The sequence below is a fragment of the Salvelinus namaycush genome, chromosome 19 (assembly GCF_016432855.1).
Source record: "Salvelinus namaycush isolate Seneca chromosome 19, SaNama_1.0, whole genome shotgun sequence".
NCBI classification, from domain to species: Eukaryota; Metazoa; Chordata; class Actinopteri; order Salmoniformes; family Salmonidae; genus Salvelinus; species Salvelinus namaycush.
The window spans coordinates 11,810,084-11,954,262 of record NC_052325.1 but is presented as its reverse complement, the minus strand read 5'-3'; the positions used below and the strand labels follow the sequence as shown (position 1 = coordinate 11,954,262).

The window sequence follows — 144,179 nt, the reverse complement described above, 5'->3', positions numbered from 1 at the left end:
ATGCATACAAGAGTGTGCAGGGCTGTATTAAATGTGTCACTGTCTGTCAGCTTGATTACTCAAAATTCTGTCGACCTGTGCCTCTACATTGTAAACTTTAATTCATCGGCTAGGTTGTAGCAACCTCATGATGGGTACAGGGAAAATTAGAGTATCATGTAGTAGCCTAAACCTATCGATGTTACATTGAGCTGGGAGAATGGAATTTTGTGGCAGTCATCCAATATGCTGTAATAGAAATAAGGCAATATTCATTAAAAAAACATCCTCCCTTATCTTAAATGGCACCAACCACCACTGTTTTCAATGATACATGAGTGTATAATAAATGTACTGGCACCGCCGCTGCACTAGTGAAGAAATTAGAGCAAATTTGATTACAGGACCTGTGGTAATTCTGGCTCGCCTTTTTGAAGCACACTGTGAATCTATTTTCGGAACCATATAATTCAGTAACAAGTACTGCTACAGTATGTTATTCCCTTAAGAAATGGGCCATTCTTGCAAAAAACCTGTATACTGTATGCCTCCCTGTGTCCTATTAAGATTTGTGAGAACAGACTGTTTGTACTGTCTTATAGGCTCTTGTTAGGCTGGAAAAACTTGTCTCGTTAACAAAAGCTATTTATTTATTTGGATCCCCATTAGCTTTTGCAGAAGCAGCAGCTACTCTTCCTGGGGTCCCCCCAAAAAAACACAAAACATGACAACTAACAAAACCCCGATACACTGATAGACAAGGACAGTCACAAACATTTTAAATAAAACACAACTAAAATATAATACAAACAATACAACAACAAAAAGTATGTGTGTGTTAGAGTGTGTCCCCTCACAGTTCCATGAGATGTTGTTCAATCTTTTTTTTAAGGTAATAATTGCTGTTGTTTGCTTGAGTAACTGGAGATGAAAGGAATGAGTCCCGCAGGCCATCATTCTAATGCACAATGATAAAATGTACACAACTGCAAGACTTTGGCCACCTTGTAGCATTTGAAATGTCGCAAAACCCAACCCTAGTAGGTTCCTCATGTGGCAAACCTCACCTGGGGAAGCGTAGGTTGCAAACAAGCAGTAGGTTTGTGTAAGAGGTCTTCAGCAACATCCTGTTATGGCAACGTTCACAAGTCAAATGACAGATTATCATGACATGACAATGAAACACTATTTCAATGTTTTGATTCATTACATTAATGATTAACTTCTCAGAAGAGTTCCAGGTAGAAAAGGATACAACCACCCCGTTCAGTCAAACAAAAGCTAAATATTCTCTTTCCGTTGGTGGATGGTGAACTGTTTGACAGATGGTTCAGCCAAACTTCTAACTGCAAGTGTCTTCAAAGGATCTGTGTTCTGGCTCCCCATATGCAGCATCAGAGACTACAGAGCCACTGGATTTTGGAACGGGGCAAGAGGGTCGCTGTAACACGGTTGCACCACCTGCTTCTCTGATGTTGCTGTGTTTTGAAAGGCTCACAGGAACCCAACGTCTGCGGCTTCATTTCTGGTGTGTGTGTGTGTTCCCCATATGCATTTGTTTAACCCACCTGCTCCATAAGGCATTTCAGAGAGCAGTCAGCAAGGAGGCCTCCAGTCACTCCGGGTCTCCTAAATGAGCCTTGGAAGGCCATGAAAGAACACTTCTGAACTCCTATGTCTGGTACGTTGTTCAGAGCTGCACACTGACAATCGGGGGTTGACTCTGTTTCTGTATTTTGGCAGGACCTTAGATGCCTTCACAACATTAAATAAAAGGCAATTGAATCTCTGATCACTCATCAGAGTATCATATCCCTGATCACTTATTTTCCACAACACCGCCTGAACGTCTGTCTGTTTCCTGAAATGTTTTTTTGAGTTTACAGAGATACTAACTTCTGAAATATATTTTTGAAGGCAGCGAACCGGCTGTGTTGGGGTGTACCGATGCGGTGGTACCATAATTGTCTGCCATAACTTTTCATAGATCTGGAGCTAAAAGTATGCATTACTTCACAATGAAAAATTACATTATGTTTTATGAGTAGTGCTTGGGACACCTGCTACCTTTGGGACTTTTAGGACTTTCCAAGATATTGAAATAACTATACATAAACTGTAAAAATACAGGGTTGTCCCATGTTGGGTTGAAAAACAATAACTGTACTCTGAATGTTTTGTAACCACCAAGGGACCTGTGTAACAAAATTGTTAATTTATCCCCAACACATAACAATTACCTTTGCTTTTTGAGAATGGTATGCCTATTTGGATAGTTCTCAGTATTTTCCCATTTCAGTGCATATCACATAACGAGGTCTTTGACGGCACGGCATGGTGGCATAAACAACTGGCTGTTTGGTTTTTCTTTCTCTTCAGCAATGTATTATTCTAGTTGACTAGATAGTCTAGAGATTGCTTGGAAATCTGTGGTTCTAACCGATAGTCTAGTCTAGAGCCCTCAAACTCAACTCTGGACCTCAAAATCAGTTCCACTGCATGTTTTCATTGTTCCCCTCGAATCAGGGACTGATTTAGTCCTGGAACACCAGGTGGGTGTGATTAATTATCCGGACCACGTAGATTAAGAGTTGAATATCCCTGGTCTAGAGATTGCTTGGAGATCTGTGGTTTTAATCTATAAGAAGTCCAGCTTGAAAAAGATACGTGTCTTTCTCAAGGTTATACTGAATGATCTGTTCTCAGTCATCTCCTAATCTCCTAAAGTGGATTATTATTACTGTTATTACTGTTATTACCTTGTGTTATATATGCAGTATAGGGTGTGTTATAGAACTTTTGACAGAAGAAAAGCAGGTGTCATGCATGACATTGCACTGATAGTACATATCGACAGTGCTCAAGATGTTATTTTGCCAAAAGACATTTAGAATGTTTGAACCAGTATGAATTATGCCGGACTTGCCAAAACCATAAGTAGTGTGCTTGATATATTTTCTGTGTTTTAATTCCAGCGCTTTCCGCTGGGTTTTGTGTTAGGTTTATGGTCTTTGGCTTTAATTAAACAGGCAGCCAAATTCTGATCTTGTGTTCACTAATTGATATTTTGACAAATCATATCTGATGTGAAAAGATCTGATGTGATTGGTCGAAAGACCAATAGGTAGAAAAAAATTCACCCATTCACTTCTTCTTGTAGGTCTCAAGCTGGGAGGAGTGTTCTACCAAATACTTTTCTCCTGTTTGAAGATTAAAGGCACTGCCTGAGATGAAGTTCAATACAAACACCTATGAAGCGAAGAATTTATGATAACTTGGTCCTTGTGACCGCTTTAATCTTTCAAAAGAAAACAACACTAATAGTTTCCCTTTCCGACCACTCGGTCGGTGACTACGTACCCTGGCTCTTAGCCTGATGTCGACTTTCCAGACACAAAGAGGGTTTGGCACTTTGTCAACACGCCTCCCTAGCTCCACGTCAAGTCTTCACAACCATAATTTGTACTTAAAATATGCCCTCCATGAGTGAAGGAAAATCACTTTGCTATTATTGTCCTGGTTGGTTCCTGGTTAGACCTTCTCTGATGTTTTAGTTTGAACTTTGTTTCTACTTTTAATTCTGAAAATAATGTTTTTTCCCCCCAACTGAAAATATGATCATGTTCCAGCCCTATCATCCTATTAAGTCAGTGATGGTTGTCTCCACGTGTTGATACTCCTCTTGCATCACTGAAGACACAAGAGTTGGACTTAGGTCTCCTCTACTTCTCTGAGTTCTCTATGTTTGCCAATTTGCTGAAGTGTGTTTTACTGTTTCCTGTTACACTATGAAATGTTTTGAAAAAGTGTTCCTTCTCGGGATTTCCTCCACAGCAATGTCGATCTAATGTGTATTAGTCATAAACAGTGGCTGCCATACAGAGACTCTGCCCACGCATATGATAGCACAGAAGACATCTCATATCACTGCCGCCCACCCCGGCCTAGCCTGACTGGTGCCTTTTACAAATCAAACAGGCTATTCTATGACTGCACTTGCTGTGCATGACTTCATTAGTAACTCTAAGGCTTAGGGTAATGGTGTCTCCCGTGAAGAGCAGAAAAACTATCGGTGGAACCTTCGCTGGTTTGTTCAAGCCCACATTCTAGCATTAAATCCAGCATAACACGGCACTGTCCAAGCATAACACATTTGGTCATAGCTCAAGGAGGTTACCGAGGCTTGCAGACGTATTGTATACCATTCCAGTCAGAGCTGTGGGGGAATATGTGTCAACATGATCCGTTTTAGTGGGGAGGAATAGCGGGAGGAGGGCAAAGGCTTTGTAGCACAATGTATTAGAGGGGCAATTTTCAACACAGAGATGTTTATCCAACAAGAAATATAAAGCCAGAAGTCTAAGTCACTTTGGTTTTGATTTGTCGTGTCAGTGATCTGGCGCCCCACTACCCCCTACCAACTCTGTCTGCATTCTCTGTCTGCGGCTGCCAACGCAAACCTACATCTCTCCCCTGACACACTACCAGCACCTCCCTCTGCCTTCACGCCTTCCGTCTGCCCGCAAGCTGGAAACTCCCTCCTTTCTTTCACTTTCTTCTTTTCTCTCCTTCCCTCTCTTTCTTTTTTTCCAAAGACACCAGGAATAATGTCTCCACGGAAATCTGAAGAAACAAAAAACACATGAGCGGCAACAGGATTAGTGAGAGTCAGTCCCACCCATGGCTTAAAAAAAGGGATCCTGCCCATCTGATGGCATTTAACAGAAGGAAGTATACCTTTTCTAAAGAACACGTCCCAATAGTTCTAAGAATGTAAGAATGCATTCTCCCTCTCTGTAGTGGTTTCCTTGTTTTCTGAGTGGGACACACTCAGCATCCACTTGTTCTTGCATTAAAACTGTTCCTCTGTCTACAAAACACAATACTATAGGATGATAGCTTTTGTTTCACACGAGCACAGATTCTAGATCACTGGATGTTTTCACATACTGTAGGCCTACATTAAAGGTGTGGGAGGACTGAGATTTACACAGCTTGTAGGATGACATTTAATGAAAGTAAATGAATAATGAGAACTTTAACACATTTTGATATTCTTCAGGGCCTGCTAAGATCATATTCTCGGAATAATATCTAATAATTCTCAAAATCGCTCATCGTTTGTATCAAATACTTCAAACGCTAAGCTATAAAATATATACGTCTCCCCTCTTGGCAAGGTACCATAACGATAAAATGTTGCATGGTAAGTTTGGTATAGTTTGATCTTCTTACAGTGAGATGACCAGAGACAGATATAACTCCAAGCTGTTGCTGGAGATTCTCCAAGAACAACAGGCGACGCAAAACACGACCCTGCCAGGACATCCTGACCCAACTCTCATTTCTGGGTAAACATCTAGAGAGCGAAAGCCGAAAAAACCCAAAGAACTGTCCACAAGTCAGCCTAAAGTTGCTGCTAGAATGCTAGAAATAGGAATTATGGTGATGTTTTATCCATGACCATGGTTGTTCCACAGTGGATTCTCTTTCCTTGAAAGTTGACATCCTCGTGGGTGTCATCCATTGAATTTTTCAGTCAGTTGTAAGCAAGAGCCCAAAGACCATTTCAACCACGGCTCTAAATAGGTGACACCTTTACTGTCCACCCATGTCCGTGGGACAATAAATGTGTGGCGTCTTGCTGAGTGGTAAAACAACAACTATAACACTTTGACTGGAATGTCTGAGGCCCCTGTGGAACGTTTTCTCTTTCAAGGTAAGTAATACGGCTGAAGCAACCATAAAGGAGTCCCCTAGACCCCTGACCCTCCCACTCAAACCTCCCCAGTTACACAGCTAGTTGACATTGGCTCAGGCTCTCTGGGTGTGGAATTAAGACGGAACACCTGACCTGTGATAGCTGGTAATTGTACTCTCTCAGAGAGAGAGCTCTACCACCTACAGTACAGAGCAGACCACAGACCAATGGTGATAACAACTGTTACCTTATGCTGTGTCTGTGTGGGTCCGCGATGGTTTACAGGAAGACCCGATTAATATAATGGTTATTATCTGAGTCAATAAAACTCTGCAATAGACCCCATGTGTTTATTTAATTTCTGAATTTTATCGAAATACGCCGAATATGTTTTTATAAAAATGATATATATATAGGAACCACTCACCTCAGCCAACATCTATCAGTGTATGTGTAATATCTGCCCACCTACGAACACTGTGATGTTGATGTATTCATGGATACTAAACACACTTACCAGATGTAGGCTACCTCTCACTAGGATCGTGAATGACCCACAAGTCGTTACCCCACAGACAACAAACCAATGCCAAGAGCGTTCATGCAGTGCATACAATATATACTGCACAGGAACGGGCTTTTTATTGCTGCCTTGTAAAAACGCTGCAAACGGCTGTTCTGGATAAGGGGGACGTAACCCGAGAGCCGTCGGACGGTAATCCAGCAATTCAAGGTTGAACAACTTATTGACGGGTAATTTCTCTGACATCATAGGGAAGAAATAGATTTTTAGGGTTCAACAACCAGGGGTCAAGGCTAGGAAAGACAGCAGTGGTCAACACTCATGGGTCAAGGCTAGGAAAGCAAGTAGGGGCCAACACCCAAGGTTCAAGGCTAGGGAAGACAGTAGGGGTCAACACTCAAGGGTCAAGGCTAGGAAAGCAAGTAGGGGCCAACACCCAAGGTTCAAGGCTAGGGAAGACAGTCGTGGTCAACACCAAGGGGTCAAGGCTAGGAAAGCAAGTAGGGGCCAACACCCAAGGTTCAAGGCTAGGGAAGACAGTAGGGGTCAACACCAAGGGGTCAAGGCCAGGAAGACAGTAGGGGTCAACACCCAGGGGTCAAGGCTAGTGAATACAGTAGGAGTGGGGGGGCTTGGCTATATACTGTATGCAATTACACACATGTAGTACTACCATTAGCATTAACCACAGCTCTTCACCATTGTTAGCAGAGTGAGAGAAATTAGCGACCTTTAATGTGAAGCTGTCTTGTCATGGAGAAGTTAGAGGAAACATTACATCAATGATGTTATCCCTTCCCTGCGAAGACTGGAATCAGACAGACGGAGAAGAAATGGGGTGCTGGTCATTTGAAAAGAAAACACATGACACAAATCAAATCAAATGTTATTCAAATCCCCAAAAATGTAAATATGTCACATGCTTCGTCACAACAGGTGGAGACCAACAGTGAAATGCTTACTTATGGGCCCTTCCCAACAATGCAGAGAGAAAGAAAATAGAGAAACAATAGAAAATCAATAACACGTCATAATAAAATTAATAATAAATACACAATGAGTAACGATAACTTGGCTATATACACGGGGTACCAGTATCGAGTCTATGTGCAGGGGGACGAGGTAATTGAGGTAGATACAGTGCCTTCAGAAATTATTCATACCCTTTGACTTATTCCACATTTAGTTTTGTTACAGCCTGAATTCAAAACGGATAAACAAACATTTAAAAAAATCTCAGCCATCTACACACAATGCCCCATAATGACAAAGTGAAAACAAGTTTTTAGAAATGTTTACAAATGTATTGAAAATGAAATACAGAAATGTCTCATTTACGTAAGTATGCACACCCCTGAGTCAAAACTTTATAGAAGCACCTTTGGTAGCAATTACAGCTGTGAGTCTTTATGGGTAAGTCTCTAAGAGCTTTCCACACCTGGATTGTGCAACGTTTGCCCAGTATTTTCAAAATTCTTCAAGCTTTATCGAATTGTTTCTTGATCATTACTAGACAACAATTTTCAGGTCTTGCCATAGATTTTCAAGTAGATTTAAGTCCAAACGTTTACTCGGCCACTCAGTAACATTCACTGTCTTCTTCATTGTAGATTTGGCCTTGTGTTTTAGGTTATTGTCCTGTTGAGAGGTGAATTAATCTCCCAGTGTCTGTTGGAAAGCAGACTGAACCAGGTTTTGCTCCAGGATTTTACCTGTGCTTAGCTCCCTTCCATTTCTTTTTTATCCTGAAAAACTCCCCAGTCCTTAACGACTACAAGCATACACATAGCATGATGCAGGAGAGGTACTCAGTATTGGATTTGTTGTATTGGATTTGCCCCAAACGTAACACTTTGAATTCAGGACAAAAAGTGAATTGCTTTGCCACGTTTTTTGCAGTATTAGTTTAGTGCCTTTTTGCAAACAGGATGCATGCTTTGTAATATTTGTATTCTGTACAAGCTTCCTTCTTTTCATTCTGTCAATTAGGTTAGTATTGTGGAGTAACTCCGATGCTGTTGATCCATCCTCAGTTTTCACCTATCACAGCCATTAAACTCTGTAACTGTTATAAAGTCACCATTGGCCTCATGGTGAAATTCCTGAGCGGTTTTCTTCCTCTCCGGCAACTGAGTTAGGAAGGATTCCTGTATCTTTGTAGTGACTGAGCGTATTGATACACCATCCAGAGTGTAGTTAATAACTTCACCATGCTCAAAGGCATATTCAATATCTGCTTTAAAAAAAAATACATATCAACAAATAGGTGATCTTCCCTGGACTTTGTGGTTGAATCTGTGTTTGAAATTCACTACTCGATTGAGGGGCCTTATGTGTGAGATACAGAGATGAGGTAGTCATAAAGAAATAATGTTAAACCCTATTGCATACGATGTGAGTCCATGCAACTTATTAAGCAAATGTTTACTCCTGCACTTATTTAGGCTTGCCATAACAAAGGGGTTGAATACTTATTAACTCAAGACATTTCAGCTTTTCATTTTAATTAATTTGTAAAATATGTGAAAAACATAATTCCACTTTAACATTATGGGGTAACAAAAACTCGTAATTTAATATGTTTTAAGGCTGTAAACACAACAAAATGTGGAGAAAGTCAAGTGGTGTGAATCATTTCTGGAGGTACTGTATGTACATATAACTAGGAATAAAGTGACTAGGCAACAGGATATTTAACCAAATAGCTACCCGGACTAAATATTTAGCAGTCTCAGGGCTTTGGGGTAAAAACTGTTCAGGATCCGGTTGGTGTATCGGTTCCGCATTCCATGCTATAACAGAGAGAAAAGTCTATGACATGGGTGGCTGGAGTCTTTGACCATTTTTAGGGGCATTCCTCTCACACCGCCTGGTATAGAGGTCCTGGAGGGCAGATGGTCGGCCCCAGTGATGTACTGGGCTATACGGACTACCCTATATAGCGCTCTGCTTTCAGATGCCAATCAGTTGTCATTCCAAGTGGTCATGCAGCCAGTCAAGATGTTCTCAATGGTGTAACTCTATAAGTGGTTAACAAAAGCTGGTGCGCAATCTCTAATATTAAGAAAGTCTGAGTTAGAATACCTCACGATAACCTATAGACCACACTATTTACCACACTGTAGTTTTCATCCATATTTTTTGTAACAGTCTATTTACCAGAACAAGCCGATGCTGGCACCAAGACCACACTCAACAACCGCACTATGCTGGCTTCAAGGCAATCAAAACTGAACCATGCATGAGAGGACCAGCTGTTCCGGACGATTGTGTGATCATGCTCTCCGTAGCCGATGTGAGTAAGACCTTTAAACAGGTTAACCTCTTGACGATCTGATGGCCCATGCCAAATCTTTTCAGCCTCCTGAGGGGGAAGAGGTATGGTCGTGTCCTCTTCATGACTGTGTTGGTGAGTGGACCATAATAGATTCTTAGTGTGGACACAGAGGAACTTGAAGCTCTCGACCTGCTTCACTACAGCCCCGTCGATGTGAAGGGGGCATGCTCGGCCCTCCGTTTCCTGTAGTCCATGATCAGCTCCTTTGTTTTGCTGACGTTGAGGGAGAGGTTGTTGTCCTGGCACCACACTGCTACGTCTCTGACCTTCTCCCTATAGGCTGTCTCAATGTCATATTTGGTCAGGCCTACCACCGTCGTGTCGTCAGCGAACTGAATTATGATGTTGGAGTCGTGTGTGGCCACACAATCGTAGGTGAACAGGGAGAACAGGAGGGGACAAAGCATGCCTTCCTGAGGGGCCCCTGTGTTGAGGGTCAGAGCTGCAGATGTGTTGTTGCCTACCCTCACCACCTGGGAGCTTGGAGGGCACTATATTGTTGAATGCTGAGCTGTAGTCAATGAACAGCGTTCTCACATAGGTGTTCCTTTTGTCCAGGTGGGAGAGGGCAGTGTGGAGTGTAATAGAGATTGCTTCGTCTGTGGATCTTTTGGGGCGGTATGCGAATTGGAGTGTGTCCAGGGTGTCTGGGATTATGCTGTTGATGACCAGCCTTTCAAAGAATTTCATGGCTGCAGATGTGAGTACCGATGTGGTGATCGTCATTTAGACAGGTTACTTTGGTTTTCTTGGACACAGGGACTATGATTGTCTGCTGGAAACATGTAGGTATTACATACTGGGTCAGGGAGAGGTTGAAAATGTCAGTGAAGATACTTTCCAGCTGATCAGCATCCTGGTAATCTGTCTGGCCCTGTGGAATGTTAAAATCTAACTGCACTATCCAATTTACAGCAGCTATTACAGTGAAAGAATGCCATGCTATTGTTTGAGGAGAGTGCACAATTTTGAACATGAAAAGTTATTAGACTGCTAAATAGTCAATTAAGTGTTCCCAAACTATCTCCACTGACTCTGTCTTGCACTGACCCTGCCACACTCACTAGACTACAGTATATAAACACACACATTCACATGCACTACATACGCACACATATACACATAACACACATGCAGACCAACACAACACAAACACACATACACACACACACATTACACACACACACACACACACACACACACACACACACACACACACACACACACACACACACACACACACACACACACACTCACACACACTTTTACACTCATCACTTGCTGCTGCTCTGTTCTTTATTTTACTCTTATTATTATCTATCCTGATGTCTAGTCACTTTACCCTGCCTTCATGTACATATCTACCTCAAATACCTTATTATTATCTATCCTGATGCCTAGTCACTTTACCCTTCCTTCATGTACATATCTACCTCAAATACCTTATTATTATCTATCCTGATGCCTAGTCACTTTACCCTTCCTTCATGTGCATGTCTACCTCAAATACCTTATTATTATCTATCCTGATGCCTAGTCACTTTACCCTGCCTTCATGTACATATCTACCTCAAATACCTTATTATTATCTATCCTGATGCCTAGTCACTTTACCCTTCCTTCATGTGCATGTCTACCTCAAATACCTTATTATTATCTATCCTGATGCCTAGTCACTTTACCCTTCCTTCATGTACATGTCTACCTCAAATACCTTATTATTATCTATCCTGATGCCTAGTCACTTTACCCTGCCTTCATGTACATATCTACCTCAAATACCTTATTATTATCTATCCTGATGCCTAGTCACTTTACCCTTCCTTCATGTACATGTCTACCTCAAATACCTTATTATTATCTATCCTGATGCCTAGTCACTTTACCCTTCCTTCATGTACATGTCTACCTCAAATACCTTATTATCTATCCTGATGCCTAGTCACTTTACCCTGCCTTCATGTGCATGTCTACCTCAAATACCTTATTATCTATCCTGATGCCTAGTCACTTTACCCTTCCTTCATGTACACGTCTACCTCAAATACCTTATTATCTATCCTGATGCCTAGTCACTTTACCCTTCCTTCATGTACACGTCTACCTCAAATACCTTATTATCATCTATCCTGATGTCTAGTCACTTTACCCTGCCTTCATGTACATGTCTACCTCAAATACCTTATTATCATCTATCCTGATGTCTAGTCACTTTACCCTGCCTTCATGTACATGTCTACCTCAAATACCTTATTATCTATCCTGATGCCTAGTCACTTTACCCTTCCTTCATGTACACGTCTACCTCAAATACCTTATTATCATCTATCCTGATGTCTAGTCACTTTACCCTGCCTTCATGTACATGTCTACCTCAAATACCTTATTATTATCTATCCTGATGTCTAGTCACTTTACCCTTCCTTCATGTACACGTCTACCTCAAATACCTTATTATTATCTATCCTGATGCCTAGTCACTTTACCCTGCCTTCATGTACATGTCTACCTCCAATACCTTATTATTATCTATCCTGATGCCTAGTCACTTTACCCTTCCTTCATGTACACGTCTACCTCAAATACCTTATTATCTATCCTGATGCCTAATCACTTTACCCTGCCTTCATGTACATGTCTACCTCAAATACATTATTATTATCTATCCTGATGTCTAGTCACTTTACCCTGTCTTCATGTACATATCTACCTCAAATACAGTATTATATCTATCCTGATGCCTAGTCACTTTTCACTGCCTTCATGTACATATCTACCTCAAATACCTTATTATCATCTCTCCTGATGCCTAATCACTTTACCTGCCTTCTTGTACATTTCTACCTCAAATACCTTATTATTATCTATCCTGATGCCTAGCCGCTTTACCCTGCCTTCATGTATACATCTACCTCAAATACCTCGTACCACTGCACATTGATCTGGTACTGGTACTTCCTGTATATAGCTCCACATTGTTCTGGTACTGGTACTCCCTGTATATAGCTCCACATTGATCTGATACTGGTACTCCCTGTATATAGCTCCACATTGATCTGGTACTGGTACTCCCTGTATATAGCTCCACATTGATCTGGTACTGGTACTCCCTGTATATAGCTCCACATTGATATGGTACTGGTACTTCCTGTATATAGCTCCACATTGATATGGTACTGGTACTCCCTGTATATAGCTCCACATTGATCTGGTACTGGTACTCCCTGTATATAGCTCCACATTGATCTGGTACTGGTACTCCCTGTATATAGCTCCACATTGATCTGATACTGGTACTTCCTGTATATAGCTCCACATTGATCTGGTACTGGTACTCCCTGTATATAGCTCCACATTGATCTGGTACTAGTACTTCCTGTATATAGTTCCACATTGATCTGGTACTGGTACTTCCTGTATATAGCTCCACATTGATCTGGTACTAGTACTTCTTGTATATAGCTCCACATTGATCTGGTACTAGTACTTCCTGTATATAGCTCCACATTGATCTGGTACTAGTACTTCCTGTATATAGCTCCACATTGATCTGGTACTAGTACTTCCTGTATATAGCTGCACATTGATCTGGTACTAGTACTTCCTGTATATAGATCCATTCTTGTGTATTTTATTTTATTCCTTGTGTTACTATTTAATTTTTTATTTTTAGTCTCTGCATTGTTGGGAAAGCAAGCATTTTTCGGTAAAGTCTACACCAGTTGTATTCAGCGCAGGTGACAAATAACATTATAATTTGTATTGGAATCCAGCCGGCGTGGGTGTATCCAACAATTCATGTTTTTATTCACTCGCAACCTGCATTCAGAATGACTGCTGGGTTGGGAAAACATAGATATGAGACTGTCTAAAGCATCTAAACCACAACAATAATTTAAGTAACAGATTGGATTAGTTTAGAAAAATGTATGGAATGTATATTTGAGTAGCATAACATTAATTAATCAATCAATGTACATGCAAAAACATACATATTGAAACAAACAATAACAAAAAAAAACTAACTCCAATACAGCATGCTGGGAAATATTATAATGATGGGCGTGGTTCTGGTTTAGCACTGGTTATTAACACGAACACTGGGTTTCTTTGACACCAATGAGTCTTACAGAGTTCATTTAATGCCTAATCAACACTATAAGTGTTACACTATGTATATATCTAGAATAATGTGCAAAAACAGTGATCAATGTTCCTAATTTGTCCAGTAAGGTTATGTTTGAAAGATGAAGATGTTCTGCAACATTTTACACATCGATCCACAAATTCAGCCATCTTCCCCTTCTTTTGCACTTTCAATAGTATCTGCTCTTCCTCCTTCCTGCCATCTTTCCTTAGCAGGGAGACATAACACACAGCACAGACGGTTGGAAAGCCTTGCTCTGCAGGCGTCCTGCAAGGGTCTGTATTACAGAGAAGAAATGGAATTCTTCCTCCCCCTCTCCTCCCTCTCACTCCTCTTCTTATCATGGCTTCCTGTGCATCTACCTGACAGGCCTTTCACAGGTATCGCTAATCCTCCCTCTGGGGGATACACACTCCGATCCAGCAGCTCACACACATCGAAAGTCAAATCTTTTTTTTTGTGTGGCTGCTGTTTGTTGATTAAAAAAAAACGCCTGGATGTTATTCTATAGAAGGAAGGTGATGGACCTCCCCATCCTCCCTTCAATAGCAAGGCAGGTCAGACTTACTCTGCACATGGATGCTGCAGTGTTTAAATTGTGTTTCCGTGTTGTAAAACCATGTGTATGATCAATGCCTGATTTGATGTGGACTTTTCAGGGATTGGTGGTGGTGAATTTATTTATACCTTTGTGAATCAGGTCAGTGTGTACAATATTGAGCATGTGGAGGTCCTGGTAGTGTTATGTGTCGGGCTGTGTAAGGTGTGTGTAGCTTATAGACAGCTTTTCAGATGTTTGGAAATGCACATGCATGCTTCACTACTGGAGAGCTGGACAGACAATGGGGCGGAGACCGAGCTGCTTAACTCTGGTCCACACATTTCAACACATTCATTCACTTCCTCTTTGAGGGAGCCTGTCTGATAACAGCCTCTACCTCCTGATGCCGTCCCTCACACAGTCACTGACACACACACACACACACACACACACACACACACACACACACACACACACACACACACACACACACACACACACACACACACACACACACACACACACACACACAAACAAACAAACAAACAAACAAACAAACAAACAAACAAACAAACAAACAAACAAACAAACAAACACACACACACACACACACTCTCACATACTCAAACACACACACACACGAGCGCACACACACACACACGCACTCACATACTCACACACACAAACTGTGTCAACTGAGGGGGTTGACAGTTGTGTGTACAGTAATCACTAACCAGTCACATCCTCCTCCTGTCCTCTTCAGGTATCACCCCACTACTTCATCCCCAAGATTAGTTCTCCCTGTCCACTTCCTGTCCTTGGCTGAGTCTTTCTGGAGCTAGCTCTATCTGCTCAATATAACATCTACTGAATATCAGGTGTGTGTCTTTCTGCTCAGTATAACATCTACTGAATATCAAGTGTGTCTTTCTGCTCAGTATAACATCTACTGAATATCAGGTGTGTGTCTTTCTGCTCAGTATAACATCTACTGAATATCAGGTGTGTCTTTCTGCTCAGTATAACATCTAATGAATATCAGGTGTGTCTTTCTGCTCAATATAACATCTACTGAATATCAGGTGTGTGTCTTTCTGCTCTGTATAACATCTACTGAATATCAGGTGTGTCTTTCTGCTCAGTATAACATCTAATAAATATCAGGTGTGTCTTTCTGCTCTCTATAACATCTACTGACTATCAGGTGTGTCTTGCCTGCTTTTAAAGTGTCTGCCACAAATAAATGGCACACACACACACACTCACATAACATACTCACACACACACACACACTCACATAACATACTCACACACACACACACACACACACACACACACACACACACACACACACACACACACACACACACACACACACACACACACACACACACACACACACACACACACACACACACACACACACACACACACACACACACACACACACCCTAGCCACAGTTTCTGTTCTATCAGAGTTGACATGTCCAGTGTTCTTCATGACAGGGAATCATGACAGCCAAAAGGAAGTGGCAACCACCCCAGGAGTAAATTTAGCCCAGACATGACAGCCCTAAGATAGTTGACAGGACTAAGTCCCACCCCTTGTATAATGACCATGCACAGACTCATATAGGGCCTTGTTTTAATAACATCAGTTTGGGGCAGCTGTCGCTACTAAGACACCCGGACATTGTGGTCTCCTTTCTTGAAATTGTTTGAAGAAAATGACACTGAGTATGAGACAAATGTTTCAGATTCCAATTTTGTTATTGAAGATTTATTTCCTAATACAAGGGCTGACTTACGGTATGTGCAAAGTTCACATGCATATTTAACGCACTACACACTGGGTTAAATAGGATTTGTGGTAATTGGAAATTAATACCTTCCAGACAAGGGTGTGAGTTTGAGAGGACTAACGCCTGTGTCTCATAGTGGACTGGTGTGAGTTTGAGAGGACTAACGCCTGTGTCTCATAGTGGACTGGTGTGAGTTTGAGAGGACTAACGCCTGTGTCTCATAGTGGACTGGTGTGAGTTTGAGAGGACTAACGCCTGTGTCTCATAGTGGACTGGTGTGAGTTTGAGAGGACTAACGCCTGTGTCTCATGTGTCTCAGACTCCCCAAGAGCAAAGTGTATTGATCTATTTTTTTCCCTCTTTCATCTCCTCTTTTCTGTGTTTATTTCTCAAAGTTTCAGACACAGATCATCTATATTCCACAGACTAGTTCACAGATCATCTATATTCCACAGACTAGTTCACAGATCATCTATATTCCACAGACTAGTTCACAAACCATCTATATTCCACAGAGTAGTGCACAGATCGTCTGTATAGCACAGATTGTCTATATTCCACAGACTAGTTCACAGACCACCACAGATCATCTATATTCCAAGAAGGCAGGACCAGGAGTATACTGAGGCAAGGCTACATTGCTGTGGAGCAACATATAACTCCTTCCATACTCATTTTTACATTTACATCATTTAGCAGACACCCTTATCCAGAGCAACATACAGTAGTGAGTTTACACATTTTCACACTGGTCCACCGTGAGAATCAAACCCACAACCCCAGCGTTGCTCTACCAACTGAGCCACACAGGACCCACATCTTCTTATATAGAAGTTTTCTGCATGATGAGATCATTTCATGTTTCAGCGTTTCAGAGACTTTCCATGGGTGGCGTCACGCCTACCTTGGACTGATAGCTCATTCAGTAAAAAGCTGTCTTGTTCGGAATCAGGCTCATACTCTAGTATCTCATCAAAGCCATCATCACCATTGCCTGTCTGACTAGTCACACAGCTCTTCAGCTCCATTGCTCATTATTGTCCCTGTTGTCATCTATATCAACTACACTAGCTAGGTGTTGGAGGCAGGATTAGCTGCTAAGGCTGATGGGAGGTGTTTGTGTGTGTGAATGTTTGCGTGCGCGTGCGTGCCTGTGTGTGTGTCCGTACATGCTTGCGTGCACACCTGAATGAGATCACCTAGCATTGATCAAAGGGGCTTCCCCGATGATAAAACTGTAACAGGTGTGCATCATTTTTTTGATATACTCAAAGGACCATTATTAGCTTGTTAAAACCACTCCTATATAAATGATAGATTATCAGACACGCAACAAGAAGGTGTGATATCATTATTACTGAAACAGGACCCAAGTGGTATATATAAAGATCCAGTCCATTTAAAAAATTGGAGACCTCTTACACTTCAGTGTTGTGATGCAAAAATCCTAGCAAAATGCTTGGCGCATAGAATAAAAAAAGTTTTGTCAGATATTATTCATCCTAATCAGACAGGTTTTTTACATGGACGATACATTGGAGATAATATAAGGCAAGTACTGGAAACAATAGAACACTATGAAATATCGGGGACACCAGGCCTGGTTTTCATAGCTGATTTTGAAAAGGCTTTTGATAAAGTACGACTGGAGTTTATATATAAATGCCTAGAATATTTCAATTTTGGGGAATCTCTTATAAAATGGGTAAAAATTATGTATAGTAACCCTAGGTGTAAAATAGTAAATAATGGCTACATCTCAGAAAGTTTTAAACTATCTAGAGGAGTAAAACAAGGTTGCCCACTATCGGCATATCTATTTATTATTGCCATCGAAATGTTAGCTGTTAAAATTAGATCAAACATTAATATTAAGGGATTAGAAATCCAGGGCCTAAAAACTAAGGTGTCATTGTACGCTGATGATTCATGTTTTCTTTTAAAACCACAACTAGAATCTCTCCACAGCCTCTTAGAGGATCTAGATACATTTGCTATCCTCTCTGGATTAAAACCAAATTATGATAAATGTACCATATTACGTATTGGATCACTAAAAAATACACATTTTACATTGCCATGTAGTTTACCAATTAAATGGTCTGACGGAGATGTGGACATACTCGGTATACAAATCCCAAAAGAAAGAAATGATCTCACTCCAATAAATTTTTATAGAAAGTTAGCAAAAATAGATAAGATCTTGCTACCATGGAAAGGAAAATACCTGTCTATTTGTGGGAAAATCACCCTGATTAACTCTTTAATCATATCACAGTTTACCTATTTGCTTATGGTTTTGCCTACACCTAGTGACCTGCTTTTTAAATTATATGAACAAAAAATATTCAATTTTATTTGGAACGGCAAGCCAGATAAAATTAAAAGGGCCTATTTATATAACGAATATGAATTCGGAGGGCAGAAATTATTAAATATTAAAGCATTAGACCTCTCACTAAAGGCATCAGTCATACAAAAGTTATACTTAAATCCAAACTGGTTCTCTAGTAGATTGGTACGAATGTCTCATCCTATGTTCAAGAAGGGCCTTTTTCCCTTTATTCAGATTACACCTGCTCACTTTCGGTTGCTTGAAAAGGAAATAATCTCCAAAATATCTTTATTTTTTAAACAAGCCTTAGAAAGTTGGTTGCAATTTCAGTTTAATCCACCTGAAAGGACGGAACAAATAGTACAACAAATCTTGTGGTTAAATTCAAATATAGTAATTGATAAAAAAAACTGTATTTATCGAAGAAATTTTTAAAAAAGGTATAATTTTTGTGAATGATATCATACATAGGACTGGTGGAGTAATGTCACACATGCAGCTAACACAGACATATGGAAATGTCTGCTCTACCCAAAATTACAACCAATTAATTGCAGCATTACCACAAAAATGGAAGAGGCAGGTAGAAGGGGATAAAAGTAAGGAACTTGTATGTCGGCCTTATATTAAAGAACATAAATGGTTAAAGAAAAGTGTGATAAATAAAAACATATACCAATTTCATTTAAGGACCAAAAAACTTACAGCTGTGCCATATAAATTGCAAAATAGTTGGGAAGAGATTTTCGATGTACCCATTCCATGGCACATGGTTTATGAATTGATACGCAAAACAACGCCGGATTCAAAACTTCGAATTTTTCAATTTAAATTATTGTACAAAATTCTTGCAACTAATAGAATGTTATATATATGGGGGATACAATCTTCCCAGCTCTGTAGATTCTGCTGTGAGGAGGCAGAGTCATTAGACCATTTATTTTGGTATTGTCCGCATGTAGCTCGTTTTTGGTCACAGGTCCAGGAATGGTTGAAGAATTGCAACATTTGCGTAGAACTAACGCTACAGATAGCAATACTGGGGGATTTGAAAAGCCATAGTCAATCAATCAATAATATAATAATTATTTTAGCAAAAATGTTTATTTTTAATTTACAATCCGTGGAAGCTATGAGAATAGGAAGATTCAAATCTTTTGTGAAGCATCACAGCACAGTTGAAAAATATATGGCAAATAAAAATCAGAAATGGATGATGTTGGAAGATAGATGGGAAAGGTTGAGTGGAGCTGAAGGGTGGGACTAATAACAAGATAAACAATGTAGGGCATACGGGATCTGTGAAATGTGTATAGGTGCGGAGCTATTGTGAAATAGCACAGTTACAAGTGGAAATCAAACTGGATGGACAACAGAAATAGAGGAAGGACTAAGAACAAACAAGAGAGAACTATTATAAAGTAGACTGTGTCTGTAAAATGTGTATAAGATGTATAAATTGAAGGTAAAAACAGAAATGTTTATCAGTTTACTCCAATTGGGGGATCGGTGGTAGGGTTTGCGGGGAATAATAATAAAGGTATAATCTTTAAAAAAAGTATGTATGTCTATGTAGGTATGTGTATGTATATATGTGTATATGTATGCATACGTGAATGGATATATATATTTACCCCAAAAAAATATGGGGGATTGGAAATGATGCAGACAATTACATTGAAAGCAACATTCTTTCCGCAATATTAAGCTGATCCACCCCCCAAAAAAATAAAAATAAAAATAAAAATAAAAAATAAAAATATAAAAAACAGGTACGCCACACCTACCTAGACGATAACCTATCCTAACAGGCACGCCAGACCTGCCTAGACGATAACCTATCCTAACAGGCACACCAGACCTGCCTAGACGATATCCTATCCTGACAGGCACGCCAGACCTGCCTAGATGATAACCTATCCTGACAGGCACGCCAGACCTGCCTAGACGATAACCTATACTGACAGGCACGCCAGACCTGCCTAGACGATAACCTATCCTGACAGGCACGCCAGACCTGCCTAGACGATAACCTATCCTTACAGGCACGCCACACCTACCTAGTCGATAACCTATCCTAACAGGCACGCCAGACCTGCCCAGACGATAACCTATGCTGACAGGCACGCCAGACCTGCCCAAACGATAACCTATCCTGACAGGCACGTCAGACCTGCCCAGATGATAACCTATCCTGACAGGCATGCCAGACCTGCCTAGACGATAACCTATCCTAACAGGTGCTGCAGTTAATAGTTCATGTCCGACCTACATTACCCATTACTGTGACTTAAAGATGCAGTCCAGGATCTTAAGTACAAATTCATAACATATCATATGAATTGCAAAAAAACAAACATTATCGGGGATCAGTTTTTGCTCGTGAGCTCTACTTTCAAAATTACATTGCTTTAAGTCACTGAGCCAATGGATCTCTGTGACCACCACCCAGACAGACAGCTGTAGATTATAATCAGCTGTAGATTATAATGGCTGTATAGGTAATATCTGAAGATTACATTTGGTTTAGCATTTGGCAAGGTAGGAATACTCAATACACTGCAAGGTAGGAAAACTCACTACACCAAGGTAGGATTACTCACTACACTGCAAGGTAGGAATACTCACTACACTGCAAGGTAGGAATACTCACTACACTGCAAGGTAGGAATACTCACTACACTGCAAGGTAGGAAAACTCACTACACCGCAAGTTAGGAATACTCACTACACCGCAAGGTAGGAAAACTCGTTACACCGCAAGGTAGGAAAACTCACTACACATGCAAGGTAGGAAAACGCACTACACCGCAAGGTAGGAATTCTCACTACACCGCAAGGTAGGAAAACTCGTTACACCGCAAGGTAGGAAAACTCATTACACTGCAAGGTAGGAAAACTCACTACACTGCAAGGTAGGAAAATGCACTACACCGCAAGGTAGTAAAACTCATTACACCGCAAGGTAGGAAAACTCACTACACCGCAAGGTAGGAATATTCACTACACCGCAAGGTAGAAAAACTCACTACACCGCAAGGTAGGAATACTCACTACACTGCAAGGTAGGAATACTCACTACACCGCAAGGTAGGAATACTCACTACACTGCAAGGTAGGAGTACTCACTACACTGCAAGGTAGGAATACTCACTACACCGCAAGGTAGGAAAACTCAATTCACCGCAAGGTAGGAAAACTCACTACACCGCAAGGTAGGAATACTCACTACACCGCAAGGTAGGAAAACTCGTTACACCGCAAGGTAGGAAAACTCATTACACTGCAAGGTAGGAAAACTCACTACACTGCAAGGTAGGAAAATGCACTACACCGCAAGGTAGGAAAACTCATTACACCGCAAGGTAGGAAAACTCACTACACCGCAAGGTAGGAATATTCACTACACCGCAAGGTAGGAAAACTCACTACACCGCAAGGTAGGAATACTCACTACACTGCAAGGTAGGAATACTCACTACACCGCAAGGTAGGAATACTCAATTCACCGCAAGGTAGGAAAACTCACTACACCGCAAGGTAGGAATACTCACTACACCGCAAGGTAGGAAAACTCATTACACAGCAAGGTAGGAAAACTCATTACACAGCAAGGTAGGAAAACTCACTACACATGCAAGGTAGGAATTCTCACTACACCGCAAGGTAGGAAAACTCGTTACACCGCAAGGTAGGAAAACTCGTTACACTGCAAGGTAGGAAAACTCATTACACTGCAAGGTAGGAAAACGCACTACACCGCAAGGTAGGAATTCTCACTACACCGCAAGGTAGGAAAACTCATTACACTGCAAGGTAGGAAAACTCACTACACCGCATGGTAGGAAAACTCATTACACCGCAAGGTAGGAATACTCACTACAGTGCAAGGTAGGAATACTCACTACACTGCAAGGTAGGAAAACTCATTACATCGCAAGGTAGGAAAACGAATTACACATGCAAGGTAGGAATACTCACTACACTGTAAGGTAGGAAAACTCATTACACCGCAAGGTAGGAAAACTCATTACACATGCAAGGTAGGAAAACTCATTACACATGCAAGGTAGGAAAAAGCATTACACTGCAAGGTAGGAAAACTCACTACACAGCAAGGTAGGAATACTCATTGCACTGCAAGGTAGGAATACTCACTACACTGCAACGTAGAACAACTCACTACACTGCAAGGTAGAACAACTCACTACACTGCAAGGTAGGAATACTCACTGCACCGCAAGGTAGGAATACTCAATACACTGCAAGGTAGGAATACTCAATACACAGCAAGGTAGAACAACTCACTACACTGCAAGGTAGGAAAACTCACTACACTACAAGGTAGCAATACTCAATACACTGCAAGGTAGGAATACTCACTACACTGCAAGGTAGGAATACTCACTACACCGCAAGGTAGGAAAACTCACTACACTGCAAGGTAGGAATACTCACTACACTGCAAGGTAGGAATACTCACTACACTGCAAGGTAGGAATACTCGCTACACTGCAAGGTAGGAATACTCACTACACTGCAAGGTAGGAATACTCAATACACTGCAAGGCAGGAATACTCACTACACCGAAAGGTAGGAAAATACTCACTACACATGCAAGGTAGGAATACTCACTTCACTGCAAGGTCGTAATTTTAAAAAGAGAGGGAAAGAAGGCTGCAGTGGTGGAGGGAAGGGTCTACAGGAGAGGGTGAGGGATGGCATTGGGTAGCAATGATTTAGGGGTGGGGAGGCAGGGGGTTGAGAGTAATAACCTGTAAATACCTAACAGGTTCTAATTACTTGCGAATACCTAACATGTTCTAATTACCTGTAAATAAATAACAGGTTCTAATTACCTGTAAATACCTAACAGGATCTAATTACCTGTAAATACCTAACAGGTTCGTATTACCTGTAAATACCTAACAGGTTCTAATTACCTGTAAATACCTAACAGGTTCTAATTACCTGTAAATACTGAACAGGATCTAATTACCTGTAAAAACCTAACATGTTCTAATTTCCTGTAAATATTTAACAGGTTCTAATTACCTGTAAATACATACCTTACCTGTAAATACCTAACAGGTTCTAATTACCTGTAAATACCTGTCACACCCTGGCCTTAGTTTTCTTTGTTTTCTGTATTATTTTAGTTAGGTCAGGGTGTGACATGGGGGATGTATGTGTTTTGTAATGTCTAGGTTTTTTTTGTATGTTTATGGGTGCTGTGGTTTAGTTAGTTTAAGTGTCTAGTCTAGGTGTATGCATGTCTATGGTTGCCTGGATTGGTTCTCAATTAGAGACAGCTGTCTGTCGTTGTCTCTGATTGGGAACCATATTTAGGCAGCCATATTCATTAGGTAGTTCGTGGGTGATTGTCTATGTCTAAGTTGCCTGTGTCTGCACTTATTGTTTATATAGCTTCACGTTCGTCGGTTTGTTGTTTGTATTAGTGTTCTTCGTTTCGCTTTCGTCTTCAATAAAAGAAGATGTATTGTTACCACGCTGCACCTTGGTCCTCCTCTCTCCACAATACGACGATCGTGACAGAATCACCCACCAAACCCGGACCAAGCAGCGTGATACAAGGCAGCAGCAGCGATCGCAGGACTATTGGAATTGGGAGGAAATTCTGGACGGCGGAGGACCCTGGGCACAACCTGGAGAATATTGCTGCCCTCGTGAAGAGCTGGAGGCAGCTAAAGCCGAGAGGCGGTGGTATGAGGAGGCAGCATGGAAGCGCGCCTGGAAGCCAGAGAAGCAGCCCCAAAAATTTCTTGGGGGGGGGGGGCTCTCGGGGAGTGTGGCAAAGTCAGGTAGGAAACCTGCGCCAACTCCTCGTGCTTACCGTGGAGAGCGGGAGTACGGGCAGACACCGTGTTATGCGGAAGAGCGCACGGTGTCTCCTGTACGTGTACATAGCCCGGTGCGGTACATCCCAGCTCCTCATATTGGCCGGGCTAGAGTGGGCATCGAGCCAGGTGCCATGAAGCCGGCTCAACGCATCTGGTCTCCAGTGCGTCTCCTCGGGCCGGCGTACATGGCACCAGCCTTACGCATGGTGTCCCCGGTTCGCCAGCACAGCCCAGTGCGGGCTATTCCACCTCGCCGCACTGGCCTGGCTACGGGGAGCATTCAACCAGGTAAGGTTGGGCAGGATCGGTGCTCAAAAGCTCCAGTACGCCTTCACGGTCCGGTCTATCCGGTGCCACCTCCTCGCCCCAGCCCATTACCACCAGTGCCAACACCACGCACCAGGCTTCCAGTGCGTCTCCAGAGCCCTGTTCCTCCTCCACGCACTCGCCCTGTGGTGCGTGTCTCCAGCCCGGTACCACCAGTTCCGGCACCACGCACCAGGCTTACTGTGCGCCTCAGCAGGCCAGAATCTGCTGTCTGCCCAGCGCCACCTGCGCTGCCCGTCTGCCCAGCGCCGTCTGAGCTGCCGCCTGCGCTGCCCGTCTGCCCAGCGCCGCCTGCGCTGCCCGTCTGCCCAGCGCCGCCTGCGCTGCCCGTCTGCCCAGCGCCGCCTGCGCTGCCCGTCTGCCCAGCGCCGTCTGCGCTGCCCGTCTGCCCAGCGCCGTCTGAGCAGCCCGTCTGCCCAGCGCCATCTGAGCTGCCCGTCTGTCCTGAGCCTTCAAAGCCGCCCGTCTGTCCTGAGCCTTCAGAGCCGTCCGTCAGTCAGGAGCCGCTAGAGCCGTCTGTCAGTCAGGAGCCGCTAGAGCCGTCCGTCAGTCAGGAGCTGCCAGAGCCGCCCGCCAGTCAGGAGCTGCCAGAGCCGCCCGCCAGTCAGGAGCTGCCAGAACCGCCCGCCAGTCAGGAGCTGCCAGAACCGCCCGCCAGTCAGGAGCTGCCAGACCCGCCCGCCCGTCAGGAGCTGCCAGACCCGCGTCCCGCACCCGAGCCGCCGCCATGAGAAGGCCCATCCGGACCCTCCCCTTCTGTGTCAGGTTTTGCGGCCGGAGTCCGCACCTTTGGGGGGGGGGGGGGTACTGTCACACCCTGGCCTTAGTTTTCTTTGTTTTCTGTATTATTTTAGTTAGGTCAGGGTGTGACATGGGGGATGTATGTGTTTTGTATTTTCTAGTTTTTTTTTGTATGTTTATGGGTGCTGTGGTTTAGTTGGTATAAGTGTCTAGTCTAGGTGTATGCATGTCTATTGTTGCCTGGATTGGTTCTCAATTAGAGACAGCTGTCTATCGTTGTCTCTGATTGGGAACCATATTTAGGCAGCCATATTCATTAGGTAGTTCGTGGGTGATTGTCTATGTCTAAGTTGCCTGTGTCTGCACTTATTGTTTATATAGCTTCACGTTCGTCGGTTTGTTGTTTTGTTTAGTTTGTATTAGTGTTCTTCGTTTCGCTTTCGTCTTCAATTAAAGAAGATGTATTGTTATCACGCTGCGCCTTGGTCCTCCTCTCTTCCACAATACGACGATCGTGACAATACCTAACAGGTTCTAATCTGTAAATACAGGTTTATAAAGAATACATGGATTCAGGGTCATAAGAAAGGGCCCTTGCCCCTGAGGGATAAATAAAGTTGTAAATGGAATTGAGAAATTCCTCTCTTAGGGCAGTGGCAGGTTTTTCAAGGCCACCAAAGTCTCGGCTTTGACAAATATTTTGGTAATGAGAGACTGAAGAGCCACAGCTAATCGCTGAGGACAGGATTGTCTAGTCGAGACAGATCTATGCCTCTATAGTTTTAAGGGCATTATCACACCAACAATTTAGAGCTTTCGAGCATCTTTAAAAATGACTTAAGATACACAAAACAAATGGTCACTAAACTGCCACAAAAAACAATATCATTTGAAGTCTATCAAGTAGTAGAGCTTTCCGTTCCATGTTAAAAATCGAATCAAATAACACATCTTAAAAATAAGTCACTTGATTTGTGCCACAGTTGCCTATTTGAAACCTGCTTGTCATCAGTAATTGCTGCAGAGTTCCATCCCCTTGAAAAAATAAAGAAGGCCTCTAACACGAGGCACCAGGGTCCATGGACCATGCAAAGCTTGGCAGGAGATCAACCCGGACTTTTCTGTGATACTGGTAGGGACACAATAAACAATTTCTTTGGACAGGGCTTAATGAACGGGCCAGGAAAGGCAGAGAGAGATGACCGAGTGGGTAGAGGGAGAATGGGACAACAAAAAGCCTGGTTTATCTGACCCCTTGGGATTTTGATTACCTCAACAAAAAAACTGCACAGGGCAGAACTATAATTTACCAAAACAATATCCTAAAATCCTTTTAGTATAGTATATACTTTCATCGCTTTAACAATTGTCTGTGTCCTGTTGTCTGTGCCCAATAATGTTTGTACCATGTTTTGTGCTGCTACCATGTTGGTTGACTAACCAAGATGGCGTAGCAGTCGGACGTATGTTTTGTCTTGACCCATGTAAGTATAGTTTGTCCTTGTTTTTTTCGTATATATTTCGTATATATTTTAATATCACTTTCCATCTACGGACTGAATATACTCTGCTACAATCCGCCTCACCCAATGTGGTACGGATCTGCTATTTTTTATACTTAAGAACCGGAACCCCCATCAAAATTAGCCAGCTGACTGGTTACTAGCTAGTAGTCAGTTAGCCATTGCTAGGCCTATCTGCTAGGCCCATCTCCCGGCAAGCCGAAGAGGCCCATCTGCCACTCCTTGGGCTACAATACCTGGACCCCCGCCGACCCATCACGACTGGACTACCCTGCTGATCCGTCCTCTGAACCGGAGCCCCCCAACAGCAGCTAGCCAGCTAACTAGCTACTAGCTAGTAGTCAGCTAGCCACTGCTAGCGGTCATCAGCTACCTTTAGCCCGGACAACTCTCGCCAGTCTGCACAGCGCGACTCAAACCAGAGCAAATCTGACTAATTTTCCCCATATCTCCGGATTCCTACCGCAAGCTCTGAACTTTTTTTTTTCTTCCCTCACCTGGATCATCGCAGCTAGCTAGCTGCTATCCGAGTGGCCACTCCTGGCTAACGTCTTTGTCCCGAAGCAAGAACCAATTAGCCTGGAGCTAGCCTTGCCAAGCCCATCTGCTAGCCTGCTAGCCGCGGCCCGCTAGCTATCTAGAGCACATCGGACTGTTAGCTTAAGAGGCCCATTGGACAAATTCTTTGACCACTATACCTATTTTGCCAATTGGCCTGATTTATCACACGGAGCCCTGCTGATCTGTCTGCCGACGTCACAGCACGAGGGGGCCACAACAGACTTTCTTCCGTCGCAACGTCCCTCAAAGGCCCTTCTGCTATCTTGCTAGCCCCAGCCCGCTAGCTGCCTGAAGCCACTCACTGGACTCCTATGATCACTTGGCTACACATGCCTCTCCCTAACGTCAATATGCCTTGTCCATTGCTGTTTTGGTTAGGAATTATTGCCTTATTTCACTGTAGAGCCTCTAGCCCTGCTCAATACGCCTTAGTTAATACTTTTGTTCCACCTCCCACACATGCGGTGACATCACCTGGTTTAAATGATATTTCTAGAGACAATATCTCTTTCATCGTCACTCTATGCACAGGTTTACCCACACTGTATTCACATCCTACCATACCTTTGTCTGTAAGAACCATATGCCTTGAATCTATTCTACCGTGCCCAGAAATCTGCTCCTTTTACTCTCTGTTCTGAACGTACTAGACGGCCAGTTCTTTTAGCCTTTAGCCGTACCCTTATCCTACTCCTCCTCTGTTCATCTGGTGATGTGGAGGTTAATCCAGGTCCTGCAGTGCCTAGCTCCACTCCCATTCCCCAGGCACTCTCATTTGTTGACTTCTGTAACCGTAAAAGCCTTGGGTTCATGCATGTTAACTTTAGAAGCCTCCTCCCTAAGTTTGTTCTATTCACTGCCCTAGCACACTCTGCCAACCCGGATGTCTAAGCCGTGTCTGAATCCTGGCTTAGGAAGACCACCAAAACCCAGAAATTTCCATCCCTAACTATAACATTTTCCGACAAGATAGAACTGCCATAGGGTGCGGAGTTGCAATCTACTGCATAGATAGCCTGCAGAGTTCTGTCATACTATCCAGGTCTGTGCCCAAACAATTTGAGCTTCTACTTTTAAAAATCCACCTCTCCAGAAACAAGTCTCTTACCGTTGCCGCTTGCTATAGACCACCTTCTGTCACCAGCTGTGCCCTGGACACCATATGCGAATTGATTGCCCCCCATCTATCTCCAGAGCTCGTGCTGTTAGGTGACCTAAACTGGGACATGCTTAACACCCCGGCCATCCTACAATCTAAGCTTGATGCTCTCAATCTCACACAAATTATCAATGAACCCACCAGGGACAACCCCAAATCCGTAAACACGGGCACCCTCATAGATATCATCCTAACCAACCTGCCCTCCAAATACACCTCTGCTGTCTTCAAACAGGATCTCAGCGATCACTGCCTCATTGCCTGCGTCCGTAATGGGTGTGCGACCCCCCCTCATCACTGTGAAACGCTCCCTAAAATACTTCAGTGAGCAGGCCTTTCTATTCGACCTGGCCCGGGTATCCTGGAATGATATTGACCTCATTCAATCAGTAGAGGATGCCTGGTTATTCCTTAAAAGTGCTTTCCTAACCATCTTAAATAAGCATGCCCCATTCAAAAAATGTTGAACCAGGAACAGATATAGCCCTTGGTTCACTCCAGACCTGACTGCCCTTGACCAGCACAAAAACATCCTGTGGCATACTGCATTAGCTTCGAAAATCTGCAACTTTTCTGGGAAGTTAGGAACCAATATACACAGGCAGTTAGGAAAGCAATGGCTAGCTTTTTCAAACAGAAATGTGCATGCTGTAGCACTAACTCCAAAAAGTTATGGGACACTGTAAAGTCCATGGAGAATAAGAGCACCTCCTCCCAGCTGCCCACTGCACTGAGGCTAGGAAACACTGTCACCACAGATAAATCTGCGATAATTGAGAGTTTCAATAAGCATTTTTCTACGGCTGGCCGTGCTTTCCACCTGGCTACCCCTACCCCGGTCAACAGCCCTGCACCCCTCACTGCAATTTGCCCAAGCCTCCCCCATTTCTCCTTCACCCAAATCCAGATAGCTGATGTTCTGAAAGAGCGGCAAAATCTGGACCCCTACAAATCAGCAGGGCTAGACAATCTGGACCCTCTCTTCCTAAAATTATCTGCCGAAATTGTTGCAACCCCTATTACTAGCTTGTTCAACCTTTCTTTCGTAACGTCTGAGATCCCCAAAGATTGGAAAGCTGCCCCGCTCATCCCTCTCTTCAAAGGGTGAGACACTCTAGACCCAAACTGCGACAGACCTATATCCATCCTACCCTGCCTTTCTAAGGTCTTCGAAAGCCAAGTTAACAAACAGATCACCGACCATTTTGAAACCACCGTACCTTCTACGCTATGCAATCTGGTTTCCGAGCTGGTCATGGGTGCACCTCAGCCACGCTCAAGGTCCTAAACGACATCATAACTGCCATCGTGCAGCTGTCTTCATCGACCTGGCCAAGGCTTTCGACTCTGTCAATCACCACAGTCTTATCGGCAGACTCAACAGCCTTGGTTTCTCTAATGACTGCCTCGCCTGGTTCACCAACTACTTATCTGACAGAGTTCAGTGTGTCAAATTGGAGGGCCTGTTGTCCGGACCTCTGGCAGTCTCTATGCGGGTGCCACAGGGTTCAATCCTCGGGCCGACTCTTTTCTCTGTATACATCAATGACGTCGCTCTTGCTGCTGGTGATTCTCTGATCAACCTCTACGCAGATGACACCATTCTATATACTTCTGGCCCTTCTTTGGACACTGTGTTAACTAACCTCCAGACGAGCTTCAATGCCATACAACTCTCCTTCCATGGCCTCCAACTGCTCTTAAACTCTCCTTCCAGACTCACATTAAGCATCTCCAATCCAAAATTAAATCTAGAATCGGCTTCCTATTTCACAACAAAGCATCCTTCACTCATGCTGCTAAACATACCCTTGTAAAACTGACTATCCTTGACTTCGGCGATGTCATTTACAAAATAGCCTCCAATACTCTACTCAGCAAATTGGATGCAGTCTATCACAGTGCCATCCATTTTGTCGCCAAAGCCTCATATACTACCCACCACTGCGACCTGTATGCTCTCGTTGGCTGGCCCTCGCTTCATATCTGTCGACAAACCCACTGGCTCCAGGTCATCTATAAGTCGTTGCTAGGTAAAGCCCCGCCTTATCTCAGCTCACTGGTCACCATAGCAGCACCCACCCGCAGCACACGCTCCAGCAGGTATATTTCACTGGTCACCCCCAAAGCCAATTCCTCCAACGGCCGCCTTTCCTTCCAGTCTCTGCTGCCAATGACTGGAACAAACTGCAACAATCACTGAAGCTGTAGACTCATATCTCCCTCACTAGCTTTAAGGACCAGCTGTCAGAGCAGCTCACAGATCACTTCACCTGTACATAGCCAATCGGTAAATAGCCCATCCAACCCATCCAACTACCTCATCACCATATTGTTATTTATTTTATTTATTTTGTCCTTTGCACCTCAGTACTGGTACTTGAACACTCATCTTCTGCACATCTATCACCCCAGTGTTTAATTTGCCATACTGTAATAATTTCACCACTATGGCCTATTTATTGCCTCCCCCCTTATCCTACCTCATTTGCACACACTGTATATAGACTTTCCCAATTGCATTATTGACTGTATGTTTGTTTATTCCATATGTAACTCTGTGTGGTTGTTTATGTCACTCTGCTTTGCTTTATCTTGGCCAGGTCGCAGTTGTAAATGAAAACTTGTTCTCAACTAGCCTACCTGGTTAAATAAAGGTGAAATAAAAATTTATTAAAATAATTACAAATGTTGTGTTGCTACTATGTTGTTGTCATTTTTTGTTGCTACCATGCTGTGTTGTCATGTGTTGCTGCCTTGCTGTTGTCTTAGGTCTCTCTTTATGTAGTGTTGTGTTGTCTCTCTTGTCATGGTGTGTGTTTTGTCCTATATTTATTTGTATTTTAATTTTTTTAAATCCCAGCAGGAAGTATTTTGCCTTTTGGTAGGCTGTCATTGTAACTAAGAATTTGTTCTTAACTGACTTGCCTAGTTAAATAAAGGTTACATGTAAAAATACAATAAAATAAATAAAAGGGAGGAGGGTCATAGAAGAGGAGGGGAGGAGGTTAGGTGGGGATGTGGAGATAGGAGAGGAGGGGAGAGGGGAGAGGGGAGAAGGGGATGAGGTGTTGAAAGTGTTCCACAGTGGCCCATGCTGACTCCAATGTTTCGCACAGTTGTGTCAAGATTTCCCTTGGGTGGTGGACCGTTCTTGATACACACAGGAAACTCTTGAGCAAGAAAAACCCTGCAGCGCTGCAGTTCTTGACACACTCAAACCGGTGTGCCTGGCACCTACTACCATACCCTGTTCACCCTCTGAATAGCACACATACACAATCCTCAATTGTCTCAAGGCTTAAAAATCCTTATTTAACCTGTCTCCTCCACATTCATCTACACTGATTGAATTTTTAACAGGTAACATCAATAAGGGTTCATAGCTTTCACCTGGAGTCACCTGGCTCTATGTCATGAAAAGAGCAGGTGTTCCTAATTATTATTATTTTTTAATGTTTTGTACATTCAGTGTATAAAGTGAGTGAAACAGTATGTATACATGAGTATCCCTTTCCTGCAGTCAATGACCCCTTTGCCTCATGGGTGGAATGTTAGTCATATTTTTCATAATGTCATAATTAATAAAGATTTTTGAAAAAACTTGCAGAAAATCCGGTGTTTCTATGTCAAACAGTTATGTTATATTTCAATCTTTTGAGGTGTGTATAAAGGGTAATATTGGGATGCAAACTTAAAATGTAATACATTTCAACTCTATATCTGACATGGTACAGGTGTCTTCTTTATTTTAAGCCCATATTGTTGTGTGTGAGGTATATACTTTTGTTTCACAGTAGATGTGTTTAAGACTGCCAAGAATCACTCTGTGTGACCCTGATTTAGCCCACTGCAGTATAAGGTTAAAGTCACCATTGTTCAATGACTCTATGTACATAGGGCAGCAGTCTCTAAGGTGCAGGGTAGAGTATCTGGTGGTAGCTGGCTAGAACAGTAACTAAAATTCAGTCTGATGGCCTGGAGATTTGCCTTGATGCACCTGTACTGTCTCCGCGTTCTATATGGTAGCGGGGTGAACAGGCCGTGGGTCAGGTGGCTGAGGTCCTTGATGATCATCTTGGCCTTCCTGTGACACTGGGTGCTGTAGATGTCCTGGAGGGCAGGCGGTGTGCCCTGGTGATGCGTTGGGCTGACCTCACCACCCTCTGGAGAGCCCTGCATTTGCAGGCGGTGCAATTGAAGTACCAGGCGGTGATACAGCCGACAGGATGCTCTGAATGATGCTTCTGTAGAAGTTTGTGAGGGTCTTAGGGGCCAAGCCTAATTTATTCAGCATTCTGTCAATGACGTGCACGTAGATTAACTTGAAGTTTTTTGACCCTCTCCACTGCTGCCCCATGGATGTGGATGGGGACATGTTCTCTCTGCTGTCTCCTGTAGACGTTAGAGTGCCCTAACTCCACTCTGCCAGGGCTCTCACCTCCTTTCTGTAGGCTGTCTCATCGTTGTTGGTAATCAGGCCTACCAAATCCAATCAAATCAAATGTTATTGGTGACATACTCATGGTTAGCAGATGTTATTGCGAGTGTAGAGAAATGCTTGTGCTTCTAGTTCCGACAGTGCAGCAATATCTGACAAGTAATATCCACTGTTGTGTCGTCAGCAAATTTGATGATAGAGTTGGAGATGTGCGTGGCCACACAGTCATGGGTAAACAGGGAGTACAGGAGGGGGCTGAGCATGCACCCCTGTGGGGCCCCCATGTTGATGATCAGCATTGAGGAGGTGTTGTTGCCTACCTCCACCATTTGGGGTCAGCCCGTCAGGATGTCCAGGACCCAGTTTTACAAGAAGGGTTTCAGACCCAGGGCCCTGAACTTAGTGATGAGCTTGGAGGGCACTATGGTGTTGAAGGCTGAGCTGCGTTATTACACTGTAATACAACAGTATGTAAACACCCTTTCAAATTAGTGGATTCGGCTATTTCAGCCACACTCATTGCTGACAGTATAAAATTGAGCACAGAGCCATGTAATCTCCATAGACAAACATTGGCAGTAGAATGGCCTTACTGAAGAGCTCAGTGACTTTCATAGGATGCCATCTTTCCAACAAGTCAGTTTGTCAAATGTCTGCCCTGCTAAAGCTGCCCCGGTCAACTGTAAGTGCTGTTATTGTAAAGTGGAAACATCTAGGTGCAACAAGTGCTCAGCCGTGAAAAGGTAGGCCACACAAGCTCACAGAACGGGACCGCTGAGTGCTGAAGCGAGTAGCGCATAAAAATCACTACCTTCCCGAATACATAGTGTCAACTGTCAAATTTGGTGGAGGAGGAATAATGGACTGGGGCTGTTTTTCATGGTTTGGGCTAGGCCACTTAGTTCCAGTGAAGGGACATCTTAATGACATTCTAGACAATTCAGTTACATTCTAGACAATTCTGTGCTTCCAACTTTGTGGCAATAGTTTGGGGAAGGCCCTTTCTTGTTTAGGCATGACAATGCCCCCATGCACAAAGCGAGGTCCATACAGAAGTGGTTTGTCGAGAGCTGTGTGGAAGAACTTGACTGGCCTGCACAGAGCCCTGACCTCAACCCCATCGAACGCCTATAGGCGAAATTGGAACGCCGACTGCGAGCCACGTAAAATCGGCCAACATCAGTGCCCAACGCCGAACCTTGCGAGGGTTGACTCGCTTAAATGACTTTCTCACGTAGGGCATGGCGAATGAGAGCACACAGTCCTCGTGAGCAGAGGAGTGGAGGGCCAGTGGGATATTGAGTACATTATGTCAATAAAAAAAAACAGGATTCATTGTCCATAAACTTCAATGGTGATAGTTGCATAGCAAACTGCAAACGGCAAGGATATCAGACTAAATTAGTTTTGTTGTTGATTGAAGTTGTTTTTTGTTGGATGCCAGTGGGCAACATTCCGATGCCAAACCACATCAGAGAGAACTGCCCTGTGGGTGTTCAATGTGCTACTGGTATTTTGAGGTGACAAGTTCAATTTACATATAATCCACAAAAGAGTGGAAAACATAAGGTGAGTAAATCTTGCTTTACCACATTGTTCAAAATAATCAAAGTGGGAGAAGTTTGTTTGACTTTAGAGAGGCATTTGAGCTGTTCGTGCCATAATATGGACTTGGTCTTTTACCAAATAGGGCTATCTTCTGTATCATCTGCTCAAACACATTAAGAAGGAAAGAAATTACACAAATTTACTTTAATAGAAATGCATTCCAGGTGAATGGAAGCTGGTTGAGAGAATGCCAAGAGTGTGCAAAAATCTACTTTGAAGAATCTCAAATATATTTTGATTTGTTTAACAATACATGATTCCATGTGTGTTATTTCATAGTTTTAATGTCTTCACTATTATTCTACAATGTAGAAAATAGTACAAATAAAGAAAATCCCTTGAATGAGTAGGTTTGTCCAAACTTTTGACTAGTACTGAATATAAAGTCTCATTTTGGGATGCAAACTCAAAATGTAAACAATGTCAACTCTATATCTGACGTCATACAGGAGTCTTCTTTTTTAAGGCCATAACCATGTGTGTGAGGTGTATACTTTTGTTTCAAAGTAGATGTGTTTAAGACTACCAAGAAACACTGTGTGTGATCCTGATTTAGCCCACTACAGTAGAAAGTTCTCTATTTGACTCTAATCTACTCCCTGTGTGTGTGTGTGTGTGTGTGTGTGTGTGTGTGTGTGTGTGTGTGTGTGTGTGTGTGTGTGTGTGTGTGTGTGTGTGTGTGTGTGTGTGTGTGTGTGTGTGTGTGTGTGTGTGTGTGTGTGTGTGTGTGTGTGTGCAGGGCATGACAACCCTCTCCTCAGGTTTTTGAGGTGACTGACACTGTCACTTCTCTTGTTGTTGTTCCTAGAACTTAACAGGTGGTTTTAACACATAGATCTACGGGCCACACCAAATATGCCACAGCTTTATACATCTCATGTTATAAAATATATATTTTTATTTTTCCATTTGTTATTTTCTCCCCAAAAGCCATCTACTAGCAGGGACAAAACGTTCAGTATAAATGTACTTTAAAAAAAAATCCAAACTTTTTCATAAAACTGCAGATACATTTTTTCAACACAACTGTTTTAATCACATTGAGGTAAGTGTCACGATCGTCGTAACTTTGAAGAGAGGAGGACCAAGGCGCAGCGTGATATAAATACATTCTTCTATTTATTATAACGTAACGAAGAATACTTAAACAGACTTACAAAACAACAAACTACCGTGAAGCTATACTACGACAAGTGCAGACGCAGGCAACTTACATAATGACATAGACAATCACCCACGACATACCCAATGAATATGGCTGCCTAAATATGGTTCCCAATCAGAGACAATGATAAACAGCTGCCTCTGATTGAGAACCAATCTAGGCAGCCATAGACATACAAACACCTAGACTAGACAAAACCCCATAAACATACAAAACCCTAGACATGACAAAAACACCTACATCCCCCATGTCACACCCTGACCTAACTAAAATAATAAAGAAAACTAAGATAACTAAGGCCAGGGCGTGACAGTAAGTATGGTTTCAAAAAAAAATGTGGGTCCATTTTCCAAATCAACCACGTTAGTGCCCACTGGGCAGAGACGTCAATTCAGCCTTTAGTCCACATTGGTTCAACGTAATTTCAGTGTGTGCCCATTGGGTGGGAATGTCATTTATATAATGGCAGTATATACAATTCTTCATGATCAAAAGCTAATTAGAGGATTTAGGCAATTACGGAACTATGATATATATATATATATACTTGGTCAAACTCGTAGTCAGGACAAATGTTCTTAAAACGCTTTTCTTCTAGAAGAGACGAGAGGATGCACAACTTACAGGAGATGTCGTAAAGATGTCTTGATCATAAAGAGCGGCACTCGGGCATCGAAGTCTAATCAAATGTTATGTCATTTGAAGAACCAACAGAGACACCAACAAGAGAGAGTTACTTTAAACACGTGTCCTCTGTGCACTTCTAGATAACCCTTATGATTATATAACACGTGTCCTCTGTGAACTTCTAGATAACCCTTATGGTTATTAAACATGTGTCCTCTGTGAACTTCTAGATAACCCTTATGGTTATTAAACATGTGTCCTCTGTGCACTTCTAGATAACCCTTATGGTTATTAAACACGTGTCCTCTGTGCACTTCTAGATAACCCTTATGGTTATTAAACATGTGTCCTCTGTGCACTTCTAGATAACCCTTATGGATATTAAACACGTGTCCTTTGTGCACTTCTAGATAACCCTTATGGTTATTAAACATGTGTCCTCTGTGCACTTCTAGATAACCCTTATGGTTATTAAACACGTGTCCTCTGTGCACTTCTAGATAACCCTTATGGTTATTAAACACGTGTCCTCTGTGCACTTCTAGATAACCCTTATGGATATTAAACACGTGTCCTCTGTGCACTTCTAGATAACCCTTATGGATATTAAACACGTGTCCTCTGTGCACTTCTAGATAACCCTTATGGTTATTAAACATGTGTCCTCTGTGCACTTCTAGATAACCCTTATGATTATATAACACGTGTCCTCTGTGCACTTCTAGATAACCCTTATGGTTATTAAACACGTGTCCTCTGTGCACTTCTAGATAACCCTTATGGTTATTAAACATGTGTCCTCTGTGCACTTCTAGATAACCCTTATGGTTATTAAACACGTGTCCTTTGTGCACTTCTAGATAACCCTTATGGTTATTAAACATGTGTCCTCTGTGCACTTCTAGATAACCCTTATGATTATATAACACGTGTCCTCTGTGCACTTCTAGATAACCCTTATGGTTATTAAACATGTGTCCTCTGTGCACTTCTAGATAACCCTTATGATTATATAACACGTGTCCTCTGTGCACTTCTAGATAACCCTTATGGTTATTAAACACGTGTCCTCTGTGCACTTCTAGATAACCCTTATGGTTATTAAACATGTGTCCTCTGTGCACTTCTAGATAACCCTTATGGTTATTAAACATGTGTCCTCTGTGCACTTCTAGATAACCCTTATGATTATATAACACGTGTCCTCTGTGCACTTCTAGATAACCCTTATGGTTATTAAACATGTGTCCTCTGTGCACTTCTAGATAACCCTTATGGTTATTAAACACGTGTCCTCTGTGCACTTCTAGATAACCCTTATGGTTATTAAACACGTGTCCTCTGTGCACTTCTAGATAACCCTTATGGTTATTAAACATGTGTCCTCTGTGCACTTCTAGATAACCCTTATGGATATTAAACACGTGTCCTTTGTGCACTTCTAGATAACCCTTATGGTTATTAAACATGTGTCCTCTGTGCACTTCTAGATAACCCTTATGGTTATTAAACACGTGTCCTCTGTGCACTTCTAGATAACCCTTATGGTTATTAAACACGTGTCCTCTGTGCACTTCTAGATAACCCTTATGGATATTAAACACGTGTCCTCTGTGCACTTCTAGATAACCCTTATGGATATTAAACACGTGTCCTCTGTGCACTTCTAGATAACCCTTATGGTTATTAAACATGTGTCCTCTGTGCACTTCTAGATAACCCTTATGATTATATAACACGTGTCCTCTGTGCACTTCTAGATAACCCTTATGGTTATTAAACACGTGTCCTCTGTGCACTTCTAGATAACCCTTATGGTTATTAAACATGTGTCCTCTGTGCACTTCTAGATAACCCTTATGGTTATTAAACACGTGTCCTTTGTGCACTTCTAGATAACCCTTATGGTTATTAAACATGTGTCCTCTGTGCACTTCTAGATAACCCTTATGATTATATAACACGTGTCCTCTGTGCACTTCTAGATAACCCTTATGGTTATTAAACATGTGTCCTCTGTGCACTTCTAGATAACCCTTATGATTATATAACACGTGTCCTCTGTGCACTTCTAGATAACCCTTATGGTTATTAAACACGTGTCCTCTGTGCACTTCTAGATAACCCTTATGGTTATTAAACATGTGTCCTCTGTGCACTTCTAGATAACCCTTATGGTTATTAAACATGTGTCCTCTGTGCACTTCTAGATAACCCTTATGATTATATAACACGTGTCCTCTGTGCACTTCTAGATAACCCTTATGGTTATTAAACATGTGTCCTCTGTGCACTTCTAGATAACCCTTATGGTTATTAAACACGTGTCCTCTGTGCACTTCTAGATAACCCTTATGGTTATTAAACATGTGTCCTCTGTGCACTTCTAGATAACCCTTATGGTTATTAAACACGTGTCCTCTGTGCACTTCTAGATAACCCTTATGGTTATTAAACATGTGTCCTCTGTGAACTTCTAGATAACCCTTATGGTTATTAAACACGTGTCCTCTGTGAACTTCTAGATAACCCTTATGGTTATTAAACACGTGTCCTCTGTGAACTTCTAGATAACCCTTATGGTTATTAAACATGTGTCCTCTGTGCACTTCTAGATAACCCTTATGATTATATAACACGTGTCCTCTGTGCACTTCTAGATAACCCTTATGGTTATTAAACACGTGTCCTCTGTGAACTTCTAGATAACCCTTATGATTATTTAACACGTATCCCTGTCGTGATTCATATTACAGGGCTTATTTACAGACATATTAGATACTTTACTTTAGCATCCATGCAAGTATTGTGATATAGTGAGGCCTTGGAAAAAGTGGTCCCCAAATCCATATGAATAAATACATGAAAAGTAGGCTACAATATATACATGCTTATGACATTTGATAATAATAATAACGTTACAACGTTATTATTGTTAATAACTTTAAAAGATTACTGTAGAGCTCAAAATTACCTGATAACATAACATCCAGTTCCCATATTCCTGTTCTGGTATGATCTCCAGTCTAATCCAGTTGGCTATGAGTAGACTGATCATATTCCATTCATTGGTGAGCGTATCATCCATGCAGAAAATGCATAGACACAGAGAATACTTTAACAACCACAAACCATGGGTGTAACTCTCCGCTAGACATTATGTTGCTGTTCAAGTGATGATGTAAATGAAAACGAACTGTGCTAAACATTTAACACTATTAAAAAAAAGCCACTCTACAGAATTATACACATATTTGCAGACTATAATTTACGCCTTTACCGTAACGTGTTTCGTTAATGCCAGTGACAGCCCCGTAGGAAAATATGCTGCATCTTCCCTCTTTCGTTTTTATACAAAAATTACAGTGTGGAATGGCACAGAACAATTTCAATGAGAATATACACTCACTCAGTCAAGATAAAAAGGCAGAGGTATCCGCTGTGGTGCCTTTTAATACATGCCGGAAGGCAGCCATTTGCGTGCAGGTAAACTACCTGTGCGCTCCAATCAGGTACCTTGGCGCTCCTTTCATATGCCAGTTTGGAGAGTAGTTGTCACCGCATTATAAATACCTTCTCTCTCACTCCAATACATTGCTGTTTTGTTTATTTTATGAAGTCGCTATTGGAAATCTGATGCGTGGGTAATTCCTCTCACATTTGACTCAAAGCACAGCCTACAACTGATCAAATACAATCTCATGGGAGACAACAACTTGATCACGATCTCCCTCTCCACAACAACGCGCACACATACTCCTCAATTATCCCTGCGCGTGAAGATAGGTGGCGTGTTAAGGATGTCTCGCGCCTCTATATTGCAGGAAAAGAAAAAGAGCGAAAAAATGTCATTAGAAGAGGCGTAACCCGTCAGTGCGCGTTCCCAGGTCTGTTTCGTGAAGTGGCTGAAAGAGACCAGTCCTAACCTGCCCATCAGGAATAACGGTCCCTCATCATCAAGCTATTTTCAAGGCTTATTACCAGTTATTTTCTTTGGATCCACGACGCACCCCTTTATCATCTCTCTGTGACGTTCTGTCTTCCAACCAGCTGTTTAGAGGATCACACTGACACCGGTACGTGTATTTTAACATATTGCTATTTTGACATCAGTTTATGTGAATGAAACGTCAATATCTATGTGATTGAGGTAGATTTGCCATGCAGGTACTTCAGGTATCCGTGCGCCGTTGCGCAATCATCAAAGTTGGACAGCCTACCTGCTCAGGTGAGAAAGGTGCGCGCTGCTGCAGCAGTGGATAGAGCGCTATATAGGCCTACCTGCATCAACTGTGGTCTGATGCTCTCCTATATTCCCTGTATCCTTTCCGGGAAATCAAATTGTATTCGATGTTATTCGTTCCTATTCCTTTTGAGCTGTCCGAGTAGAAACGGGCGTAGGCTATTCGCGTTGGTTTGCCATCCATTGTATTTGTTCATTTTACGTATAGCCTTCTATTAGACAGATCAACAGACACTGTTTTTTATCCACATTCTAAATTTGTGGACAGCTCATATTATGTGTAGCTGGGGTTTGGGCAGTGACCACTAACATCTGCACTGTTGTGTGTGTTGTAGGCTATGTGTGTGTTCACTGCTTGTGCAAATGCCAAAGCCTTGTGAAAAAAAAAGCAATATGATTCGGTGGCAAACATTTCCAAATGTAAGTCTCTAAACTAGAAGACCCTCGTTTGGGCTATGCTTCTATCATTCTATTTCAATTGACTTTCCTGTGTATAATATTAAGCTTTTCCGTTTGTTGTCGTGTAAATGTTTATGAGTGTTTTTGTGTTTGTTTTCTTCTGTTACGGTTCGCTACCCTTTTAATACAAACTCCACGGACACCACGTCCCTACATTTGAAACAACATTTAAAATCGGGTCTGATGCTGCTTTAATTTTTACCAATCAGTTTGAATGGTAGATTAAATACATTTGAACATATCATTACTATAAAGGGGAAGTTAGTCTATTTCCCCACATATTGCAACATTTGACACGTTTTTTTTCTTGGTGAATGTGTCCAACATCCTTACATCATGTGTATAGTCTATCAAAATGATTAGGTCTTTCGCAGATACACTCATAAACACAGTTTGGAAAAATTTAAAATATACTCGAAATGACTGACAGGATTTGAGACGAGACTATTTAGTTGAATCGAACACTTTGCTTAACTTGATTGAGACAGACGAAAAAAAGGATTTCAGATAGTAGGCTGTGGCCTATTAATATATTTTGTTATAGATTAAAACTGAATCAATGTTTCTCGAGTGTGATACATTTGATGATGACAGCAAAGTTGCCTAAGACTGACAGTAGGGACAGCCATAACAAACCTTCAATATCAAAGACATCAACAAGTCTCAGAAGTTGATGTATAAGTTAAATTAGAAACTTGCACAGAAACATCCACCTTTTAATTTGAGGTTTCATACAATAATCGACATTATTGGAAATGTATGCCTTGCTTTCTTTCAGTCATCCTTGTAAGCTATTGAATGTGTCTGCCTGTCCGTCCTCCTCCTCCTTCTGCTCCGATTCATTGACAATCTGCCCGATTAGGAGACACATCAAAAGACCAGGCGACGGCGGACGCAGTACGGTCTTGTTCAAACTCCCTCTCCTGGACTTTAACCCATATGGAGTTTCGTTGAAGACTTTAGAGTGAATTAAAACGTTTTATTTCGTGCCCCTTTGGTTGAACGGGATCCATACAGTCATCTTGTCCCAACATTTGTCGCCGTTTTGTTTGGTTATTAGATATCAACCGGAGCCTGCCTGTGCTGCTGACTGAAGGAACCCATGCGGACTGTAAGCCATCTGATCTAGCCTAAACTCTTATCAATGAAGCAGGAGATCATGGCAGAGGGTCCCCGGTGTAAGAGGCGAAAACAGTCCAACCCACAGAGAAAGAACGGTAAGAACATGTTTTAAGTTAAATAAAATGAATGTTTGGGAACATTTGTAAGTTTTGCCAGCAGTAATTTGCGGGACCTCCCGCGCCTTGTCGCCTTTCACAGTTCGATTATAGTTCATATTCAGTGTAGGCACTGAGAATGGGGTGGTTGGGTAAAAGTACACTACATTTTGTTGTAGTTTTGAACTTAATCACTATGAAAAGCATTTTCATGTTTACCTTTTGAATGAGATTATGAGCGTTAAAGTAAACCATCAAAGTCTCGAGCGGACTGTGTAAGAAAGGGATGTCAGAATGAGGCTCGAATGCGGTTCAGCGAGAGAGTGCTACTTTCTAGCAGGCAGGAAAACCGTTATTTGGGTAGGCCTATAGCGCTTCTCCTATGAATTGGATAAATCGGAAAAACCTGTGGATTAGGTAGAAACTGAATTGCTTTGGTAACTTTTGTGTGATTGTGACGTAAATGTGCCTCACGATTATTCAACACAGTTTCATTGTCGTGTGAATTGTGTTGTGTTGTGGGTATTGTGAAGTGTTGTGCTATAATTGCCATTCATAAGTGACTTGGTGCCTTTAAAGACCTTTACCACGTCTTAGTTATTATATATAGTCTGTCAACTCGGAGTTAAAGGTCTTAAAATGGCCATGACAATAGGACACAGTTTCTGAATGTGTCCGTTTTTGTTCGGATCTGGTGCTGCACAAAGGCTACAGCACTAAACACAACACACCTCGTATAGGCAAGCTCACAGACTGACCAAAAGTATCCGAGTGCATTTCTGGTATTTCTGAAACGTTACTTGAGTTATGTGTTAACCTACAACGTTTAGAGGATATATAGAAAACTCCTGACTTTTGTGTAGGAGTTGTGTTGGGAGTGATAGGGATTTTACGAGGGGGCATCCCTTTTGACGCCTCAGCCATGTGTGTTATGCAAAGTTATATTTAATTCATGTCAATGTTGAACTGACTTGTTTTTTCTTGTTACTTTAATATCCCATGGTATTACATGTTTGATGTAAAACTGATGTCACAGTAGTTTGTTTAATTTTCATTTTGTTTGATAGCACTATTGTAGCTAAACGTGTATTTTTGAAACAATCTTTGCATTTAAATTATATAGTTTTTTTTAATATCAAACATTTTCATTCGACTTATTTTGTTTACTAGTTTTTATTTGTTTATTGATTCAGTGAACTCAGTATGTTGTTCAGGATCTTTACTGCTGTCGAGCACGTTTCTGAGCAATACAGATGATACGGAAGTATTGCAGCTCCTTTTAACCGCACATCGTTTTTTTATAAAAACCAAGATGAGAAGTGATTTTTCGAATTGCAATGGTTTTGTTTAAATTTTTAAGACCATTCAGCCAATGTCAATGTGGGCAAAAATGAAGAGAAAAATAATGTTGACAATATTGTTTTGTCAGAGGCTATAACGGAGGACTGCTGCTACTGTTGTTTGTCCCAGGTGGCCACTTTTATTATTGATCATTTTAATGTGGAAATGTTTGTTTCCATCCCCCATTTAAACGGATTCCTTCTTCCCTGTGGGAGAATTGCATAGCCTCCTAGGTCTATATTTTAATATGCAATTTGTTATTTTTCGCTTGTATTTGCCTGAAAATATGCATCTAGGCATACTGTCGATGCAAGACATTAATGGTAGGGTTAATAAGGCAACAACAGAAAAACATGTGTCCCCTCAGTTGTGGTCTGGTGTAAATATGTGTTATTCAGAATGGATATAGTCATTCAGACTGAAAGTCTACTACGAAATACCTTTGCTTGTGAACTAGAACTTTTGCCAGTCTGAATATCCTTTTTTGCTTGTGGACAACTTTCACTCCGATGCAGTATTCCCATAGGGATATCTGCTATATAAGGTCTGGAGGACCACGTGCATTTTATTATCGCAGAGGAACGCAGAACCAGAACTGTTGATATCTGTGTTTATTTGTTTCTCCATAATCCTCATATTCGAAATATGCGATTTATTATGTAAATGAAATTCACTATTTATAGAGTAGGCCTACAAATTGTCCGTATGGCTTGTTGCATACAGACCTACAGTACCTTGTGGTTAGGCCTATACTTCTCTTCTTGGGATGTTTGCCCCCCCCCCCCCCCACCTCATCTTAACTCCGTGACTCCCTGGTCCCAATCGGAGGTCACATTAGGCCCTGTGCAACTCGATATGCTCAGCCTGCACAACTTTGTTGCAGTTCGCAGCCCCCCCCCCCCCCCCTCCGTGATACGTCACATCCAGCTGTGAGGGGTCGTTCAGTTGTGTGAACGCAGCTGTCAAAAGCGCTCCATTAACCTCGCCTTAAAATACTCTTTCTTTCATTATTATTATATATTTTAATTTTATTAATTATTATTATTTTATTTCACTATTTTTGCTTTCAAAGCCACAATTGGTGTACTAAAGTGTGTGAGGTAAATATAAATAAGACTGATCAAACACGTAATAAACTGGACATGTTCGATTAAATCAGAAGAGCCTAGGCACCAGCAGTGTCTTGTTATTGTCTTGCAACCCTTATATAGTCAGAGTTATAAGACATTTAATATATGGGTTCATCTCAGGATTATCACAACATTCAAATGAAGGCATGGCTGTCATGGCCAGTATGCTAGTGGGTCCATAACTGTCTCAAGACAATGGGGTTTCAATGGAAGTGTGCTCCTATCATCAGCAGTGAGCAGTGTCAGGGTGCCTGCTGTACCATTCATGCTACATTTCTCACAAACATGCCATTGTTCTTGCTGCTGGAGACATGTGTCCGTGTTACATCTGCTCCCGAAACACCCTCTACTGCTCATCCTGTGTCTCCTTGACCTGCCGCCACTCCCCCAGTACTTTCTCCCTCTCCCTCTGTGTGTGTGTGATTGTGTGGGCGGAGACAGGTGTGCTGGAGTCAGAGCAGATCCCCACCAGCTGCAACCTGTTCCATAATCAAGACCTCTACAAATACTCAGCCCTGCCACTTCCAAGCTGCCAGATCGTAATCTCTGCTCAGTCAGCCTACGCTTCTAGCCGTTTGTTACTGTTAGATCCTGTTATCCTGTTGTGCCTCTTATCCTTGCCTGACGCTGTTTTCCACTCCGCTACAGTTCCGCCCGCTCTGACTCTGGTCCCTGTCTCCAGTTCCACGTCTCGTCATCCTTCTACTCTGTCCTGGATTCCCCACTCTACTACTCCCTTGGATTCCCCTCCAGACCTGCTTACCCTGTCCCAACCCCTCTCGCTCCAGTCTCAGCCTCCGCACCTGGTTTCCTGCAACCCACCCGAGCTTCCGCTGGCCTGCACTCCATCTTCCCCCCTGTGTTTTAATAAATAACTTGGTTACTTCATCCCAGTCTCCTCGTCTGAGTCTTCTCTTGGGTTCCCCTGTTGCACTCTGCGTAACAGTACGATCTGGCCAAAGAGATGAACCCAGCAGACTCTGATACTCTCCACCAAACCCTCGCTGGCCAAGGTACCCTGCTCAAGCAACATGACCAAGCCCTAAAGACCCTTCTGGAGCACATCAATGAGTTTTCACAGAGCCTGTCTGACCTACAGGGCATACTCTTTGCCCAGAGCTCACCACCAGTTCCAAGTCATTCTTCTCCGCTCCGGGAGCCGTTCCGAATCCGTTACGATGGCAACCTCGGAGCTTGCAGAGCCGTTTTGGTACAATGCTTACTACTATTTGAGCAACAGCCCTATTCTTATGCTAGCGAACAGGCCAAGATTTCCTTTCTGATTTGCTGCCTCCATGGAGCAGCACTCTCCTGGCTCACGACAGTGTGAGAGAGACAGTCCCCCATCTGCTACTCCTACTCCAGAGCCATGGAGATAATGAAGAAAGTCTTTGACCACCCGGTCTGCGGTAATGATGCCGCTAAACGACTCCTGTCCCTCCGTCAATGCCCCTATAGTGTTGTTGAGATGGCATGTGAGTTTCGCGCCCTCGCTGATGAGAGCAGCTGGAATGAGGAGGACCTTCAGGGAGCATTTCAGAATGCGCTCACGGAGACCCTCAATGACTAGTTGGTGTCCAGGGATGAGCCTGATGGACTTCATGAACTCATCTCTCTCGCTATCCACATCAACAACTGTCTCCGTGAGCGTCGGAGGGAGAGGGTAGGTAGGGTTGCATGCACCATAACATCTGCTTCAGTGCCTTGTCCTCCTTCTCCGACTGCATCCCATTCCAAGGCTATTCCAGATCCTGAACACATGCAGCTCGGCCGGGCCCGTCTCTCTCCAGAGGAGAGGCAATGACGAATCAGCGCTAGGATCTGCCTATACTGTGGCCAGGTTGGTCACTTTGTCTTCACTTGTTCCCTGCATCCAGCAAAAGAGGGGGCTCGGCAGTAGTGGGGGATATACTGTTTAGCCAAATCGCCTGCCCATCTTCCCCCAGACCCCTGCTTGAAGGCAATCTTGTGTGGCAGAGCCAGGCTTTTCCTCTGTCTGTTCTCATCGATTCGGGCACCGACAAGAGCTTCCTGGACTGAGGTGTCAATACCCAGTTGGGCCTGGACACTGTCCCACTCGATTCACCGCTCTATGCTAACGCTCTCAATGGAAAGCTCCTCGCCCGTGTCTGTGAGAACCGTCCCTGTCATCCTACGTCTCTCTGGAAATCACCAGGAAAAGATCAGTTTCCACATAATCGACTGTCCTTACTCTCCCCTGGTTCTTGGCCATCCATGGTTAAAGCTACACAACCCACAGATTGACTGGACCGCCTGAAAGGTAACCACTTGGAGTTCATTTTGTCACTCTAATTGTCTACATTCTACCATCCCCTCTGCCTTGTCTGTGCCCAAGGTCATTCCAGAACCTCCAGACTTGTCATCAGTTCCTCCCCATTATCACGATCTAGCTTCTGTGTTCAGCAAGCATCGTACGCTGCCGCCTCATCGGCTGTACGACTGCACCATTGAACTTCAGCCTGGAGCTCCTCTCCCCAGTAGCCGGTTGTTTAACCTCTCTCGCCCCGAGCAAGAGGCTGTGGAGAGGTACATCCAGGATTCTCTAGCTGCAGTACTTATCAAGCCATCTTCCTCCCCGGTGGGTGCTGAGTTTTTCTTTGTGAAGAAGGATGGGTCACTGAGGCCGTGCATAGTCTTCGTGGGCTGAATAATATCACAGTAAAGAACAAGTACCCCTTGCCACTCATCAGCTCTGCTTTTTCTCCCCTCCATGGTGCCACGGTGTTAACCAAATTTGACCTCTGGAATGCCTACCACCTTGTTCGCTTAAGAGAGGGGGACGAGTGGAAGACTGCATTCAACACACCACTTGGTCAGTTTGAATATTTGGTCATGCCTTTTGGTCTTACTAATGCCCCTGCTGTTTTCCAGAACTTAGTCAATGATGTGCTGAGGGATGTGATTGGATGCTTTGTTTTTGTCTATTTAGATGACATCCTGATTTTTTTCAAGGACCCCCCAACACATGGGCCAAGTTCTTAACGGCTGTTGGAGAATAAGCTTTCTGTTAACCTCTCTTGGGTACGTGAGACGTTAGCGTCCCACCTCTTCAACAGCCAGTGAAACTGCTGGTCGCCAAATTCAAATACAGAAATACTCATTATAAAAATTCAGAAAACAAAACATATTTTACATAGGTTTAAAGATGAACTTCTTGTGAATCCAACCACGGTGTCAGATTTAAAAAATGCTTTACGGCGAAAGCATACCTTACGATTATTTGAGAACATAGCCCACTAGACAATTCATTACAAACAGTAACCAGCCAAGTAGAACAGTTACACAAGTCAGAAATAGAGATAAAATTAATCCCTTACCTTTGATGATCTTCATATGGTTGCACTCAGCAGACATTAATTTAGTCAATAAATGTTCCTTTTGTTCAATAAAGTCTCTTTATATCCAAAAACCTCAGTTTTATTCGCGCGTTTTCTTCAGTAATCCACAGGCTCAAACGCAGTCAAAACAGGAAGACAAAAAAATCCAAATTGTATCCGTAAAGTTCATAGAAACATGTCAAACGATGTTTATATTCAAACCTCAGGTTGTTTTTAGCCTAAATAATCAATAATATTTAAACCGGACAATAACGTCGTCAATTTTAAAGGTAAACAAGAAACGCACTTGTTCGTCTTGCGCATGAAAAAGCTCTGTGACACTTTAGGGTCGACTCATTGAGACTGCTCTTACTTCTTCATTTTTCAGAATACAAGCCTGAAACAATTTCTAAAGACTGATGACATCTAGTGGAAGGCATAGAAACTGCAATTTGAGTCCTAAGTCAATGGATACTGTAATGGCATTGAATAGAAAACTACAAACCCCCACAAAAAACTACTTCCTGAAGAATTTTTCTCAGGTTTTCGCCTGCCAAATCAGTTCTGTTATACTCACAGACACTATTTTAACAGTTTTGGAAACTTCAGAGTGTTTTCGATCCAAATCTACCAGTTATATGCATATTATATCTTCTGGGCCCGAGAAGCAGGCAGTTTAATTTGGGCATGCATTTCATCCAAAATTCCGAATGCTGCCCCCTACCCTAGAGAAGTTAAAGCTGAAGAATGTGAGTTCCATGCTGCCTCAGTGTCTTTCCTGGGTTATATTATTGCACAGGGAAAGTTACGTATGGACCCCACCAAGGTCATGGCAGTCAAAGATTGGCCTGCGCCCTCCAACCTGAAGCAGCTACAGCGTTTCCTGGGGTTTGCACATTTTTACAGACGTTTCATCCGCAACTACAGCCATCTGGCAGCACCTCTCACCACTCTCACCTCCACCTCCACTCCGTTCCACTGGACTCCTGAGGCAGAGGCAGCATTCCTGGAACTCAAGCTTCGCTTCACCTCCGCTCCGGTCCTTACTCAGCCCGACCCAGAACTCCAGTTCATTGTGGAGCTTGACACCTCTGACACCGGGATAGGTGCTGTTCTGTCTCAACGTTCCCCCTCTGATCAGAAGGTCCACCCATGTGCATTCTTTTCCCGTAAGCTCTCACCTGCAGAGAGGAATTTTGACATCGGAACCCGGGAACTCCTGGCAGTTAAGCTGGCTCATGAAGAATGGCGTCATTGGCTGGAGGGCTCTGTACCCCCCTACATCGTGTGGACTGACCATAAAAACCTGTCCTACATACAGATTGCCTAACGTCTGAACTCCCGGAAAGCCAACTGGGCCTTGTTCTTCGGTAGATTCAATTTCACACTCACTTATAGCCCCGGTTTGAAGAATACCAAGCTTGATGCCCTCTCTCACCAGTTCACCACCGACAACACGGGTACCGAGCCAGGAGCCATTGTGCCATCCACCTGCATCGTTGCCGCTGTCGCCTGGGAGATCGAGTCCCGTATCCGCCAGGCTCAGCAGAACCAGCCTGACCCAGGTAACAATCCCAGTAATGCTCTGTTTGTTCCAGATTGTGTTTGCTCTGATGTTCTTCAGTGGGGCCATTCTACCCACCTCACCTGTCACCCTGGTATGAACTGGACCCTTGCCTTCCTGCGTCAGCGCTTTTGGTGGCCCACCATGGAGTGAGATGTCCGGGAGTTTGTCTCAGCCTGTTCGGTTTGTGCCCGGAATAAAACCTCCACTAAACCCACTTCCGGTCTGCTTCGCCCTCTTCCCATACCGAGTCGCCCCTGGTCACACATAGCTCTGGACATCGTCACGGGCCCTCCCCCATCTAACGGTAACTCTGTCATCCTCAACGTTATTGACAGGTTTTCCAAAGTGGCTAACTTCATTCCCCTCTCCAAGCTCCTGTCCTCCAGGGACACTGCGGACCTGTTAGTATCCCATGTGTTTTGTCTGCATGCAAATTCCCACTGACATCGTTTCCGACAGAGGACCCCAGTTTACCTCCCAGGTATGGAGATCCTTCTGTTCAGCTCTTGGTATCAATGTCAGTCTTTCTTCTGGATTTCACCCCCAGACCGAACGGACCAACCAAGAGATGGAGACTGCCCTACGCTGCATGACTTCTGCTAACCCTTCCTCCTGGAGTGCTCAGCTACCCTGGGTTGAAAATGCCCACAACTCCCTCACCAACGCCTCGTCAGGTATGTCACCCTTCAAGTGTGCTCTGAGTTACCAATCCCCCTTGTTCCCCGCCCAAGAGGTTGCGGTTCCCTCTGTCCAAGACCATCTGCGCCGTTGTCACTGTACCTGGAGGAAGGCCCGGGCTGCCCTTTTTCGTGCCTCTCACAGGACCCAGTCCCAAGCCAAACGTCGCTGGGCCTCAGCTCCAGTCTACACCCAGGTCAAAAGGTATGGATCTCATCGAAGGACCTGCCATTGAAAGTGGGATCGAAGAAACTTTCCCCCCGATTCATTGGTCCCTTTGAAATTGACCATGTCATTAACCCCTCTGCTGTGCGCCTGAAACTCCCAGCCTCTATCAGGATCCATCCTACCTTTCATGTATCCCTGATTAAACCTGTCTGCTCCAGTCCCCAGTCTCCTGCTGCAGCGGCTCCTCCACCCCCTCGGCTCATCTATGACCATCCTGCCTATACCGTCCGGCGACTTTTGGATGTGCGCCGTCGGGGTCGCGGCTGGCAGTACCTGATGGACTGGGAAGGATACGGGCCTGAGGAGCACTGTTGGGTGCCCCGCCGTCACATTCTGGACCGCTCCCTCTTACGTGATTTCTATACCTCACACCCAGATAAGCCTGGTTGGGTGCCCGTAGAGGGATTGGGTACTGTTACATCTGCTCCTGCCATGCCCTCTATTGCTCATCCTGTGTCTACTTGACCTGCCGCCACTCCCCCAGTACCCTCTCCCTCTCTCTCTCTCTGTGTGATTTTGTGGGCGGAGACAGGTGTGCTGGAGTAAGAGCAGATCCCTACCAGCTGCAACCTGTTCCATAATCAAGACCTCTACAAATACTCAACCCTGCCACTTCCATGCTGTCAGATCATAATCTCTGCTCAGTCAGCCTACGCTTCTAGCCGTTTATTACTGTTAGATCCTGTTATCCTGTTGTGCCTGTGTTCCTTGCCTGACGCTGTTTTCCTCTCCGCTACAGTTCCGCCCGCTCTGACTCTGGTCCCTGTCTCCAGTTCCACGTCTTGTCATCCTGCTACTCTGTCCTGGATGCCCCACTCTACTATTCTCTTGGATTCCCCTCCGGACCTGCTTACCCTGTCCCAACCCCTCTCTCTCTAGCCCCAGCCTCCGCACCTGGTTTCCTGCAACCCACACGAGCTTCCCCTGGCCTGCACTCCATCTTCCCCCTGTGTTTTAATAAATACCTTGGTTACTTCATCCCAGTCTCCTCGTCTGAGTCTGCTCTTGGGTTCCCCTGTTCCACTCCGCGTAACAGTCTGCCAGCTTATTATGGCTAATGGTATAATATGAGCACACTCATATGTGTTCACGTCTACGCATTCACACACAAATACACACACACACAGACACACACCTTCTGTCCTGGAGCTCTTTGGTACTGCTACGGTGGTCCTTCAGAACGCCTTTGGTATGATTACCACTCTTGCTCACATCAGCGCTGACCTGAATGCCTTTCATATCTGCTCCGCCATGTCTTATGCACTCCCTCCCCTCCCCCCTCTGTCCCCTCTTCCAATCCCCCCCCCCCCCCCACCCCCTCAGTAAACACCCCAGAGGGCAGAACAAAGAAAAGGAGCTCCTCTCCTCCTCCCTCCCTCTCTCCTCATTCTTAATCACAATTCAGGCCTTTCACCGCCGCCAGGCCGCTCTCGCATTCAGCATCCCAAAGCCTGAGATGAAAAGAGCTCAGAAAAATGGAAAGCAGACTGAGTGAGAGTGAGTGAGAGGGGGAATGAAAAAGAGAGATTATAGAAAAGAGGAACAGAAAGTGGGTAGTGACTGAGCGAAATAACTTAGGTGTCTTTGGCTGTTTGTCAGGCCTCCCCTGGTTACGTGCCCTATATAGCCTCCTTCTCACTCCGCCCAAGGGCTGGGCACTATTGGTGGACAGATAGGGTTACGGGATGCCATTCCTGGACTATTCACAGCTGAATAATAGGAGTAAGAGGGAGAAAGAGAGGGATGAGTGGTGTAGGGAGACAGAGAGAGGGATGAGGGGTGTAGGGAGACAGAGAGAGGGATGAGGGGTGTAGGGAGACAGAGAGAGCGGGATAAGTGGTTCTAGGGAACCATAGAGAGAGAGAGGGATGAGTGGTGTAGGGAGACAGAGAGTGAGGGATGAGTGGTGTAGGGAGACAGAGAGTGAGGAATAAGTGGTGTAGTGAGACGGAGAGAGAGGGAAGAGTGGTATAGGGAGAGAGACAGAGAGTGAGAGGGATGAGTGGGTTGGGGAGACAGACAGAGAGAGGGGGATGAGTGGTGTAGGGAGACAGAGAGACAGAGAGAGGGATGAGTGGTGTAGGGAGACAGAGAGAGAGGGATGAGTGGTGTAGGGAGACAGAGAGAGAGAGAGAGAGGGATGAGTAGTGTAGGGAGACATAGAGTGAGAGGGATGAGTGTGTTGGGGAGACAGAGAGAGAGAGGGGGATGAGTGGTGTAGGGAGACAGAGAGAGAGAGAGGGATGAGTGGTGTAGGGAGACAGAGAGAGAGGGATGAGTGGTGTAGGGAGACAGAGGGAGCGAGGTGAATGGTAAGCAGGGAGAAAGTGAGAGAGAGGCTAGAGAGGGAAAGAGAAAGGGAGAGGTGAGGGGTATGGATAGAGAGAGCAGGGTTGGTAGGGCGAGTGAGGGAGGGAACGCAACAGATTGCTTAATGGCTCTAAAATAAATCTTGCGAGTGCTTGAGACTTTTCAGATTCCATTTTAATCAGCATGACAGAGTTGGGGGCAGGTGTGATTAGTTTTTGTTTTCCCTTCTGGATTGGATGTGCTAGTCACATCGTGTGTTGTATAACATTACACACTCCGCCCCATCCATCCCTCAACCCCTCACAACAAACTACCTTCCTACAGTGTGTTATGTCTATATCTGTTCATTTCAAATACAGTGCATGCAATTTGAGCTTCCGTAAAGCCCAAGTCAGAGGCAAAACACGTGTCTTGCAGTGCTGTCCAGAGAGACAGACGTCATTGTGGTAGGCCTCTCCTCTTTTCTCCTGCTTCAGAGGTCAGGAATCACGCATCCACAGAGGCAGACAGAAAGAGAGAGAAGGAGAGAGAGAGAGAGAGTGAGAGAGAGTGAGAGAGAAAGAGAGAGAGAGAGAGAGAGAGAGAGAGAGAGAGAGAGAGAGAGAGAGAGAGAGAGAGAGAGAGAGAGAGAGAGAGAGAGAGAGAGAGAGAGAGAGAGAGAGAGAGAGAGAGAGAGAGAGAGAGATGGGGTGGGGTGCTGCAACTTTAAAATGCACCATGTGATATGAATTCCTAATTTCTCTGTTCCTTCCCACCACCCCCAGAACTCTTTTTTTTTGTTAAGAAAAGGAGATTATCTTTATTCACCTTCATTCAACACCCCTCTCTCCCTTTGCGAGCCCAAGCTGTGAGGGATTTAGGCAGATTTACTTCACCAAACACCTTTGGACATTGGGGAGGAGACAGGCGTGCTTTGGGAAAAAGAGGGGATTTGCTCAGAGAGGTGCAAGAGAGATAATACTTCACCAGGCAGCCAGTTAGAGGCAGGCCCATTATATTAACCAGTGTGCTGGTGGCCCGGGGAGCGAGCCGTGTTAAGTTTCTATGCAGCCACAGCCCCCTCCTCACTTCTTATACAGGGACAGATGGGCTGACTGGCTTCATGCTCAAACCTCTTTCTCTGACTTCAGTTGGCCCCAATGACTGCTGTCTCCTACATATGTAGCTATACACTCACAAACAATAACATACACTCTCTCATATTTATACATTCACAGGGCAAATAACCAAGGTCAAGGTGTTAAGCATGGCTGTACAGTTTTATACTTTTGTTTAAACATGAGTTTTGATCATGTTATTGAAATGTGTGTCGCGAGGAGAGCTATGGAATTATTGAGCAGTGTGTTTGTACCCTACTGTATGTCCTGCTTGACTAAATCACAACAAAACTACACCTCCTCCACCCCTCTCGTTGTGTAGCCTGCCTGCCTGCCGTTCACTCACTCAGTCACTCAGTCACTCAGTCACTCAGTCAGTCAGTCAGTCACTCTCACTCACTCACTCACTCACTCACTCACTCACTCACTCACTCACTCACTCACTCACTCACTCACTCACTCACTCACTCACTCACTCACTCACTCACTCACTCACTCACTCACTCACTCACTCACTCACTCACTCACTCACTCACTCACTCACTCACTCACTCACTCACTCACCCTGTTATTTAATACATTTCCTGAGATGCATGGACCCTGCCTGCCTGCTTGTAAATGCCAAGACGTCTAACTGTGCAAACAAAACTCATCACTGTGTCAGAAGTACAGAAATCTTCAGAACAGAGAGCCTGCTTCGACAGCTTCAGAACACCTCCGCCTCCCTCACGCTGCTGACTGGAACGGTGGTGATAGAGAGAGTGTTGCCTGCTGAAGTTAGTACTACGGGGTTGCACTGCACTGACCAACGTTGAGGGATACAAATGGCTGCTTAAGAGTCACATTGTGCTGGTTGTTTGTGTGCCTGGCACTGTGTGTGTATTTCAAGGTGACTGACATGGGTTATTGTATATGTCTCTCTCTGTAACCATGTGCACATTTTCTTCATGAGTGAATACAGAGTACCCCCGTGACATTTTGTGGGGCCACATCGCCTTTAGCCTAAACAGCTAGGATTTACCAAGGTCAGTAATGAGGTATGTCACTGCAGGCTACCGAAACAACAGCCCCAGTTATAACGAATGGGAATAAGGTTCAGTGCAACTATTAGTGGTGTGTGTGTGTGGGGGGGGGGGGGGGGGGGGGGGGACCAGGGCTCTGTATGACAACCTTATGACAACCATACTGTACAAGTACAAAAACTATTCAGTTATTTTAAATTGAGCAGCTTTAGAAGTTGTTTGTTGGAATTAATTTTCTGTCAGAAAATATATTCTTGGATATTGTGTCATGTTAATTCATTCTAGTGTTCCTTGATCTTTCTTTGGCATGTTATCACTATTATGAGTCATAAAGTGAGCATAAGGTGGTCTCTAAGCGAGGGCTGTATATATTTTGACTGAACATGGTTGAGCCAGATCACAACATTTGCACACACACCTATGGGCCATCCCTTAACATGGATATGTGGGCTTGATTTGTGTGGTGTGGTGCCCAGGGCAAGGTCACACACACATGGAACAATCAATAACGGATCGGTGGATTAAGGTGTCATGACCTTTCGGGTATGAGTGAATCACTCCCACAGAGAGCTCTTTTTGTCAGTCAGCGAGTGTTCCAGTCTGATCTATACAACCAGGACTTACTTGTTGTAAGATGGTCATATCATGGATCATTTATATATTTGATTTTGAATTTTAGGACCCATGTAGGTATTATTTGATTAAATATTGAATTAGTCTTTTACTACTATATCCCATAGAAACACATTCAATAACACATTCATAAATGGCAAAACAGACAGTCCAAAAATGTCAAATAAGGAATAAAGTTTTAAAGTGTCTGTCCTATATCTAGGAGATATAAGAATGCTCAGGAAATATTTTTGAGTTTTGAACACATAAAACTACCTCCATACTTCCATAATTTTTTTTTACCGGTACCGGTTATACCCGGTGACCTTCAGACGAGTCCGGTACCCGGTGACCTTCAGACGAGTCGTAGAGGGAAACGGAACACCATCGTGTTCGTGAGAGTCTCATCTTTCCATAGTGGGGTCATATTAGTTTGTAGCCCAAATGGTTCGGACACTACAGACAGAAGTTGGCACATCGTCGGTACTACTATGTAGAAGTAATAGAGATCTACTGTTCCATGTAGAAGTAATAGAGATATACTGTTCCATGTAGAAGTAATAGAGATATACTGTTCCATGTAGAAGTAATAGAGATCTACTGTTCCATGTAGAAGTAATAGAGATCTACTGTTCCATGTAGAAGTAATAGAGATATACTGTTCCATGTAGAAGTAATAGAGATCTACTGTTCCATGTAGAAGTAATAGAGATATACTGTTCCATGTAGAAGTAATAGAGATATACTGTTCCATGTAGATGTAATAGAGATATACTGTTCCATGTAGAAGTAATAGAGATATACTGTTCCATGTAGAAGTAATAGAGATATACTGTTCCATGTAGAAGTAATAGAGCTATACTGTTCCATGTAGAAGTAATAGAGATCTACTGTTCCATGTAGAAGTAATAGAGATCTACTGTTCCATGTAGAAGTAATAGAGATCTACTGTTCCATGTAGAAGTAATAGAGATCTACTGTTCCGTGTAGAAGTAATAGAGATATACTGTTCCGTGTAGAAGTAATATAGATCTACTGTTCCATGTAGAAGTAATAGAGATCTACTGTTCCATGTAGAAGTAATAGAGATCTACTGTTCCATGTAGAAGTAATAGAGATCTACTGTTCCATGTAGAAGTAATAGAGATATACTGTTCCATGTAGAAGTAATAGAGATATACTGTTCCATGTAGAAGTAATAGAGATCTACTGTTCCGTGTAGAAGTAATAGTACTGTTCTTTGGAGATTAGTCTCTGGATGTCTGCAGTCCCTCTCTTCTGTTAGTCCTCTTCTGTTAGCCCTCTTCTGTTAGTCCTCTTCTGTTAGCCCTCTTCTGTTAGCCCTCTTCTGTTAGTCCTCTTCTGTTAGTCCTGTTCTGTTAGCCCTCATCTGAACTAGATCAGTATGCTTTAGGACCTCTACTGCCAGTTTTCTACAGCAGGAAAATAATCCTGCAGCAACAGGAAATGTGAACAATTATGTGGATTAGAATTAATGGTCAGTTTTTGGAAAGGGGTTGATACATTTCTCATAAGGGAAAATCAAGACTGAAATTTCAAAGAGGATATTACAAACTTCAGAGGCCTTTTAAAACCTCAAATACTCAACAAGTTTTAAATGTCTTGCATTGCAGGAAAGCAACAGGATGATCAAATTGAGATCCGACATCTGTATAGCAACCGAAAGATCTCAAATACTGCCGTCACTGGAATTGCATTAGTGTTGCTTTATAATCATTCGCTGAACCTATAACCCGGCATGAATAGTGTGGATGTGAAACCTCACCACCCAGACAGATCTGGCCATTTACATGAAGCTACCGGGACAAAAAAAACAGCAACACCATGTACTTTAATTCCCTTGATGATCAGCTTTTGGGCACGGTTGCTAGTTTGTAGTGCTGTGACAATGAGGTGGCTAAAGAGACATCTGGAGAGGTAAAATTGGTCCTCTAATAGGTTCTGACTGGGGCCCAGGCTCCTCTGAGCCGTAGCTGTTCCCGGTGCTGTCACTACCAAATGTCACCCAGACACCTCCCAGGTGACAAACACAACCAACAGGGTGATGGGATTAGTCATGGTGACAGCACCCATTCTCCATCCTGCTTCTTCCATCCTCATCCCCCAGCCAGACAGGCCCCAGCCAGACAGGCCCCAGCCAGACAGGCCCCAGCCAGCGCCTCCTGTTCTCGTCCCTTGTTTCCGATCCCCTCTCTTGTTTTGGAATCTGTCCTGGTTGGTTTGGAGACATCCTTTGTTTCCCATGCAGGGGTTCTCTCTCTCTGCAGCGTTAGGTTAACACTACCAATTCACTGTCCTGTCCTCCTATTGGATCGTCCGTAATGCTCCTGAGGGTACATCAGCAGGGGTTCCAGTCAGGGATGAAAGGACACAACTTCCTGGTCACAGATCTAGCAATTAAAGTAATGAGGATGTGCAGTGCTCATGGAAGCCAGGCCTGAGCTGGGCCTCAGCCACCGCGATGATGCTGACTGCTGACTTCCGAGCCAGTCCTCCCTCCCTCCCAATAGATCCTCAATCTGATCTGCTCAGTCACAACCTCAGGCGTGGGCTGCTTGTGTCCTATCTCAGAGGGTGTCCTGTCTTTCTATTCCACAGCTAAATGATCCCCTTCCTAGTGTTAGTCCCCCCACTCAGGGGTATTGGAACTGACATTCCTGTCGAAGAGGACACATACAGTTTTATTTGAAGGAAATGTGAGCACTTTTTTCTCCCTGCTGTGGGGTTGGATTGTAGTATGGTTGGGGAACTCTGTCTTCAGAAGTGAGTTAAAAGATTTGTAAAAAGGCCAGTTGCGTGACAGTTTCAGATCAGACGTCTTTAATTCTATGTGTCATTTCAGGCGTGATCCAACCGATGTGGTTCTTCCATCACTGAGATAGCTGGTGTATTGTTGTATACTGTACCAAAGAGACTTGGCACTGCGAGGTGTGTGCCACTCATCCAGACGGCACGTCTTCTTATCGTACCGTCTAAGCAGACAAAATCACAGGGCATCTTAATGTTTGGAGTTTTACAGTACAGACGACTGCATTCCTAATGACTTGCCATCTCTCTGGTTTTACCATAAAGGAGTGATCCTGCGCAATTAGACTTAATGAAATATTCATGTGTGGCACCTTCTCAGCCGTCCTCCTCGCAAATGAGCGCGCCGCTTAATGCACCCCCTGTTTGTATAATGGAGGCAGCATGGCCCCTGTTTGTATAATGGAGGCAGCATGGCCCCTGTTTGTATTATGAAGGCAGCATGGCCCCTGTTTGTATTATGGGGGCAGCATGGCCACTGTTTGTATAATGGAGGCAGCATGGCCCCTGTTTGTATTATGGAGGCAGCATGGCCCCTGTTTGTATTATGGAGGCAGCATGGCCCCTGTTTGTATAATGGAGGCAGCATGGCCCCTGTTTGTATTATGGAGGCAGCATGGCCCCTGTTTGTATTATGGAGGCAGCATGGCCCCTGTTTGTATTATGGAGGCAGCATGGCCCCTGTTTGTATTATGGAGGCAGCATGGCCCCTGTTTGTATTATGGAGGCAGCATGGCCCCTGTTTGTATTATGGAGGCAGCATGGCCCCTGTTTGTATTATGGAGGCAGCATGGCCCCTGTTTGTATAATGGAGGCAGCATGGCCCCTGTTTGTATTATGGAGGCAGCATGGCCCCTGTTTGTATTATGGAGGCAGCATGGCCCCTGTTCGTATTATGGAGGCAGCATGGCCCCTGTTTGTATTATGAAGGCAGCATGGCCCCTGTTTTTATTATGAAGGCAGCATGGCCCCTTTTTGTATTATGGAGGCAGCATGGCCCCTGTTTGTATTATGGAGGCAGCATGGCCCCTGTTTGTATTATGGAGGCAGCATGGCCCCTGTTTGTATAATGGAGGCAAAATGGCCCCTGTTTGTATAATGGAGGCAGCATGGCCCCTGTTTGTATTATGAAGGCAGCATGGCCCCTTTTTGTATAATGGAGGCAGCATGGCCCCTGTTTGTATTATGGAGGCAGCCTGGCCCCTGTTTGTATTATGGAGGCAGCATGGCCCCTGTTTGTATTATGGAGGCAGCATGGCCCCTGTTTGTATAATGGAGGCAGCATGGCCCCTGTTTGTATAATGGAGGCAGCATGGCCCCTGTTTGTATTATGAAGGCAGCATGGCCCCTGTTTGTATAATGAAGGCAGCATGGCCCCTGTTTGTATAATGGAGGCAGCATGGCCCCTGTTTGTATTATGGAGGCAGCATGGCCCCTGTTTGTATTATGGAGGCAGCATGGCCCCTGTTTGTATTATGAAGGCAGCATGGCCCCTGTTTGTATAATGGAGGCAGCATGGCCCCTGTTTGTATTATGGAGGCAGCCTGGCCCCTGTTTGTATTATGGAGGCAGCATGGCCCCTGTTTGTATTATGGGGGCAGCATGGCCCCTGTTTGCATTATGGAGGCAGCATGGCCCCTCTTTGTATTATGGAGGCAGCATGGCCCCTGTTTGTATTATGGAGGCAGCATGGCCCCTGTTTGTATTATGGAGGCAGCATGGCCCCTGTTTGTATTATGGAGGCAGCCTGGCCCCTGTTTGTATTATGGAGGCAGAATGGCATGTTGGCAATTAGGGCTTTGCTCTGGCAAGCAGCTGTAGCACAGGGCGGGGATAGGAGGTAGAGGAGGGAGGTACATATTGGGTAGGAAAGGGGAGAGTTGCTTGTTGTTACACATTCGATGCTCCTCCCCTTGAATTCTCATCTTTATCCTGAACAACAAAAAAGGCACAGGGGGAGTATATGCCTGAACTAGACAGGAAGTGGTCTTATACGGTAATATGTATTACATTTATTCTCTATGTTAAAATAGAGTCTGACGTCATAGCCAGGTCCAGCATAATCTTTTGCGTCGATCAATGATGAAACACCTTTCAATGTTTAGCTTTCTTTATCTCTATATCTCTCTTTTTCTGAATGTGAAGTTCTGACATTAAGCATCTGTTCAAACACAGCACATTCACAGATTAAGCATGAGACAATTGCATCAACCACACATTACCAATTTCTTTCTTTTATTTTTTCTTGCCCTCTCACACTCTCTCTCTCTCACACACGCACACACACACACACACACAGGTTTGCATATGACAGGCAGGGCCTGATGGGGTTAGGGCTGTCCACGGTCTGAGCTAAAGCGGCGTGATGGCGGAGTTTGGTTAAGCCGGGAACAAAGGAAAAGAGGGGTGCTGGGATGACATTGTCTGTGTGGATATAAGTGTTGTCACTGTTAGGGTTGGTGCAACGCAGCTCTAGCAGGGTCATATTCATTACATCAGAAATCTACAGTGCATTCTTGTTGCTATGAGACGTACCTATTAGGAGCAGATTCTTTTTCCTTAGTTTTGAAAATTGTTTTAACCATTTGTATTATTTTTTTCTTCACATTTATAAAAATAACATATACAGTTGAAGTCAGGAGATTACATACACTTAGATTGGAGTCATTAAAACTCGTTTTTCAACCCCTCCACAAATTTCTTATTAACAAACTATAGTTTTGGCAAGTCAGTTAGGACATCTACTTTGTGCATGACACAAGTAATTTTTCCAACAATTGTTTACAGACAGATTATTTCACTTATAATTCACACAATTCCAGTGGGTCAGAAGTTAACATACACTAAGTTGACTGTGCCTTTGAACAGCTTGGAAAATTCCAGAACTAATGTCATGGCTTTTGAAGCTTCTGATAGGCTAATTGACATAATTTGAGTCAATTGGAGGTGTACCTGTGGATGTATTTCTTTCCAAACGCCTGAAGGTACCACGTTCATCTATACAAACAATAGTATGCAAGTATAAACACCATGGGACCACGCAGCCGTCATACCGCTCAGGAAGGAGACACGTTCTGTCTCCTAGAGATGAACGTACTTTGGTGCGAAAAGTGCAAATCAATCCCAGAACAACAGCAAAAGACCTCGTGAAGATGCTGGAGGAAACAAGTACAAAAGTATCTATATCCACAGTAAAACGAGTCCTATATCGACATAACCTGAAAGGCCGCTCAGCAAGGAAGAAGCCACTGCTCCAAAACCACCATAAAAAAAGCCAGAGTACGGTTTGCAACTGCACATGGAGAAAAGTCCTCTGGTCTGATGAAACCAAAATAGAACTGTTTGGCTATAATGACCATCGTTATGTTTGGAGGAGGGGGAGGCTTGCAAGCCAAAGAACACCATCCCAACCGTGAAGCACGGGGGTGGCAGCATCATGTTGTGGGGGTGCTTTGCTTCAAATGGGACTGGTGCACTTCACAAAATAGATGGCATCATGAGGCAGGAAAATTATGTGGATATATTGAAGCAACATCTCAAGACATCAGTCAGGAAGTTTAAGCTTGGTCGCAAATGGGTCTTCCAAATGGACAATGACCCCAAGCATACTTCCAAAGTTGTGGCAAAATGGCTTAAGGACAACAAAGTCAAGGTATTGGAGTGGCAATCACAAAGCTCTGACCTCAATCCCATAGAAAATTTGTGGGCAGAACTGAAAAAGTGTGTGCGAGCAAGGAGGGCTACAAACCTGACTCAGTTACACCAAGTCTGGTAGGAGGAATGGGCCAGAATTCACCCAACTTCATGTGGGAAGCTTGTGGAAGGCTACCCAAAGCATTTTACCCAAGTTAAACAATTTAAAGGCAATGCTACCAAATACTAATTAAGTGTATGTAAACTTCTGACCCACTGGGAATGTGATGAAAGAAATAAAAGCTGAAATGCATCATTCTCTCTACTATTATTCTGACATTTCACATTCTTAAAATAAAGTGGTGATCTTAACTGACCTAAGACAGGGATTCTTTACTAGGATTAAATGTCAGGAATTGTGAAAAACTGAGTTTAAATGTATTTGGCTGAGGTGTATGTAAACTTCCGACTTCAACTGTATATTGTAGTGGAAGATTTTAGTGCTCATCAGACGAAAACCTACTTTGCTTGTTTCACAGACCAGTTAACCTTGAAATCTCCTCTCTCATACAAAATGACACGTCATATGCCAGGTTTTCATTTTGAGAAAAGTCCCCATATGCATTTCAATGAGTTTTTTTTCTTTCACAGATTCTCTCTTCCAGTTCCCACGCAATGGGGCCTAATCAGTTGTTCACCTTTAGCTGGGACCTGTCTGTGTGTGAGAAGTCTCGTGCGTTGTCTTTGCACAGGCCTAACTGTGTTTGCAGTGGGATTACGAGGGCTGGGGGGGGGGGTTGTATGAGGGCTCGGGGGGGCTAAGGGTGTCCGGGGGTTTGGGGGCATGGGGTGACCGGGTAAAGGTAGCCATGGGAGGACCCCCTGATGGTGTGGAATGCTGGTCAGAGAAGGGTGGGGGTGTGGGGTCCAACACTCTGGAGATGGGGCAGGTGATTTTGTGTGTCCTACCAGGCGTCAAAGCTGTGACAGAGCTGAAAATTGTAGTACTACAGGCCACCTTGCCCCCCACCCTTTGGGGCTCAGCTGAGTTGTGAGTGGGTGCTGTGGGTGATAGCTATACTCCCCAAGTTCAGCGTAGTTTATTTCTCCTAAACGGACATATGGTGTAGAGATGGATGCATTTTAAAAGGCCTCGCTATCCGATTTATTTAGAGTCAGATGTATTACATTACATCTACGCGATTGCATTGACCAACTACAATTTTATTTTCAACGTGACAAATACCTGGTGTTAAGGCTGTTGTTCCCGTGTTGTAAGAGTAGTCCTCCAAGACAATGTTACCTTTATGACCTTGTTAATAGTAGCTGTTTGTTCTAATAGTGTACTAATGCAGTTTAATGGGTAGTAAATCTAAACGTTTTATTTTCTTCATTGTGTGTGATGGTTCTAGTCTAGACAAATGATCTGTAATTGGACTTGACTCATTATAGTATAGGACATCATCATACTGTATGTTACAGAAATCAAGACTCCAACTGAGCCCTCAATGAGACAATGCATCCAAACCGACTCATTTGTCATTTACAGTCATATGGAAAAAGAGTTTGGCACAAAGACATTCCATTTCTTTCCATTTCTATTTTATGTGCTAATACCACCTTAGAGTCGATTCACGCTGCTGTGCGTCACACGGCGACATCAATTTGAATATTGAATATCTCCCTGTGTGTTTGTGCTAGAGATTTACCGTTTATTGTTGTGGCTGCAACTCAATCCCCTCTTTCCGCCAATATAAAGTGTCCACCTATTACATGACATGCGGCTTGTGAAAGCTGCCTTTTTCTACACATGCAGTCAAGAAAATCGTCACAAATGCATCTGTAATACCCGAACCGTGTGAGCTACAGCTGAACCTTCTGTCGCAGATGTCCATATTTCGAAGAGGTCTTCTTACAAAACCGACTGTCCAGACCGATGTCCAAACATTTTTTTTTAATACGTTTTCTTATACCTCTCAGATATAGGACAGACACTTCAAATCTTTGTTCCTTATGATTCATTGTTTTGAATTTCTGTTATGGTTTTTATGAATGTGCTATTCAATGTGTTTCTATGGGCTATAGTAGTAAAGGCCAAATTCAATATTTCATATTGTTTTTTCTATACCTACAGGGATCCTAAAAATATAAATCAAATGGCTAAATGATACATTTTATGACCGTCTTAAAACAATTTCATATGTTAGCTTAGTAGATAATGCATTCTAAGGGTTTAGCCCTATAGGGGTATTCACTCATTATCACTTTCATACAACGGGTTACCAACATATTCAAATAATGATTGACATGTTTTTAAAACATTTTTTTAATGAATTTTTTCATACTGTTTCATCATTATTCTACAATGTAGAACATAGTAAAAATAAAGAAAAACCCTTGAATGAGTAGGTGTGTCCAAACTTTTGACTGGTACTGTATATCCAGACAAATTATACTGATTCATGATTATGACTGGCTGAGAAAAGCTGCCAGACTGTCTCGTCCTGACTCCCAACACGTTTATTACTATGGGAACGAATGTCGATATTGAAGCAATGTGGCAAATGTCGGAGAGGCAGACAGCAAGGTTAATACAAATCTCGGCTGTTGAAAACCAAATGCTAGTCTAAAAGAAATGGGAGATAATGTCTAGATGCTTTTTACAGTTTAGATCAAGTTTATAAATTGCCTGGCTGGGCTGATGAGATAGTGGATTGCGCAGTGAGATGGAATAGTGAATAGGTATTTCAACATCATAGCCTTAGCCGGTAGTAACTTGTGGAATAGACACTGACTGGAATGTGGTTTTAACCAATCAGCATCCAGGATTTGACCCACTGTTGTATAATATGAATTATTAAATGTGTTACTTCTAAAAGCCTACCTCTGCCCCTCCCTTCCCTACAATGTAACATGTCTTTCCAACTCCTAAAGCGCCAAGCCCTTACATCCCAATGACAAATTGTTGCGCTCTTTTCTGTGCACTTCATCGGGTGCTTCAGTGGGACTGTCCCCTGTATTTCATGTCTGGGTGGAGATGGGGAGTGTGGGGGTAGGGGGAGGTGGGCTGCAGAGCAGAGGAAGGGTACAGGTTGCGTCATGGTACCCGAGGTGTCCCTTTTTGTGCGGCCCGTCAAACGTGGTTAACATGAGCAGAGCAGAGCAGAGAGCGGGCCGACCCATGGTGGAGGGAAGGGGGGGGTTCTCTTTCTACGTTTCTCTCTTTCCCTCCCTCCTGTTTCTCCTCTTGGCTGCACACAAGCCCTCTGTCATTGTTTTGTTCCGTTATTTTCCCCCCAGGCACTCCTCAGTGTGTGGGTCAGGCGATAGCTGACAAGGTGCTTCAGAATGCCGGGAGCCCCCGCTAGACAGATTGTAGCTTAGCGTGCTGTAGCAGAACCAGGGCCCTCAACCAGTGGAACAGTGGAACCATAAGACAGTGTTAGTTACCCCCCCCCCCCTCATACCCTCTTTATTTGTCCTGTAAAGTACTAACAGGAACAGTTATACCTGACGGTAAAACTAGAGTTTACAAGCTGCTCTCCCTTTTGTTAGGATTTGCATAAAGGAGTGACGAGGTTTGAAAATAACCAGTATGAGCAATGCCTCCTCTAAAGGAAAGAAGGGAATAGGAAATAGAGAGAGAGTGAACACGTCGAGGTTAGGGAGATGTTTCTGGTTGTGGGAAATGCTACTTGTTCTATCCATCAGACTGTTTCAGATCAACATGCTTGTTGTGCGATGAGATTCAGAAATCAAAGTTTCTGTTCAAAAAACTAGCTTACATTTTGAATGAATTTCATTACAAAAGAACAAACACATAACGCACACCGCTGGTTTCTGATGACAGTCTATTCTGTATAATGTTGATGATATAAGCCTCTGTTTGATTTGATTTTGCCTGCGTCTAAATGAGCCCTTGAGCCTGGCACGCAGCACCTGCCCACGGGGAGGTATGCAGTCATTTCATCGCTCTAACAGGATTAGGTTGGGCTGTAATTGATTCATTTACAGTGAAGGGAGGTGACAGAGCCCCACAATCCAGCACTGACTCCATGTGTCAATTGTATTACATCAGCCAAGATGAACTTGAAAGGTTCCCTTTGTATTCACTCGTTGGCTGTTTGTGCCTCTCTCTATTCAACACAGCACATTGATAGGTGTTTTTTCTCTCTCTGTATTACCAGTTGGAACAAGGTAGCACATCTACAACATTTACATTTACATTTAAGTCATTTAGCAGACGCTCTTATCCAGAGCGACTTACAAATTGGTGCATTCACCTTATGATATCCAGTGGAACAACCACTTTACAATATCCACTTTACACTTTACAATATCCACATATCCCTACCGGCCAAACCCTCCCTAACCCGGACCCGGACGACGCTAAGCCAATTGTGCGTCGCCCCACGGACCTCCCGGTCGCGGCCGGCTGCGACAGAGCCTGGGCGCGAACCCAGAGACTCTGGTGGCGCAGCTAGCACTGCGATGCAGTGCTCTAGACCACTGCGCCACCCGGGAGACTAACCAGTACAATGTACTGTATCTCCATTCATGTTTTAAGCAATGGCTATGGCTAGATATGAGGTGTCCAGAATCTTCCCCATTAATGCAATGGCAACTATATTATCTAAATTACTTGTAGAAATAGATTGAAATACATTGAGATACAACTGAGGTTACCGAGGTTAATTGATGTTTCCCTGCCACCATCATCCTGCTTCTTAGATTGGGAGCGATTGTTTTTAATGAGCACACCAAACCTAAGGACTAAGTTGAGGAAGAGGATTGTGGGTATTTGTCATGCATCTGTCTGTCATCTTTGTGTGTGTGAGGGGGGGCATAGCCCTAGCCTACGCTGGTGGGTGGAGGGGTAGAGGAATAGAGGTATAGAGGGGTGGAAGGTGGAGGGTTGGAGGGGTAGAGGGATAGAAGGGTGGAGGGTAGAGGGATAGAGGGATAGAGGGGTGAAGGGTTGGAGGGGTGGAGGAGTAGAGGAATGGAGGGGTGGAGGGTTGGAGGGGTAGAGGGGTGGAGGGGTAGAGGGATGGAGGGGTGGAGGGTTGGAGGGGTAGAGGGGTGGAGGGTAGAGGGATAGAGGGTAGAGGGTAGAGGGATAGAGGATGGAGGGATAGAGGGTAGAGGGGTAGAGGGTAGAGGGATAGATGGTAGAAGGATAGAGGGGTGGAGGGTAGAGGGATAGAGGGTAGAGGGTAGAGGGATAGAGGGTAGAGGGTGGAGGGTAGAGGGTAGAGGGTAGAGGGATAGAGGGTAGAGGGTAGAGGGATAGAGGGGTGGAGGGTAGAGGGATAGAGGGTAGAGGGTAGAGGGATAGAGGGATAGAGGGTAGAGGGATAGAGGGTAGAGGGTAGAGGGTAGAGGGATAGAGGGTAGAGGGATAGAGGGTAGAGGGATAGAGGGTAGAGGATAGAGGGATAGAGGGTAGAGGGTAGAGGGGTGGAGGGTAGAGGGTAGAGGGATAGAGGGTAGAGGGATAGAGGGATAGAGGGTAGGGGGTAGAGGGATAGAGGGTAGAGGGATAGAGGGTAGAGGGTAGAGGGATAGAGGGTAGAGGGTAGAGGGGTGGAGGGTAGAGGATAGAGGGTAGAGGGATGGAGGGGTGGAGGGTTGGAGGGGTAGAGGGGTGGAGGGTAGAGGGATAGAGGGTAGAGGGTAGAGGGATAGAGGATGGAGGGATAGAGGGTAGAGGGGTAGAGGGTAGAGGGATAGATGGTAGAAGGATAGAGGGGTGGAGGGTAGAGGGATAGAGGGTAGAGGGTAGAGGGATAGAGGGTAGAGGGTGGAGGGTAGAGGGTAGAGGGTAGAGGGATAGAGGGTAGAGGGATAGAGGGGTGGAGGGTAGAGGGATAGAGGGTAGAGGGTAGAGGGATAGAGGGATAGAGGGTAGAGGGATAGAGGGTAGAGGGTAGAGGGTAGAGGGTAGAGGGATAGAGGGTAGAGGGATAGAGGGTAGAGGATAGAGGGATAGAGGGTAGAGGGTAGAGGGGTGGAGGGTAGAGGGTAGAGGGATAGAGGGTAGAGGGATAGAGGGATAGAGGGTAGGGGGTAGAGGGATAGAGGGTAGAGGGATAGAGGGTAGAGGGTAGAGGGATAGAGGGTAGAGGGTAGAGGGGTGGAGGGTAGAGGGTAGAGGGTAGAGGGATAGAGGGTAGAGGGATAGAGGGTAGGGGGTAGAGGGGTAGAGGGATAGAGGGGTGGAGGGTAGAGGGGTGGAGGGTAGAGGGGTTGAGGGTTAGAGGGGTGGAGTTGTAGAGGGGTGGAGTGGGGTGTAGGGCAGGCCAGGCCGGGGGGTTCCTCAGGCTAGATGTCTGAAAAGGGAGTTTGGCCCCCATGTAAACCAGTTCACCTGAAAGTAATGGTCCCCGTCCCAGAAGGGCCATGCGGCAAGACTCCTTCCCTCCCCCAGCCCCCTGTCTCCTGTCTGTTAATGAGCCTGGGAAAGCAAGCCCCCGTGCAGAACTAGGTGACCCACTGGGCAGGGCCTGCCTGCCGTGGGGAGGTGTGGGGGTGGAGGGGATGGAGGAAGAGGGGGGCAGGTCGGGCCCCACGTCTCAGGAGGCTCCTTTGTTTGCACGTCTGGGACATGAGTAGAAATGTGAAGATGGTGATATATGGCTTGGTTCATGCATTTTGGAGTAGAAGCAAGGAAGTGGAACGGTGTTGGTTAGTTTGTATAGGGACGTTTGAGGTTCTACTTTAGGTGGTGTTGTTGTATCAGGTGTAAATGATATCCTCAAGATTTCTTAGCGTAAATGCTAATGATATGATGTTTACTTGTCTATGTGCTTATGTTGAATCAAATGAAAGAGATGCTACAATATTGCTCCACATTGATAATTGCTGCCACCCTTTCACTGTCATATGCATGTGTGGATAACAATGCGCCACAATTCACTCTGAGTTTAAATCTAGGTTAAATGCAAATTGATCCCAGAGATACCAGACATTAATTACAATGTTACTTTATGTGTATGTGCACTAGACCAGAAGATAATTCATTAAGACCTGGATCTGTCTACTGTGGAGTGGACTCTCCAGTCAGTCACCATTCAAGTCAATAGACGAAAGTAATTATTTGAGCCTCTCTGCTTGCTGTACAACAACAACAACACACACAAAGGCCTTTTATTATAAAAGACCTGGAAATGTAGAAGCAACTGAATTTTCCCGTAGACTGAGATATTATAGGACATGTCACAGAACAATATGAGGCAGTTTCAAATGACAATGGAGACAGCTTTACAAGACGTCTCTTAAATAAAACAATACTTGTTCTCATTTTGTATTGAAGGGAATACAATTTTGACCAGATACAATGCTAGTATTTCACAGTAAACAAATTGACAACAGACTTTCAGCACGTATATAGGGAAGGACACTCAACAAGCACAGCACTTACACAAATGACTGATGATTGGCTGAGAGAAATTGATGAAAAAAATGATTGTGGGGGCTGTCTTGTTAGACGTCAGTGCAGCTCTTGACATTATCGATCATAGTCTGCTGCTGGAAAAATGTATGTTTTAAAGCTTTACACCCCCTGCTATAATGTGGATTAAGAAATACTTGTCTAACAGAACACAGAGGGGTGTTCTTTAATGGAAGCCTCTCAAACATAATCCAGGTAGAAGCAGGAATTCCCCAGGGTAGCTGTTTAGGCCCCTTGCTTTTTTCAATCTTTACTAACGACATGCCACTGACTTTGAGTAAGGCCAGTATGTCTATGTATGCGGATGACTCAACACCATACACAGCTACTATAACGACTGAAATTAATGCAACACTTAACAAAGAGCTGCAGTTAGTTTCGGAATAGGTAGCATGTAATAAGATAGTCATAAATATTTCCAAAATTAAAAGCATTGTATTTGGGGCAAATCATTCACTAAACCCGAAACCTCAAATACATTTCGTAATGAATAATGCGGAAATTGAGCAAGCCGAGGTGACTAAACTGCTTGGAGTAACCCTGGATTGTAAACTGTCATGGTCAAAACATATTGATACAACAGTAGCTAAGATGGGGACAATGTCCATAATAAAGCGTTGCTCTGCCTTCTTAACAACACTATCAACAAGGCAGGTCCTACAGGCCCTGGTTTTGTTGCACCTGGACTAGTGTTCAGTCGTGTGGTCAGGTGCCACACAGAGAGACTTGGGAAAATTGCAGTTGGCTCAGAACAGGGCAGCACGGCTGGCCCTTAAAAGTACACGGAGAGCTAACATTAATGACATGCATGTCAATCTCTCATGGCTGAAAGTGGAAGAGAGATTGACTTCCTCATTACTTGTTTTTGTAAGAGGTGTTGACAAGCTGAATGTACTGAGCTGTCTGTTTAAAATACTAGCACATAGCTCGGACACCCATGCATACCCCACAAGACATGCCACCAGAGGTCTCTTCACAGTCCCCAAGTCCAAAACAGACTATGGGAGGCGCACAGTACTACATAGAGCCATGACTACATGAAACTCTATTCCACATCAGGTAACGGATGCAAGCAGTAGAATCAGATTTAAAAAGCAGGTAAAAATACACCTTATGGAACAGCGGGGACTGTGAAGTAACACACACATAGGCAGACACATGCATACACACACATGATAACATACACACTATACCAACACGTACACATGGATTTTGCATTGTAGATGTGTGGTAGTGGAGTATGGGCCTAAGGTCACACACTTAGTGTGTTGTGAATTATGTAAAGAGTGTATTGCAATGTTTTTAAAATTGTATAACTGCCTTCATTTTGCCGGACCCCAGGAAAAGTAGCTGCTACCTTGGCAGAAATCCGTTTTTCTAATCGCCTTTGTCTTTCAACTTCTTGCACAAAGCTCCTACAAATATGATCGTCTTGTCAACATATCGTGAATATTCTAATGCACATCGTTAATACATGATTAAAAATGATGAACTCCAAATAGGATCATTAAACTCTTTTAAAAATTGCTCTATTTTTCCGGGCGTCTTTTTCTTTTCGGCTTTGACGGTCTGTGAAAAGCAGGTAAGGAGATATAAGACACACACACGCACGCACGCATGCACGCACGCTCACACGCTCACACGCTCACACACACACACACACACACACACACACACACACACACACACACACACACACACACACACACACACACACACACACACACACACACACACACACACACACACACACACACACACACACACACATTTCCACTGTCTGTTGATGGTTTTCACAGTAAGAGATGTCCTTGAGACTTGATTACAAGCAATTTGCTGACACTTTATTTCTTGGGGGTTTTGTTGACCTTGTTACTATGCTATAGGTTCTGTTTCCATTTCTCAGAACAGACATTTACTAACATAGCAGATTGTTCAAAGTGCACTGTCTCCTCTGAACCTTTTAATATTCTGTATATACTGTATATCCACTAAGGCTACTTTTCTCTTCACTGTTTTAACCACCATTTTAGAATAGTTTGTTTGAATGAAAGAATAGCTATTTCAGAATAAATTGCCTCGTATTATCTTAAATGAATATACCTGTACATAGACAGTGTAGAACAACGTATTATTTTATTGACAACTGGTTATAAATTATTCTGCCGTTAAAGAAAGTGAGGTGCCCTGAAAGCAAAATAAAATTTAAAAATATATATATATATATATTTTCGATCATCATGAATGTTTAACTAGTCTAATAAAATCTCCTGCGTTAGCTGGTGCTCTCAAGCAGAGCAACAATATATCCTTCCACCTGAGGGAATGCAAAGATATTCACCTCTCTCTCTCTCTCTCTCTCTCTCTCTCTCTCTCTCTCTCTCTCTCTCTCTCTCTCACTCTCACTCTCACTCTCACTCTCACTCTCACTCCTACTCTCACGCTCCTAGATATTAACGTGGCCAAGCATGCATTCTAACAAACAGAATTCTGGGGATTTTCATTATTCATCCCGATAAATATGTTGGAATCTGTTCCCTAGTTGCGGTGGAACAGAGTTCAGAACTTCAGACTAGAACTAGAAATGATAATGCTGCATTCCTATGGGAGCAGGATAATGATTACCCTGCTCCAACATTAAACAGAATTGAATTGTAAGTGATCATATAGACTTTGTGTTGAAATACAGTATCTAGAAACTAGCCCCATAAAGAAACATGTTTAATTTACCATATCTCATAACGTGGTAGTTATTGACATATGAGGAAGTGAAGTTGCCACAAGAACTGACATGACTGGCTATTTGAGAGACGTGCTGATAGAAGAGAAGTCAGCTCTGACGGAGGAACGGGACATTATGTTTAGTTTGAGAGCACTATCAGCAAGGACTTCTAGATAATAGGTAGCGGGTCGTAGGACTCTTTACTCTCAGTCTGTTGCCTGTGTAGAGTGAATTGGTTGAAGTAATGTGATTGTTAAACACTTTGTGGTCTGTTACTCCGGGCTAGTGTGTGTCTGATACTACAGCCATGGTCAACAAGAGTTTCTTGTCACCTCTTCAACAGCAACTATGATCTCTACTTACAGAATTTCATTTTCCTTGAGCCTTTAAGATTTATGTTGAAGTGCCCCCCCTTTTCACACTTAGAATACTAGGGATCAGTCCAGGGAAGGACTGAAGCCAGTGATATTGAACAATCTGAGCGGTTTGCTTCATGACTAATTGGTTGAGGAAGCATCGAGAGAGGAACAATATAAGGGTCCTCCTCACGTTTATTTTGGAGTGCAACTAGAGTGTGGCTCAAGAGGGAACACTAAAGGCTTGCTATTAAAGGATTAAAAATGGCCCTGTGGTATCGGGCCTACACGCTGGCTGGGCTGCTGACAGGGACGAGGTGGTCCCCCCTTCGCCCTCCTGGGCTTTCAGTTGATGAGTGATACATCTTTGAATGGCAGCGAACGCGAGAGGGAAGTTCAATGTCATCTAGTCGTAATAGAACCATTTACTGGCCTATTTACTCCTGGCCTGTCATACACACACACACACACACACACACACACACACACACACACACACACACACACACACACACACACACACACACACACACACACACACACACACACACACACACACACACACACACACACGCGCACACGCACACACACACATTCTCTGACCCCAAGGTAACATTCATACAAGTTCCCTGGGAAGATGAGAGCATGTGTAAAGATGGGGGTGTGAAGTTGGGCCTGGCTAAAGGAGGAACCATGCCTGCATGAGTCAGGAATGGGCGACAGTGTGCTTCTATTTGTGTCGCACCTCGTCCCATCTGTCTGGCATCTGGTTCTAATCAGCTGGCCACTTCCCTGGGCCTTTAACAGGCTCCCAACAACTCCCCCCAACACAGACACACACACACCCACACACACCTCCCCACTGGGTGACCACAGCTGTAACAACACCTGGGGCCCCCACAGAGGTGCCGAACACAGATTAGGGTCAGGCCTGAGGAGCGTGGAGAACAGAAACCATGCGGCCCGTCGTTTTGAGAAGAACCCTGCGATGAGTCTAAGCCTGCGAGGAACTGACTGGGAACATCGTCTTATCACCCATCTGGTGGTTCATCTTATGGAGGAAGACAAGGGCATAAAACTTGATTGATCAAAGTGAACAAAGCAGATTCTTGAAGTTGTTATGATTCTATTTGACTCTAATAAAACCTTTCAAACCGAGCCATTTTTTCTTCCAACTTTAGCATCCTGACAAGTTTTTGCGGACTTATCTTTATATCTGAAAGGTATTGATGGCAAGAAAGCATCTACTTTTATATCCACCAACCAACCTAGTCACGATTGCGGTAAAGTTCTGCCTAAGGCTTGGTATGAAATGTTGTCGTAATGCTGTGGCAGCATTAGCACACACTATGCTCTTAAGCTCTAAGACGGTTGCTAGGCAACGCCCATTAACCATCCTCCTGCCAGTTGTAAACTTGGCGAGGCATGTCACTTCACCCATCACGTCGCGTAGCCCAACACATGCACTGATTTCTTAACCACAATTGGATGTGTCCATACAGAATTAACGTGAGAATAAATATTACTGAATGACGAGAATACTGGAATAAAGTAGGCTAATGCAATTGAAGGCATCAAATTGTTTCTTATTGAAACTCCCAAAGTCATCACATGTTCAATGATTTCAGCATTGCTTCACGCTGCTTTGAGACAAGCGTGGGGACTCGCCTTGATAAATCAATCATGTCAGTTTTTTCTTTTCATTGAATCTCCGTTTGGATATTGATTATGCTACAATTAGGCTGTGGAAATGTTAGCTAAGTTGATGTGAGTGCTGCTCACGATCATCTTGTCTAGATTGATCATGTATTATCTCTGATTAGAACATTTTGCCAGCATTTTATGTAGCTTAACAAATTTATTATTTTGCTCTTCACTCAGTCGCTCAGTACCCTAGGCCTACTCCCAACCCAGAGCCTTTGACTTGTCTTAATCAATAAATGTGATATTTTTTCACTGAATGGCTGTCTGTATATTTGGCTAATTCTCTGGCTGGGCAACACAGGAGGTTGGTGGCCCCTTAATTGGGAAGAACGGGCTCGTGGTAATGACTGGAGCGGAATCAGTGGAACGGTAATAAATACATCAAACACATGGTTTCCAGGTCATTGATGCCATTCCATTTGCTCTGTTCCGGCCATTATTATGAGCCGTTTTCCCCTCGGCAGCTTCCTTTGCTTGGCAAATAAGTGGAGGTGGAATAGCTCATCTATTCGTTGGCTCATCTATCACTGATCAGAAACATTTAGCCTAAATCACTGATCATAAACATTTAGCATGCAATAATGTAGCCTGAATCACTGATCATAAACATTTAGCATGCAATAATGTAGCCTAAATCACTGATCATAAACATTTAGCATGCAATAATGTAGCCTGAATCACTGATCATAAACATTTAGCATGCAATAATGTAGCCTAAATCACTGATCAGAAACATTTAGCATTCAATAATGTAGCCTAAATCACTGATCATAAACATTTAGCATGCAATAATGTAGCCTAAATCACTGATCAGAAACATTGAGCATGCAATAATGTAGCCTAAATCACTGATCAGAAACATTTAGCATGCAATAATGTAGCCTAAATGACTGATCAGAAACATTTAGCATGCAATAATGTAGCCTAAATCACTGATCATAAACATTTAGCATGCTATAATGTAGCCTAAATCACTGATCATAAACATTTAGCATGCTACAATGTAGCCTAAATCACTGATCATAAATATTTAGCATGCTATAATGTAGCCTAAATCACTGATCATAAATATTTAGCACGCTATAATGTAGCCTGAATCACTGATCATAAATATTTAGCATGCTATAATGTAGCCTGAATCACCGATCATAAATATTTAGCATGCTATAATGTAGCCTGAATCACCGATCATAAATATTTAGCATGCTATAATGTAGCCTGAATCACTGATCATAAATATTTAGCATGCTATAATGTAGCCTGAATCACCGATCATAAATATTTAGCATACTATAATGTAGCCTGAATCAAGTGTAGGATTATTATTTTGCTCTTTTCCGTATAGGCTATTCCAAAAGCCTGTGGAGGTTGTAAAACGTGAACACGAGACTCACATGCTTTTGAAAATATAGATTGCTATTATTTTCTATGGGTATCATGATGAAGATACTGGGTGAGTGAGGGTAGGAAAGAGATGAAACGTGGATCAAAACAGCATGGCTTGTCTTGGTTTAAAAATATCATTTTTTAGGCTATATAAGAGCAGTTTCTCACATTGCCGTGACGCAAGTTGTGTTGGAAACATATTATTTGTATTTTACTCTGTTATATTTCATTATATTCCTAGCCTACTTTACAATATATGTGTGTTGACTGTGATCAGGGTAGCCTACATGTCTATTGTTTGTTTAATGAACAAAATATCTATTGATTTAATGTGTATGGAGCAGGCCATGTAGCATAATAGGCTTCACAGTAACATAATTCAACTCAAAATCTGCCATTCTATTCTTTGGAAAATTAGGACCTGCCTGATTTCTTTGTGATGGTGTGTATTCAATGGATTTGTTAAAATAGACGTCCACGCACATCGGCCCACATCTACTCCTACTCTTAAACGTGCCAGCACCTACACAGGAGATATTAAAAAAAGAAGGTGGTGAAAATGTGACTGTATGAATTGTGCTCTAAAAAACATTGGCAGTTTTTTTTTACAGGCAACATACTGTAAAGTCTGTCTGTGAAATGTATGAGAAAGCGATCACAAGAAAGCCATTTGATGTTAATATTAAACATGATTTGAAGACAAGGCACATTGAACAACAAAGCTATTGTTTTGTCTAACCAGAATCACACAGCATTTCGATAGAATACCAACAAGGTTACACCTTGTGTTTAACGTTAACAACACCCTGTTTTTGTAATGGTACAGACACACCGAGGAATCTGACTGCTGATACGTACAGTAGGAGGCCGTTCCTTCTCTTACTAGATCAAACGACGTCCCTGCTGTGTACCAACCAACCTGCCGTTTTTCCTTGTAGTCTCCTTGTAGAATCGCAATGTTCGTCAGTGACCAAGAACATGACTTTGAGCCGATCAGAGAGCACAAACCTCCACGCGGGGGGAACCAACAGAAGTGACCCAAAAATTGAAACTAGGCACTTTTCCCGATGTAGCCTAATTCACCCCCTTTATATCAAACTTGTTCTAACTAAAACTATAAAGCTGCATAATACATATTATTTCTCAAGAGCAAGTTTTAACATCTTTTAGATCTATCTAAGGGGTTTTCTGCAAGATTAAGGATGATTTCTGTTCAGTTTGTTCAGTTTGATAATGTACACCTGCTCATTAGTTAGCTAGCTAGCTAGCTAATGTTAGCTTGCTAACTGAGCCAGGCAGTCGCACACACTTCATGAAATGAATGGGGTGGTAAGTGCAGCACAATGCACACAACAATAAATGCTTTACCAAACTAGCTATCTAGCAAGATGATGAAGAAATAATGTAATTCAATCTCCATTATTTCATACTGCCAGTGCCAGCTCGCTTGCTGGCTAATGCTAGCTAAATGATTTGCAGTGCCATTTGGCACAACATAGCTAGCAACTACTCCACCGACTCTCAACCGCTAACAGGCAGCTGCTTCATTCAAAAACAAATCCATCGGGATTTAATTATAATGTTACTAGCCATGTTAGTTGTCTAGTTGTGCCCAGCCGGTTAGTATTAACAAGGGCTTACTTCAAATTCTAGCTAGCTAGCAACAACTAGCAGCTTGCTAGTTGTCTTACATTAGCTACTGCAGGCACAAGCCAAACAAGCTATTGCCACCTTGGGCCCGGAGAATTTAAACGAAACAAATCGGTAAAAACTGTTCCTTGTGAACAACAAAAAGTTAACTGGCGACACTTTGGGTAGAGGTGCTAAGTACCTATCGGCAGTCAGATGTCTTGGTGTGTCTGACCCTTAATAGACAGAGTTAGTTCAAGCCCTGTATTGTCTGCCAACTGTGCTCTGAACAAAAGGACCAGTGTTTATTAACAGACCCTGCTGTGTTCAAGGAAGCCCAGACCGACCATCTTTTCCTCAGGATGAACCTGACCGTCAGGTTTAAACTTTGTAGAGTAGCGGGTTACTAAGACAGAATCAGGTAAACTCACTTTCAGTGTATTCATATCTGTTTATTTGTTGTGACTTGAAGTAGCTTTTTCTTTAGCTAGTGTATTTTGATTTCATTTATATTTTACTTACTGATAGAAATGGTAAAGACTACGATTGGGTAGTCTTTAGTTCCAAACCAGTTATGTTAATCATTGTGGGTTCAAACACCCACAACTTGGTGGAAACCAGCTATCTGAAGAGACATGGAGGAAAGAGGCTAGGAAGGTTGGATCGGTCATGTGATACAAGGAGTTGCTACTTTTCTAGTGTGTGCACAATTTCCTGTACTTCCCAGATCTTTATTTTTGCATGGTGCCCCTGTATACAGCCCCTGTATACAGGCCCTGTATACAGCATATAAGAGCTACCATTTTAGAGCTTGCATGTTCTTAGCCACCCATGTCCTTTGCTGGATGTTAAAACACATTTTTGGAGCTTGTCCTTGAATTGATCTCCACCTGGGTTCTGTAGGCACAGGCCCAAATACAATAAGGACATAAAAAAACAAGTGTTAATTAAAGAATAGTGTTCCCACCATGGGTCCTGTTGCTCTCCTCTATGTTGCCTTGCTTACAGGACAACCTGTGACCCAGAAGGAATGGCTACAAAAATGCTAAAAGCATGAGTTGTTAAATTCCGCACCTGTGACATGGTCAAATAACTCGCATTTACTCATTCAGACACTTTTCACTTTTTCTAAGTGGCCTTGTCCAACTGTTTCAGAATCAGATTGTGTGGTATTTCAATTCTACACTGACTTCTCTGGCAGCTCAGCTCGACACAACGTAAGACTTTGGTCACAAATCCTTTTGGCATCAGGTGGTAGGCCTAGATGTGAGACAGGAAGTGATACCGCTGGATCTGGGATCACACAGCTGGGCCAAGATCATCCAGCTTGGGCCTTTTCGAAAATATTGGAATTACTGGGATCGGCAGTATTTGATTTAACCAGGAAATCCCATTGAGGTCAGAATACCTCTTTCCCAAGAGAGACCTTGCTAATATCCTCCACCTTTATCCACCTTCTATCTTTTGATTATGATTATTATAGTAGTTTGTCTTTAAATGTTATCTGGCCCAGTGTGATTCATTCAGTCAGTGCGTCTGTCTTTGTGTCCTTGGCCTATATCAGGCATACAGCTAGGCAGCTACGGGTAGCTTGGTTCCTGCCCTAGGCGGAAGTGGGATACCTCATAGGAGGGCGGCACAAATGGTGAGCACATCACAGTAACACTGGGCTCATTGTGCCTGCACCACACCCCCTTCTCTCTCCACCAACACCCACTCATCTTTCCCCTATCCCCTTTACCGCGCTCCATGTCCCCCCAGCTCTTATTGTCAAAGAACGATGCAGTACTCTCTCTTCTCTCTTCTTCGCTCTTCTCTCTTCTTCTCTCCTCTTTCCTCTCTCCTCTCTTCTCCTCTCCTCTCCTCTCCCCTCTCCTCTTATTCAGCTTGTTAAGGCTACAGCTCTGCCATGACAATCAGAGGACATTGCACAGGGGAGTTGGAAGGGGAGTTGAAAGAATGGAAGTGTAGGTTAGGTGAAATGTTCTGCTTAGGTTACTGTTCAGCAGTAATTCCAGTGCTTAACCATGTCATTATATTAGCACCCTTGTCAAGCATCATGTCAAAACATGATTTTTAAGGTCAAATGCTATCAGGGTAATAAAATACATTTGGATGCTTGCTGTGAGAGAGAGAGCGATGGAGAGCCAGCAGGATAAGTCTACATTGTTTGGGAGTGGTAGTGGGGGGCAATTCATAAGTCATTTATTTGATTTGTTTTATCCCCCAGCCTTCCGATCCACTTGACTGGAAAGTTGTGCCTTGGGGACTGAACGCTTGTCAGTTCCCCTCACCTCAGCCTGGCTAGCGACATCGACGGTGTAGAATGGGAACAGGGGACAAATTACCCACACTGGGCCCGGAGGTCGGTGACAGTAAGGGGTCGTTTTCCCAGGTCACATGGAGGATGCACACATCTGTCACTCCAAAGGTGGCACCGCAGGGCAAAGTGCTCTGATCTAGGACAGGCCACATCCATTTGAATTGACATACAGCGTGTACCTCATTTCCTGTTTATCCTTCATCCTTATTTACCGGTTATTACTGTCACAAAGAAGGGGAGAGCAGGGTTTAGTATCAGACTGTCTATCTCTTTGAGGCTTATTGACGTTTTCAGTAAATGTTATTTCTATGGTGTCATACTCATCATTTTTGCAAATTCATAAAAAGAAAAAAACTGAAATATGACATTTATATAAGTATTCAGACCCTTTACTCAGTACTTTGTTGAAGCACCTTTGGCAGTGATTACAACCTCGAGTCTTCTTGGGTATGATGCTACAAGCTTGCCACACCTGTATTTGGTGAGTTTCTCCCATTCTGCTCTACAGATACTCTCAAGCTCTGTCCAGTTGGATGGGTAGTGTTGCTGCACAGCTATTTTCATGTCTCTCCGGAGATGTTAGATCAAGTTCAAGTCTGGACTCTGGCTGGGCCACTCAAGGACATTCAGAGACTTGTCCCAAAGCCACTCCTGCGTTGTCTTGGCTGTGTGCTTCGGGTTGTTGTACTGTCAGACGGTGAACATTCGCCGTAGTCTGAGGTCCTGAGCTCTCTGGAGCAGGTTTTCATCAAGGATCTCTCTGTACTTTGCTTCTTTCATCTTTTCCTCAATCCTGACTAGCCTCTCAGTCCCTGAAAAACATACCCACATACCCTCGCGTGTGTGTGTGTGTGTGTGTGTGTGTGTGTGTGTGTGTGTGCGTGCGTGCGTGCGTGCGTGCGTGCGTGCGTGCGTGCGTGCGTGCGTGTCAGAGGGTCAAACGACTGGCTGCCAAGATACAAACTCACTTTCAAGCTTGACATTTTACCTGAAAAGAAAACAAGTGTATTTATTTCTGTGCACTTTTCATGGTCGAACCTTTTGAAGCTTTGAGATGTTATAATGAATCACCCTTTACAGTAGGCCTTGAAGCACCTACTGTTTCATCCTATGTGAGTGAAGGGTGTCGGAAAGTATGACTGCTGATCAGAAAGTATGACTGCTGATCAGAAAGTATGACTGCTGATCAGAAAGTATGACTGCTGATCAGAAAGTATGACTGCTGATCAGAAAGTATGACTGCTGCCTTGGCCTGCTCTGTAGTCATGCCACCATGTAAAGCTTGAGCAGTGTTTGGCCAGACTGACCCCCTCAGCAAAAGCAGCAGTTTCATTACTCCAAACTGTGTTTTCCAGGAAATGTACCAGCTTCGCAACATGCCAAATGTGGTGTTTGTCTGGTCGACAGGGAGAGGAACTATCGTGTCGAATGTGAAGCAATACACAGTGTGTGTGTGTGTGTGTGTGTGTGTGTGTGTGTGTGTGTGTGTGTGTGTGTGTGTGTGTGTGTGTGTGTGTGTGTGTGTGTGTGTGTGTGTGTGTGTGTGTGTGTGTGTGTGTGTGTGTGCCCGTTTGTGTGTGAGCGAGCACCCTTGTGTGTACGCTCCCGTGTTGCAGTGTGTGATGATGAAGTTGAAGCCATCAGTGGTAATTAAAGGCCTGATCCCTCGTTAGGATCAGGGAGTGGCCAATCTAGAATATTCATTAGGCAGGGTGCATGTATTATCTTTGTCATGATTCATCCCCGGATAATTGCAAATGCTGTCATACAAGTCATCTGTAACCACCCCCGCCTCAAATCCCTTATACTGTCTGCATCCGAAATGGCACCCTGTTCCCTATATAGTGCACTCCGTTTGACCAGAGCCCTATGGGCCTGTTCCCTATATAGTGCACTCCGTTTGACCAGAGCCCTATGGGACAAATGGTCCCATTTGGGACACATCCACTGTCTTCACAGTGCCTCTTATTATTCTCCTTCCCCTTATTACTAAACAGATGATTCCTGTTATGGCACTGTGTACGAGGGATTTAGTTTTTTTGCGTGTCATAAAGGTCTCATGTAGCTGAGTTATTTTACATCTCAAACAGCCTTATGAAGACCTGAAACAGAAATTGTATTTTTTTTGTTTGCTTCGAAAACTGAAAGGGTCATGTTGATTTTGAAATCTTCATGACCCTTCCCACCATCCCTCCTCCTCTTCTCTCTCTTGTTCCACTCCCACCATACTAAAATAACTCAAATAAAAACCTAATAACATTCTCTAGGGTCCTCTAATCCTTCCCTACCCACCCTCAACGTCCTGCTAAAAAGCTCTGTGCTAATCCACTAAAGGGTGCTGAATAAAACTCGGCTCACCTGAGGGAGATGTCTATCAGCCAAGGTTCACAAATAAGATCATCTACAAACAAGATTATGTTTCATATTTAGGTCCGCCGGACGATTATGATTCTACAGGGGCCAATAAAGAGAGACGCCTAGGAGCCAAACAGGCAGACAGACGTATAAAATGAAGAGGTCGGAAAACTATCCACTTAGTCTTTTGCCGCTACTCTGAGGGTAACATTAAGATACATATTTTTTTACACCTGTAATCTTGAATGATTTGGTGTGAAATGCTTGAGTAAATTTATTTTGGGAACTTTAATTTGGGAACTTTATAACAGCTCCATAGTTTCATTTTGAGGAGCTGATTCTTGTATGGATCTTGTTTTGTATTTGTAATTTTACTTTTTGGAAGGGGAAGGCGGGTGTATTCATCAAAGGGATTTGAAATTAAAACCTTTGCTTCCTTTTGTAAAAATGATTGAAACAAGGATTAAGTCTAGTTCCACCTGGGAAGATGAATAATTCAGACATTTTGGAAGTAGGCCTCCTTCCCTGTCCCTCCAGAGAGGCTGGTGGGCTGCCTGTAAAGCCTGAAACATACATTATTCAGTTCAACTTGAGTTAAGTCAGTCTTCTCTTAGGCAACCTAGATTCCAGCGTGGTGAGGCTATGTAGCTCTTTCCAACCTCTCTTTCCATTAGTCGATGATTGATTGAATGCGTAGATGCATTGTGCTTCAACTGTATGTAGCACATGTTCAGAAGTTCCAAAGGGAAGTTTTTACCTTCTCTGTGGTTTGGTAAGCTCAATTCCATATTTATTTATTACTTGTTCTATCTCTCGTTTTCACATTCACACACACACAGATGCACATACATAGACATGCAAACGCACAAATACACAAACTGCAGTTCCTTTGCCTGATGACTCACACTAAATGATTCCGACTGCTCTGTCGTTCGCTACATACTTTAGTGTGAGACTGACGTCATTGTTGTTTGTGGTGAAGGGGGCTTTGTACAAAACAAAGTCATCGGTGATTGGATCGCCTCTAAACAATCAGTGTATCAAAGCCAATTTTCAAACCCTGCTTTGCCCACGTATGTTTTGGCTCTCGCCGAACCCATCGGTTTCTGGACCAATCAGACGGCCTGAATGTGTTCGCATTCGGTGAAGGGTCTGGGAGGTACTCAGATCCAGAATCATTGTGGAGAAGAAACTAACATCCGTGGGTGTGGCCTAGCGTTTGGCCGGAACAAGGAGTCTGGGTAGCTAGGAACGGAGGTCCTAGCATGACTGTAAAATCCCTTAAAAAATAGCTGAAGGGCACACTCACTCACCCACTTACACCCACCCATACGCACACACACAGCAAACTGGCACTTAATAACAAACTGTACAAGGCTATAAACAAGCAGGAAAATTTGCACCCGGAGGCTGCTTTTCTTGTTGCCGGCGATTTAAATTGTGGGTCATTAAGACACGTGAGGCCCAACTTCAGTCAACACATCTCCTTCGCCACTAGGGGTAATGAAGTCCTAGACCACTTTCACTTTACTCACAAGCAAGCATACAAGGCCCTCCCTCGTCCTCTATTCGGCAAATCAGATCATGACTCCACGTTCCTGCTTCCTGTTTACAAACAGAAGCTCAAACAGGAAGTGACCTCTCCATTGAGAAATTATAATCAGAATCAGAGATTATGCTACAGGATTGCTGTAGCATATATGTGTTCCGAGACTCTGCCGATGTCATCACAAGGTAACCACCTCTGTCACCGGCTTAATTAGGATGTTGTCCCAACAGTAAAGGTTTGCTGCTTCCCCAATCAAAAGCCCTGGATTAACACTGAGGTTGGCACGAAGATAAAGGACAGGCTACCTCCCGCACACAGGGCTATCGCAGACAACCCTGAGGATACGGCTGAGGACAGGAACAAGTACAATAAGTCTAGCTATGACCTCCGCAGAGTCATCAAATGAGCAAAAGGACAATACAATATACTCCACATGCTCCGCGGCCCACCACATTTGGCAAGGGCTACAGTCCATTACGGATAACAAAGGAAGACCCAGCCATGATCTGTCCAACGATGCCTCTCTACCTGACGAACTTAATGCATTTTATGCACGCTTCGACAATAACAACACCGTGCCGTGCGTGAGGGCTGTCACCGACCCAGACGACTGGGGGATTTCGCTCTCCGAGGCAGACGTGAGTAAGGTCTTTAATCATGTCAACAATCGCAGGGCCGAAGGGCTGGACCATATTCCAGTGCGCGTTCTCAGAGTATGCTCAGAACAGCTGGCAGGCATATTCACAGTCATTTTCAAACTCTCCTTATCCCAGTCTGTAATCAGCATGTCTTAAGCTGACTACCACCATTCCTGTTCCCAAGAACTCTTAAGGCTTCATGCCACATTGACTACCGTCCTGTAGCACACATCTGTAATAATGAAGTGATTTGAAAGGCTGGTTATGGCACACATCAACTCCATCATCTCAGACACCCTAGACCCACTCCAATTTGCATACTGCCCTAATAGATCGCACAATCTCAATTGCACTCCATACTGCCCTCACACATCTAGATAAGAGTAATATCTACAGTATGTGAAAATGCTGTTCATTGACTACAGAGTTCAACACCACTGTCCCCTCCAAACTCGTCACAAAGCTTAGGACCCTGGGACTGACCCTCTGTGGCAGGTAGCCTAGCGGTTAAGAGCATTGGGCCAGTAAACAACATGTTGCTGGTTTGAATCTCCGAGAAAATATGTCGATGTGCCCTTGAGCAAGGCACTTAAACCTATTTGCTCCTGTAAATTGCTCTTTATAAGAACGTCTGCTAAATGACTAAAATGTAAATGTAAGACCTCCCTCTGCAACTGGATCCTGGACTTCCTGACGGGCCGACTCCAGGTGGTGAGAGTAGGCAACAATAACTCCACAACGCTGATCCTCAACACAGGGGCCCCACAGGGGTGTGTGCTTAGTCCCCTCCTGTACTCCCTGTTCACCCATGACTTCAGGGCTCCTGAGTTGCGCAGCAGTATAAGGCACTGCATCTCAGTGCTAGAGGCATTACTACAGACCCTGGTTCAATTTCAGTCTGTATCACAACCGGCCGTGATTGGGAGTCCCATAGGGCACCGCACAATTGGCCCAGTGTTGTCCGGGTTAGGGTTTGGCCGGGGTACTCCGTCATTGTGAATAATATTTTGTTCTTAACTGACTTGTCTAGTTAAATAAAGGTAAATACATTTTTTTTTAAACAACTCCAACACCATCATCAAGCTGGCTGACGACATGACGGTGGTAGTCCTGATCACCGACAATGATGAGACAGTCTATAGGGAGGAGGTCAGTGACCTGGCAGTGTGGTGTCGAGACAACAACCTCTCCCTCAACGTCAGTAAGACCAAGGAGCTGATTGATGGGACTGCAGTGGAGTGGATCGAGAGCTTCAAGTCCCTCGGTGTCCAAATCACTAAGACCTTAAAATGGTCCACACGCACGCAGTCTTCCCCCTCAGGAGGCTGAAAAGATTTGTCATGGGCCCTCAGATCCTTAAAACGTTCTACAGCTACACCATTGAGAGCATCTTGACTGGCAGCATCACCGCTTGGTATGGCAACCCTCGATCACATGGCGCTACAGAGGGAGGTGCGGACAGCCCAGTACATCACTGAGGCCGAGCTCCCTGCCATCCAGGACCTCCATACCAGACGGTGTGAAGACCTGCAAAATCGTTAGACTCCAACCTCCCAAACAATTGACTGTTCTCTCTGATTCCACGCAGTACCTGTGCATCAAGTCTGACACCAACAGACTCCTGAAAAGCTTCTATCCTCAAGCCATGTGACTATAAATAGTTAACCAAATGGCTACAGTACATGGACTATCTGAGTTGTATTTTATTTTTGCACTGTCTCTATGCACTCACAGGACTCTAAACACTCACACACACTGACACTCCAATACACACACACACACACACACACACACACACACACACACACACTCCAATACACACACACACACACACACACACACACACACACACACACACACACACACACACACACACACACACACACACACACACACACACACGCACACACACTCACATACAACGATCATATATGCTGCTGCTACCCTGTTTAACATATATCCTGATGCCTAGTCACCTTACCCCTATACATATCTACCTCTACCACTCCAGTATCCATGCACGTTGTAAATATGGTATTGGCACTGACCTTGGAACTGACCCTGTATATAGCTACTGACCAGATAATTGACCCTGTATATAGCTACTAACCGTGGAACTGACCCTGAATATAGCTACTGACCCTGGGATTGACCCTGTATATAGCTACTGACCCTGTAACTGACCCTGTATTTAGCTACTGACCCTGGAATTGACCCTGTATATAGCTACTGACCCTGGAATTGACCCTGTATATAGCTACTGCCCCTGGAACTGCCCTGTATATAGCTACTGACCCTGGAACTAACCCTGTATATAGCTACTGACCCTGGGATTGACCCTGTATATAGCTACTAACCGTGGAACTGACCCTGAATATAGCTACTGACCAGAGAATTGACCCTGTATATAGCTACTGACCCTGGAACTGACCCTGTATATATCTACTGACCCTGGAATTGACCCTGTATATAGCTACTGACCCTGGAATTGACCCTGTATATAGCTACTGCCCCTGGAACTGACCCTGTATATAGCTACTGCCCCTGGAACTGACACTGTATATAGCTACTGACCCTGGAACTGACCCTGTATATAGCTACTGACCCTGGAACTGACCCTGTATATAGCTACTGACCCTGGGATTGACCCTGTATATAGCTACCGACCCTGGAATTGACCCTGTATATAGCTACTGACCCTGGAATTGACCCTGTATATAGCTACTAACCCTGGAACTGACCCTGTATATAGCTACTGACCCTGGAACTGACCTTGTATATAGCTACTGACCCTGGAACTGACCCTGTATATAGCTACTGACCCTGGAACTGACCCTGTATATAGCTACTGACCCTGGAACTGACCTTGTATATAGCTACTGACCCTGGAACTGACCCTGTATATAGCTACTAACCCTGGAACTGACCTTGTATATAGCTACTAACCCTGGAACTGACCCTGTATATAGCTACTGACCCTGGAACTGACCTTGTATATAGCTACTGACCCTGGAACTGACCTTGTATATAGCTACTAACCCTGGAACTGACCCAGTATATAGCTACTAACCCTGGAACTGACCCTATATATAGATACTGACCCTGGAACTGACCTTGTATATAGCTACTGACCCTGGAACTGACCCTGTATATAGCTACTAACCCTGGAACTGACCCTGTATATAGCTACCAACCCTGGAACTGACCCTGTATATAGCTACTGACCCTGGAACTGACCTTGTATATAGCTACTAACCCTGGAACTGACCCTGTATATAGCTACTAACCCTGGAACTGACCCTGTATATAGCTACTGACCCTGGAATTGACCCTGTATATAGCTACTGTCCCTGGAACTGCCCTGTATATAGCTACTGACCCTGGAACTGACCCTGTATATAGCTACTGACCCTGGGATTGACCCTGTATATAGCAACTAACCGTGGAACTGACCCTGAATATAGCTACTGACCAGAGAATTGACCCTGTATATAGCTACTGACCCTGGAACTGACCCTGTATATATCTACTGCCCCTGGAATTGACCCTGTATATAGCTACTGACCCTGGAATTGACCCTGTACATTTACATTTACATTTAAGTCATTTAGCAGACGCTCTTATCCAGAGCGACTTACAAATTGGTGCATTCACCTTATGATATCCAGTGGAACAACCACTTTACAATAGTGCATCTAACTCTTTTAAGGGGGGGGGGGGGGGGGGGGTTAGAAGGATTACTTTATCCTATCCTAGGTATTCCTTAAAGAGGTGGGGTTTCAGGTGTCTCCGGAAGGTGGTGATTGACTCCGCTGACCTGGCGTCGTGAGGGAGTTTGTTCCACCATTGGGGTGCCAGAGCAGCGAACAGTTTTGACTGGGCTGAGCGGGAACTGTACTTCCTCAGAGGTAGGGAGGCGAGCAGGCCAGAGGTGGATGAACGCAGTGCCCTTGTTTGGGTGTAGGGCCTGATCAGAGCCTGAAGGTACGGAGGTGCCGTTCCCCTCGCAGCTCCGTAGGCAAGCACCATGGTCTTGTAGCGGATGCGAGCTTCAACTGGAAGCCAGTGGAGAGAGCGGAGGAGCGGGGTGACGTGAGAGAACTTGGGAAGGTTGAACACCAGACGGGCTGCGGCGTTCTGGATGAGTTGTAGGGGTTTAATGGCACAGGCAGGGAGCCCAGCCAACAGCGAGTTGCAGTAATCCAGACGGGAGATGACAAGTGCCTGGATTAGGACCTGCGCCGCTTCCTGTGTGAGGCAGGGTCGTACTCTGCGAATGTTGTAGAGCATGAACCTACAGGAACGGGTCACCGCCTTGATGTTAGTTGAGAACGACAGGGTGTTGTCCAGGATCACGCCAAGGTTCTTAGCGCTCTGGGAGGAGGACACAATGGAGTTGTCAACCGTGATGGCGAGATCATGGAACGGGCAGTCCTTCCCCGGAAGGAAGAGCAGCTCCGTCTTGCCGAGGTTCAGCTTGAGGTGGTGATCCGTCATCCACACTGATATGTCTGCCAGACATGCAGAGATGCGATTCGCCACCTGGTTATCAGAAGGGGGAAAGGAGAAGATTAATTGTGTGTCGTCTGCATAGCAATGATAGGAGAGACCATGTGAGGATATGACAGAGCCAAGTGACTTGGTGTATAGCGAGAATAGGAGAGGGCCTAGAACAGAGCCCTGGGGGACACCAGTGGTGAGAGCACGTGGTGCGGAGACAGATTCTCGCCACGCCACCTGGTAGGAGCGACCTGTCAGGTAGGACGCAATCCAAGCGTGGGCCGCGCCGGAGATGCCCAACTCGGAGAGGGTGGAGAGGAGGATCTGATGGTTCACAGTATCAAAGGCAGCCGATAGGTCTAGAAGGATGAGAGCAGAGGAGAGAGAGTTAGCTTTAGCAGTGCGGAGCGCCTCCGTGACACAGAGAAGAGCAGTCTCAGTTGAATGACTAGTCTTGAAACCTGACTGATTTGGGTCAAGAAGGTCATTCTGAGAGAGATAGCAGGAGAGCTGGCCAAGGACGGCACGTTCAAGAGTTTTGGAGAGAAAAGAAAGAAGGGATACTGGTCTGTAGTTGTTGACATCGGAGGGATCGAGTGTAGGTTTTTTCAGAAGGGGTGCAACTCTCGCTCTCTTGAAGACGGAAGGGACGTAGCCAGCGGTCAAGGATGAGTTGATGAGCGAGGTGAGGTAAGGGAGAAGGTCTCCGGAAATGGTCTGGAGAAGAGAGGAGGGGATGGGGTCAAGCGGGCAGGTTGTTGGGCGGCCGGCCGTCACAAGACGCGAGATTTCATCTGGAGAGAGAGGGGAGAAAGAGGTCAGAGCACAGGGTAGGGCAGTGTGAGCAGAACCAGCGGTGTCGTTTGACTTAGCAAACGAGGATCGGATGTCGTCGACCTTCTTTTCAAAATGGTTGACGAAGTCATCTGCAGAGAGGGAGGAGGGGGGGGAGGGGGAGGAGGATTCAGGAGGGAGGAGAAGGTGGCAAAGAGCTTCCTAGGGTTAGAGGCAGATGCTTGGAATTTAGAGTGGTAGAAAGTGGCTTTAGCAGCAGAGACAGAAGAGGAAAATGTAGAGAGGAGGGAGTGAAAGGATGCCAGGTCCGCAGGGAGGCGAGTTTTCCTCCATTTCCGCTCGGCTGCCCGGAGCCCTGTTCTGTGAGCTCGCAATGAGTCGTCGAGCCACGGAGCAGGAGGGGAGGACCGAGCCGGCCTGGAGGATAGGGGACATAGAGAGTCAAAGGATGCAGAAAGGGAGGAGAGGAGGGTTGAGGAGGCAGAATCAGGAGATAGGTTGGAGAAGGTTTGAGCAGAGGGAAGAGATGATAGGATGGAAGAGGAGAGAGTAGCGGGGGAGAGAGAGCGAAGGTTGGGACGGCGCGATACCATCCGAGTAGGGGCAGTGTGGGGAGTGTTGGATGAGAGCGAGAGGGAAAAGGATACAAGGTAGTGGTCGGAGACTAGGAGGGGAGTTGCAATGAGGTTAGTGGAAGAACAGCATCTAGTAAAGATGAGGTCAAGCGTATTGCCTGCCTTGTGAGTAGGGGGGGAAGGTGAGAGGGTGAGGTCAAAAGAGGAGAGGAGTGGAAAGAAGGAGGCAGAGAGGAATAAGTCAAAGGTAGGCGTGGGGAGGTTAAAGTCACCCAGAACTGTGAGAGGTGAGCCGTCCTCAGGAAAGGAGCTTATCAAGGCATCAAGCTCATTGATGAACTCTCCAAGGGAACCTGGAGGGCGATAAATGATAAGGATGTTAAGCTTGAAAGGGCTGGTAACTGTGACAGCATGGAATTCAAAGGAGGCGATAGACAGATGGGTAAGGGGAGAAAGAGAGAATGACCACTTGGGAGAGATGAGGATCCCAGTGCCACCACCCCGCTGACCAGAAGCTCTAACCCTGGAACTGCCCTGTATATAGCTACTGACCCTGGAATTGACCCTGTATATAGCTACTGACCCTGGAACTGACCCTGTATATAGCTACTGACCCTGGAACTGACCTTGTATATAGCTACTAACCCTGGAACTGACCCTGTATATAGCTACTGACCCTGGAACTGACCCTGTATATAGCTACTGACCCTGGAACTGACCTTGTATATAGCTACTGACCCTGGAACTGACCTTGTATATAGCTACTGACCCTGGAACTGACCCTGTATATAGCCACTGACCCTGGAACTGACCCTGTATATAGCTACTGACCCTGGAACTGACCCTGTATATAGCTACTGACCCTGGAACTGACCTTGTATATAGCTACTAACCCTGGAACTGACCCTGTATATAGCTACTGACCCTGGAACTGACCTTGTATATAGCTACTGACCCTGGAACTGACCCTGTATATAGCTACTGACCCTGGAACTGACCTTGTATATAGCTTCTTACTCGTGTTCTTATTTCTTGTTTCTTGTTTTTGTTCGACTTGATGCTGTTTTTAACACTGCATTGTTTACTGCATTGTTGGGTGTAGAGCTTGACAGAAAGGCATTTCACTGTACTTGTGCGTGTGACATTAAAACTTGAAACAAACACACACCCACACCGTGCCCATTTGATATCCATCTCAGAGACTCTTATCAGGCAGACACAGCAGTGACTCAGGGACTCACCGTTGCAGAAATGTTACTGGCTCCTTGAGGTGAGAGGACTGGCTGTTGGAACTGTTACGTGGCATATGCATACAGAACTGATATGAACTTTAAAACACGTGGCTTCATTAAATAATGACATCATATCACATTAAAAGCACATTACAGTAAGATTGAATAATTACTATGTAATATCTAATAACATATTCTAGACTCTGAAAACAGTTGTTTTGTTGTTGTTGTTTTTTTACTCCTCAATGTTTGATGTATTGTGAGGGGCATTGTGTTAGCTGGTTGGGGTGGTAGGAAGCAAAGGGGCGAGGGGCACCACAGTTAATGCTCCCTCTAGAACAGCCAGCCCAGCTCAAGGTGCCAAAACCTGATTAAGCTCCCCTCAGAAGTATTTTGTGCTACATAGCAGTCGTCCCGTGACATGTTCAAAGAGGAACTCACTTTTTCACACCTTGCACACAGGCAGCAGGGCTGACAAGAACACACACATAGAGACCTAAACACACCAGGGTGAAACTAGGCTGTACAAGAAATAGATCATAACAGAAAATAACAAAACAGTGTGGCAAAATAAATACAATTCTCTTTCTCTCTCTTTCCTCTCTGATGTTTTCACACTCCTATTCCTGCGAGGGGCTAATTTGTTGCCTTTGTCAGACTGTAAAGGACCACCAGCGCCGGTCAGTCTCTCTAAACCCTGGTGAGGTATAGTGTTACTCAAAGGGGCTCTCCTCAGAAATAAGGAGCCACCTACAAGATAAAGCACGGCCATGGTCTCACTTTTAATAGGGAGCTCTGAGACATTTTTGTTGTTGTTGCATGTTTGAAGTGTAGAGCAGCACCCCAAAACCTCCCCATTCCCAGAAAGACTGTTCACAGGCTGTTGAATTTGAAGAAAACAGAACCAGTCAGGTTGAATTACAGAGCGACTCTCCTTTTTGTTTTCAAAATGGTGGACCGCATCGGGGAAAGGCTGGGTATGGCAGCCATAATGATAGCCCTAGCTGCCAACAGGTTGGCTGGCGATGGAAACCAACGGCATCGCTACTGCCCTGCTCTCTCCTGAAGCCCGCAGAGATTTTCTCCATTCTTAGATTCTCCGTCTGCATAGTTGAGAAATTATCAGGTTTAGCGTGCCCAGACATCTCCACAAGGTTAGGTTTCCAGCAGAGCCGGGTCATCTTTGACTAAGAAATACACAGTAGTTGACAAGCCCTAAAAGTCCCCCGCCACGCTGTTCATTCTATAGTGTATTTCTGAATGTTCAGTGATTCCTAGTGCTCACCGATCTACTTTATGTCTTCACATTAGAGCAGAAGAGGTCGTAGTTAATGCATGTCCCTGTCCTGTGATTCCACAACGCCCCCCAACCCCCACCTTGGTCTCTAGTCTGTAGCCATGCTCATGATGATGCCTGAGTTACGGGGTCGGCGGAGTTGATACGACTTCTATCTGGGATGATAGTTTGATCCGCGGCTCTCTCCCCTGAGGAACACCCAAGTGGAAAAGGCTAGTTTTTATAGTCTTCATGGTCTCCCAGAGAAAATGGCAGGAACAATGGTGCTTCAAATATGCACTGGAGCTAAGCTCATAATCGTCCGTCCTGGAGCATTGTTAATGGCTTGTACAAGCAGTGTGTGTGTGTGTGTGTGTGTGTGTGTGTGTGTGTGTGTGTGTGTGTGTGTGTGTGTGTGTGTGTGTGTGTGTGTGTGTGTGTGTGTGTGTGTGTGTGTGTGTGTGTGTGTGTGTGTGTGTGTGTGTTTAGGGTACAAGGGGATTCCATAGCTTAGCAGCGTGCGAGCCAGATCCCTATTTGAGTGGCGTAAGCTGCAGCCTAATTATCCACTTGCTCTAATTATCACCTTTCCAGGTATCCTAAGAACTCACACACACTCATTCAGCCCCTGACTAAAAGACATTCACAGATGCCCTAAATCCCTTTTGTTATAGATGTGAGCTGTTGTATCTCTTTGACAACAGATATCCTGGCCAGGTTAACTGACAGATAACATTACAGTGTGGGGCCTAGTGGATGTAGCCTAGTGGATGTGGCCTAGTGGATGTAGCCTGGTGGATGTAGACTAGTGGATGTAGCCTAGTGGATGTGGCCTAGTGGATGTAGCCTAGTGGATGTAGACTAGTGGATGTGGCCTAGTGGATGTGGCCTAGTGGATGTGGCCTAGTGGATGTGGCCTAGTGGATGTGGCCTAGTGGATGTAGCCTAGTGGATGTGGCCTAGTGGATGTAGCCTAGTGGATGTAGACTAGTGGATGTAGCCTAGTGGATGTGGCCTAGTGGATGTGGCCTAGTGGATGTAGCCTAGTGGATGTGGCCTAGTGGATGTAGCCTAGTGGATGTAGCCTAGTGGATGTGGCCTAGTGGATGTAGCCTAGTGGATGTAGCCTAGTGGATGTAGCCTAGTGGATGTGGCCTAGTGGATGTGGCCTAGTGGATGTAGCCTAGTGGATGTGGCCTAGTGGATGTAGCCTAGTGGATGTAGCCTAGTGGATGTAGCCTAGTGGATGTGGCCTAGTGGAAGTAGCCTAGTGGATGTGGCCTAGTGGATGTGTACCAGTGGATGTGTACCTGTGGATGTGGCCCAGTGGATGTGGCCTAGTGGATGTAGCCTAGTGGATGTAGACTAGTGGATGTAGCCTAGTGGATGTGGCCCAGTGGATGTAGCCTAGTGGATGTGGCCTAGTGGATGTGTCCTAGTGGATGTAGCCTAGTGGATGTGGCCTAGTGGATGTGGCCTAGTGGATGTGGCCTAGTGGATGTAGCCTAGTGGATGTAGCCTAGTGGATGTAGCCTAGTGGATGTGGCCTAGTGGATGTGTACCAGTGGATGTGTACCTGTGGATGTGGCCCAGTGGATGTGGCCTAGTGGATGTGGCCTAGTGGATGTAGCCTAGTGGATGTGGCCTAGTGGATGTAGCCTAGTGGATGTAGCCTAGTGGATGTGGCCTAGTGGATGTGGCCTAGTGGATGTAGCCTAGTGGATGTAGCCTAGTGGATGTAGCCTAGTGGATGTGGCCTAGTGGATGTAGCCTAGTGGATGTGGCCTAGTGGATGTAGCCTAGTGGATGTGGCCTAGTGGATGTAGCCTAGTGGATGTAGCCTAGTGGATGTGGCCTAGTGGATGTGGCCTAGTGGATGTAGCCTACTGGATGTAGCCTAGTGGATGTGGCCTAGTGGATGTAGCCTAGTGGATGTGGCCTAGTGGATGTAGCCTAGTGGATGTAGCCTAGTGGATGTGGCCTAGTGGATGTAGCCTAGTGGATGTAGCCTAGTGGATGTGGCCTAGTGGATGTGGCCTAGTGGATGTGGCCTAGTGGATGTAGCCTAGTGGATGTGGCCTAGTGGATGTGGCCTAGTGGATGTAGCCTAGTGGATGTAGCCTAGTGGATGTAGCCTAGTGGATGTGGCCTAGTGGATGTAGCCTAGTGGATGTGGCCTAGTGGATGTAGCCTAGTGGATGTAGCCTAGTGGATGTAGCCTAGTGGATGTGGCCTAGTGGATGTAGCCTAGTGGATGTGGCCTAGTGGATGTAGCCTAGTGGATGTGGCCTAGTGGATGTAGCCTAGTGGATGTAGCCTAGTGGATGTAGCCTAGTGGATGTGGCCTAGTGGATGTAGCCTAGTGGATGTAGCCTAGTGGATGTGGCCTAGTGGATGTAGCCACTCAGAAAATTCATAGGCCACAGAGCCTTTGGGGATTGCTAGGGGGTTAGGGGACAGAAGGGACGCTTGCTTTCTTGTTTTGTACCTTGTGGGGATGTTATTCAGGTGACATGGATCCTGGCATGGTATATGTGTGTGAGGGTGCGAGGAGGAGGAGAGCAGATGTGGTTTACACTGTCATCAACATGTGAAAGAGCTGCTGGGATTCATTTGTTGTTGCTCAATAGTGGGCAGTTACTATCAGTGGGACCTCCACTAACAACTAGCACACACGGACAAACACACACACACAGACATCTTTGAATGAATGCTGCCTACACTGCCAGCTGGTCACTGGCATGGTATGACTGCAGTTACCACAGACCAGACCAGAGATGCTCCTCATGCCTAGTTTTCTCTCTCTCTCTCTCTCTCTCTCTCTCTCTCTCTCTCTCTCTCTCTCTCTCTCTCTCTCTGTCTCTCTGTCTCTCTGTCTCTCTGTCTCTCTTTATCTCTCTCTCTGTCTTTCTCTCTCTCTCTCGTCACTCACAATGAGATGTAAAACAGCTACCAAGTACTCTGGTGCAGTACTTATTAATTGCAATTTAGGTTTTCCTTAGCTTTTCATGAAGGATAACAAAAGAGCTAATAGTAATCTATAACAACAGCACCTTATGTTATTGTAGCAGCCTAATAGATCTGATAGGAAGAGTAAGGCACTATAAGATGGAACCAGCACTGCGGATAAATGTATTAATGCTCCTAATCAGCTTCAGATAAATTCATTACACACTGATTACATGTATTCATCCAAATGTGCATATATTTAGCCCAGGTAATTTATTTTCCACTCCAGTGTCTCACCAATAAACACACACACACAACCCATGAGTGTGATCAACAAAGCTCCCCATAACAGTTATTGGCTGATGTAGAAAGGGATTTATAAATACATTTGATCGATTGATTGCAATTGATGATGGCAGGAAAGAAGTGGAGTCTGAACAGAGGCCCAGCAGGAGATAGGACAGTTGTTCAGAGTTCCCCTGTCAGTTAAAAGAACCTTGGTTAATCCATGGAGTGACAGGACTCCCTAGGCAGATGGTGAGGACTTGAAAGGCTGGAACAGGCAGCAGGACCAACCTGGCACAGACCATCACCACAACCTGCAACACAAAGTTAGACACGCATTGCTGCTGTCACCAGCTTCCTGTGTGTGTGTGTGTGTGTGTGTGTGTGTGTGTGTGTGTGTGTGTGTGTGTGTGTGTGTGTGTGTGTGTGTGTGTGTGTGTGTGTGTGTGTGTGTGTGTGTGTGTCTGTGTGTGTGTCTGTGTGTGTGTGTGTGTGTGTGTGTGTGTGTGTGTGTGTGTGTGTGTGTGTGTGTGTGTGTGTGTGTGTGTGTGTGTGCGTGCGTGTAAAGAGAGAGTGGAAGGGATAGGTCTCTTCTCTTATTAGGCTACTAATATTTAGGCTACAAATAATTTAAAAGGAGAGATAACAAACATAATTTCCAGGGTTTGTGAAAATATTGCTCTGTGTAGGATTTAACCCCAGCTCCAACATTCCAAAAGGGTTATGTTAAATTAAACAGCTCCTCAATATTTACGAGTCTCTGTGATATTTAAACTTTGCACAAACAAGACTACCTAAATTGATAGCAGAGCAGAGGCGAGTAGAGCGATGACTCCTATGTGTGTTATTTTGTCTTGACTTGCCACTCTGACAGCAGGGCTATGTTTTGACATGCAAGTCAGATTAGGCAGAATTACCACTCCTCCTTCCTCCACCTGAAAATGTCATGAGCAACCTGTTTGTCTGATTGTGAAACATGGTTTAAAACTCTCTTAATGTTCTAATGGCTCCTTCTGGTGCCATCTGCACCACAAAGGTGAAAATCACATTTAGCCTCAGTACAAGAACAAGTAGCAAGTCACAATCTAGATATATACAGTACCAGTCAAAAGTTTGGACATGGGTTTTTCTTTATTTTTTACTATTTTCTACATTGTAGAATGACAGTGAAGACATCAAAACTATGAAATACCACATACGGAATCATGTAGGACGTTTTTTTTTTTTTTACAAATCAAAAAATATATATATATTAGATTCTTCAAAGTAGCCACCCTTTTCCTTGATGACAGCTTTTCATACTCTTTGCATTCTCTCAACCAGCTTCATGAATAATGCTTTTCCAACAGTCTTGAAGGAGTTCCCACATATGCTGAGCATTTGTTGGCTGCTTTTTCTTCACTCTGCGGTCCAACTCATCCCAGACCATCTCAATTGGGTTGAGGTTGGGTGATTGTGGAGGCCAGGTCATCTGAAGCAGCACTCCATCACTCTCCTTATTGGTCAAAGAGCACTTACACAGCCTGGAGGTGCGTTTTGTGTCATTGTCCTGTTGAAGAACAAATAATAGTCCAACTAAGCGCAAACCAGGTGGGATGGCGTATCGCTGCAGAATGCGATGGTAGCCATGCTGGGTCAGTGTGCCTTGAATTCTAAATAAATGACAGACAGTGTCACCAGCAAAGCACCACCACACCATCACACCTCCTCCTCCTTGCTTCACGGTGGGAACCATATATCCGGAGATCATCCGTTCACCTACTCTGCATCTCACAAAAACACCGTGGTTGGAACCAACAATCTCAAAATTGGACTCAACAGACCAAAGGACAGATTTCCACTGGTCTAATATCCATTGCTCATGTTTCTTTGCCCAAGCAAGTCTCTTCTTCTTATTGGTGTACTTAAGTAATAATTTTTTTGCAGCAGTTTGACCATGAAGGCGTGATTCACACATTCTCCTCTGAACAGTTGATGTTGAGATATGTCTGTTACTTGAACTCTGTGAAGCATTTATTTGGGCTGCAATCTGAGATGCAGTTAACTCTAATGAACTTATCCTCTGCAGCAGTGGTAACTCTGGGTCTTCATTTCCTGTGGTGGTCCTCATGAGAGCCAGTTTCATCATAGCTATAATGAATACTCAGGGAGAAAAAGGTGTAGATTCAGGTGCAGAGCGCGACACGTGTTTATTTCGCCTTCACAGAAGGCAGGAATCGTGGTCACAGGCAGGCAATGGTCATACACAGGTAGGCAAACAGGCAGGTGAATCAAAACGAGGACTGAAGGCTATAACTGGTTCTCACAAACGAGCTAGGAAAAGGCTTAGTAGAGTCAAAACGAACAACACCTCACAAAGGCACAAACAGAATGAACTGAACTAAATAAGGATTTGATTTGTTTAACACTTTTTCGGTTACGACATGATTCCATTTGTGTTATTTTATAGTTTTGATGTCTTCACTATTATTCTACAATGTAGGAAAGAGTAAACATAAAGAAAAATTCTGGATTGAGTAGGTGTGTCCAAACTTTTGACTGGTACTGTATATATACGGTATATATATATATATATATATATATATATATATATATATATATATATATATATATATATATAGTGAGCGCTGGATTCATAGATATAGAGAGAGAGAGTCTGGGCTCGATTTAATATATAGATGCACTCAAAACAAGGATAATTTTTCCTATTGGGTTTGTTATTCCTCTGAAATCAATGCAAAATATGGAGCACCTCATCGTCGTCCTAAAAATAGCATTAGCGTGAAATCGATGGCTAACCTGCAGCCAAGAGCAAAATCCATCTAGTTAAGTGTATTCAGGTCAACATCACAGAGCAAATGAAAAGCCTAAATTGATCGTGGCAGTTATTTTGGCAGTTTATTACAGAACAAAGGAATTGTTTAAAGACCCAACGGTGTAAAGTGTATGTTCAGAATGGCTGCCTTTCATAGGGCATTAGTTTCAGTCCAGGTTTGTAACCGGTAGCATTGTTTGTTCTGAGAAAAGCCTGTGCTGTGTTTGTGTGTGTTTGTGGTTCTGTAACAGTTCTATACAGCTAGAGACGGACCGGCCAGATAGAATCACACAGGAGGCGGCTGACTGCTGCACAACTGCTCCTACATTTGCATATTAATTGACCCGTATTCACTCCAAACAGGAATACATATCTATCTACAGTAGTTCATGACTCTACAGAATGATCAAACTAAATCCTCCCTCTGTACTCATAGCCTCTTATTTTCTCTTTCATCTGCTCATGTGGGTTGATCATCAGTCACTCCTTTGTATTTTTCTTGTAATCCTTTCCATGTGAGGACATCACCCTTCTGTCTGATTTGGCCTTTGTTTCTAAAGGCTTTGGCTTTCCTTCAGCCACCATGTGAAGGAACCATTTTGAGAGTTTTCTATCTTTAACTTCCTCCAGTCTTGTGAATAGGCTATCCAAAGGAAGACTATTTGGCTTTTTGTGTGTACGCTATGCATGTCTAAAACTGTTTGTGTAAGTGTGTGTGAGGGGGCCGGTACGGATCCGGTAGGGATCCGGTAGGGAGCCAGTAGGGAGCTGGTAGGGGGCCGGTAGGGGCCTTGAACATTTATCTAGAGGATTGACATGTGCTCAGGCAGGCCACAGATGGTGGCTGCGTAACGGGAGGGAGGAAACCAGGGCGGGAGAGAGGAAAGGAGGCAAGGAGAGAGGAAAGGAGGGAGGGAGGGAGGGAGGGAGGGAGTAAAGCAATGAGGCAGTAGAGGAAGGAGGGAGGAAAGGAGGGAGGGAGGAAAGAAAGGAGGGAGGAAAGGAGGGAGGGAGGGAGGGAGGAAAGGAAGGAGGGAGGAAAGGAGGAATAGAGGAAAGGAAGGAGGGAGGAAAGGAAGGAGGGAGGAAAGGAGGGAGGGAGGAAAGGAGGGAGAGAGTAAAGCAGGGAGAGAATAAAGCAGGGAGGGAGTAAGGGGAAAGGTGGGCCGTCTGGGCGCCGGAGTAAATCTTTCTCTTGCTCTCTCTTTCTTATTTCTCTCTCCTTTTCTCCAGCTCAGAACCCCCTACATATATTCCAGCTCAGAACCCCCTAGATACATTCCAGCTCAGAACCCCCTAGATAAATTCCAGCTCAGAACCCCCTAGATATATTCCAGCTCAGGACCCCCTAGATAAATTCCTCCTGGCTGTTACACTTCCTCCTGGCTGTTACACCCCTGACGTTCACACACACACACACACACACACACACGCACGCACACACGCACACGCGCACGCGCACGCGCACACGCACACGCACACGCACACACACACACACACACACACACACACACACCTTGTAAAGCCTCCTGCCTACTCTGCCAGCTGATAAAAAATGCAACAGCTACTGTATGGGAAACATCTACATTTCACCTCCCTGAGAGTAGTTGTGGTATTATGGCAAATCAATCATACTGTAGGCTATTTCCATGTAATATTCTCAAGAAATAATATTACACTTTTATTTCCCACCTCCCTGTGTGTGGAAAATCCCTACTTGTCTGCCTGGGATTATCATTAGATGGATGTTGGACCACTTCCAGCCTGCAGTAGCTAAGTCAGCCACCTCATTTCCACAGTGTTCAGACCACGCTTCCTGACCTACTCATTCCCCTCCCCCTCACCTTCCCCTGCCCCTCCCCCTCACCTTCCCCTGCCCCTCCCCCTCCCCCTCACCTGCCCCTCCACCTTCCCCTCCAACTTCCCCTCCCCCTCCCCCTTCCCCTCCAGTTGTTCGCTCAGGTGATCTGCACCGCTCACAGGCAGAGGGAGAGAGAGAGAGAGAGAGAAAAGAGAGAGAGGTAGAACAGAGAGAGCAGTTTTCCTCTGGTAGCTTCCACCTCATCTCTCATTATCCAGGCAGTGGTAGCGGCAGACAGGAGAGACAGGAGAGCGTGCGGATCACCTGGAGCCAGCAGTAGACCTGAAAAATGTCTATTTATTTTTATGATCATATCAAACACATATCAAATATGGCTTTTTTCATGGAAGAGCCGCACAGAGAAAGGAAGAGAGATAGAGAGAAAGAGACTGTATGGAGTAGATACTAGCGCCTCGTGGCATATGCAAGGGCTCTGTCTGATGTGTCTGTTGAACTGTGGGGCTGTTTAAAATGGACGACGAGGAAGGAAGCCTCCCCCAGGAGAGGAGAGGGCAGGTGTGGTCTCTGCAGAGCCTGAGGACGCGCTGTGGGACAGGCGATGATGTGGACAGGGTTGTCTTTTATGGAATTAATATGATATGTGACAGGTATGGTATGCACCTGTTAGTTAGCGCATTTATATGCTCCTCAAAGGCAGTTAGCTCATATTGAAACAAACAGTTGTAGCTAATGGTCTTGATACTGGGATGTCTGTTTCATAGGATTTAGTGGATTTGTACTATATTCAAATTATGATGGGGTTTATTTAAGTATTTTAAACTTGGTGGTTAGAGCACTGAATACTGATTGGCTGACAGCCGTGGTAAATCAGACCGTATACCACGGGTATGACAAAACATTTATTTTTACTGCTCTAATTACTTTGATAACCAGTTTATAATAGCAATAAGGCACCTCGGGGGTTTGTGGTGTATGGTCAATATACCACGGCTAAGGGCTGTGTCCAGGCACTCCGCGATGCGTCACGCATAAGAACAGCCCTTAGCCGTGGTATATTGGCCATATACCACACCCCCTCATGCCTCATTGCTTAAATAAGCCACAAGAGGCTGTGCTGTATCATGAATACAGTCACAGGTAAATGGGGTTGTTCAGCCTGACATGGTATTTAAAAATAACAATGAATGATATATTTTCATTAAAACATTCATTTGATAAGTCAAATCATACAATTGAATTCTTCCACCAGAAGATATAGTCCGGACAAAAATCTGGTTATTAGTTATTTTGGTCATGTTGCTACAGACGCGAGCCAGTCATTAATTATTGTTGCATAGTTGCTATGCAAAAGTTCTGGTCGTCCATTCTAAACAAATTGGTTGCTATGCAGGCTGGATAGCTAAGGTTCGTGTCACTTACTAGCTAGCTCGTCAACTTCAGCTAACTCAGTCACGTCAAACAATGAACCTAGCTGCATTTTTGTTTGTTAGAGCTTTCATTCAATTGGGATTTTTACATCATGGATATGTCCATGACAATGACGTTGATGCGTGATTTCGACTTGCTCAAAAAAAGTTGTCTCGTTTGGGCACCGTTCACTCTATGTATGGTACTACAGAGATCAAATTTCTAAAGTGAAACATTGTTTCTGAGTTCAGACACCCAGAACAGCGAGGCTTACCAAACCACTTCCCAAACGAAATCCTGGGTTTATCTTAACCCCTGCTGTACCACACAACATACTAGGCTTATATTAACCCTTGCTGTACCACACAACATGCTAGGCTTACATTAACCCCACTGTACCAAACTAAATTCTAGGCTTATATTTAACTCCCGCTGTACCAAACTAAATGCTAGGCTTATATTAACCCCGCTGTACCAAACTAAATGCTAGGCGTATATTAACCCCGCTGTACCAAACTAAATGCTAGGCATATATTAACCACCGCTGTACCAAACTAAATGGTAGGTTTATATTAACCCCCGCTGTACCAAACTAAATGCTAGGCTTATATTAACCACCACTGTACCAAACTAAATGCTAGGCGTATATTAACCACCGCCGTACCAAACTAAATGGTAGGTTTATATTAACCCCCGCTGTACCAAACTAAATGCTAGGCTTATATTAACCCCCGCTGTACCAAGCTAAATGCTAGGCGTATATTAACCCTCGCTGTACCAAACTAAATGCTAGGCTTATATTAACCGCCGCTGTACCAAACTAAATGCTAGGCTTATATTAACCTCGCTGTACCAAACTAAATGCTAGGCTTATATTAACCACCCTCTACCAAACCAAATGCTTATATTAACCCCCGCTGTACCAAACTAAATGCTAGGCTTATATTAACCACCGCTGTACCAAACTAAATGCTAGGCTTATATTAACCCCTGCTGTACCAAACTAAATGCTAGGATTATATTAACCCCGCTGTACCAAACTAAATTCTAGGCTTATATTAACCCCTGCTGTACCAAACTAAATGCTAGGCTGGAAGCCAGGGGAAATAATGTTTGAGTTGAGATAAATACAACAGATGATTCGGACAGCAACATGAACATGATATTCTGATGGAGACTCAGTGATCATTTTCAGATGGAACTGTTAGCAGGCGTAGGTGTGTCTGTGACGGCCAACACAGCCCGGCTTGGAACGCTGCTTACTGGGGGGAGGGTCTCTTTTTTATGGAACAAATAGTAAAGATGTCACGTAACAATAGAAATGAATGGCCTTATATTATCTGACTGTCAAAAAATAACTTCAAAAATGTAGGCTACCTGTGCATGTTCGTCCACTCCGAAATAACTCCAGCATCCAAACATCTGTTTACAAAACACCAGAAAGTGTTCCTAAGGACATTTGGTGATTGCGTCTTGTTGACAAATTGACCGTCTTTGTAGTCGGGACAAATGAAATGAGGCCGGAAGTGTCACAGGACAAACTGTCATGTTCAGTCACCCTAACACACAGTTAATTTACTAGCCTAGGCTACAGTGTGTATTACCATGAGCTTTAAATAGGCCTACCTGTAGCCAGTGATCTAGCCTAGTGTGTTAAATAAAGGGGCTAAACTCTGATTGCGGGTCGTGGTGAAAAAAATGTACGCTCCCTATACTTTCAATGCAAATTTATGAAAAAGGTGGGTAAACAGCGTTTACCTGTATTTACCCTCCACTAGACTTGCACCACTGCTGGTAGCCTACCATCACAGCCGAGGCAATTTTACACAATATGAACACACACAAGGTTTCAGAAAAAACTGCTTATCTCGCGTAACAAAACAACTGGGAACTCGAAAATCTAGCTGGATGGATTGGAAGCGCGTTGATGTCTAGTTGTCTAGTGATATTGTCGACCATCATCAGCTGATCCAGGAAAGAAAACACATTTTGATAGAAAATAATAAAGTTAAATAGATGGTTGACTTCTTGTGGCCACGGAGAACACCAATACCCACACACACCTGAAAAACAAAGAAATGAGCGCTCTAAACAGCTGACTGAGAAAAGCAAACAATGATAAAATAACGGATAAATCTAATGAATTGGATTAAACTAATAGGCTATTTTGGAAAAGCTATGCTTTTAAGGGAGCTCAGCTGAGGCTGAAATTCAGCACTACTGAGTGGACAGCGCCTCTCTATAGAATTTTAAACCATTATAGAGAGGTGGAGGTACTTTTATTTTCATAATAACCACTGCCTTTTTAAAGAAAAAGGTGAATGGTTAAATTAAGATTATTTAGAGACCCCCAAACGTTTGACTCGGAGCTAATGTCTCATTCAGGGGAGCTGAGCAAGAGAGGGAGAGTGAGAGAGGGAGAGTCGAGAGAGAGAGGGAGAGAGGCAGACACAGAGAGGGAGAAAGATGGAGAGAAAAGAGAGAGAGAGAGGGAGGGAGAGGGAGAGAGGCAGACAGAGAGGCAGACATAGAGAGGAAGAGAGAGAGGGAGGGAGAGGGAGAGAGAGAGAGGGAGAGGGAGAGAGAGGGAGAGAGAGGCAGAAAGAGAGGGGGAGAGAGAGAGGCAGAGAGAGAGAGGGAGAGAGAGAACAGCAGAGAGAGAGGGAGAGAGAGTAGCAGAGGGAGCGAGAGAGAGGCAGTGAGAAGCGGTCTGATGAAAGTAGCAAGCGTTGTTGCTGCTTTGTTTCGGGATCCTTGAATGAGCACAATGAATCGATGGATGGATAGGTGACGGGCGGAGACAATGGATCTCTGTGAGTTCAGCAGGTCGGAACGGCGGCGTTCCACACACAATGGAGGTGCGACAAGATGGAGCGAAGGGTGGTGCGCCATCAAAGATGTCACCGGAGACAAAGCACACTCACTCCCTGGCTCTCTCTGTGGCAGAGTTGTTACAACTCGCTTTATCCTAACTCAAACCTACAGAAAACGGTTTTCTAACTACCATCAAGAGTAGTGGCAGCTTGTACGTATAGGTAGCATGTCTAAAGTCATTTCCAACCAGAACTATTGATTTAGAGACACACAGCAACTGAGATCCCAGCCTGTATCAATCAATCAAATGTATTTATAAAGCCCTTTTCACAAAGTGCTATAGAGAAATCCAGCCTAAAACCCCAAACAGCAAGCAATGCAGATGTAGAAGCACGTGGCTAGGAAAAACTCCCTAGAAAGGCAGGAACCTAGGAAGAAACCTAGAGAGGAACCAGGCTCTGTAGTCTTTAGCCTGTAGCTTTAGTCCTGTAACATCTGCCACACTACTAGACCATGTGACCGGGGAGACAAACAGTTCAATGAATTGCTTTTGTTTGGGAGGTCACTGAATTTTTTTCGTCCGCCTACCGCCTACCACCCACCGCAACACAGATACAAAACAGCCACACACTGGCCAAGTATCTGAGCAACATAAGTAAAGTAACAAACAAACAGTCGTCTTCGTGTTTTTCCCCGCAAACATTTATCTTTGTCGGCTGGTGAGTTATTCTAGGAATGGGAAGCATGCATCTTTCTCTCTCTTTTTCCAGGAAGAAATGAGTTGAATACTATCCTTTCCTAAAGTAAATGTGCCTACTTATCTTCTGTGGCATAATAACACGCTCAAAAACATCATTTCTTAAAGTGGATAGGATGCTAGCTGGTCTTTTCACTGGTCTTTCCCAAACTGCTCTTAGCTCAGAATACATTTAAAAAAAGGGTCAGATATTGAATTCAGCGAAAAGGCAAATCCACTGCTGTTGCTGTAGCGGCGGGACTAAAGAGGGGAGGGTGTGTGAGGGTGAGCGCGGGGTTAAGACGTTAAATGAAATCATATTATATCCAACATATACCTAGACCACACAACGTGTTTTCACGTCTCACTTTTCAGCCTTTTCTTTCTCTCCATCTCTCTTTCTTTTCTTTTTTGATCGGAGAGGGCATTACCCTGTCTGAACTCCCCCTAAATCCTTGTGGTCACACCTCTTATTAAAAAGGGTTTTGTCCCACGCCCTACACCCCCCTCCGCTGCTCTTGGAATTCAGCCCGGGTCAGCAGATTTCAGCCCACCCCACCGTGCTTACCCTTTTTAATTTGCACCTGTTGTGCAGTTGTCCAGGAGGCAAGTGCCGAACCATACAGTCAGACAAAGATCATATTATGAACAGATATGCAATGCCTAATCTCCATGTACCCAAAGGGGAAAAGTGAAAAAAACGTATTTTTTATTCTCTTCCATGGGAACGTGTGTGTTGGGAATGGGAATGGTATGCCGTTGGGATGTAAAGGTTTATGGTTTCCAAAAACTGTTGAGGGGAACAAAATAATATCTCCAAACAAGCAATTGACTTCAAAAACGCATAATTTTAAGCCACTTCCCATTCGCTGTATGGAGTTGGCAGCGCCCTCCAGAGATAACGTGCATGAAAGCTTGGCGAAATATTGCTTTATTAGGCATACACAGAACTCAAAATGAACCTGAAAATTGGGCTCTATTTTCTATCCCCGAGGGCCCCCTTTCCTGCGCCTAGTTCCCATGATGTCATGGCTTTTACATTTTGTTATGTTATTTGTTCCCACCTCCCTCTTTTTCTTTTGGGCCTAGGTCTGCTTTTCTCATGCACCTTTATCAGAGTATTTTTCATCTACACCAAAGTCGACATATTTATAGGTTACCGTGAAGGCCCTTGAGTTCAGCCTGAATCAAAATGAACCACATTTTTATCAAGGTTCAGGGATGTAATATTATAAGCTGTCCATTTGGTTCCTAGGTTGTCTGCTCTGTATATAAAGCTCCCCAAACTATTCAAAGCAGGAATGCGACTTTCTCCTTCCTACCATCAGAGCCGAGTTAGGCGGATGTTGTTTTAGAAACCTAACAGGGTCTCTTTGTTTGTGTCTTGCAGTGCTGACCTATGAGAATGTGGTGGAGATGAGCTCTGAGACAGACAAGGATGACAAGACGCTGCTCTCAGAGGAGAATGGCCTGACCAATGGGGAGGAGGGTGGTAGCCCTGCCGGAGCCAGCGTGCCTAACCTGGAGGCATCACCCAGGGTGGGCCACGCCCTGCTGTCCTACAGGGGTGGAGCAGAGGGATCAGAGGGCAGGGACGGGCGGCAGAGCCACCACCACGCCTGCCGCCTGGGAGACAACCAACACAGACACCTCAATGGGACTGGTGAGTGATCTGATCAGGTCAACACCTGCACAATATAAATTAGTAGCCTATATCAAACCAATGCATTTATATTACCCTTTTTTACATCAGCCTTTTTTACAAAGTGCTTTGACAGTAAATCAATCAACACACTTCACTTATGTATATCAATTACAGAACTCATAATAATACAGTATATTCACCTCTTCAGTTTCTGCTAAAATAGTTGTAGCCTGGGAAATGGCTTTGTTCTATACTCTGTCTATTTTTTCAATTTCCGTATCTCTGTGAGGTTGACAGGAGATTGTAGAGATTAACACAGTGCACTATTCTAGTGAGACGTGTTGCTGCTGAAATACAGTCAGCACTCTAGCTGCTTCACAGGCTCACATCGCAAAACCACCTCCCTCACCCCCATACTCATCTCTGTATGACTGTTCACACCCTCTAGCACCTCTGACCTCTGACCTCTCGCCGTTCTCTGTCCCCTCTTTGCTCTCCTTCTCTCTTTTGTCTTGGTTTTGTAAAAGCACTGTCTCATCAATGTTTCTCTCTCTGTTGTCTTGGCTCGGTAAAAGCATTGTCTCCTTATTGGTTTCACATACATTCGAGGAATAAAGTCAACTCCAAACAGTTCAATATTCTCAAGGTCTCGGCAGAGGAGAATGTCACAATATTTTAGTTCAATATATGAAGCGCTGTGAAACAGCCAGCCTTTCATTCTATTGACCCATAATTGTAACTCTTATAATTAGACTCAGTTTAGTGGGCTGTGACCAACGGAGCCTCTAACTCCCACATACAGGCAGAGCTACCAATGATAACCAAGTAGCGCATGTATAACCTGTCAACCCACCCTCTCTCTCTTTCTCTTTTCCTCCCTCTCCATTCCCCCCTCCCCTTCCAACTCATCTGCATCAGTGACAGGACAACTGGTGTCGCCAGGGCCGCAAAGACAAATACTTTTAATTAGAAGCCAAACGGGATCGTTAAAGAGGGAGCCAGGCTTTTGCAGAACTCATTAACATCCCTAAATGAAATTCGGAGCTTTATGACGGCCATTTACATGCTTAATAGGCCCACCATTCTGTGGCCGCCTGACAGATACAGAGTGCAGAGAAAACTCATGCGAGACACCCAGTTTTTTTTTTTAAATGGACCTGCGTTGACTATCCGTCTCTGTTAATGACTTGGTGGCGAGCTGCGCTGCTGAATTGGGAAATATGAGGGACTGGGAAATAGTTTTAGAAAATTTGAACCCGGTCCAAAACGAAATGTAAATGAAAAGAGCCTTGATATGGGGAGCATATGTGTATAGAATCATTATTATCATGATCATTATAAGAAAGCTGTAAAAATAAATCAATGGCAGATTAGCACATCTGCTAACAGTCCATTATAGCTAATGCTAACCTAGCTATTTGCTGAGTGGTTTGATTTGAATTCAACTGGCATTTGACATTTATATGTAAACTGATGAAAGATGAGAGATAGACAACTCACATATTTGTTATATTCATTTCACTCAGGTAACAGATGTAAAAGACTTGGGTGTCACTTCAAGGTACTGAGTCACATCGAGAATGCACAAAGGATCGAATCAAGATTTACCACAAAAATAACAGAAATGCTAATTTACTGTACACGCCATCTTGCCTCTGCCTCTCTAGGAAAAAAAAGACTACTGAGTGAAAAACACAAAGAGCCTCCATTTTATATTTCAGATTTCAAATACAGTGCAAGTAGTACTGTAAGTGTAGTGAAGGAGGGGCCTACTGAAAATAGAATGAAACTTGAGTACAGTGTCTAGATTCTACGACAGTGACACAGACAGTACTCACATGTCTTTGTCCTTACTCTGAGGCCTGGAACCCACAAAAAGCCCCATGTTGGCTGAATGAAACTCATTCTGTAAAGTCTGGCAGTGATTCTGAAGTTGAGGCGAAGGGAAGCAACACTTGCTTTCCCCATCAGGAGAGGCATGCATTTTTGCAGTTGTTCTCTGAAACATGCAGCACCACCATTTTATCTGCGTGGTGCAGGGGCGAAACATTGTAAGGAGAAGTGTGAGACCTCGCTTCTTGATTACATTTCATCTTGGAATTATGAGAAAGAAAATAGTTTCATCCACAATATTTAGAAATTTAAGTAGGATAGCTACCTGCTAATTCCCATACATTCTACCTTCAACAAAGTCCAATTGACTATCAGGCTGCCAATCGACTATCAACATGGATCCTATGTTGACATGTTCTCAATAGGTTGTGTATAGTACCTTGTGACTCATTTGACTCATAGCAAGACTATTTTGGTATAAAAAAGCACAGCATCAAGTTCCTGTATGACACATTGCTCATGAGGAAGGAAGTTTTGAAAAGTAACCTGCTGTAAATGAAAGAGGGGGGAGAAAATCTGACTGTTCTCCTCCCCCCCCCCGCCCTCCCTCTCCTCTGCTGCAGCATGCAGGCAGGGGTGTTGTATATCCCTCCTTTGAAGAGGGAAAGCGTATGATTCTTGTGACTCCTGTTGAGGAGTCACATGACTGTGGCCAGGGGGAACAAACACAATGGGCACAGTATATGTACACCCCTCGCCTGCCTGTCCCTCATTATCAGGAAAATACATTCATATTACAAGCCGTGGCTGAATGGAAAGAGGTACTTCACTGAATTGTCAGGGTAGCATGTGCATTCTAGTTGACTTTGCCTCGAGTGTTAAACCATGGTCATACTTCAGTTTATTGAGTGCTGTGTTAGCCACAGTTGATTGTCTGATTTTGAGCCTTTTTCTCCTCTCCTTCATAGATGAAAGGAAGGATGAATATGATCCCTTGGGGCCAGAGCAGTCTCTTCACTCTGTAGGAAGTGGTACAGGTGACTTCCACCCTCTTTATTTAACTTTTATTTAACTAGAGAAGTCAGTTAAGAATAAATTCTTATTTACAATGACGGCCTACCCCGGCAAACCCTAACAACGCTGGTCAATTGTGTGCTGCCCTATGGGACTCCCAATCAAGGCCGGTAGTGATACAGCCTGGAATCGAACCAGGGTCTGTAGTGACATCTCTGGCACTGAGATGCAGTGCCTTAGACCGCTGCGCCATTCAGGAGCCCCATATATACATTTGCAAAACAATATATGGGGGATTGGAAATGATGCAGACACATACATTGATGAAAGCTACAATCTATCTGCAATATTAAAACTGATCTACCACCTAAAAAATATATATATATATAACACACTAGGAAGAGACATGATTATAACCCCTTGCAGCAGGTGATATACCTAATAGGAAACACATACACACAGTCAAGGGCCATGAGAGATAATGTCCCTCCTCGTGCATCAAAGCGAGGGAAAGCAAACATCTGCAGGTTGAGTGGGAGTGCAGCACAAATCACATCTTGCTACAAAATTGAATTTTGACCTAAATCTCATTTGTTTGATTCATGTACTTTCAAATTGGTTTAAAATTGTAGTTTGTCCTGGCAGTGAATCATAATGTCTTTGCAGTTAAGCATTTTATCAACACAATCTTGCCTAAAGTAACTTCAAGGGATCCAAGCCTCTTGGGGACAGTTCAGTGTCCTTCGTTTTAAGGATATTTTCAACAACAAATATAAACACAGAATCTGTGTCACAGCTCCTAAGACAAATAAATGTAGCCACACTAACTGCCCTGATTTGTTAAATCAGCTGATGAATACATTAGACACCTGATGTACCATTACACCTACACTGACTGTTTAGCAGATATAGCCTCACATCTTCTTACTCATAATCAAATCTCTGCTTTACATTATGTAGAGAGAGAATTCTAAGTGAGATCTGTAAACCAGAAAATCTAATTGCAACCTAAACCAATTACCCGTTACACTAGGAAATGTTTAAGTTAAAATGTCTAAAAGCTTTAAAATGGGTTGTGAACATCACTTAATGATGAACTTATCTCTTATTTTTCTTTGTCAAGGCCATTACATGGCATCATTAACGGTAACTTAAATGTATACTCCCCTCTAAGTAGTGGCTTAATGCTTCCCTCCCTCAGTGTCCTTCATCACATTTAGAGACCAGTCTGTTTCCCTGTGTGGCCAATATAATGTAGCTGTGCAGCACATCTCAAAATGGGGGAAGGAGGATGGAGACCGACCAATGTTCTCATTTGTCTTCCTCTCTCTTCTTCTCTACCTCCCCCTCCCCCTCTCCTCCTCCTCATTTTCCCCCTCTCCATCCTCCTCCTCATCTTATACAGTTAATGGTATGAATGGGGTGTCAGAGCTTGACAACTACTTCACTAAGTGTAGTAAACTGGAGGAGAGTGACGGCCTCTCGGCCAGCATCGCTGAATACCTCCAGCGTGGCGACACCGCCATCATTTACCCAGAAGCCCCAGAGGAAGTGACACGACTCGGAACTCCCGAAACCATTGGGCAAGACGAAAACGAAAACGGTGAGAATCCATAAAATCCATTTTACAGTAAATCTCTGACTATTTGCAGTCTCAGAAACGGCATTTAAGGCCTTCCACCTCTGTGCCTTTGTCCCCAATAGTGTTACTGACTGACTTTTATGGGTAGTCTGTGTTCAAGTGTAAGCTGATGGTGACTCTACATAGAGTCTTTGTGAAGCAGAGATAATCATGTTGCTTTTTGCACCTCCTCTGTTTACAACCTGGGCATGCTACCCATCAGGGTCTACTGGCTGACCTTATGACAACTCCTCCTCCTTTCCCCTGTACAGAACAGTCACCTGGGACTCCAGATTCTTTCACCCAACTGTTGACCTGTCCTTACTGCGACCGGGGCTACAAGCGTCTGACATCGCTCAAGGAGCACATCAAGTACCGCCATGAGAAGCACGAGGAGAGCATACCCTGCCCACTGTGCAGCGAGACCTTCTCACACCGAACACTGCTGGAGAGACATATGGCCATGCACAAGCCAGGGATCGATCAGGTAAGACAGGCAGACAGACAGACAGACAGACAGACAGACAGACAGACAGACAGACAGACAGACAGACAGACAGACAGGCAGGCAGGCAGGCAGGCAGACAGACAGACAGACAGACAGACAGACAGACAGACAGACAGACAGACAGACAGACAGACAGACAGGCAGGCAGGCAGGCAGACAGGCAGGCAGGCAGGCAGGCAGGCAGGCAGGCAGACAGACAGACAGACAGACAGACAGACAGACAGGCAGACAGGCAGGCAGGCAGGCAGGCAGGCAGGCAGGCAGGCAGGCAGACAGACAGACAGACAGACAGACAGACAGACAGACAGACAGACAGACAGACAGACAGGGTGATGTTTTTCCGTTTTTCTTTTACTCTTTTCTTTCCTCATCTCATCTCCTTCACACTGTTGTATCGTTGTGTGGGTCGACCAACGATCTGGGTGAAACACACAGTATCATTTTAGGTCACTGCCCTTCACTCATTTATTTTTCCTTTTAAGATTTGTGTTAATTATAATGGCTTTAATGGCTTCCTCATGGTGACTGGATGCTCTTTTCTTCTGCATGGAGAATCATATTCTCTTGAGTGAATTAGTATTCTCCTTTCCTCTTCCTGTCATCCTCTACTCCTCTCACATTAAACAAGTTACTTCAGACCCCCACACTGCTTCAGACCCCCACACTGCTTCAGACCCCGCACTGCTTCAGACCCCCACACTGCTTCAGACCCCCACACTGCTTCAGACCCCCACACTGCTTCAGACCCACACACTGCTTCAGACCCCGCACTGCTTCAGACCCCCACACTGCTTCAGACTCCCACACTGCTTCAGACCCCCACACTGCTTCAGACCCCCACACTGCTTCAGACCCCGCACTGCTTCAGACCCACACATTGCTTCAGACCCCCACACTGCTTCAGACCCACACACTGCTTCAGATCCCCACACTGCTTCAGACCCCCACACTGCTTCAGACCCCCACACAGCTTGTTCACAGCTGCATTGTGTTGCGCTCCCCCAAACGTCTTCCTTTAGTGAGGCCTGCGTGGGATGTGCTAGCATATTGCCTTCCTCGGGCCATCTGACGTTTTACATCAGCTGTTGCTAGAAATGGACCAGATTTGATTAGAAATGAGCACTCATACATAGTAGCAGAGATTTGGACCATTTCCTATGGTTCAATACGCAGTGCTTTCACTGAGCATAGCGTTTATTAAGTACCAGTTTTATAGATAGTGCTGCTACTGTTTATTATCTGTCACTTTATTCCTAGTTATTTGTACATGTCTACCTCAATTACCTCGTACCCCTGTACGTCGACTTGGTACTGGTACCCCGTGTATATAGCCTAGTTATCGTTACTATAAGGGCACAAGGCGAGACCCAAATGCAGACACGAGGCAGATGGTAGAACTACGATATTTATTATAACAAAGGGAGTAGGCAAAGGCAGGTCGGGGACAGGCGAGAGTTCATAAACCAGGTCAGAGTCCAAACAGTACCAGACGATAGGCGGTCTCGAGGTCAGGCCAGGCAGGGGTCAGAAACCAGATCTGAGTCCAAAACAAAACAAGGGGATAGGCAGGCTGGTAGTCAGGACATGCAGAGTGGTCAGGCAGGCGGGTTTGGAGTCAGGACAGGCAGGGGTCAGAAACCAGATCCGAGTCCAAAACAGTACAACGGGATAGGCAGGCTGGTAGTCAGAACATGCAGAGTGGTCAGGCAGGCGGGTTTGGAGTCAGGACAGGCAAGGGTCGAAACCAGGAGGACTAGAAACAAACAGAGACTGGAAAAGATAGGAGCAAGGAAAACCACTGGTTGTCTTGTCAAACAAGACGAACTGGTGTAACAGTATAACTTTAAACCGTCCCCTCGCCCCGACGCGAACCAGGGACCCTCTGCACACATCAACAACGGTCGCCCACGAAGCATCGTTACCCATCGCTCCACAAAGGCCACGGCCCATGCAGAGCAAGGGGAAACCCTACTTCAGGTCTCAGAGCAAGTGACGTAACCGATTGAAATGCTATTAGCGCGTACCCGCTAACTAGCTAGCCATTTCACATCTGTTACACTCACCCCCCTTTCGACCTCCCCCTTTTCCGCAGCAACCAGTGATCCGGGTCAACAGCATCAATGTAACAGTATAACTTTAAACCGTCCCCTCGCCCCGACACGGGCGCGAACCAGGGACCCTCTGCACACATCAACAACTGACACCCACGAAGCGTCGTTACCCATCGCTCCACAAAAGCCGCGGCCCTTGCAGAGCAAGGGGAAACCCTACATCAGGTCTCAGAGCAAGTGACGTAACCGATTGAAATGCTATTAGCGCGTACCCGCTAACTAGCTAGCCATTTCACATCCGTTACACTGGCACAGAGACAGGAAACACAGGGATATATATACACCGGGGATAATAAGCGACACCTGGAGGGGGGTGGAGACAATCACAAGGACAGGTGAACCAGATCAGGGTGTGACAGTTACTGATTGTGTATTTAAATATGACTTTTTTTAAATACGTGTTTCAGTCTTCTATTTCTCTATTGTCTTTCTCTCTGCATTGTTTGGCCCCGCTAGTAAGCTTCTCATTGTTAGTCTACACCTGTTGTTTACCAATTCGTGTGAAGGATGAAATTGTATTTAATTTTGTATTTTGATTTTAACCAGGGAATCAGTACAACCATTTACAACCAGCAATTTGTAAACATAAAGACAAAAAAACAAAAGTATAGGCCTTTTTTTCTGTCCTAAAACCGAACCTACAACTGTCTCTTATGACGGACCATGCAAATAAGCAGTGGAATCATTACAATTGTCCACTTATAGTGGTGATAATAGTCAGATTTCCTCAAATAAGCACCCTCCTTCCTCCCGGAGTCCCCCTCCACCCCCTCACCTGACCCCCTCCTTCCTCCCTCCTACCGGTGTCCCCCTCCCGGAGTCCCCCTCCACCCCCTCACCTGACCCCCCCTTCCTCCCGGAGTCCCCCTCCACCCCCTCACCTGACCCCACCCTCCTTCCTCCCGGAGTCCCCCTCCACCCCCTCACCTGACCCCACCCTCCTTCCTCCCGGAGTCCCCCTCCACCCCCTCACCTGACCCCACCCTCCTTCCTCCCGGAGTCCCCCTCCACCCCCTCACCTGATCCTCCTTCAGACTGGCTTAAATAAGAGCAGATGGTATTTTCCCCAGTGATCTGGAGTATCATAATCCTCAAATGACTTTAAGTGTTTGTTTAGTTCTGTACTTCCTCTACAGTTAAAAGAGTTAAAGAAAGGATCCTATGGAAGGTCATTATGACTAGGCTTCCTTAGTGCACCGGACTGTGGAGGGATTTCCATTTGAGTGCTACTGAGTGCTATTGGTGCAAACATGTGAATTGTGCTACTCTGCTTATCCTCTGTGTGCCTAGAGCAATGGAATTTATTTTTAGCATGGGGTAATTGTTCACACATTTGGTTATGAAGGCAGGTTCTACCACATCAGTCATTGGCCCCATTTTTCAGATCGCTAGCATTTTCACAATGTAGTCCCCTTCAAGCCACATTCAGTAGTCTAACCCTAATCACATGCTCTAACCTGAAACGTCACCTGCTGCCATACATACACACATACACAATCACACAAACACAATAACACACACCGATATATAGATTCTTCAGCAAGCATTAGTGAAAAGGGATTTTTTGAAATTTAAATTGTACCATGAAAACCTCCCACATCTTTCTCATAAAGGTCTTTGTGGGGGCTTTATCTCTCTACATGCTGTTTTTATTTGTTATCTGCACTCATTTGAATTTCAGGAAATGCACCTACACTAAACAGTTACCTTTGAACAGAACACAAAAACTCAACCCACAAACTATTCTCAAAATCGATTAATGAGTTCCTTGCACGCTTCATCATTTTTATTAAACCATTTCAGATATAAAACCCTAAAAAATACTTATGTAGTTAGATGTAGTTAACGTTTATGACGGAGGGTTATTGTGTTGCAAAGTAGCCTACCGTTGAAGCTAAGACAAAATCATTACATTCCTTCTCAAGGCCAGCTACCTTGAAATCTCGCCCAGTGCCTGGTTCATTTGTGACTCCCACACTTGTGACTCCCACACACAACACGTTTAGGTGGCACTGATGTGAAAACTCTCTTTTCTATCTCCTCCACAGTCCCAGCTGCTGAGTGAAGGGGCCGGCAACCGCAAGTTCAAATGCACTGAGTGTGGAAAAGCCTTCAAATACAAGCATCACTTGAAGGAGCATCTTCGCATTCACAGCGGTAGGTACTAAGATGAGTCAAGCCGGCGTCAGCCCACCATTTTAAAATGTATTCATGTGACTGTGGCTAGATGACAGAGAGGGCTCATGCCATAAGAGTAAAATTGATAATGTTCCTTTTTGGCCTCTGTCAGTAAATTAGTCATTCTGTTTTATAATAGCTCACTGTTTCAGACCTGTTTCATAACTGACTAATTCCGCCATATGGATGAGGCCATAGCTCAAGAAGACGAGAGTTGAATAGACGTGTAATAGAAATAGAAATTCAAATTTTCACACTGAAAGAAATCTTCAGCTATTTCACTACCAGCCAATTGCAAGCATTCAAAATGGAGTAACTTGAAATGTATGTACCTGTTTATCTTTACAGGTGAGAAACCATACGAGTGCTCCAACTGCAAGAAGCGCTTCTCCCACTCCGGCTCCTACAGTTCCCACATCAGCAGCAAGAAGTGTGTCGGTCTGTTCTCCGTCAATGGACGAGTAAGTAATGGAGGAGGCAACGCCAAGGCTGGCTCCTCCCCTAACTCCACCGCCTCCTCCCCGGGAAGCCCCGCCCTGGCTCTGCTCCGCCACAAGCTGGAGAACGGCCGCCCCATGGGGCTCCAAGATCAGCAGGGCCAACTGGACATCAAGGCAGAGCCAATGGACTTAAACGACTACCGGCTACTGATGGCCTCCCAATATGGCGTCGGAGGACCAGGGGGCTACATGAATGGAGCCTGCCGAGGAGGCAGCCCCCTGGGGGTCCACAGCTCATCCCAGAGCCCCCTGCAGCACCTGGGTGGAATGGGGTTGGACCTGCCCCTGCTGGGATACGGGTCCCTGGGGAACAACCTGAGCGAGGTGCAGAAGGTCCTCCAGATTGTGGACAACACGGTGTGTCGACAGAAGATGGATGGGAACCCGGAGGAGATCTCCAAGCTCAGGGCCTATATGAAGGAGCTGGGAGCTCAGATGGAGGAGCAGAAGATGGCCTTGTCCTCTCCGCGTGCCAGCTTCCAGGCGGTGGGCCACGGCAGCCCCACCAAGAGCATCATCGACTACACCCTGGAGAAGGTGAATGAGGCCAAGAGCCTGATCAATGACTCCAAGAGGCAGATCAACATGGACATAAAGAAGGAGAGGCTCAACCACTCGACGGATCATGAGGACAAGTCGCACCACGAGAGCCACCTGGTTCCATTCCTGCCGTTCTCCTGCCAGTTCTGCAAGGAGACCTTCCCAGGGCCCATCCCACTGCACCAGCATGAGCGCTACCTGTGTAAGAAGAACGAGGAGATCAACCACCTTCAGCCCAGCGAGGACGTGTCTCTCAGCCACAGGGGAGTGTTCCCCTCAGACCAGCAGGCCGCCCTGCTGTCCTCTCTTTCAGAGAGGGGCGCCACCAGCCCCGTCAACCCCTTCAAGGACCACATGTCAGTGCTCAAGGCCTACTTCGCCATGAACACAGAACCCAACTCAGAGGAGTTACTGAAGATCTCCATCGCAGTCGGCCTTCCGCAGGAGTTCGTCACTGAGTGGTTCTCCCAGTGGAAGAATCAGCAGCAACAACAACAACACAACAAGGGCAATGCCAACCCCAGGAAGCAGTCACCGCCGCCAGAGCGGAGCAGTGCAGAGAAGCGCAGGCACCACAGGCTAACCAGGTCACCAATGTCCACGCCGCAACACGTGGACCGTATCATGGCACTCGCTGAATTACACGGTGGCAACACCAACGGTGACCGTGACGCTCTCCACAGACACTCAGAGGCCAACCAGTTTACAGCAAACAGGCAGACGGGTGACAAACCACTAGACCCCTTGTACCAGCTTAGAAGCAGAACTCCATCCCCTCTAAATCTCTCCTCCACTTCTTCTAAAAACTCCCAGAGCAGCTCGTACACTCCAAACAGCCTGGCCTCTGAAGGGGATGGCCATGGGGGGGACGCACCGTTGGACCTTTCTCTGCCAAAACACATGATGAGCAACAGCATCTCACTGGGAGAAAAGAGGTCCAAACCAAACGGCTACATCTCAGACTGCAACGGTGACCACCACCATTCCAGCCGGGAGCAGGGTACTGAGCCCATGGACTTGGCCCACATCAAGAAGGAGTTCCTGGGCTCAGAGAGAGACAACAGAGGCAACCGCGGACACCAGATGGAGAAGAGTGCCAGCCCCATCTTTGGCATCAACCCCTTTGGTGGTGGTCACATGTACACATCTCTGCCCCCACATGGAGCATTCCCCCCGCCTAGCTTCATGCAGGCCCAGGCCAGCATCCCAGGCCTGAGGCCATACCCAGGGCTGGATCCAATGAGCTTCCTGCCCCACATGGCCTACACTTATGCAACTGGGGCGGCTACATTCGCTGAAATGCAACAGAGGTCGAGGAAGTACCAACGGAAACCAGGTTTCCAGGTAAGCAAGCCCTTTTGTGGTTTTAGGTCCATTCACTAAAGTTCATTTTTAGTAAGAGGTTAACAATAAACATTTTGCCCTTTTAAATTAGTATCTAATGGATAAAGTTACACTCAACACAAAACAAATTAAATGTTTTAGATTAGTAAAAAAATTATGTTAAAGTTGTGTTTTTGTCAAATAATTTCCTGTAATTAGATGAGTTTGTACTGTGGCTGCCTGTTTTGTATATAGGTCCATTCCACACATCAAATCCACAACACAGACTTAAAAAGCCCATATGTTCCCCTTTTTATTGTCTCCTCTCCTGGGCAGTAAGAAGGGTCTTACACAGGTCGTACGGATCGACGACTAAGTCCTGTCCAGACTTGGGATCAAACTCAGAGCAGAAGGTGTTTTTGTTTTAGGTGACAGGTGTGGATTACTTACAAATAATTGAACAATATGCCTCTCTCATCTCATAGGGGGAGCTACTGGACGGCACTGTGGACTATCTGTCAGGCCTGGAGGACCTGACAGACGAATCACTCCTCTCCCGGAAGAAGATTAAGAAGACAGAAAGTGGTATGTACGCGTGTGACTTGTGCGACAAAACATTCCAGAAGACCAGTTCCCTCCTAAGACACAAATATGAACACACAGGTATATAACATTTGGACAGTTGTTTTCTACCCCACCCTCCCTCTTCACCTTTGTGCCAGTCCCCCTCCATGTTTTATGTCATTGAAAGCTGTTCTTTTTTGTTATTTCATCCTCTCTCTCTTTTTTCCCCTTCTTGATCATATCATTTTTTCCCCACCAATCTTAATTGTTATTTTCCTCTCGTCTTTCATAATTTACATTCTAATGTGTTCAGATCCATGACCTTTAACATGTTCCTTTCTTATTGACAAGGGGTTTGGGAATAGTGGGCTGTTTGGATATGAAAGCGGTTACATAAACATTCAGTAAAAGTAGAAGTGAGCATCATTGCATCCATCACAGACACCATAGTAGTAGTCATTCTGACTCCAGGCATTCTAAATGACATCATCGTATGGTCTCCAGAAGTAACAGGACCAGTGGCCATTTTGGAAACAAATGTTCTGCTTCAAGAGGGACTGTCTTTTTAAAGTTCACGCTAGTATGTTAAGACACAGGGACATACAGTATATATACTGTGCCTTCAGTGACAGGGACGAGAATTACTGCGTTGACCCTGGTGGTATTTAACAGAATGACAGGTCGTATAGGAGGCTTGCCTGTGTGGCATGTTTGGTTATTTTTTAAATGATCTTCAAAGATGTGACCTCTCCTCCTGGGGACTCCTCTCTTTCAGTATCCTGTAATGGAATGCCCCATGAGGAATTCTCTGTCTCCTCTATTTTTGTCCCACTGTAGGGGAGGTGGGGAGGGCGAGTTGGGGGGGGGGCACTTAAAGTATGCCAACTATGAATGATGTCGCAGGCATTCCAAGGCTATCTGAGGATAGGAATCGCCTGTGTGTGTGTCTGTGTGTGTATGTGCATTCTGTTGCGTGGCTGCTCGCCTGTGTGTACTTTATGTGTATTGGCTTTCGTAGGATGGGAGGTGTTTGTGCATGTGAGTGTGGGATGTGCGCTTTGGAAGGGTGCTATTATATGGGCCGATTGAACTTGCATTTCAGAGGCCCATTTTGTCTAATACAAGTCAGATGGAAGGGAATATATTTCCGGTAGCGCCGCTGAGTTGTAGTAAACCTTTAGTGCGAGGAGCTGCATGTTGCGGCGGCGGGGAAGAGGGGCAAAGGGGGCTAGTGGTGTGAAGGTCCTCCTCCTATAAATATAACTGTCACACCATCCCGTGAAGGATGCCTAATCCTACTCGTTTTAATCTGGACCTATGATGTCATGAGAACACACTTTCACTGGTGCCAGGCTGCGCTTCAGTTTCACCTTGCTTGGTGTTCGAAACATCTGAGTTCACTGGCTTAGCTCGCTTTATTTCCACCTGACTCCCCCCAGTGTTTTCTAGCAGCAACTGAAATTAACTCTAAAGTTAGATTGTCAACCATAAATTGAGGTTTACTTTTAACGCTTTGTTTTGTTTTCTAAAATGTATTTGAGAAATGTACTTGTATTTATTTGTACAATCACAACATTACTCATTCCTATCATTATTGTGTCCTATAATTATTTACACCATGATGGAGGGAATGAAGAAATCCGTATTGATGATATACATGCTTTTACACTCAGTATGCACATAATATGATCAATACATTCTGTGTCAAGTCAGACTAAATTCACTCTAATTTTACATGTGTACTACGTGTCTGTTCTCCTGAATAACTGTTTATTTTCCCTTTGTGTTTTTCTGTGTTTCTAGAGAAGGGGACCATAGTAACACTGTAGTAACACCTCCTCTCCCCTGTCTCCTGTGTCTCCGCAGGAAAGCGACCACACCAGTGCACAATCTGTAAGAAGGCCTTCAAACATAAGCACCACCTCATCGAGCACTCGCGTCTGCACTCTGGCGAAAAGCCATACCAATGTGACAAGTGTGGCAAACGCTTCTCTCACTCAGGCTCCTACTCCCAGCACATGAACCACCGCTACTCCTACTGCAAGAGGGAGGCCGAAGAGAGGGAGGCAGCTGAGAGGGAGGCGGAGGAGAGGGAGGCCTGGGACAAGGGCGAGGGCCCCATGGAACCCACAGAGCTACTGATGAGGAGGGCCTACCTACAGGGTCTGGGGCCGCTGGGCTACTCAGACCCCGAGGACCAGCTGGAGGACGGGGGCGACACCATCCTGAGGGATGGCACGGAAGGAGGGATGAGGGGAGGACGAGGACAGAGGGAAGTGGACGAGACGTATGAGGAGGTGACAGACAGACGAGAGGCGGGAAGTTTCAGGGAAGGAGAGGACGAGGGTGACGGAAGGATGGACACAGCGAGGGATGATGAGGGGAAAGATGCGTCGCATTCGATGGATGACAGTTCAACAGAAGGGAAAAGAGACACCAAGTCAGACCATTAGGAAGCAGATTAAATCAATTCTGCAGTCAGGCAAAAGAAAATCTTGCAGAAAATATTTGTCATGATGGTTTGTTTCATTTCCTTTTTCCATTCTTCCAGCAAACATGAAACTTGCTATGTTTTCAGAAGGGCACTGCAGTGGCTAAGTCAAGCAACTTGTAGCTTCTCAGAAGCTCATAATGATGAACTCATGGAATGTGGTGACTGACTGCCAACATCAGAGTTGAGACGACAAGCTGGGTGGGATTATTTAAGAATCAACATTATGATGTAAAATGATTATCATTATAATAAACAAATTAAATGAAGCTGTCTTTAATGTACAGTGTTAAATAAGGCCTAAAAGCTGTGTGGTGCTATAATGTTGTTAACCCTTGTGTTTTATTGTGTTCATACCCCAAACCAGGAAATTGCACTCTGCCCCTTTAATCACTACAAAAACAATAAAAAACTATTTAAAAAACCCTATGTATATTTATACCGTGCTTGAAGACTTGGTAGCAGTCCGTCAGTGTTGTACTTTGTCTACTACTTACTGTGATGTCCTTGGTTCTACCCTCCCTTTTGCTCGGCAAACTAACCACACCATTTTTTGTCTTTATGTGAAGGAAACTTTAAACCTGTGTGATTTGGATGTTGTGAGTCTTAAAATGGACTGGAATGAAGTGACAGAATGAAATAGAGAATTGTGAAATACGAAGGGCTCCATATGACAGACAAGAGACTTAGTATGTTTTATTTTCTCAAGAGAAAGCCTTATATGCAAACCTTTTCACCTGTGCGTTTCTGCAAGTGCCATCCCTGTACAGTGTAAAAATCAGAGTTTACTTGTATTATCTTTGCTCTGGCTTCAGTATTAAATCAATATTTCACCTAGTTTTTCAAAGTACCTATGTCAGTATTAGCATCGATAGAGACAGCAGTTCTTTAGTTTACATGTTTGTGCAATTTTCTGTATTTTTCATTACCTTTTTCAGTATTACTTTTGTTTTTGTAGATTTTTTTCCCAAGCATAAATTACATTTCAATCAAATTTTAAGATTGCCATTTTATTTATGTGACTCATTTTATATTTCCTAATTGTATTTATTTCATACTGTAGTGTACAGTATTATAGTTCCTCAACAAATATATTTTAGTAAAGGATTCTGTCATTGACTATTGGAGAAAATCATGAATAGAAAGCACTCTATGGTATTTGGAAAAACAGTCATTGTTAAAATTGTCAATTTAGTTCTTATCATTTTATTTCCTTTAAACTACTGGAAATTCGAAATTTGGGGAACTTTTGATACAATATTGTGAAAACACTGTATTTTTTGACAATAAAAATCCACTTTAGTCATCCAGGTAAAGAGATTAAGATAGAGGGGGTGTTGATGATGGAACATTTCTAAAATGTCTTAAGTAGGCTATTATTGATTTTTTTTTATTTCTCTTGGAAATGACCATGCTCGATTAAATGTAGCCAAAATTAATTTGAATAAAGCTGTGTTATTCTTCTTGTACTTGAATGACTTCTATTTATTATCAATCTAACAGTGATCATGTATACTTGCAAACATTTAGGAGTAGGCCTATAGCAGTCTCATCTCTATAGAATTTGTATTAAAGGTAAACTCAGCGATATGACGTAGATGCAGAACAGCACACTGGGTTTTTTCCACTACAACCTAGAGCGCTGAAGTGCAAGGCTCAACTTCTCCCCTGTTTTGGTGCCCTGGCTACCATGCTGTACACGGCGTGAAGCGAATCCATGCACAGATACTGTGTGTGACTGTGTTGCATCACGCTCATCTCAATATATTGCTACCAGTGTTACTATTGGCAGTCCTCAATCCATGTTCATAGGTTGAAGTGAAAAGTTATCCATTGCGACACATACAGTAAGCTTATATCTCATATGTGGCCTCACATGGATCTTAGAAACCACACAAAATACATACTAGCTGTTTTACAATGGATGCCAAGACGCAGCTCATCTTTCAGAATAGCCTATTTCTCCATAGGGAAACGTTTACCACGATTAAGGCAATAATGCCTCTCAGGTTTGAGGATGGATTAACCTACTGTTTGTTTTCCAATGTCCTAACTAGAAAGCACATACAAGGGATGTGAAAATGTCACAGTTCAGTGTGTGGACTGCAGACTTTCTAACGTAGCATGTCACAGTTCAGTGTGTGGACTGCAGACTTTCTAACGTAGCATGTCACAGTTCAGTGTGTGGACTGCAGACTTTCTAACGTAGCATGTCACAGTTCAGTGTGTGGACTGCAGACTTTCTAACGTAGCATGTCACAGTTCAGTGTGTGGACTGCAGACTTTCTAACGTAGCATGTCACAGTTCAGTGTGTGGACTGCAGTCTTTCTAACGTAGCATGTCACAGTTCAGTGTGTGGACTGCAGACTTTCTAACGTAGCATGTCACAGTTCAGTGTGTGGACTGCAGACTTTCTAACGTAGCATGTCACAGTTCAGTGTGTGGACTGCAGACTTTCTAACGTAGCATGTCACAGTTCAGTGTGTGGACTGCAGACTTTCTAACGTAGCATGTCACAGTTCAGTGTGTGGACTGCAGACTTTCTAACGTAGCATGTCACAGTTCAGTGTGTGGACTGCAGACTTTCTAACGTAGCATGTCACAGTTCAGTGTGTGGACTGCAGACTTTCTAACGTAGCATGTCACAGTTCAGTGTGTGGACTGCAGACTTTCTAACGTAGCATGTCACAGTTTAGTGTGTGGACTGCAGACTTTCTAACGTAGCATGTCACAGTTCAGTGTGTGGACTGCAGACTTTCTAACGTAGCATGTCACAGTTCAGTGTGTGGACTGCAGACTTTCTAACGTAGCATGTCACAGTTCAGTGTGTGGACTGCAGACTTTCTAACGTAGCATGTCACAGTTCAGTGTGTGGACTGCAGACTTTCTAACGTAGCATGTCACAGTTCAGTGTGTGGACTGCAGAATCTCTAACGTAGCATGTCACAGTTCAGTGTGTGGACTGCAGACTCTCTAACGTAGCATGTCACAGTTCAGTGTGTGGACTGCAGACTTTCTAACGTAGCATGTCACAGTTCAGTGTGTGGACTGCAGACTTTCTAACGTAGCATGTCACAGTTCAGTGTGTGGACTGCAGACTTTCTAACGTAGCATGTCACAGTTCAGTGTGTGGACTGCAGACTTTCTAACGTAGCATGTCACAGTTCAGTGTGTGGACTGCAGACTCTCTAACGTAGCATGTCACAGTTCAGTGTGTGGACTGCAGACTTTCTAACGTAGCATGTCACAGTTCAGTGTGTGGACTGCAGACTTTCTAACGTAGCATGTCACAGTTCAGTGTGTGGACTGCAGACTTTCTAACGTAGCATGTCACAGTTCAGTGTGTGGACTGCAGACTTTCTAACGTAGCATGTCACAGTTCAGTGTGTGGACTGCAGACTTTCTAACGTAGCATGTCACAGTTCAGTGTGTGGACTGCAGACTCTCTAACGTAGCATGTCACAGTTCAGTGTGTGGACTGCAGACTTTCTAACGTAGCATGTCACAGTTTAGTGTGTGGACTGCAGACTTTCTAACGTAGCATGTCACAGTTCAGTGTGTGGACTGCAGACTCTCTAACGTAGCATGTCACAGTTCAGTGTGTGGACTGCAGACTTTCTAACGTAGCATGTCACAGTTCAGTGTGTGGACTGCAGACTTTCTAACGTAGCATGTCACAGTTCAGTGTGTGGACTGCAGACTTTCTAACGTAGCATGTCACAGTTCAGTGTGTGGACTGCAGACTTTCTAACGTAGCATGTCACAGTTCAGTGTGTGGACTGCAGACTTTCTAACGTAGCATGTCACAGTTCAGTGTGTGGACTGCAGACTTTCTAACGTAGCATGTCACAGTTCAGTGTGTGGACTGCAGACTTTCTAACGTAGCATGTCACAGTTCAGTGTGTGGACTGCAGACTTTCTAACGTAGCATGTCACAGTTTAGTGTGTGGACTGCAGACTTTCTAACGTAGCATGTCACAGTTCAGTGTGTGGACTGCAGACTTTCTAACGTAGCATGTCACAGTTTAGTGTGTGGACTGCAGACTTTCTAACGTAGCATGTCACAGTTCAGTGTGTGGACTGCAGACTTTCTAACGTAGCATGTCACAGTTCAGTGTGTGGACTGCAGACTTTCTAACGTAGCATGTCACAGTTCAGTGTGTGGACTGCAGACTCTCTAACGTAGCATGTCACAGTTCAGTGTGTGGACTGCAGACTTTCTAACGTAGCATGTCACAGTTCAGTGTGTGGACTGCAGACTTTCTAACGTAGCATGTCACAGTTCAGTGTGTGGACTGCAGACTTTCTAACGTAGCATGTCACAGTTCAGTGTGTGGACTGCAGACTTTCTAACGTAGCATGTCACAGTTCAGTGTGTGGACTGCAGACTTTCTAACGTAGCATGTCACAGTTCAGTGTGTGGACTGCAGACTTTCTAACGTAGCATGTCACAGTTCAGTGTGTGGACTGCAGACTTTCTAACGTAGCATGTCACAGTTCAGTGTGTGGACTGCAGACTTTCTAACGTAGCATGTCACAGTTCAGTGTGTGGACTGCAGACTTTCTAACGTAGCATGTCACAGTTCAGTGTGTGGACTGCAGACTTTCTAACGTAGCATGTCACAGTTCAGTGTGTGGACTGCAGACTCTCTAACGTAGCATGTCACAGTTCAGTGTGTGGACTGCAGACTTTCTAACGTAGCATGTCACAGTTTAGTGTGTGGACTGCAGACTTTCTAACGTAGCATGTCACAGTTCAGTGTGTGGACTGCAGACTCTCTAACGTAGCATGTCACAGTTCAGTGTGTGGACTGCAGACTTTCTAACGTAGCATGTCACAGTTCAGTGTGTGGACTGCAGACTTTCTAACGTAGCATGTCACAGTTCAGTGTGTGGACTGCAGACTTTCTAACGTAGCATGTCACAGTTCAGTGTGTGGACTGCAGACTTTCTAACGTAGCATGTCACAGTTCAGTGTGTGGACTGCAGACTTTCTAACGTAGCATGTCACAGTTCAGTGTGTGGACTGCAGACTTTCTAACGTAGCATGTCACAGTTCAGTGTGTGGACTGCAGACTTTCTAACGTAGCATGTCACAGTTCAGTGTGTGGACTGCAGACTTTCTAACGTAGCATGTCACAGTTCAGTGTGTGGACTGCAGACTTTCTAACGTAGCATGTCACAGTTCAGTGTGTGGACTGCAGACTTTCTAACGTAGCATGTCACAGTTCAGTGTGTGGACTGCAGACTTTCTAACGTAGCATGTCACAGTTTAGTGTGTGGACTGCAGACTTTCTAACGTAGCATGTCACAGTTCAGTGTGTGGACTGCAGACTTTCTAACGTAGCATGTCACAGTTCAGTGTGTGGACTGCAGACTTTCTAACGTAGCATGTCACAGTTCAGTGTGTGGACTGCAGACTCTCTAACGTAGCATGTCACAGTTCAGTGTGTGGACTGCAGACTTTCTAACGTAGCATGTCACAGTTCAGTGTGTGGACTGCAGACTTTCTAACGTAGCATGTCACAGTTCAGTGTGTGGACTGCAGACTTTCTAACGTAGCATGTCACAGTTCAGTGTGTGGACTGCAGACTTTCTAACGTAGCATGTCACAGTTCAGTGTGTGGACTGCAGACTTTCTAACGTAGCATGTCACAGTTCAGTGTGTGGACTGCAGACTTTCTAACGTAGCATGTCACAGTTCAGTGTGTGGACTGCAGACTTTCTAACGTAGCATGTCACAGTTCAGTGTGTGGACTGCAGACTTTCTAACGTAGCATGTCACAGTTCAGTGTGTGGACTGCAGACTTTCTAACGTAGCATGTCACAGTTCAGTGTGTGGACTGCAGACTTTCTAACGTAGCATGTCACAGTTCAGTGTGTGGACTGCAGACTTTCTAACGTAGCATGTCACAGTTCAGTGTGTGGACTGCAGACTCTCTAACGTAGCATGTCACAGTTCAGTGTGTGGACTGCAGACTTTCTAACGTAGCATGTCACAGTTCAGTGTGTGGACTGCAGACTTTCTAACGTAGCATGTCACAGTTTAGTGTGTGGACTGCAGACTTTCTAACGTAGCATGTCACAGTTCAGTGTGTGGACTGCAGACTTTCTAACGTAGCATGTCACAGTTTAGTGTGTGGACTGCAGACTTTCTAACGTAGCATGTCACAGTTCAGTGTGTGGACTGCAGACTTTCTAACGTAGCATGTCACAGTTCAGTGTGTGGACTGCAGACTTTCTAACGTAGCATGTCACAGTTCAGTGTGTGGACTGCAGACTCTCTAACGTAGCATGTCACAGTTCAGTGTGTGGACTGCAGACTTTCTAACGTAGCATGTCACAGTTCAGTGTGTGGACTGCAGACTTTCTAACGTAGCATGTCACAGTTCAGTGTGTGGACTGCAGACTTTCTAACGTAGCATGTCACAGTTCAGTGTGTGGACTGCAGACTTTCTAACGTAGCATGTCACAGTTCAGTGTGTGGACTGCAGACTTTCTAACGTAGCATGTCACAGTTCAGTGTGTGGACTGCAGACTTTCTAACGTAGCATGTCACAGTTCAGTGTGTGGACTGCAGACTTTCTAACGTAGCATGTCACAGTTCAGTGTGTGGACTGCAGACTTTCTAACGTAGCATGTCACAGTTCAGTGTGTGGACTGCAGACTTTCTAACGTAGCATGTCACAGTTCAGTGTGTGGACTGCAGACTTTCTAACGTAGCATGTCACAGTTCAGTGTGTGGACTGCAGACTTTCTAACGTAGCATGTCACAGTTCAGTGTGTGGACTGCAGACTTTCTAACGTAGCATGTCACAGTTCAGTGTGTGGACTGCAGACTCTCTAACGTAGCATGTCACAGTTCAGTGTGTGGACTGCAGACTTTCTAACGTAGCATGTCACAGTTCAGTGTGTGGACTGCAGACTTTCTAACGTAGCATGTCACAGTTCAGTGTGTGGACTGCAGACTTTCTAACGTAGCATGTCACAGTTCAGTGTGTGGACTGCAGACTTTCTAACGTAGCATGTCACAGAAGGAAGCGTTTGTGTGTTGTCTTTTTGTTCCGCTTTACAATTGAATAATAATTGAATTTGAACATACCAATATAATGGAACATTCAATAAACATTTAAAAGGGAAACATTTTCAAAAGTACTATAGACATTTTACAAGCTTCTAGTCAGGGAAAGTTCCTATTTAATATAAAGTAATTAGCACAGACTTTTACTTTACTATAAAACGAGAAAGAATAATCTAAAATCTCACTCTCAACTGTTAGTTATTGCTGCCTTTACACTTATGTGATTAGTTCTGCTGAATTCTGACCTTCGGATGTGGATTCTACTTTATGTGAAGATTTCTTAGAGGCTGTGTGATAGACTTTTTAAATTACTTTCGCCTCTTTGAAGTTTAAAAAGACTAGGCTTGAGCTCAAATTACCACAGCAGCAGACAACCAAACTGGCCATGAACTGTTTACACCGGATCTCAGAAGTACTACATTATCCATGACCTTACTAATTTAACTAACACAATGAAATGCAAATAGAATCCCCCCCCCCCCCCCCCCCCACACACAAGATAAAGTCTATTTTGGGATCTTGCAGATGTTGGGTAAAATATTGTACATATCGTCACTGAGTCCACTAAAACATGGAAGATCAGTTGTTGGCAGAGAATATGTTCACAAGTAGCCTAGCAAAATCATCCCTTGACAGTATTGTCAAAATACTGAGCGAAAAATCTCTCTCTCTCTCAAACCAGTGAAGACCTAAACAACGAACAGCGTAAGGGGCGTTCGTAAAACGACACCATCACGCACGGACGGAACGAGTGCGTCATTTTTTCTACCAATAATATTCAGGAAAGGTGAGTTTTCGTTCCACATGCAGACAGAAACGAACACTGACATGTGCACTGCATGTTGTTTCAAACACTTTCTATAAAGCAACGCTTTATTTCTACATTCATTTGTCTTACTGAATAGAAAAACAATTGTCAATTTGCATAGGGAGACTGTAAATGTATTCAATGACAAATATGGTTACGGATGGAAATGTGTCTCTGGCAAAGGAGACATTGTGTACAATCTAGCTCTGGTCCAGAGCATTACTGCGCCTTGTAAACTGAGCATTCTGGATCGGTTTTTGAGCGGCCAAAATACGGAATCCATGTGTAGTGACTGGATTCAATGTAGGCTACAAAGTAAAAAGGAAAGATGTTGCTAGAGTGTTGAATAACTGCTCTCTCTCTGTAGGCTATGTTCCAGCTGCTATTTAAAAAAATAAAACAACTTATTTTGAGGGCATTTTGTTTACCGCCTTTTTGTTTTGTTTCCTACAGCATTGAACACATGCGCGTGAATCGGTTAGTCTGGCGGTAAACAAAGTGTTTAAAGTATTTTAACTTCGTATTATATTTCCTGAGCCTTGCCAACATGTCATGCGAAATCTAAATAGGCCTAGCCATGTGTTTTAAGCAATCGGTCACAAACCAGCTCGTCATTTCAGATAAATCTAGGTCCGGCAAAGAGACAGGGGATGGGATTTGTATAAAATTGAAGCTCACTTATTTAATTTTTACACAATTTAAAAAGAGTTAAAATCGCAATTTGGAGAACATTGACTCCAGCCATGAACATTGACTCCAGCCATGATCACCTTGTTGCTGTAGTTTCATTAACCTCAGACAATATGGGATTTAAAGGGATAATCCACCCCAGAGGTAAAAATCTTCATTTTTTATTTAACCTTTATTTATGATTCATATCTCCCTCATTAACTTTAAGCACCAGCTGTCAGAGCAGCTCACAGATCACTGCACCTGTACATAGCCCATCTGTAAATAGCCCATCCAACTACCTCATCCCCATACTGTTATTTATTTTTTTGCTCCTTTGCACCCCAGTATCTCTACTTGCACATTCATCTTCTGCACATCTTTCACTCCAGTGTTTAACCTGTCTAGGAACGCTAGCGGAACCCCTCGCCAACAGCCAATGAAATTTGCAGGGCGCCAAATTCAATCAACAGAAATCTCATAATTCAAATTTCTCAAACATACAAGTATTAGACTCCATTTTAAAGATAAAATTCTCGTTAATCCAACCACAGTGTCCGATTTCAAAAAGGCTTTTCGGCGAAAGCAGAACATATAATTATGTTAGGTCAGCAACTAGTCACAGAAAGCATACAGTGATTTTCCAACCAAAGAGAGGAGTTACAAAAAGCAGAAATATAGATAAAATGAATCACTAACCTTTGATATTCTTCATCAGATGACATTCCCGGGACAACATGTTACACAATAAGTTCATATTTATATCCAAAAACCTCAGTTTACATTTGGCTTTGCCTCCAAAACATCCCGTGAATTTGTACAGAACCACATCAATTTACAGAAATACTCATAATAAACATTGATAAAAGATACAAGTGTTATTCACAGAATTAAATATATACTTCTCCTTAATGCAACCGCTGTGTCAGATTTTTTTTTTTACTTACGGAAAAAGCAAACCATGCAATAATCTGAGTACGGCACTCAGAGACCAACACAACCCAAACAGATATCCGCCATGTTAGAGTCAACAGAAGTCAGAAATAGCGATCACTAAGAGCAGACGAAAAGTCCAAAAGTTCCGTTACAGTCCGTAGAAACATGTCAAACGAAGTATAGAATCAAACTTTAGGATGTTTTTAACATAAATCTTCAATAATGTTCCAAACGGAGAATTCCTTTGTCTTCAGAAATGCAATGGAACTCAAGCTAACTCTCACGTGAACGCGCATGGTCAGCTCGTGGCTCTCTGGGAGAGACCTTACTCAATCCCCTCTCATTCGCACCCACTTCACAGTAGAAGCATCAAACAAGGTTCTAAAGACTGTTGACATCTAGTGGAAGCCTTAGGAAGTGCAATATGACCCCATAGACACTGTATATTGGATAGGCAAAGACTTGAAAACCTACAAACCTCAGATTTCCCACTTCCTGGTTGGATTTTTTCTCCGGTTTTTGCCTGCCATATGAGTTATGTTATACTCACAGACATCATTCAAACAGTTTTAGAAACTTCAGCGTGTTTTCTATCCAAATCTACTAATAATATGCATATCTTAGCTTCTGAGCCTGAGTAGCAGGCAGTTTTCTCTGGGTACCTTTTCATCCAAGCTACTCAATACTGCCCCCAGCCATAAGAAGTTACGTTTTTGGAATGCAGCCAGTGTCTGGGAAAGTGCCATTGTTGCCATAGCAATGTACTCTGCACTCGCTCTGGGCAGAGGCGGACTGCAAGTTGAACTCTTAAATTGATAGTGCAGTTTGTTTAGGCAATTTTTTTAATTTTTTTTTTACAGCTAGCTAGCTACTGCCTTTGGTATTATTGTGTGTATCTACGTTTGCCAGCCCAGAGAGAGATCATTGCATCGTGGGTTTTGTAGTCGACTTGACCTGCAACATATTTCCACATTGATTTTGACGTTGCTACATTACCAACCTTGTTATGAGGACAAATTGAAACATTTGTTCACCAAAAATATAGTTTTCACATATTAGTGTTATTTAACTTAATCATAGGAATTTGTGGTTTGGGATGGATTATCCCTTTAACATTCTAAAAACACATGTCATACAAGAATTAGCTGCTGTTCACTAGTTCAGCATCGGGATTAAAACACTTGTTTAGCTCCATGACAAGTCAAATAGCAGTTACCTAGACAAACAGCAGTTGCCTAGTCAAATAGCAGTTACCTAGACAAACAGCAGTTGCCTAGTCAAACAGCAGTTGCCTAGTCAAACAGCAGTTGCCTAGTCAAACAGCAGTTACCTAGCCAAACAGCAGTTGCCTAGCCAAACAGCAGTACCTAGCCAAACAGCAGTTACCTAGCCAAACAGCAGTTACCTAGCCAAACAGCAGTTACCTAGCCAAAGCCATCTACTACAGTCATCTCTGCACTGTTTTTAGAAAAAGTCGCACTGTTCTCTGCAGCTGTGTCGACCCGTTCTCCATAGAGCAAGCAAGCCAGCCATACAAACAGTCTTGCACTCCCGCTCCCAGGTGTCCTCATGGTCCTCAAGTCCTCTAATACCGCTAAACTGCATTTTCCTTTTAATTGGGATTGGAATGATTTTAGTAGCCTATTTTCAATTGTTGTTGACCTAGGGTATGGTCACAATTTATGACATTTTTCTGCCAACATCTGATAAGCCAACTCATACTAAATAGTACCAAGTACGTCAACTCCACGATGATTTAATCCACGGAGTTGAGCGTAGACTACAGTTTTTGAAACGAACATCTGACTAATTAGTCACTATGCAGTCGATAATTTAAAAAAAGTACATTTTAAACCCTTTGTTTGATGAAATCCATACTTTTTAATAAAAAAAATCTAATAAAACCATCAACTGCTTCCTGGTTCAGAATCAATTGGCACATGCACATTTGCGCTGAGTTGACATTTTAGATCAACAGCAATGAGGAAGCAGTCTGTAGTTGTATTTGATTTATGATTTATTAAAAAGGATGGAATTCAACAAACAAAGATAGGTACTCAACAACAGAACACAAACATAAGTACACGGTAAGGATTAAAAAAACTCTAGTCTGCGCTCAACTCCGTGGAGGAAATCATCGTGGACTTGAGGTACTTTACAAAATTCAAATTGTCGTCGTTTATGACAGTTCACTTACTGTCTTAATCAACAAATGACATTGTTCTTACAGCAGTAGACCTAGCTCATAAGTGAAACGTTCACCAGTGATGTGGTTTTTAAATGAGTAAGACTCTGTGGGCCTACTTCAAAGGGATGCTCTACATTTACAAGGCCACCCAAAGTCCTGAGAATTGCTTAAACACAATGTAAAAGCCTTATTTCAGTCAGTGCCTAAAAGTGTGATAAGTCAGCTGCATGACAAATCATATTCTGACCAGTACAGTATGATTTTAATAGCAGAGTAAATCCATTTATATTCAATCACTTTTTGACAACCACTTTTGATTTGAACAAAACCTTCCATACGTATTTGCCCATTGTAGAAGTGCTCAGAAAGTAACTTTTTGGACCTGAATGCCAAATCACTCGAGATAATGGTGTATTTTGCATCCCCTACCATACCATGAGACATACAGTACCAGTCAAAAGTTTGGAAACACCTACTCATTCAAGGGTTATTCTTTATTGTTACTATTTTCTACATTGTAGAATAATAATGAAGACATCAAAACTATGAAATAACACATTGAATCATGTAGTAACCAAAAGTGTTAAACAAATCAAAATATATTTATTTTTTAGATTTTAGATAACCGCCTTGATGACAGCTTTGCACACTCTTGGCTTTCTCTCAACCAGCTCATGAGGTAGGAACTGGAATCAACTGGAATGCTTTTCCAACAGTCTTGAAGTTCCCACATATGCTGAGCACTTGTTGGCTGATTTTCCTTATTCACAATAACGGCCTACCACGGCCAAACCCGAATGACGCTGGGCCGATTGTGCGCCGCCCTATGAGACTCCCAATCACGGCAAGATGTGATACAGCCTGGATACGAACCAGGGCCTGTAGTAACTCCTCTCGCACTGAGATGCAGTGCGTTAGACCGCTGCGCCACTTGGGAGTCCATTACAATGAGCTCATTTATCAACAGAGTTTTAAACTGCCCTACCGACACTAGGAAATCCAGGTGTTATTAGTTTTGTAAGGTATTCCATAATTATGGTGCATTAAAACTATAGGCAGATTTACCAAACTTTGTGGAGACAAGCGGGACCTCCATAGTTAACCAACACTGCGAGCTGGTATTGTATCTCATACTTTTCTATCTCAACAGGGAAGTGAGGTATGATGGAAGCTTGTGGAGTAGAGCTTTGTACACAAGAAGGGAGTAATGAAGTGATCTACGGGATTTAATAAGAGTATACTGTCAATCCTACGCAGGAAACCTATTGAAATCATAGAAATAGATAATAGAATACACATAACCATTTAAGTTGACAATCGACAGTGGGTGGGCCGGGCGGCCATCTTTATGGTAGTAATTAAAATGCTATTTAAATGTCAATGGTGTACCAGCTAAATTCCAGTGGTCTGAAGGGATAGGTCTATTCTATGAATTATATTATTGAAATGGCACCCACCCTGTATTCAGAAACATGTTGTGTCTCAACCGATGGTGGGCACTACACAACCTCAGATGTTGTAACGTAGGGTCTAAGCTACAACATATGTGAATATGAAAATAAAGAAAATTGTAGATGACACGTTTTTAGATAATTGATATTAAAGGTTAAAAGATTTCAGTTTGACAACCTTGTTTGTAAGCTTTTAAATGATATCAAACCCAACCGTTTCTGTTTTCCAGTGACATGGTGTCTCACGGTATGGTGGGGTATGCAAAATGTTTAAACTGAGCACCTTTATCTCCTGAATGTTTTGCCATTCAGGTCCAAAAAGTCACTTTCTGAGCACTTCTTGCATGATCAAACATGTATGTAAAGTTTTGTTTAAATCAAAAGGGATGCTGTCAAAAAGTGAATGAATTCAAAGGGATTTACCCAGCAGTTTAGAGGCAATAGCACAGTTATAAAAGCAAATTAATGGCTCACCTCACAGGTAGGGTAATTTCCAAAAGGAGGACTGATATTCTTGAGTGTGGCACTCTAGTTTGTCATATGAAGTCTGTGAAGTTCTACAGTGTAAAACACATTAAGGACACCTGCTCTTTCCATGGTACAGACTGACCAGGTGAAAGCTATGATCCCTTATTGATGTCACTTGTTAAATCCACTACAATCAGTGTAGATGAACGGGAGGAGACAGGTTAAAGAAGGATTTTTAAGCCTTGAGACAATTGAGACATGGATTGTGTATGTGTGCCATTTGCCTTTGAACGGGGTACTTGTGTATCAAGAATGGCCAACCACCCAAAGGACATCCAGCCAACTTGACACAACTGTGGGAAGCTTTGGAGTCAACATGGGCCAGCATCCCTGTGGAATGCTTTCGACACATTGTCGAGTCCAAGGCAAAAGGAGGGGGTGCAACTCAATATTAGGAAGGTGACCTAAATGTTTTGCACACTCAGTGCATATTGGACTGCTGTGCTGCCTGCCTTTCCATTTTCCTGGCTATTGTTCATATCACTGTGCCTTCTCCTTCTCCCCATTCAAAGCAGCACAGAGAGATTAGCACATGTCCATGTGCCTATAATTATAGCTGTAGTCCCTTTCAGTGGATCCTTAAATGATTCGCTTTTACATAAAGCCTGCGCTTGTGAAGTACAAGGGCACGACTCCCTCAATTAAAAGAAGGAAAAGTCACTGCTCACTCATTTCACCGCTTTGAAACCTTAATCTGCGGAAAATGGGAGCTGCCTCCCCTTTTCTAATATGAGATCAAAGGAGTTCTGAATAGCATTACACGTTCCTTGCTCGATGTGGGAAGCCGCTTAAATTTGCATTGTCAAACTGAAAAGCCTGTCATGAGAAGACTGAATGAAAGGTTTTTAGGACACAATATTACCCTCTGTTTTGCTGGTTGAGCACTGATCCTAATGGAATCATGGTTAGTCTCATGACTGCAGTACCCACTTTTGAACAATATCTGTGAATATTATTGCCTTATGACCTATAACTTAATTATAAATCAGGATGGAAAATTCTATACATTAGGAATGTAGTCTATTTCAAGTATGTCATCTAACTAAACCTTTCAATCAAAAATAAGACGATGCTCTTATACCTTGATATACCATGATATTTATTCAGGTTAAAGGAAGAGAAAATGACAGAAGCTAACCTATTTTCTAAAATATTTTCCCACATGTCAAACTGCAGTTTATTTGACTGTCTAGTGTATGCATTTCTATATTTAGATGTGTAGTAGGTGTGTTATGTTATATATGTATTTACGACATTTGTCAAGTGAGACTTCATCCCTAACTACCGTCCGGACGGTGCACAACACAGACTGAAATTCAGTTAGCCTCCGCTTCAGTCTGCCACGTTCTCAGCATCTACAGTATCTGAGGCGATATCTCATCTGATCTTATGTTTAGGATAAATAAACCCTCACAGAGGAAGTATCAGATCTATAGCCTCTTCCCTTTCAAACCCCATCCAATAGGTAGTCAGGTAGTGAAATGAATAGTCAGCATTCACAGTGTCCTTACCTTGTTATTCACTCCTGGGTGGTTTGGTGCGTTGGGGATTCCCTTTCATAGCAGCGTGAGGGGGAGAGAATGGTGACATTAACCCTTTCAGTTCATTTCTGAGGTGGAAAGATGTCAGTACCCTGAATACTCTGAAGAGGTGGGCGAAAGGTATAGGTGAGGAGAGATTTGATCGTCAGTGGGTCCATTTCGCAATGGTTGGAAATCACCCCGGAGATGTGGTCTAAGACTTGTTGTTTCGTGTTCTATTCCAGATGAGATGTTTGTCTTCTGTTAGCTGTTGTTATGCCGAGCTTTATACAGCAATGGTCCATCATCTATCCACATAGTTTTTTTAGTTTTTCTTTTCCTGTGTAAGCGTCCATAATGTTTTGTGCTTGACAAGAGTCACACACAGTAGGTCAGAGATGTCAATATGTAACAAAGATTTCTACATTTAGCTTTTGTTTACACATTTAATGCTGCCCAGTATGTCTTGGTATTCCATTAGGGGTTTTGGTTCAATGGGTCACAATTGTGCTTTCAGGAAGATAGATTTTTATTGTCATTGGCCTAGACTTCTGTTTGCCCTGTAAAACATCCACTTTCTACTGAACTCCACGTCTTTTAAACTCCTAAAGGTTTTGTCATTTACAAAAAGATTGCACAGCTCATTCCCTACTTAAGATATGACTTGCATTTCAGAGCGAGAAAGGGACCAAGATATTGACTGATTGGAAAGTCTGTGGGCGAACGATGAGTTACCCATTGTGGGCAGGACGAATGAGATGGAGGACAGCATTTACTGTAGATGTAAACTGGATGTCATGGTGAGAGAATTCATTGGAAAAGAAATTGCACTCAAACACAGTATTTATTTTATTTAACTAGGCAAGTCAGTTAAGAACAAATTCTTATTTACAATGACGGCCTACCTCGGCCAAATCCTAGCAAAGTACGACGCTGGACCAATTGTGCGCCTCCCCGTGGGACTCCCAATCACGGCCTGTTGTGAAACAGCCTGGAATCGAACCAGGGTCTGTAAGGGACGTCTCTAGCACTAAGATGCAGTGCCTTAGACCGCTGCGCCAGTCGGGAGCCTAGTGTCCTGTATATCAATGTATTCTCAGCATTTTATGCTGCCATTTCCTTCTATCCCCATCACTCATATTCTTCCTTGCGCTTGCCATTCCTTTACACTACCAGATAGAGTTTCTGATGACTATTTTACAAAATACTAAATTGTATGTGATTGTCAATTTACTGTAACTAATACATTTGGAAAAGCCTGTTTGGGGTTAGCTCAGCACTTTTAAAAAATTTGTTCCACAGGAAATTAATAGATTATACTTCCCAAAATTGAACGGGTCTTTTCCCTTTCCCTGCCAAGGAGGCCTTCATTGCCAACCTCTGATTTCACCATCATTTCCTATTCTTACTGCAGGGGTTCTTTGTCCTTGCTTATTATCATCCATGTTTCTCTCCTCAGATTCAGCATAGCCTATCCATGTGTGTGCTTCTGCTGGAGGTGCTCCCACAAGCAGCTGATAGACCTGTTCAGAGAGAATGTGGAAGACTGCGTAGCCAACAGCAGCCCAGGCCATCCTGGCCAGCCACTCATACAGGTTAACACAAAGACGCAAGATGGAGTTAATTGATACATTCCCGAGTAAGGTTGCTAGGTAATTGGTGTTGCTAAACGTACACTGGGTTTCTCTTTCCAAGACGTTGTTTGTGAGTTTCCATGTACAGTGAGCTCAGTGTAGGGGAAATCCAATTCCTCTGTTTTGGTACAGTGAGATGGAGAGTGGGGCATGCGGTTGTTAGCTATTCCAAGATACCCTTGTATCACTCACTACTAGATGTCAGAGATTGGGATTCCATTCCGTCATTTACTTCCACATAGAGGGTTTAGGTAATATGTAGAGCAGGGGTGTCAAACTCATTTTGGCCCGCAGGTCGCATTCGGTCTTCACCGAGGTCTGGATGGCCGCACATAAAATGTATTATATTTTCTCGCCATAAAAATTTGCAAACAATATCCTCTATCCCAGGGTTTCCTAAACTCGGGTCCTGGGGACCCCCTGAGTACACTGTTTTTTGCCCTAGCCCTACACAGCTGATTCAAATAACCTTGATGATGATTTGGTTATTTGAATCAGCTTTGTAGTCATTGGGTAAAAACCAAAACGAGGGCTCCAGGACTGAGTTTGGGAAACCCTGCTCTATCCATTGCTTCTAGAATTTCCAATGCTCCCTGGTTGTCTAGCTTTCGTTTTGATTACTGTTAGCAAGCTGGACAGCGTGAAGAGACTAAATATAGGTTCATTTTAATTTCTACACAGTTTCCATTTGGTTTTAGTCATTTCCATTTCGATTGAGATTGTTTTTCCCCCAAAACATATTTTTCTAAACAAAATAATTGAAAGGGTTCCGTATGTTTGACACCTTATTAAGGGAAGAACCCAATGTATAACAGTAGTTAGTCATCCTCTTTTTGTGCGTTGGAATTGCTTGCATGTTTTATTAGCTACTTTTCTTTGTCATTAAGCCAGAGGGTGCAATATAATCATTATGTATTTGATGAGAAACTCTGCTTTGCAGAAACTGGTCTGATTCAGGACTTGGTGAGTACTTGACAGATTACCAAAGATGGGGTGATTTATTATACGTTTGGAAAAGCGATGCAGTGATGCTGCAGTCCTTCCACACACCCACAGGACTACCACTCAGGTTGATGTGTAACCTTCTTGTTTGGTTTTGATCTCTATCTGTCATATCTGCAACACTGCTGTAACGGTTGCTACTGAAGAAACAAAGTGGGCGAGCCACGTCACATACAGTAGAGTGAAATTCCTACTTCAAAAGGTCATCAGTCAAAATGAAGACAGGTAGTCAAATCGGTTGTGGCTAGATAGCCTACATTATGGAGTGCTATGTTGCTAAGTAATAGCTCATACAGTAACTAAACTAAGCCATTTTCTCAGATCTGCTGGTCATACCTTTTTTGATGATACTTTTTGATGCAGAACGAGATATTTGCTTTTCCCTCTAAGTGAAAACAAGTTGTAATTCAACACATAACAAATCAAAATGTTCTACTTATTATTCATATAATAAAAACGTAAAGCAAAAAAAAAAATCCATCTCCTGCTAAAGAGATACATTAAGTAACTCATCCAGTCTCTGTGCTTCTAATTCTTAACTACACAGGATGTCCCTGTGGACTATTCTACTGGCAGGAACAAGTTAAAAGTAGAGAACTCTCATCTGGTTTGAGTCAGAGCCCTGCATTACCAACAGAGTTTAGGCGGTGAGGGTGATTTCTGTAACGTGCAGTACTGTAGGCCTCTTTTGGTTTTGATCGAAGGCCCAAACAGGCCAGGAAATTGGGCTAATCCCAGGTCTGAGAGGCACACGGGGACGTGATCTTAGCGATGGCTCGTGGACTCAACCACATCAAAGAGTCCTGCTCATGGGTAAAGGGGACTGACTGACTGATGAAGGGACGAGCCATGGCTTAAAGTCACTTAGGGAGTTGCTGGAGCTTCAAAGACTCATCGCTGAGCACGCAACAGATACAGAGACGCCGCAGAGAGAGACGGAGAGAGAGAGATGTGTGTTCCACAGGGTTGCGGTGGAAACGATGCAGTTCTTATAGCCTTTAGCCGTACCCTCATCCTACTGTTCCTCTGGTGATGTAGAGGTTAACCCAGGCCCTGTGTGTCCCCAGGCGCTCTCATTTGCTGACTTCTGCAACCAAAAAAGCCTTGGGTTCATGCATGTTAACATCAGAAGCCTCCTCCCTAAGTTTGCTTTATTCACTGCTTTAGCACACTCTGCGAACGGTGATGTCCTAGCCGTATCTGAATCCTGGGTTAGGAAGGCCACCAAAAATTCTGAAATTTCCATCCCCAATGACAACATTTTCCATCAAGACAGAACTGCTAAAGGGTGTGGAATTGCAATCTACTGTAGAGATAGCCTGCAGAGTTCTGTCATACTATCCAGGTCTACGCCCAAACAGTTCGAGCTTCTACTTTTAAAGATCCATCTCTCCAGAAATAAGTCCCTCACTGTTGCCGCTTGCTATAGACCCCCCTCAGCTCCCAGCTGTGCCCTGGATACCATATGTGAATTGATTGTCCCCCATCTATCGTCAGAGTTCGCACTGCTAGGTGACCTAAATTGGGATATGCTTAACACCCCGGCCGTCCTACAATCTAAGCTAGATGCCCTTAATCTCACACAAATTATCAAAGAACCTACCAGGTACAACCCCAAATCCGTAAATGGGCACCCTCATAGATATCATCCTGACCAACTTGCCCTCTAAATACACTTCTGCTGTTTTCAACCAGGATCTCAGCTATCACTGCCTCATTGTCTGCGTCCGTTATGGGTCCGCGGTCAAACAACCACCCCTCATCACTGTCAAACGCTCCCTAAAACACTTCTGTGAGCAGGCCTTTCTAATCGACCTGGCACGGGTATCCTGGAAGGATATTGACCTCATCCCGTCAGTAGAGGATGCCTGGTTGTTCTTTAAAAGTAATTTGCTCACCATCTTAAATAAGCATGCCTCTTTAAAAAAATGTAGAACTAAGAACAGATATAGCCCTTGGTTCACTCCAGACTTGACTGCCCTTGACCAGCACAACAACACCCTGGGGCGTACTGCACTAGCATCGTAGTCCCCACGATATGCAACTTTTCAGGTAAGTCAGGAACCAATACACACAGTCAGTTAGGAAAGCAAAGGCTAGCTTTTTCAAACAGAAATTTGCATCCTGTAGCACCAATCCCAAAAAGTTTTGGGACACTGTAAAGTCCATGGAGAATAAGAGTACCTCCTCCCAGCTGCCCACTGCACTGAGACTAGGAAACACTGTCACCACTGATAAATCCACGATAATCGAGAATTTTAATAAGCATTTCTCTACGGCTGGACATGCTTTCCACCTGGCTACCCCTACCCCGGCCAACAGCTCTGCACCCCCGCAGCAACTGGCCCAAGCCTTCCCCCGTTTCTCCTTCACCCAAATCCAGATAGCTGATGTTCTGAAAGAGCTGCAAAATCTGGATCCCTGCAAATCAGCTGGGCTAGACAATCTGGACCCTCTCTTCCTAAAATTATCCGCCGCCATTGTTGCAACCCCTATTACTAGTCTGTTCAAACTCTCTTTCGTATCGTCTGAGATTCCTAAAGATTGGAAAGCGGCCGCGGTCATCCCCCTCTTCAAAGGGTGAGACACTCTAGACCCAAACTGCCACAGACCTATATCCATCCTGCCCTGCCTTTCTAAAGTCTTTGAAAGCCAAGTGAATAAACAGATCACCGACCATTTTGAATCCCACCGTACCTTCTCCGCTATGCAATCTGGTTTTCGAGCTGGTCACGGGTGCACCTCAGTCACGCTCAAGGTCCTAAACGATATCATAACTGCCATCGATAAAAGACAGTACTATGCAGCCGTCTTCATCGACCTGGCCAAGGCTTTCGACTCTGTCAATCACCGTGTTCTTATCGGCAAACTCAACAGCCTTGGTTTCTCTAATGACTGCCTCGCCTGGTTCACCAACTACTTCTCAGATAGAGTTCAGTGTGTCAAATCAGAGGTTCTGTTGTCCGGACCTCTGGCAGTCTCTATGGGGTTCAATTCTCGGGCCGACTCTTTTCTCTGTATGTATCAATGATTTCGCTCTTGCTGCGGGTGATTCTTTGATCCACCTCTATGCAGACGACACCATTCTGTATACTTCTGGCCCTTCTTTGGACACTGTGTTAACAAACCTCCAAACGAGCTTCAACGCCATACAACACTCCTTCTGTGGCCTCCAACTGCTCTTAACCTTTCTAGGACACACTTTCGGCTAGCGGAACCCCACCACAACATTCTGCTGAAAAGGCAGCGCGGGAAATTCAAAAATATTTTTTAGAAATATGTAACTTTCACACATTAACAAGTCCAATACAGCAAATGAAAGATAAACATCGTGTCCGATTTAAAAAATGCTTTACAGCAAAAACACAACATATGATTACGTTAGATCACCGCCAAGTCCAAAGAACACACAGCCATTTTCCCAGCCAAAGATAGGAGTCACAAAAAGCAGAAATAGAGATAAAATGAATTACTAACCTTTGATGATCTTCATCAGATGACACTCATAGGACATCATGTTACACAATACATGTATGTTTTGTTCGATAATGTGCATATTTATATCCAAAAATCTTAGTTTACATTGGCGCGTTACATTCACTTGTTCCAAAAACATCCAGTGATTATGCATAGCCACATCGTTTCAACAGAAATACTCATCATAAATGTAGATGATAATACAAGTTATACACATGGAATTATAGATATACCTCTCCTTAATGCAACCGCTGTGTCAGATTTAAAATAACTTTACGGAAAAAGCAAACCATGCTATAATCTGAGACGGCGCTCAGAACAATAGTCAAATTAGCCGCCATGTTGGAGTCAACAGAAACCAGAAATTACATGATAAATATTCCCTTACCTTTGATGATCTTCATCAGAATGCACTCCCAGGAATCCCAGGTCCACAATAAATGCTTGATTTGTTCGATAATGTCCGTTATTTATGTCCAATTAGCTACTTTGGTTAGCGCGTTTGGTAAACAATTCCAAAGTCACGAAGCGCGTTCACTAAAACCTGACGAAATGTCCAAAAGTTCCGTAACAGTCAGTAGAAACATATCAAACGATGTATTGAATCAATCTTTAGAATGTTGTTAACATAAATCTTGAATAACGTTCCAACCGGAGAATTACATTGACTTCAGATGAGCGATGGAACGGAGCTCCCTCTCAAGTGAACGCGCATGGTCAAAGAATTGTCACCTCATGGCAGTGGTGACTAATTCTCCTCTCATTCGGCCCCCCTTCACAGTAGAGTCATCAGACAAAGTTCTACAGACTGTTGACATCTAGTGGAAGCCGTAGGAAGTGAATACTCATTCATATCTCGCTGTGATTTCAATGGGATCTTGGTTGAAACTCGACCAGCCTCAGAATTTCCACTTCCTGTTTGGATTTCTTCTCTGGTTTTTGCCTGCCATATGAGTTCTGTTATACTCACAGACATAATTCAAACAGTTTTAGAAACTTAGGAGTGTTTTCTATCCAATACTAATAATAATATGCATATATTAGCAACTATGACTGAGGAGCAGGCCGTTTACTCTGGGCACCTCTGTGCACCTTTCATCCAAGCTACTCAATACTGCCCCTGCAGCCATAAGAAGTCAATGCAACCGCTGTGTC

General features: G+C 44.1%; 1 protein-coding gene across 1 annotated transcript; it reads left to right on the top strand.

Moving 5' to 3' along the window:
* The first annotated feature begins 40,311 nt into the window (after positions 1 to 40,311).
* On the top strand, positions 40,312 to 123,198 carry LOC120064142 (zinc finger E-box-binding homeobox 2-like). Its single transcript, XM_039014509.1, has 9 exons — positions 40,312 to 40,455; positions 42,142 to 42,298; positions 106,792 to 107,064; positions 111,299 to 111,496; positions 111,787 to 112,001; positions 116,182 to 116,290; positions 116,660 to 118,695; positions 119,160 to 119,259; positions 121,105 to 123,198. The coding sequence occupies exons 2-9, from the start codon at positions 42,226 to 42,228 to the stop codon at positions 121,689 to 121,691; spliced, it is 3,591 nt and encodes a 1,196-aa protein (XP_038870437.1). The 5' UTR covers positions 40,312 to 40,455; positions 42,142 to 42,225; the 3' UTR covers positions 121,692 to 123,198.
* Positions 123,199 to 144,179: the final 20,981 nt, after the last annotated feature.

Bases quoted from the DNA above. Each gene is read 5' to 3' on its own strand.
- LOC120064142 (XM_039014509.1), top strand. From the start codon at position 42,226: ATGAAGCAGGAGATCATGGCAGAGGGTCCCCGGTGTAAGAGGCGAAAA. The intron at 112,002-116,181 runs GTAAGACAGGCA...TCTCCTCCACAG, and splicing joins ACAAGCCAGGGATCGATCAG to TCCCAGCTGCTGAGTGAAGG. The intron at 116,291-116,659 runs GTAGGTACTAAG...TTATCTTTACAG, and splicing joins GCATCTTCGCATTCACAGCG to GTGAGAAACCATACGAGTGC.